The 128,085-nt window shown below is 42.7% G+C and overlaps 4 protein-coding genes and 2 long non-coding RNA genes across 13 annotated transcripts; 3 read left to right on the forward strand and 3 right to left on the reverse strand.

The window, feature by feature from the left end:
• Positions 1–7,440: 7,440 nt before the first annotated feature.
• LOC309533323 lies at positions 7,441–25,068 on the reverse strand. The gene is made up of 2 exons (XR_014220116.1): positions 24,661–25,068; positions 7,441–8,365 (listed from the first exon to the last, which is right to left on the reverse strand). It is a non-coding gene; the product is annotated as an uncharacterized lncRNA (long non-coding RNA).
• LOC309533412 lies at positions 19,300–20,516 on the reverse strand. Its single transcript, XR_014220226.1, has 2 exons — positions 20,435–20,516; positions 19,300–20,290 (listed from the first exon to the last, which is right to left on the reverse strand). It is a non-coding gene; the product is annotated as an uncharacterized lncRNA (long non-coding RNA).
• Positions 25,069–25,310: 242 nt separating the features above from the next.
• On the forward strand, positions 25,311–32,251 carry PFN2 (profilin 2). The gene is made up of 3 exons (XM_082224693.1): positions 25,311–25,642; positions 28,564–28,756; positions 30,217–32,251. The coding sequence occupies exons 1-3, from the start codon at positions 25,511–25,513 to the stop codon at positions 30,312–30,314; spliced, it is 423 nt and encodes a 140-aa protein (XP_082080819.1). The 5' UTR covers positions 25,311–25,510; the 3' UTR covers positions 30,315–32,251.
• Positions 32,252–40,183: 7,932 nt separating this feature from the next.
• On the reverse strand, positions 40,184–89,167 carry RNF13 (ring finger protein 13). Of its 4 annotated transcripts, none has more exons than XM_082224526.1 (10): positions 89,010–89,167; positions 76,826–76,952; positions 73,679–73,759; positions 67,690–67,815; positions 59,634–59,721; positions 57,620–57,707; positions 57,269–57,374; positions 52,735–52,828; positions 43,104–43,184; positions 40,184–41,659 (listed from the first exon to the last, which is right to left on the reverse strand). In XM_082224526.1, exons 2-10 carry the CDS (start codon positions 76,937–76,939, stop codon positions 41,289–41,291), a joined length of 1,149 nt encoding a protein of 382 aa, XP_082080652.1. In that variant the 5' UTR covers positions 76,940–76,952; positions 89,010–89,167; the 3' UTR covers positions 40,184–41,288. The 4 variants fall into 4 exon arrangements, with proteins under 4 accessions (XP_082080652.1, XP_082080653.1, XP_082080654.1 ...); XM_082224527.1 differs by lacking the exon at positions 89,010–89,167 and adding an exon at positions 88,153–88,362; XM_082224528.1 differs by lacking the exon at positions 89,010–89,167 and adding an exon at positions 87,516–87,649.
• ANKUB1 (ankyrin repeat and ubiquitin domain containing 1) lies at positions 88,721–114,288 on the forward strand. 5 transcript variants are annotated; one of them, XM_082224304.1, is made up of 7 exons: positions 88,721–88,839; positions 95,288–95,466; positions 97,990–98,133; positions 100,456–100,672; positions 106,320–106,473; positions 107,677–108,606; positions 113,503–114,288. In XM_082224304.1, exons 2-7 carry the CDS (start codon positions 95,377–95,379, stop codon positions 113,600–113,602), a joined length of 1,635 nt encoding a protein of 544 aa, XP_082080430.1. In that variant the 5' UTR covers positions 88,721–88,839; positions 95,288–95,376; the 3' UTR covers positions 113,603–114,288. The 5 variants fall into 5 exon arrangements, with proteins under 5 accessions (XP_082080430.1, XP_082080429.1, XP_082080428.1 ...); XM_082224303.1 differs by lacking the exon at positions 88,721–88,839 and adding an exon at positions 89,344–89,667; XM_082224302.1 differs by lacking the exon at positions 88,721–88,839 and having other exon boundaries at positions 94,875–95,466.
• Positions 114,289–115,909: 1,621 nt separating this feature from the next.
• Positions 115,910–124,707, forward strand: COMMD2 (COMM domain containing 2). Its single transcript, XM_082225179.1, has 5 exons — positions 115,910–116,062; positions 118,812–118,889; positions 120,252–120,334; positions 121,671–121,844; positions 124,177–124,707. The coding sequence occupies exons 1-5, from the start codon at positions 115,996–115,998 to the stop codon at positions 124,372–124,374; spliced, it is 600 nt and encodes a 199-aa protein (XP_082081305.1). The 5' UTR covers positions 115,910–115,995; the 3' UTR covers positions 124,375–124,707.
• The last annotated feature ends 3,378 nt before the right edge of the window (positions 124,708–128,085 follow it).

Consider the following 128,085-nt stretch of genomic DNA (forward strand, 5'->3'; position numbering starts at 1 on the left):
AGTGATTTCTGTTATCTCCTTAAACAACCTTTGCCCCAAAAAATTGTACATATTTACACTCCCACCACATGTGAACATAATTCCCTGTTTCCTGGCATCCCCTCTAACATAACACCAAATATTCCTTGTTTATTTGATTTAACCTAACTGGTGTTAAATACCATCTCCAAGCTAATTTATAACAATTTTCTTTTAATTCTTATACTTCTTATTACATACTCCAGGATGTGATTAAATGATTTGATATTATATGATAACATCATCAGAGAACTTGGTTGGTGGTAACCAGATACCAAAATTTGTAAGTGTTTTTAAGTGAGGCAATAGCCCACAATGACGTTTGCAACATGCAAGCTTGCTAGCAGTGCTACATTTTCTATGAGAAGGAAGAAAAAGGGAAAAGCAAATTCTCAACTGTAGTACATGGAGAAAGATGACCTGCAATGAAGGAAACCTAGGAGAAATAGAAGTGCCCGGTTAATTGGGTTTTATTTGCTGTTTGTGACCTGGTTGCTAAGCTTTCTTTTGGACCAGTTTTGATGGTTGTAGAGTAAGCCTGTAGATCAGGGCCTCTTGACTACACAGTTAATCTTCCCTCAATTCAACATGCCCAAGCAAATGGTTAAAAACAACAACCCAGAAAAGAAGAAATACATCTCCCTCCTGGCACTTCAGACTTTTATTAGAACCAATTTAAAATGAATAAAGACACTCCAAAATCCTTAACACCCCTGGTATCTGCTGGACTGATGATTCAGCCTTTTAGTCTGGCTAAGTGGTGTGTGTGTGTGCACGCATATAAGCTAAGAAAGAAAGAAAGACTGCGTTGCCAACCACTGCCCTATGATTTACAAATAAAAGATGATCCCATGACTGGCAGTATTTCCCTCAGTGCAGGACTGCCACTTTTTCTCAGTAAAGAGCAGCATGATGTGCTAAGACTGGGAAGTCACAAGGGAGTACCGTAAAATCTGAAGGGGCCGTAACACATGAGACCCACAGGAAAAGAAAAACTTGGCAAAGAGTAATGACTCATGAGGCAGACTGACTGATGTAATGAATACCATTCGTAAAAATAAGTAGGTAAAATAATTGCCACTTTTTAGGGGTTTTTTGGCTGGGCCCTTACGAGCTGCACAGTAGCCAGAAATTCAACAGGTAAAACAGTACCGCTCATTGCATCTCAGTGCAAGGAAGACTGTACTTGTTGAACACAGGGCCATTATAAGAAGCTTTGAATAACTCTCTGTCCTTGTAAATCAGAGGGGCAAGGCTGCAAAAACACCACACATTAAAAGCAACCTCTCCATAACCCAAGAATCCTGTTTGTAGTTCTGATGAGGGAAAACTACAATCCCCACAGGTTCCTTGCAGGCAATTTTGAATATGCTTTGGATACTTAGTGTGTACACAGCCCAAGGCAGAATATTTAATTTGTATTGGTAAACCTTCTCCCTTTATTCTTTGTACAGTTTCTGCTGGCTCCATGACGGATCTTTTCTTCCCACTGAATGTTCTATGCAAAGGCTCTTGTAAAGTTTGCTCTAAAATGGACTCCGTTCAAAACCCTTTTGTACTTTGGTAAAAGAGCAAGTTATGGAGAGTAGATCTTGGCTGCTTTGCTTAATAGGTAGAAGTTTCTCTTCACCCAGAGAACACTCAATTAAATAACTCTAGGCTGCTTGTTATTTAAAGTGGATCGCTGCTTTCAAAGAGAAGTTGTTTCTATTTGAGGGGAACGTTTTCCTTTCAGGACCTTTTCTTCTCCTTCTTTTAGGCTCTGTTTGAACTCTGCTTACGTCGTTTCTCTGGCAAACCTCACGCCAGGATTGATTCTTCTCCCCACTCCAGTGTAAATGCAAAGGGAAACCCAGTGAAGTTAATTGAGCTAAACCGGTCTAAACCTGGAGAAAGACAAATTACTGAGAGCTTTACTTGAGCAAGGAACAACCCTTCACTGTTGCTTCTCGAAATTGTGACACGTAAATTATAGACTACGGTTTTACAGGAGAAAACAGGATTTGAGGGCTGGTAGAGTCTATTTCTGGCCCTAGAAGAGGGTGTGTTCTCTAGGCAAAGCAAGGAGTTCCAGTTCTGAGAGGTCAGCTCTTCATTTCCAGAGTCCAGCCTCAAGATTTGTAGTCTTGTCTGTGCATTGGGGCAGGGATAGAACTGCACCTGTTGGCCAGCCCCTAACTTCTTCTTCTTCTTCTTCTTATTATTATTATTATTATTATTATTATTATTATTATTATTATTCTGCCCTCGGGCAGAAGATATAGTCGCACCAACAGGGTAAAGAACAGCTTCTATCCATGGGCTGTTAGGCTGCTGAATGAAAAGATAACAACAGGGCAACTGACTTTCGGGTTTGGTGGGTGTGCGTCAGGAAACGAGGGGAATTAAGACTATATGGGATCGGCAGAAATGACTGGCAGAATCTGAGACCAGGGGAAAGAGACGGCGGAAGAAGATTGGAAGAAATTTAAGAACTATCTTAAGAAACATTGTAAAATTAATGAGTGTTAAAATGATGTGGCTTTAGAAAGTAAGTGGATTACAGCTGTAAAGATTAAGTTAAAAGAAAAGAAAGGTTAACAATTAGATAAAATTAAGGGTGAGGATTTGCTGAACTAAATATTTGAAATTGGAATGCAGAAAGGGGAGGTATGAGGAGGTCGGTGAAGTAAGTTTTAAGAAAATAAGGATTTGAAATTATACTTGTTTTTTCTTGTTTGTGTTTGTTTGTATTGTTGTGTTTGATTATATAATTTGTGAAACTTTAATAAATATCTTTTTTTAAAAAAAGGAAACGAGGGGAATTAAGACTAAGAGAGCTGAGTGGGAGGTGCTCGTGTTTTCTCACTTATACAAGTTGTACAAGTGACAATAAAGTCTTTCAATTATGCACCCAACCTCTGACATCCGGGGTTATCCAATGACGCTCAATGGAAAGCGGTTAAGAACAGAGAGAAGGTATGGTGAGACAACGTGGTGCAGTGGTTAGAGTGCTGGACTAGGACCTGGGAGACCAGGGTTCAAAGCCCCACTGAGTCACGGATATCACCAGATGACCTTGGGCTAGTCACTCACTCTCAGCCTAACCTATCTCACAGGGCTGTTGTGAGGATAAAACGGGGAGGAGAAGAGCTATGTATGCCACTTTGAGCTCCTTGGAGGAAAGGTGGAATATTATAAAGGCAGTTAAGATAAATAAACAAATGGAAGTCATTCATCACACAGCACATAGTTCAGTATGGAATTGACCCAAGATACGTTCACCAGCTAAGGTGACTTTGAAACAGGACTGGACAAATTCGCAGAGGATAAAGCTATCAATGGCTATCAGTCATGATGGGTATCTACTATGTTTACCAGAAGCAGAGTACCAGTTGCTGGGAAAGAACAGCAGGAGAGGGCAATTGTCCTCATGCCTAAATATGAATGGTCTTCCCATATGCATCTGGCTGGCCGATGTGCAATGTGGGATGCTGGAGTAGATAGGCCTTCAGCCTAATCCAGTAGGACTCTCCCTCAGGAAGTTGAGTCAGATCAGAGGGTCCGTTCACTCACAAGCGGCACCTCAAGCCAATGGAGAAGCTTTGAAGCCCTGTTCTGACTGCGCCATACCCCATATGGAAATGTAGGTTGAGCCCAGGAGATGGAGCTGCTTTTGTACTAGAATGGCAATAGAATCAGAAACCAATTAACTTCTGAAAAGAGAAGTGCCCGTTCTAGCCTGGTCTGGAATATCTTATATCATGGGTAGGCAAACTAAAGCCCGGGGGCCGAATCCAGCCCAATTGCCTTCTAAATCCAGCCCGTGGATGGTCCAGGAATCAGTGTGTTTTTACATGAGTAGAATGTGTCCTTTTATTTAAAACGCATCTCTGGGTTATTTGTGGGGCATAGGAATTCGTTCATTTATTATTTTATTTTTCAAAATATAATCCGGCCCCCCACAAGGTCTGAGGGACAGTGGACCAGCCCCCTGCTGAAAATGTTTGCTGACCCCTGTCTTGTATCAACATGCGGTCCCAAATGTGTGCATCGCTGGTGGGCGCATTGTTTAATCTGGTGAAAGAATCCCTTTTTCTCTCTTATCCCACTTCCAACCCTCTGAAACAGGCAACGCTTCTGTGTCCTAAGGCTCCTCCCTAGAGACAGGAAGGAACTTACCAGAAGAGGTCAGGGAGGCGGTCCTTTTTGTGCAACACAAAACTGCTTGGGTTGCTAGCTCCTGGAGAACAGAGCTGTTTGACAGTGGAATTTGCTGCCAAGGAGTGTGGTGGAGTCTCCTTTTTTGGAGGTCTTTAAGCAGAGGCTTGACAACCATATGTCAGGAGTGCTCTGATGGTGTTTCCTGCTTGGCAGGGGGTTGGACTCGATGGCCCTTGTGGTCTCTTCCAACTCTATGATTCTATGAATGTGTCTTTCCTTTCAGAATACAAGTAATAATTATTGAATTTTTTTTAAGGAAGAAAAAAGCTGTTTGAATAATATGCTGGCACAATGTAACTAGTGCTAGAAGTTGCAAAATTTGAAAAAGTTTCTTGTATTAAATTCTTTCTTGGAGAGCAAGGCCTCAATGAAGCTGAATATTGGAAGATTCTGGATGGTTAGAAGAAAGTATTTTCTTTTGGGAATTATAGAGACAGAACTACCTAAATTGTATAGAAATTTATTTATGTATGTTACTACAGCAGCAAGAATACAGCTTGCCCCAAAGTGTAAAGATGCAGAAGTCCCAGCAAAGGAAGAATGAAAATGAAGACTTATGGAATATGGAGAAATGGTGAAACTCACCGGAAGAATAAGAAATCAAGATAACAAACTTTTTATAAAAGAAGGGGAAATGGTTTATTGAATATTTACAGATAAATTGCAAACAGATAAAAACATTGGCAGCATTATTGTAATAACCTGCAGTTTCATAATGTAGGTAATTAAATGAGCAAAAGAGATATTAAAAAATAAATTTAAGGAACCGCAGAAAGAGAGGGAATGGAGTCAAACTTTGAAATGTTAAATTGATTGTAAAACTAATGAAATGTAAGTGGTCCATGTTCCACAAGCATATAGTAAGGTTGGTAGTAAAAAAGCTTTGTAAATAAGCATTTTGGTTTCCCTGCGAATGTCCCGGCATCCAGCTGGCCACTTTTGAGTATAGGATGCTGAACTACATGGGTCAACTGGCCTGACCCTGCAGGCTTCTCTTACAAGGGCCAGCCAAACGCCTGTGGGATTTCCCCCTGCTCCTCAGGCAATATATTGTGGGAATGGGTGAGCCAGCAAGCAAATCCAGTTTGACCTTAAGTTTTGTTTTCGCTTGCTGGCCCTATCAAAATACCTACCATTTATCTGGGGCAAAGTTCTTTGAACAAGAGCAATGTTGTCATCTCAGATGGGACAGAGTCAATCTGACGCAGCTGGTTTTTTCCCAGTCGACAATGGGTTAACTAACATACCACTGAAAAACCAGAAGAATGGCAAAGGGGCCAAAAATTCTAGTTAAAACTGGCCTAACATCATTCGACTATCCCTGAATACAGGTATCTGTCAGGACAGTTATGGTTTGGTAAGCCGATAAGTAGGGATGGGTGTATTAGTGTACAGATTGTTCCTTCTGTTTTTTATATTCAGGGTGTGAGTGCTATTGTTTTCTTAGCCAGAGCGCTGCCACCCACACAGGCGAGGTATTTTTGCCAGGCTTGGCAGAACCTGAAGATTTGCAGGAATACCAAAAGTATTTTCGGGGGAATACACCTAAGGGCGGACCCCCCCCCCCCCAACAAAAAAGCTCAGAGAGGAATGAAAGTGTGCAGTGGCTACAGAATGTTGACTGCCTGGAAGAAAGTATAAGAACTGGGTGATGGCGGCGGCGGAATGTAGAATGGATAGAATCCTGAAAAGAAGCCCTCTGCACTGCAACATTTTGTTGTAGTTCATTTGTATCCAAAGTCCATGAAGCTGACAACCCTGACATTAATTTTCTTCCCCATGTAATGGCTGGGAAAACAGCCCCATTTCATGCCTGCAACCCATGACCCAACTATAACCCCCTTTTAATCCAGGAAGAGACTTGGCTGCGCCCTTGCCAATTCTCATGTTTCCTCAAATGTACACCACAGGGTTTTCTCAAGCACCCTCAGCTTATGTGGACTTCCCCTCATTGGCCAGCAGCTGAATGATGACATCATCTGCCAATCACGTCTACCTTGATTAAAGAAGCATAAAATAGAGCATTACGCCTGTGTGATTTATCACTCATGCTTCGGCCAGGGGCTACCAACTGCTGAGCTGAGTCTTTTGTTACGTTAGGTTGCCCAATTCACAGGTTGCTGGTCTAGATGGGAATTTGGCCTTCTTATGCTCTTTTGCTATTCTTATTTTTGCTTCTCTTACATATACGTCTGGTTTAAAAAACCCAAGCAAACCACCAGTGTACATTGGTACCTCAGTTTAAGAACAGCTTAGTTTATGAACAACTTGGATTAAGAATGCTGCAAACCCAAAAGTAGGTGTTTTGGTTTGTGAACTTTGCTTTGGAATAAGAACATGTTTCGCTTCCTGTTGAGTGTGTTCCATTTGTAAATTGTGTCCCTCGCTGCTATGGGAAAGCACGCCTTGGTTTAAGAACGCTTTGGTTTGAGAACGGACTTCCGGAACGGATTAAGTTTGTAAACCAAGGTACCACTGTAATATTGCTCAGTACAGATATCATGACCTTTTCACCTTCTGCCTCACCCTTAGCTGTTAGTAAGAGCTTAACTGGGAGGAAAACCGAAAGCTGACACATAAAAAGGGGTTTCCACAAAAATTGGAGAACTAAGCTTTTAGTTATAAGCTTCTTTATTTAGACGTCTGCTGTTGCTATTGCTACTTCTACCTTGAGTGCTTATCTGGTGTGTCTTCTGTCCCATTTCAGTTCTATCCCTCCTTGCCCTGGGAAAAAAATATTGGTGCATTTGACATACACACGATTCTTCCACGTCTAGGAACAGTGGGCTCAGTTGCTAAACATTTTACCCCTTGCAATAGATACTGATAGTGTTGCCAAGAAGAAGAAAAACAACAGCAACAACCTAGTGTGGCCTATTCCCCCACTTTCCCTTTTAAATAGAGGTTTGCCCTGCAGGAAAAATCCGCCCAGGAAGCTTTTCAGTGGCACTGAGGTAAACGTTTATTGCTTGCTAATTACTGCAGATCAAACTGCTCTTAAAGGGATAGTTACAGTGGCCAGTTTGAAAGCTGACAAGGGCTAAATGCTGAATGTGCACAACTGCAGCCAGGGATGCTCTGATAATTGAGATGCGCTGCACTTGGTGGGAGAGGGGAGAACGCTTGAGACTAGATAATGAGGCAACTAAGTTCCCAGGGCATGAAATATATAGGCTTAGCCTATCCTAAAACCAATTAGTAAATAAATGCAATGAGACATATTCACCATTCTTCTTTAATGTTGTCAGAATGAGGAATTAAAGAGGCAAAACTATGGCCAGAAAAAGAAACAATATGAAGCTTCAGTCCATAGCTGAGTTAGTATCTATTTTCTAAGCACATTATCTTGGAAAAGGTGCTTCTAAACCCATGTTTGCCCAGAGATTGAAACTCTGAGGGTGGGCAGCTGCAGGACAGAATCAGCAAACCCCTCCTGTGACTGCCATTTCTCCCATGCTAATGTCCACCCCCCAGTCATTTCCCCTGTCAGATTGGCTAACTTGAGAATTTTTGAGCCTGGCAGTGGCAAGGAAACATAAAGTCAGTGCAAAATGAGGGTGAGGTTTGGTGGCATTTGCAGGTGAGGATCTGCAGATAGAGGAAGAATTAGGCATTATCTTCCTCCTGTTTATTTTGTCCTGCACCTCACTTCACATTAGTCTTAGGAATGAAACACCAGATTCCCCTCGTCACATCTAGTTCCACATCAAATATTATGCTTTCTGTTGTTTATGAATCTTGATGAACCAGCACACATGCATAAGGTATAGCGTAAGCAACCTACTACACTCATGAAACAGTGTGCCAGTGGTGTCATAGGCAGATGCCTTGATTCAAATCACAGGAGTCCTACTTTTAGTTCTCCTCCCACTTAACAATTTTTGGTCATTCTACAAGGAAAACATAAATGGAAATATTTTATTGTATGAAAGCAGGTGAGATCAAGCTAGCACTGAACTGAACTAGATTAAAAACTGGTTTAGAACAAGGAGCCATCTTACAACACAATTCCAGAAACAGAGAGAAAGAATCAGCAGCACACACTGCAACAGATTTCCAAGGAACACGGAGATCACTCATTGCATTGCCAAGTCCTTCTTGAAATTTTTAGGATTTTGTTATGTTCTCCGAGAAAGGAGAAAATCTAAAAAGAAGAAACAAAAGAGGAGCAAAGTGAGCCAATTGTTTCATTTAGCAGAACATATTTAACATTTTCAACAAGTTTGTCACAACACAGTGTTTGGCAGAGGACATTTTTGCTGTAAACAACCAAGCGACACATCCGGCTTCACCTGGTTAATAACCTACTTAATAAGCTTCTGTAAGATGAAAAATGGTCTTTCCTTACATTGTATCTTACATACCAAAATCTTGAACCTCCTCACAGATTCTGCAGATTAAAATCAACAACCTAACAGCTGCACTCTATAGCCACTTCCCTAGGAGTAAGTCCAATTCAATTCAGTGGAACTTACTCCTCAGCAGACATATATGGGGGTACATTGCAAAAAGGCAGAAAAGGTGTATATCTTAAAATAGCAACTGCACACCTAAATAAGGTCACCAAAGGTTCAGGCAGAAAGGAATATAAACATAACCTGCAATTATAGTTTACCAGAGATAATCTATAGCAGGGATGTCCAGCTGGTCGACCACGATCGACAGGTTGATCTCCGGGTGATAGTGGTAGATTGTGGTCAATCGCAGGATCACTTTCTTCCATGGGGGAAAAAGGGCATCTGGCCCCGCCCCTCTCTCTTCCCTTAATTTGCGCACGACCGCAAAAATGGAAGATGGCGTTATCGCTGCCGAGTTTTCTACTCAGTAAGCGATTTATGTTGCCCCCCCTAAGAAACGGCTTGCCCCCCTAAAAAAAAAAAGCTCAACAAGTTTGGGTAGATGGGTAGGTTTTTTTTATCTGTGAGTAGATCATAGTCTCTTGGGAGTTGGATGTCCCCGATCTAAAGTACAGATTATGGTAATAGTCACAAATATATGCTAATGATGTCAACAAATGAATTTGTACGATTAGTACCGGAAGTTGAACAAAATGCAGTCCCAATGTATTACATCATTCCACCAAGAGGAAGGTCTAATTACCTGTTTCTAACATACATCTTAATGATGAGCATCCTTTATATGAAACACCTAATTTGTAAAGGGAGATCTCTTTACAGCAAGGGATACTGAATGATTTTCACATGCGGTTCCCATTTAAACAGTTGCTTTAACTTCATGTCGCAATGTGGCATGAAAAGGACTATGGAACGCCTTATCATCAAACAAGGCAAGAAGAATGAACCACAGAATTATTCTATGGATTGCGCTGGATGGATTTATTGAATTGTCAATGTGAGATAACGTCTGATATTAATTGCAGGAGAGATATTTGGACGCTTTAAAGATGTGGAATGAATATCAAATGAAATGCCCCTTTACTTCCTTGCTCCTATGCATGCCCATAACACACAAAGCAGAGCTGTCCCATCGCTTTGTGTGCAGAGGGTTCCCAACATTAGAAGTATCCACATCTCACCATGAAGAAGGGCAGGGAGGGGAAGATACAAGGGCCACTTCAGATGCGGAAAGTGAATTGCAGGGGGCAAGTGCTCTTCCTTCCCCTCCCACCAAGTCCCTGAATATCCAAAGCTGGGTTTCCCTAAATATACTGCATGTGCATAGAGCAAATGATATGTGACTCCACTACAAAATTGTCTTCTTCTTTGGCGATCACTCGTAGCTGAGTAAGATTGTCTTCCATAAACACAGTTTTAACAATGAGTCTGTAAGTGACTGTGGAGGCCAATTCTGGATCCACACGTCCTTCCACAGTGGAGTTGAACACGGTATGGATTTGTCAAGCATGCCTTCCTCTTAGCACATTTCTCCCTTGCGTTCTGAGTTCGAGTGTCTTCAAAGTCCATGACACCTTTGGTAAAGGCTGTTCTCCAACTGGAGCCAGTGTTTCCCAGTTGTCGGTGTTTATACTACATTTTTTTAGATTTGCCTTGACAGTCTTTAAACCTCTTTTGTTGACCACCAGCATTACGCTTTCCATTTTTAAGTTCGGAACAGAGTAGTTGCTTTGGAAGACAGTCATTGGGCATCCACACAACATGACCAGTCCAACAAAGTTGATGTTGAAGAATCATTGCTTCAACACTGGTGATCTTTGCTTCATCCAGTATACTTATATTAGTTCGCCTGTCTTCCCAAGTGATGTGTAAGATTTTTTGGAAACACCGCTGATGGAAACTTTCGAGAAGTTGGCATGTTTCACAAGCATACAGTAAGGCTGGTAGTACAATAGCTTCGTAAACAAGCATTTTGGTTTCCCTGAGAATGTCCCAGTCCTCAAACACTACTGTCATATGAAAAGTACACTTCAGAGAGGGATTAGAGAATGACAAAGTAGCTTGTAATCCCTGATTTGCTCATGAAAACCTTACCAAAACAGGACCAGCTGCTCACCTTCCTAGAATCTCTGTCTTCACAGAAGATGGCTACTCGCATTGTAAGAAGTAGTGCCAAGAATGAATACCTTTTGCACACCCACAAAATGTGATTCTCTTGAATTTTTTTTTAAGTGCATATAGGGACATAGGAAGCAGCTGTACTATACCAAGTCAGACCTCTCTTCCTTCCACCTCTGGGTTGTCAACCCTAACTGGTACCCACCATCCAGAGTTTGGGATAAGAATCTTCCCTAGCCTTGCCTAGAGAGCCCAAGGACTGATCACAGTACAGTATCTTTTGCATGCAAAAGCATGATTTCTAATACTGAACCACATCCCCTTTCCCCTAGTGATTAATTTTTTTAAAAAATTAAATTTATACCCCACCTATCTTCTAAAGGGCTCAAGGAGATGTATAAGCTTCTTTCACCATTTTATCCTCATAACAACCCTGATCAGGCTAAGTGACTGGCCCACGGTGGGCTTCATGACTGAGCAGAATTTGAACCCTGGTCGCTATACCAAGTAGCAATACACACTCTCAAGAGTCAGAACCATCCTTGCAGAAGGACCATTGCTGACATTTCTGCAAATGAAGCCTAGATTTTTCAAGATACAGGAAGGTGGATCATTAAGAAGAGAGATGGAATTTCCAGGTGAACTGGTTATGGCAGAATAGCTTAGCTGAGGAGGAGGAAAGTTGTTTATTTTATTTTTTTCATTATCTGTGTGGTATATGTGGTAAGACTGTTTTGCCAGTGGCAGAGTACAGTGGTACCTTGGTTTAAGAACAGCTTAGTTTATGAATAACTTGGATTAAGAATGCTGCAAACCCGGAAGTAGGTGTTCTGGTTTGTGAACTTTGCCTTGGAAGCAGAACATGTTCCGCTTCCTGTTGAGTGTATTCCATTTGTCCCCCGCTACTATGGGAAAGCATGCCTTGGTTTAAGAACACTTTGGTTTAAGAATAGACTTCCAGAATGGATTAAGTTCGCAAACCAAGGTACCACTGTATTCCCCAAACCACTTTCATTTAGCTCTTACTTAACCTCAATGCTGATAACTTGTTCCAGAATAATAATTATTATTATTTAAAGGGAATTTGAGAATGCAGGTTTGTTGAGAATGGATCCAGCCAAAACATTAGTCGGTAGAGCGTGAGACTCTCCTTGAGCTCCTTGAAGATGGGATACAAATGCAATAATACATACATACCTACATCCCAGGTAAGCATGCAAGGGGCTGCAACTGTACCTAGGAATATTCCTCATTGAGTTTAGAAAGATTCCTCTCCCCCCAGCCCAAGTAAACATGTACAGGACCAGCCTTAATATCAGCTTGGGGAGGAAAATTTGCACAAGAGGACCTTGAGCACTCAACAAATTGCTGGCTCAGGCACTCACTTTGGAGAAGATTGTGTGGGTGCAACATGTGCTCCTTATTATTAAGCTTCATTTTATTCTGGGCACTGGAGAATATACCTTGTGGTTTTCTCCCAAGTACAGTCCTTTTCTTGCAGGCTAGCTTTTAATCAAATGGGAAAGCAGCAAGAAGGAAACAGGGCATCAGCAGCAGGCTAAGCTTTCAATACTTCAGCAATTTGAACCATGCCTACAGCTGGGCTAGCTTTTGTCGCTTGAAATTATATGCAACAATATACCTCTGCTCACTTTACTAGCACTTTCCATCCCTTCTGCATAAGAGGGGGACAGTGATTGAGCAGCACTCAGCACCCGAGCAGCCATAAAAATGTATTGTTATTGTTGTTCTTTATGCTGAACGCGTGTTGGGAATGTTGACTGACTGATTAGAGATGAATTGCTGGTGAGGCTGAGCAGAACTGCATTAGCCATGGGAGATAAGCATAATGATCTGCAGAGCTGCCTCAGACCTTTAACTCTGAACTGCAAGCAGAAATTCCGATTGGAATTTGACATTATCTTTGTTCAATAAAGCTTAATTACATATCCAAGAACGCACTCACAGAGCCTTCCATTCACCGGAGGTATACAGAAAATGCCACTCGTGAGCATGGAGGGCTGAGGGAGAAAAAACCCAGCTAGGTGCCATGATGAACCAGGCAAGTGTATCACCTGAAGTGAAGTGAATTTCACACCTATGCTGCTTGTTGGCAAAACCCTCCCAAATGCTTAAACAGAAGCAAGATGTGTGTGCCATTTGTCCTTGGTTTGAAAGCTCAGGCAAATGCAATGCATTTTATACAACTCTGGGCTGGTTAACACTAGGACCTTCCTGTTAAGGAAATATTTTGGTGCCACTTCATAAATAACCTCCCTCCCTTCCTCTGCATCAGGGATGAGGAAACTGGTGATCTCCAGAAGTTGCGCTTCAAACTCCCATCGCGCCTGACCTTGGGCTATGCTGGCTGGAGCAGATAGGAGGCCAACACCACCTCGAGGGCCAAAGGTTCTTCCTCCCTGTTCTACATGGTTCCCCATCTACTGAAACTTGGTATACTTTAATCAAGATTATATCTTCTACTGGGACGCGGGTGGCGCTGTGAGTTAAACCACAGAGCCTAGGGCTTGCCGATCAGGTCCGTGGTTCGAATCCCCGCAAAAGGGTGAGCTCCCGTTGTTCGGTCCCTGCTCCTGCCAACCTAGCAGTTCGAAAGCACCTCAAAGTGCAAGTAGATAAATAGGTACCGCTCTGGCGGGAAGGTAAACGCCATTTCCGTGTGCTGCTCTGGTTCGCCGGAAGCGGCTTAGTCATGCTGGCCACATGACCCGGAAGCTGTACGCCAGCTCCCTCGGCCAATAAAGCGAGATGAGCACTGCAACCCCAGAGTGGGCCACGACTGGACCTAACGGTCAGGGGTCCCTTTACCTTTACCTTATATCTTCTACTAAGGAGATAAGAGCAGCCATATGGGAAGACATCTTTTTTTAAAAAAAAATCATTGCTCTAGAATTTTGGAGGCTCCTTAAAGGAACCCAGAGCAGGCATCTTTAAGACAAGAGACTGGAATATAGGAAGCTGTCTTGCACCAAGCTACATTATTGCTCCATCAAGTTCAGTACCACCTCCATTGATCTGGAGAGGCTTTCTAGGTTTCCAAACAGGGGTCTTTTCCAGCCTAACCTGGAGTTGCAAACTGACTTTTTGTATGCAAATTGATAATTTTCTCATGCTACCCACTTCCTGGGTACTCCATATGTGAGAGGCACTGCTGCTGGGATAGATGGCCAGCCTCTTCACTCTCTAGAATGGGTCCTACACTTTATCGTTACACAATAACCCTGTGAGGTAGGTCAGGTAGAGAGATCGTGACTGGCACAAGATCACCAGCGTGCCTTATGGTGAGTAAAGATTAGGATCCATGTCTGCCCATGCAACCTCACACCAGCCCTCAAGGGAATGGCTCTCTTTGCCCTCTTGCACGGGATTATTATTTGCGGATTTGAACCTGAGACATCCCTACCATCAAAATCAAGAATCATATCTTGGGGCCAACATGCTTCTCTTGTTCTCTGGTTCAGGGAAGTTTTTAATGTGTGACATTTTAATGTATTCTTAATCTTGGTTGGAAGCCACCCAGAGTGGCTGGGGAAACCCAGCCAGATGGGCAAGGCACAAATAATAAATTATTATTATTGTTCTTGTTGTTATTATTATTATTACTATTTCCAGTTTTGTTGATGGGCTCCTAAAAATAATGAAAATTGAAAATGATAAATGTGAAAGCGATTTTATAACTTTTTTTTTTTACTTTCAGGCCTACTGCCTATATGTTTCTCTGTGAGATCTCAAAACCTGTTTTAAGAAAGAAAGAAAAAAAGAAACCCTAAGAATGTTGCTTTCTAGCAAGAGCCGACAGGCCATGAGTCTAGGCTAAGGCAGGAGAGTAGAGACATATGACTTGTCACTGTTAACAGTGTGTTCTGAATTATCATGATTCCTACAAAAAATATTGCTCAGCGACATGGTTCAAAGAAAGAGATTTCCTCTAGCGATGGCATTGTTCAACAATGTATTGCGAAATGAATGTTGACAGAGCCTCTGCTTTATTTTCAATACTTCTGCCGTTCTGTTGACATCAGCAAGGTTTCTGGGAGAGAAACCGACAACAGAATTTGACCCTAACAAAACAACTCCACTTGGAAAGCACACAATCCTGCTCCGATGCCTCCCATTTAAAATAACAACGTATCAAATATCTGAATGGATAAATTTGTGCGCCAGTTTCTCCTCTTTTCCAGCAGAAGGTATTTAGTGCCACCACCAGCTACAACCTATTTCCCTAATTAAAATGGGTGTTTTAGTTAGCGCCTATGAAGCGCTCTGCGGTGTGTGCATCCTGCCAAATGACGGTTCATATATTAGCTAATGTACTTTGCTCAACGGCAATCATAGTAATAAGGTTCTGAATTCTTATTACCTCCATATGTACTTACTATGGACAATTGCTCATACCAAAAGGTGAGCTGCGTCTTACTCATCGACATCACAAGTTAGAAGACCTGCAATGTTATCACTTCAGAATGCAGGGTGGGGAACATAACACAGTGTGTGATTTAAGTGCTTTTTGTAAGCCAGAGTAATGTTAGCCTTAACTTTCCCTTCAGTGGGAATTAAAGAATAGTGTTTTATGTAGACCTTTTAATAAGCAAGATGCTTTGGCCTGTATCGCATTTTCAAAACCTTACAATTTCGTCGAGAGACTGCAAATGGATGCTCTACACTACCCCCAGTAGAAGGTGGATGGATGGGTGGGTCTCAATTAAGGGAATCCTTTCTTGTTAGATGATGCATACAGGGAACAAGGGTCTATTTGCATCTATGAAATGCCTGAATATGCATTCTCAGAAGGGCAAGAGAGCAAAAAGTACACTTTCAGCATAGGTACCCACCAGCCACCATCAAACTCTTAAAGAGAAATGAGTCCTTTTGGTTTAATTTGCCTGTATTAGTGTGCTTGTTTGTTACAGACTTTTGCTTGAACTCCAATACAGTGGTACCTCAGGTTAAGTACTCCGGAGGTCCGTTCTTAACCTGAAACTGTTCTTAACCTGAGGTGCCACTTTAGCTAATGGGGCCTCCCGCAGCTGCCGCACCGCCAGAGCGCATGTAACCTGAAGCGTATGTAACCTGAGGTACCACTGTATATCTAGATGGAATTTGGTACACAAGATCAGGGCGCAATTCTGTTTTCCATGTCTGAACATCAACCCAAATCCCATCCATGTCTGATTTAAAGAGGAAGGCAACAGGGGCACAATAATTATATTGTAATGATATACCAGAATGAAGAATAGCATGCACATTCAGGACCCAATTCTATGCTTCAAGTTTGAACTCTACTTTGATGCCTTCACATACTTTTAAGGGAGTCAGGAAAGCTTTGACACACATACTGGCCAGATTTAAATGTAACAAAACAAACCATTCGCCATTATGAGAATGAGCAGCCTCGAGTTCATACATTCTTTCCTCTCCTTCTCCTGTGCATGTAAGAATAAGTCTAGAAGCTGGTTTGTGGCAAACCATCACTTCTTGTTCAAACCAAAGGAGAAACCACGGTTTGCCACAAAGCCAGGAATGGGAACTTCTAACCTATTCTGTTCACGAGCAGGAAAAGTGGAGGAAAAGGTGCATGAGATCAAGGCTACTCATGCTCATAAAATAAACTATGGTTTGCCATTACATTTATAGCCGCTATAAATTTAAAAAAGATTAAAAACACGTTGGGTGATATCCAACTAAATCATGCACAGAGGAGACCTATTCCAACTATGACTAACTCTTGATATCACTCACTCTAATGTGATATCTGAAGCAAAGCTTCTTAAACATTCCAATTTAATATTTTTGTATCAGGTTTGGTGGAAGTCAGATGATATCTTCCCCCAGGTTTTGCTTCCAGTCCTAGCGTAATAACCCTTAATTATGAAATTAGATGTGAGGAGACATCCTGAAGAGCATTAAAATACCGTCACTCTTAATTCTTACATGGGATTACAACCACAACAAAGAAAAATCTTCACAAGTTAAGCATAAACAACTACAGTCACTTGAATCTGTTTCAACCACCGTATTTCTAAAAACCACTTGTGGTAAAGAATAGATAGGAAACAGGAAACACAATGTGGTTTAGAAAGAAGTATTTAAAAGCATCACCACAACTCACACAGGAAATAATGAGGAAAAAATTGAAAGTATGTTGGCTTAAAGGCAGGGGTGGGAAACCTCAAGACCACGGGCCAAATCAGCTCTTCCAAATGTATTCTGGCTCCTTGGAAATTTAACTATCCCCATTAATTTGGTATCACCATGCCATCAGTCAGTTTCTAACCTATCTCCATGGGCCATGTTCCTCAAGGGTGGGGTTTCAAAGTGATCTAGGAGGCTTGACTCAAGGGGGAGAGTTATAGTGGTAAAAAGCAGGGAGTCAAACTATTTTTAAAACTTGATTCAATTCTGGCTCAGGTTCATCAGCATTTCTAAACTCTGTGATTCGTCCTGTGCAGTTGTTTGGCACAGTTCTCTCTCTCTCACACACACACACAAAATATAATTGCAGTGTGACTCTTATAACACGAATACAGGGATATTTAATGCAGGAAAATGGTTGCTTTCTTCCCTAAACACATGCATCCATACCAGAACTTTATGAAGTTCACTCTCCAAACACACTTTTTACATTGACTTTATTTTTAGCTTACTTCGGGCATCTTTTATCTGTTGGCTTCTGTAATGCTATTATAGATCTTTCCAATAGCCACGCTGTATAGTTCCATTCATGCTACCTACTCTCAGAAACATACAGAAGAGCAATTAAAACTGGTGTGTGTGTGGGGGGGGGGAGCTTTAGCTACCACAACTGGAAACAAGACAGAAGCTTTAAAAACTATACATTGTTGGGCACATAACACTGTTATGTGAGGGCTTACGGGATTGGAATGCTTACACAGAAAAAGGGAACCACTTCTCTGAATTCTTTCTCACGATCCTGTATTCACCTCACAGAACTACAATTCCCAGCACCCTTAATGAACTACAGCTCCCAGGGTTCTTTTTTAGAGAAGGGGCATGTTTTAAATGTATAGTGTGGCTCTCCCCCTCCTGGCCTCTTTCCCTATTATTAGTCAAAAGAAATAAATATGGTGTGTACACAGCCTTACTCTTTGCCCTCATACACCAGGTCAAAGCATATGCAAGATACAGGAGAACTATAATCCCCAAACTCTTATTTTTGCTCCACGTCCTCCAGTTTGGCCTGCCTGCCTAACATTAGAGAAGAGAAAGGCCCTATTCACCCCCTCAAAAGGATCCTTCGGACTATTGATGAAGCACTTATTTTGAACTGGTTACTTGGTTTTATTCTGGGGGGGGGGGGGGGCTCGGCTCCAAGCTCAGGTTCAAAGCAACTCAACGAGTTCCACGCCAGCTAAATGAAAAGGAGCAGGGTGGGAAGAGACAAGCATCTGAACTGCTGTGTTTGAGTTGACCTCCACAGTTGGCAGAATGACTACAGAGAAAGAGAACCAAGTGTTGCCAGGAGACCCCTGAAACTTCAAGGTTGGCCCTGCTGCTGGAACAAATTCCACTCGGCACCACTATTTTTTTAGCCAGTGGTCAATTCACATTCTTTAGTTCCAGGGCCTGTAGAGGCACATCCCACTTACCAGGGCTGGCCCAAGACATTTTGGTACCTGAGGCAAACCACAAAATGGCACCCTTCCCCCGCCAGGGAAAAAGGGGTGAATGAAGATCTACAATGGGTTATCAATTCCTTGGCGGCCAGATCTGCTACACCTGTGGATCTTGCTGCTGGAGGCAAGGAGCTCGCCTTGCCTCAGGCGGGGGAGCAGACCTGCCATTCATACTGCTGACCCCCACTGGGGAGGCATGGGGTCTTTTGGATATGATCTGGCAGAGACTTGTAAGGGTTACGAATGTTGCATTGAAAGAAGGGAATCAGAAGTGCAGGTTGCTTCTGTTTCTAGAAGCTCCACAACTGGGAAATGTGTGAACTGGCTTTAAGCCTCAAGGGCATTTTGAAACAAAGCTCTCCAGAGAGAAAACTGCTGCTGGAAATAAACAAGCACAGGACAGGCTCCTGTTCTTGGCTATCCAGAGCAAAGGAATAGAAGCTTCTTTTTTTGATCATTACTTTGTGTGTCTTTGGGTGGGACAGAGCGTGCATTTAAGGAAGCACTGAGATGTATAAGTCATCATTCTTGCATGTGAATCCATGTGTGCAAAGAAAAAAAACATGAAACCGTCGAAACTGAGCACAGATTTGCATGGTTGTTATTTTCTGTTAGCCTTGCTGGGCAATTTAAAATTGGCAACAATGTTTCCTAATCTAAAATAGTTTCCCTAACCCTGGCTTAAAGGCACCATATCATTAAATCAAAAGCAGTAACCAAAACAACTCTAAAGAGTGTGGAATTTCCTGCATTCCTTTGTGTTAAGAGTCTCTGTATCAGTTGATGGAATCTATGGTTCTCTTTCAAACGAAATACTTTTTAAAGAAAAAAGAAAGATCAGTTTGAAAAACCCACACAGTGCCCTTCCAGAGTTAGAACACATGTGTAAAATTCAAGTTTGCAGAAATGTATCTTGCTCCGATTCAAGTTTGCTTTTGAGCATCAATGACATTTTGAACATAGCTCATTGCACTGAACACAGAGTTTTGGCACCATCACAAAAACTACTTTGGGGGAAGTGCTCCTTTATCCTTTTCTCTCTCACTGTAGGCAAACACTTCTGTGCATTCTCTTCAAGGCCTGGCTTTCATTCTCCCTGAATTAGGTTACTTGAACAGCACATTTGCAAAAGCATGCTTTTATTTAAAGGCATTGTGGAAAGTTTTTTTTTTTACAAAGACTTTAATACATGGTCAGGAATTAAAACACCACAATTCCAAGTTGTTGTTTTTAAATGTACCCTAAATTACAACACAGCTACTATAAATGTATCTTTGGCACGGCCGTGATTTAAAATTATGTTAATCTACTCTTGAAACGTGTTTCCAAAAGTACCGCTCAAATAACTGTGTCAACATTAGAAAGAAATGCTGAGGCACTGGCACCGATCCTGACTCTTCCCCTACTCCTTCCATTTTTCTGCAGGATAGGCACACATCACATTTTTAATGAATAATGCTTTACTTGGTTTTGCTGTGTGTGTGTGACTGTCTTCACTCTAACCCGTTCCATTTTAGGTGACTCCTTGTTCAGGATTATAAATATCCTCATGGACTCCACAGGTCTGTGCATGAAATTCTGGGTCTCCCTCGGTTCTGCTTGTAGGTGGGATAGGATCTCTTGTCAATTCTGCTGCAGGGAACAGCACTGTGGCTGCAGCTCCTGCCTCTGTCTGTCACCCTCTATCAGGGTGGATGGGGCGAGGCAGACAGATACATTACTGTCATGCCAGCTACACTTCAGGAGACAAGAGGATGAGTGAGACCCTTTCCAGCTGGCCTGTTCTGACCATTTGTTCCTAGCTTTGAGGGTTTTTTTTGTCCTGATGAAAAAGGCAAGATATAAATGACTATCATTCGATCCAGTTGATTATGGATATGGGACCCAGAGCCCACAGGGCTCAACAGAGACTGCTTTATCCCAAGTCAGATAGTAGTCCACCTAGATCAGGCTTCCTCAACCTCAGCCCTCCAGATGCTTTTGGCCTACAACTCCCATGATCCCTAGCTAGCAGGACCAGTGGTCAGGGACGATGGGAATTATACTCTCAAAACATCTGGAGGGCCGAGGTTGAGGAAGCCTGACCTAGATCAGCCACTCTCCAGAGGTTCATACATATTTCCCGGCCCAATCAAGAGACACTAGGGACCAGAAGCCTTCTCCCCCCCCCCCATCTTCTCTCTCCCCCCCTCCCAGCACTGTGAGCGCCTGTGCAAAAAGAGGTGATGCAAGGAATGGGAGGCCCACACACCTCTCCCACGGCAAAATCTGGAGCCCTGCAGGTCACACATCCTCTGGAACATGAGTGATTTGCATGGCACATGGCAGGATGAGGGTGTATAAAGGGCTCAAGGATTTCCCATAATGCTCCTTTGCGCTGCTTGTGTGCATGCCCTGATGAGCTTTTGGGACTCATTTGGGGGTAACGCAAAGGTGTGTTTGACTTTGGTACTAGTAGCAGTCTGCCTTCACCCGCTCCATCCTCTGCATTTCCCTCTGTTTGAATGTGAGAGAGCTACTGAATGGCCACATCAACTTGTTCGGCAGTGAGGGCAAAAACAAAAGGGTTGTGAATGCCCAAGTGTTTGTGTTGGATTATAGGCATCTAAGTTTAATGAAGGGGTAGGAAACCCTGGGCCCAGAAGGACATTCCTACCCCACCCCACCCCATGCCTACTTGCCCCACACCTGACTTATGGGCAGGTAAAAACAGGGCTCCAAATAAGGAGTTGGGAGCTCAGTCAGCTCCTAATTGCTCCTTTGCAAGTGGGGCTCACTGGCAGCCCTGATCAGCTGACTGGCGGTGACAGCGAGCCCCAATCTGATCAACTGCACCGGGCATGCCTTCAAAGGGGCTTGCATGGATTTAAGTCATGGCTGCAAACAGGCATTCTTCCTTTGCCAGCAGCCTGGCAGTCTATGGAGGGAAAATGTCTACTTGCAGGTATGACTTGAATGCAAGCCACACTTGCAGACTGACTTCCAAAGGGCTTGCTGTGAGAGTACTGATCGGCAAAGGAACCACACTGGTGTGTCTGAGAGAAAACGACATAGGTGGCTTAAGCATCCCTTCCTGTTTTGCTGCAGGATTGTAGAGCTTAGACATTTTTTAAACAGGGCAGGAAGATGTTTCTTTGGTAGGGATAATTTCTAGGTCTAGTGAAAGCAGCAAGTGAAGCATCATCTATGTAAATGGTTCTCTTCATGTGCCATGAACCTTTGTTGGAGCTGTGCATTAATCCATAAACTAGCAATACGAGATATCAGTTATCAATTGGTTAAATCTCAGTTGGGACATATTTATCCTTGGTTGCCATAGGTCAGGGGCAGTTTGAGGCTGCCCTTTATTGTTATCATCTGGGCACATCTGTGTACATGCACCATGCTGCAAACAGTAGATCTGAAGCGGGGCAAGTTGCTCAGTTTTAATGTGATCTACTAAACACTTATAATGGGACGCGGGTGGCGCTGTGGTCTAAACCACAGAGCCTAGGGCTTGTCGATCAGAAGGTCGGCGGTTCGAAGCCCTGTGACGGTGTAAACTCCCATTGCTCGGTCCCTGCTCCTGCCAACCTAGCAGTTCGAAAGCACGCCAAAAAGTGCAAGTAGATAAATAGGTACCACTCCAGCGGGAAGGTAGATGGCGTTTCCGTGCGCTCCTCTGGTTCGCCAGAAACGGATTAGTCATGCTGGCCACATGACCTGGAAGCTGTACGCTGGCTCCCTTGGCCAATAAAGCGAGATGAGCGCCGCAACCCCAGAGTTGTCCGCAACTGGACCTAACAGTCAGGGGTCCCTTTACCTTTACTAAACACTTATATGGATGGGCACAGGGTAGCCTGATGGCCATTTTCGGATGCAGCATGTTCTCGGGGTTGCTGTCTCTTTTGCATTTTCTCTCACTTTCTTGCCTATTGGTTTGGAAGGCAAGGACTTTTTTAAAAAAACAAATAACAAAACTCAGCTTTAAAATTCTGCTGTTATGATGAGAAATTACACAGAACACACCGAAGACGCTCATTTACAAGCAGGTGGCTTACTACATGTAAATCCACTAATTGCACAATACTTGAAACAGATTTGTGAGATGCTGAGGAGGCAGTTTAAGACATTTTGATGCTTCAAGCAAAACAACCAAGTGAGAGGCCTCACATGGAGGCAAAAATAAATGAATGAATGAAAGGATACCCTTTCATGGGTGCTGCCTGGGGTGTATCACCTCACATTGCCTAATAGTAAGATCAATCTAGAGATAGTACATAACTTTTAAAAATGAAGCAACAATATTCCAGGTTAGCTGGAAAACACACCCAATAATGTTAACCTCATTTCCAGGAATGTGTGTGTGTATGGGGGCTGGCTGCAGTTACTCAGCGATGAATGAAATATCTCTGCACATATTCAAAGGGTGCCTCACCTTATTATTCACATATTCAAGGGCATGTGAACTGCCACTGAATAGAACTCATTTCTGCACAGAGATGTGTATGATTGCACTGAAAAACCAGGTTGGTTTCTGCTGTCACTTCAACACTGCGATGCGAAAAGATTTAACAAGGAAGGTTCTCCCTTCTTGGCAATTCTCAAAGAGAATTGTGGAGGTTTGGGGACCAGTAACCAACACGTTAAATGGAACATCTGCATGTCACAATGCTGGTTTAAATAGTATATGGATTCCACAACACACATCATTTTGATAAAGAGCTGAGGCTTGAAAGAACTCCTGTTAATTCCAATGGGCCTGACTGCCAAACAAGTACCACAGCATTAAAAGAGCAATCCAATTACAGTGGTACCTCAGGTTACAAACACTTCAGGTTACGCATTTTTGGGTTGCGCACCGTGCTGAACCTGGAAGTTCTGGAACGGGTTACTTCCGGGTTTCGGTGCTCACGCATGCGTAGAAGCGTTAAATTGCGCTTTGCGCATGCATAGAAGCGTCGAATTGCAACCCACGCATGCGCAGATGTGGCGCTGCGGGTTGCAAACGTGCCTCCTGCACAGATCACGTTTGCAACCCGAGGTTCCACTGTAGTCTACAAAGCAACCTGCTAAAGTTTCATTGAGGGCTATGGTCTTCTCTGGGGATAACTGAGAGTAGTCACTTGTGGGACTGCTCTGAAGAAAAATCGAGCCCAAGTGCAACAAAAAGTGACACACCCACACCCACGTTTTTCAGTGAGGAAGCAGGAAAAGAAAGTCATAATTTACTCTCAGGGAATTCAATGGATGCTCCTTTTCAAATGCAGGCACATAACAAAAACTGCATAAATTTAAGTCTTACAAACATCCAGAATTCTGGGCTGGTTCTTATACAGACCGAAAAGTTTAACCTGCAGCAGAAGTGATAAAATTACATGTGCCAAGCCTCTGCTCATCTCCCATCTAAGAGGTGCTGAAGGGAAGTAAGCAAACACTCAAAACTTATTAAGCCTGCAACCTTTTCTCTTTTATTACAGTATGGTCAGATAACCATCTGGTGATCCCAGCCAAGAATATGACAGAGGCTCCAATTTACAAACTACTTACTCTTGCAGCCATCTCCTTGAAATCTCTCAGAGATGAATCTAGATTCAGTGCCCAAGGCGGCAAACCCTAGATGCTCTTGCTTGGAAGGAATTCTTTTTATTGAAATTAACTGAACTGAGTAGACATGTTTGGGATTTGCAGTGAAGAGCCGGGATCCTGACCTGAATCTCAACTCTTCACTAAAACCAGTTAAAGCTAGGGCATCAGCCTGCAGGGCAACTAAGTTAGCAAACGGTGTGTGTGTGGAGGATTCTTGTTCCACACATAAGCGTGTAGCAAGGCCAGGAAGAAACATCTTATTTCTGCACGACTCTAAGCAGCACGATCCTTAGCAGGATATCTGGGAGTAATATATCTGGGAGTAAGCCCCATTAACTCCACAAAACCTACTTCCCAGAAGACCGTGGTCAGGACTGCACTGTGTCACTAAACTTGAAAGAACTCCCAAGAAAACACGTGCAGCATCTCAGCCTGGGTACCAGTCGCATGTGAACCACCAGAAATAACGATTCACACGTCTTGCCCCCTTCCCGCACCTCTCCTCTACCCCAACACCTACATTGCAGGCGGAAAAGCCAACAGGTGAAGCTTCACTCGCCTCCGCCGCTGCATCGCCATGCAGGCAACAGCTGCAAAGCGTTGACTTTTGACTTGCCCCATATTTTTAAAGAAAGAAAAAACGAAGCTTCAGCAGAGCGCAAAACTAGGGGGGGGGGCGCCTAGCATTTCGCACCTCTCTTCCCCTCCCTCCTGCCCACCCCCCCGCGGGCCCCCGCACATACCCTTGCTCTGCAGCTGCCACGACGCCTCGCCCCGCCTGAGCCCACCAGAGCAGCCACGGCGAAGAAGAAGAAGGCGCCAGCTGGTGTCCAGCAGCCCCCGCGAAGGAGAACAGCAGCAGCAGCAGCAGCAGCAGCAGAGCGGCCCCCTCCTCCCCCTCGTGCTTGGGCCTCAGCACGCGGCAGCGCAGCGTATCCCTCCGCCGGGAGGACCCACAATACCAATAGGCGGCGGCGGCAGCGGAGGGATCCTGCCGCGAAGAGAAGCGTCCGCGGCATTGAGCGAGCGGTGGAGGAGGCGGCAGCGGCCACCCGCACTCTTTGGCTTGCCCTTCCCCCTCCTCCTCCTCCCTCTCGACGCCTCCACACGCGCCGTTCGTCGCTGCGGGTCGGTTGGGCGCTGCCCAGTGGCCGCCTCCTTCCTCTTCCTCACCTCCCTGTGGGGGAAGCTGCCCTCAAATAATAATAATAATAACGATAATAATAATAAAGGGAGAAAAGCGGGCGGGCGGCCATCGCGGCAGTGGTTGCCGCCGCAAGCGCCTCAGGTGGACCCACCCCCTCGGTCCCCTCCCCCGCCTGCCTTCTCCTCAACCGCCGCCGCCGCCTTCCCGTCCGTCAGAGAGTCTCGTCCGCTGCGGGGCTGCTCTCCCTCTCTGCCTTTTCTCTCTCTCTCTCTCTCTCTCTCTCCCTCCGTGCGTCTCTTTCCCCCGCTTCCTCTCGTCCTCGCCTTTCCCTCCCGCCCGCCTGCCTCGAGTCCCGGCTTCCTCTCTCTCTTCCCCCCTCCCTTTCCTTTCCTTTCCTTCTTCCCTCCTTCCCCGCCAACCCCCCATCCGCCAGGCGCGAGCCGAAGATGGCAGGCTGGCAGAGCTACGTGGATAACCTGATGTGCGATGGCTGCTGCCAGGAGGCCGCCATTGTCGGCTACTGTGACGCCAAGTACGTCTGGGCAGCGACGGCCGGGGGCATCTTTCAGAGCATTACGGTAAGGGCGGCCGGGGGTAGGTAGGTAGGTAGGGGGGGGGGTCCCGGTCACGGAGAGAAGCGGGGGGTGGGGAAGAGAGAAAGAGGGATGGATGGAAGGCAAACCCATGATTTGTAACCCCCCTTTTAAAAACACCAAACCCGGGCGGGCATATTTCGGCCCTTGGAGGAGAAGGGATGGCGGGCGGGCGGGGGGTGTCGGCTAGGCTTGGGCTTTGGGGGAGGAGGCGGATGAGCCCCACGGAGTTGCACCTAATCCCACGAGGGGCGGATTGCAAAGTGCAGCCTTTTTCCTTTTTTTCCATGCATAGCGCGCGCGCGCAGGCGAGGGAAGAAAAAGGAGCGCCGCGTGCGGCGGAGGCGACTCTCCTTTTCTCTCCCACAACTAGGGAGTGGGGAAAGGGGGCTTTCTGTGTTTCCTGCATCTCTCCCTCTTCTTCCTCTGCCACCCAGCTAAAAATACCGTAATTATTATTTATCTCTTGCCCCCCCCACCTTGGACCAGTGGTGGTGGGTGGTGGAGGCGAGAAATCTGGGGGCGGGGAGCGCCCTCGTGCAAAAAGCTTTCTGCCCTTTTGCTAGCTTGCATTATGTGTGTGCGCGCGCGTCCCCTTCCCAGTCTTGGGCCACGGCCGTAGCGCCCCCACCCCCCCAAAAAAAAGAAACCCAGAGGGGTGCGAGAAAAGGGAATAGCAGGAGAGGCCCAGCTGGGTGAAGGTGTAAATGGCAGCGAGTTTCCCTCCTTGCGGTGTCTCCTCTCCTTCCCGCCCACCCGCAGCTTACGATGGCCGTAAAAGCGCCTTTAATGGGAAGAAAGCAGCAGCCCGCGCCAGTTAGGCCCCGGGCATTGCTGCGCCTTTCCCCCTCGGATCCGAGGCTCCTCTCCGCAAGTAGTGATTTGAGGCAGTGGGAGAAAAGGGCCCTTTATCTGGTGGCTGGGCGGGCGAGGGAGGAGGGGGCAGGCTGGCGTTTTGAGATCCCCTGCTGCTGGGCTACCTCGCAGCTCGCCCTCCCTAGCCTCCAAGGCATGCGGGGCCAGGTTGGGACGGGAATAGCCTCGGGCTTCTCGGGGGACCATTTTGTATGCCAGGCTGCGGGGCTCCTTAATTGCCACGGCAATTGGGCTGGAGCAATAGCCGGCAATACGGCGGCGGGAGGAGGAGGAGGAGGAGGGAAAAGGCCGGGCGCGGGGAAGGGAGGCGATGATTCTTGGAGAGGCTTTGCGTAGGATTCCCTCGTCTCTGGTCCGCACTGCTGGGGAGAGACTTGCGAATCCAGCGTAGGAGGCTTTTGTGAATCCATTCCTCGCCACTGGTTCCATGTTTTTTCACCTCCAAGATGGCGCACTGCCGCTGATTTTATTTTAACCCCTCCTTTTCTCTTCTCTCCCGAGATATTAATCACCCCGTTTCTGCACTGCAGTCTTTCTATTTTTCCCTTCTCTCATCTTGCCATAAAGTTTTCTGATCATTCGAGATAAGAGTTTATAAAAAGAAAGGGGAAAAATTTCCGTGAGAAGGTTGTGTGCTTGCCTGCTTAACTCACCGATATGGTATCTGCAGGCTGAGAGTGTTGAAATATATATTGAAATTATATAGATTCTGTTGGCGCTTCCCCCTTTATTTACCCGTGCATTAGGTGTGCAATGTGATCTTGCATTACAACAGGGGTGGTGGCTGGCTGGCTTTATCCCCTTCCACTCCAAAATGCCATTTTGGCTGGCTGCCTGTCTATGCAGGCAAATGTCATGAAAAGCGAGCTCCCTTATTCTAAACAGCACTCCTCGCCCCTCTTGTCAGTGCCCCTTATTGGGAATAATACTGAGGGCTCTGTCAGCAGTATTAAAGCATGGCTTAGCCTTGTCCTGTCTGTAGGAGGCATAGGAATGGGTTAAAAGAAGTGGTGCCCTTGGTAGCTGCTGAGCCAGTCTCTTTGCTGCTAAGATGTTTATGGGTAGAATCTTGGCTTATGCTTTGGGAATGGCTGGGGCCTGCTATGACTCTGCAGTTCTACTGGAACAAGATGCCTATTCCATCATACAGTGCCGCGGGAGCATGTTTTCTTGCTTGGGCTGCCTTTTTCCATTTTGTTATATGAATATACACACCTTGCACTATTCCTGAGAATAGTAGCCACCATGCTCTTGTTACTATGTTACGCATTTTTTGGTATTTATATTGCAAATTGCTCCGCGATCGTCGGATGAAGGGTGGCATAAAAATTTAAATTTAAAAATTAATTAATTTTCCCCCTGCTTGTCTAACATTGAGCCACCATACCCAGTTTTTGAGGGTTCTGCAAAGCATGTGCATTTTCCACCTGAATGGCCTTATTAGCATTGGAGAAGCTGTAATGTAAACTTTGTAATCTGTGTGGGAAAGAACAGAAATGCACAGTGTTAGAAACAATAACCTTGAGAACACTGTAGTTTAAAAAATATGGTTTAATAGCATTCCTGAAACTTATTGATGGCCATGTAGCTATAAGTAATGGAGGTTATTCTGCATTTTGTGCCTATGTTGCATGTAGAACATAGACCCTTTGTGCTTCTGCCATAGTGCTTTAGTTATTTGGCACATTGCAGGGAGTGGTCCTGTAGACAGCATGAAGCTCTAATATAACTTTTTTTTTATCTTCTCTCCCATAGATGTATATGTACAATCTAAAATCAGGGTCTCATCATTAATTGCATACTTAATGAAAAACATATTTGAAGACTCCGTGGGTATCATCCTACTTTGTAGCACTCAGAACTACTTCATTAACTTCATACAGTGTTAGACTCTAGAAGCTACAGTTGTTTCTGCTAGAGTTATGTTCTCTTTTTGCTATTACATTAGTACATTCAGTGTGTACATTGACTCTTCAGAATCCAGGTATGAGAGCTTGCTCTAAAACTCTATGGACTTCTCTTTTTGACAGCCTGTAGAAATAGATATGATTGTAGGAAAAGACCGCGAGGGCTTCTTCACCAATGGTCTAACTCTGGGTGCAAAGAAGTGCTCTGTGATCAGAGATAGCCTCTATGTGGATGGTGACTGTACAATGGACATCAGGACAAAGAGCCAAGGTGGCGAGCCAACATATAATGTTGCTGTAGGCAGAGCTGGTCGAGGTAAGCTTGGAACTTTCACTAGTGATCTGGTGTTTTGTTTTCTACTGCTTAAAAAACATGTAGGCTTTAAATTATCTCAATTGATCTGTCCAACAAGATCTGGATTAGGTGACTGGCTGTCAAAATAGCTTTGTGGAGAATAAGACCATATTCTTAAGACTAGGCACCCAGGATGTTAATGTTTTGGCATTTGAAATTAATTGCTTCAGGTAGAATAAAAATGCAAGTTCAGGTTTCTAATTTTGGAGGTTATTTACTGTACAGCAAAAGTAAATGACAAAGAGCACATGTACCTGGTTGCTTAGCTAAGTAGTTCATAGATGATTTATGCATATATCAGTTTATAAATATGGAATATCTGTTGCTTTATATTCCCAAGGCATCCTCAATACTTCAGGATGCCAGTCCATGCAGACTTCTCATATAAACCTTCAACTAAATAAGAAATGCATGTTGGATGGTGTTCCAAAAGGAACTTCTAACAACCTGATCCTATACAACAGGTGTGGGGAACTTGTGGCCTTCCAGCTGGTTTTGGACTCCCAGCTCCCATCCATCTTTGTCAGCATGGCCAGTAGTCAGAGATGAAGGGTGTTGTAGTTGGCAACAGCTGAGTGCCACAGGTTTCCCACAAATGCTGCATACTAGTCTATTAAAAACCCAGTGCTTAGGATTGTACTTTTTAATTTGGTATATGGTACTGATCATCATTCAGCTTGTTCAACTTCCTGTGCTCTAAAACTGCAGTCCTGTACCTATTTAAGTAGGAGTGAGACCCATTAAATTCTGTAGAGTTTACTTCTGTGTTGACATCTATAGAATTGTACTGTTCGATTTCTTTTTTTAAAATTTACGTAAAATGTTGGCCTATTGGACTAATTACAAGTTACTTTGAGGCAAACCAACTAGTATAGAAGTAGAAGCATCAAAAGTGAGAGGACAGTGAGAATGTAAGATTGTTTTGCGCGCAGACCTATAACACATTTTAGTGACACCTACTGGCATATAACAGTACACGCATTGCTAAAGGTCTTCAGGACTCTGCTGTTTTGGCATAAACACAATTGGATTCTTTTTGTACTGTGAAGAACTTTTGACTTATGAACTACTAGAGCAAGTGAATATGATACAGTAGGTTCATTCCAGTTATTCCAATTCATATTACCCCACATCTGCTTTATTTACCTTGCAAGAAAATGTAGCCAAAGCTTTCTGACCTCACAGTATACCCCATGTGTCTCATTTAAAAAGCTTGGTCATACTAAATTAACATCTGTGTCTGCTGAACATTCTTTTCAATTAAACAAGGTAAATGTTCAAAACAATATAGTAATGCTGTGCAGGTAACTATTCTGATATGCCAATATTTGAATATGCTTATTGTACTGCTTTATTAAAACTTGGAATATTTCCTTGTCTAACACACTCCTTTGTAAAACTTCTTTTCTTTTCTCTTTCAGTCTTGGTCTTTGTAATGGGCAAAGAAGGGGTCCATGGAGGCGGATTGAATAAGAAGGCATACTCAATGGCAAAATACTTGAGAGACTCTGGGTTCTAGTTGCTAGGCAGACTGTTAAGTATTAGGGGAAATTGCTATTAAACTTTCCTGGCCTCAAGCTACATTGTGGAAACTTTATTAGCAATGCAGGGTGATGGGGTATGAACCTGTGTCTCCTTTGTATCCCTCTATTGGTGGGGAAAGGTGTTATTCTTTCTTTAATTCTGTTCATCCTTGTTTCCTTGTGTACTCCAGCATTGGTTATGGCCATGGGAAAGGGAAGGTGTCCATGGAGGGACACTCAACAAGAAAGCTTATGAACTGGCTTTATACCTGAGGAGGCCTGGCATCTAAGCAGCCTCTCCCCATCCACATAGCAACTGTTTTCACCACCACCTCTTGTGTTAAAAGTACTACCAGCCTATAGATGGCGGTTTTATTTACACATTTCCCTATTGTCATGGCTCCAGTTACCCTTTTCGTTTGTCTGTTAATCACTGTTGTACCCATGTTCTGTATCTGGCACCATCTATTGCAACACAAAAGATGATATGCATGATACGTTGAAGCCTTGGGAGGGAATCATGCCAAGTCCAGGCGTTACTTGTCTTAGCAATTAGTGCGACATTGAGAACTAAACCAATTTAAATTAAACTCAATAAGGTGCCGATTGTACAATCCAGATTGATCAATGCCTCCTCAGCACTTTGAGCGTTTACACAGCTCATTAGTCTTCCTTTTGTAGAGCATGGTTGGGAGGGAAAAAGTGCATGCATATCTCTACTTTCCTCCCCCTTGTCCTTACCTTTAATCCACTCTTCTTTTTTGTTTGTTTGCTTCCATCTCTATCTATCTATATATATACATTTTTAAATACAGTGCCTGGTTTGTTTAACCAATTTGCTGCTTGAAAGCTGTCACAAGTGTTGCTTTAGTTTTGTTGTTGCTCTTCTGTGTAGACTTGCAAAACTCTTCATGGTGTCTGAAGCGCATCCTGCTTTTAAAAGGGTAACTGCAAAACTATGGAAAGGTGCCGATGCTCTTCTCCCCTCCCCTTCACCACCATCCCCATCTTGAATGAATCCCCAGGGACATTCCATCACCGCAATAGCTCAGGCACGTAATTTTGTTTTTGTTTTTGCCAGCTCCTGTTCTGTAGTTGAAATGTAAAAAGGCTGCCATCATGGACTTTAGATATCCCAGTGTAACCATCTGGAGTGTGTCCGGTTTCATTTTTTCATAGGACCAATTTGATTTGCAGCTTGGGTTTTTATATGAAACTGCATTGTCATTGTCAACAAACTACCACCTCCAGCTATACACCTATAGTCTAGTCTGAGATCAGTCTGTCAGATCATCAACTGAGAAATAAGATTTGCTGCTCTGATATCAGTGTATGTTTTGAAGGTTGGTAGTTGTAAGATAAAACGGTCCAAACGGATACCATTTCAAATCTAATCTTCATTTGGCCTGTTATGCCCTTGCTGCAGAAATTGTGGAGTGAACTGCCTTGTGCACTAGTCATCCGAAACATGTGTAACCAAATTGTCAGTTTGAGCACAGTACTAACTTGTATGTCCATTTAAAAGAGAACTGCAGAACTCTGTATACAAAAGAGAAAATGGAAGATGGTCTTGGTTGGAATAACTGAGTTGGCTGTCTTGTGATGAATTTTTAATGTATTCTGTGCCATACTAATGTTTTAAAAAAATGAACTGTTGCTATTGTGAGATGGATTTTAACTGACAAGAAAGATGTCTTCTGAATGGCACTACTTTAGGGACACTAGTATTTGCTTCTATTGTTCGGGCCTTTGTGGATAATGTACAGACTTAAAACAAATTCTTGTTGCTGATTTGTCCATTTATTTCCCTGCACTTTGTTACATCTGGGATACAGTCTAACTCATCTGATTTAATATGCATTTCAAAAAATGCCATAACTATTAAACACCTTGTTTACAGACAGATGAAATAAATTTATTCCAACCAAATAAAGTATGAGTTAGTGTGTTATGTGGTTCTGATCTGCCCCTTATGAAGGCCTGTCATATTGCAGTGCCCTTGTGGCGACCTGACTGTTAAGGGTGGGTTTAATGTTGTATTACATTTACCTGGGTCATGTCTTTTGTTAATAAAGTGCAGCCCATTCATTGTAATGGAGTCACTCTGGTGTAAAATTTGAGTATAGTTCTTTATGGACCTGAACTTATAAAGATTACCTCTTGAACTATAAAACTAGCTTTTAGTAATAAAATGAGACGTTCCTATACCAGTTAATATGCATTTGTGGGAGTGGGGCACCCTGAGGCAACACTCTGGTACTATACAAAAACTTCTCTTAAACAAGGTTCTTTTTAGAGACTGAGTATAGCCTAGGATGGTGTTGCTCTGCTGAATTCTGCTTCTGTTACAAATGAGAGAACTATGGTCTTGCACCCCTCAAGCTATTCCTTCTTCAAGGATGTACCATTTTTAAAAAGTAAAATTATGTAGATTTTCCTCTTTCTCTTATTTCTTCCCCCAAATTGCTGTAAGGCTGCTATAGATATCTTTCCACTGCAGCAAGCACTTATTTAGCCTGTGTGTCTCTTCAGTCTAAGTGATTATTATATCTGCATGTGGAGATCCTTTTCCCTTGTAGCCAGCAGCTCTTAGTTTGGAAGGGAGAATTAAGAGTTGCACATGGAATCACCATATTGCAGTCCTATAGGGATGTGGCACTTAGAGATTGTGAATAATGTTTCTTTCCAGAGCAGAAGAGTATCTGAAGGTAACATACCATAGGCAAGAGCTAAATTATCACTTGTAGTGTGTTACAACTTTTCTCTACCCCCACCTTCCTACATAATTTTCTCCATGGTGATTTGTCAGCTTGGACTGAACATATGCATACTGTCTAAGACTGCCATTACCTATCCTGATCATAGCCTTGTGTGGCATGGAAAATCTGGAACCACTTCACAATGCATGTTACAGCTGGGTTAGGGAAAATGCCACAGCTTAAATATTCTTGAAATGGGCTTAGGAATCAGCTACGTGATGTGTTTGATTTTCCTTTTTAAAAGTCTGCCGCCCTATTAAGAACCGTAATTGACAGTTGTGCAAAATTTGCATATAAAAATAGTTCTGAAGTGGAAAGCATACTTTGTGTTTAGATATACACATGTGCTGTGGTAAGCATTATCATGAAAGTGGTATTGCTTCCTGAGGGGGAAAAGGGGGATTTCTCAATATCAGGGAACCGTTTTAGTTAATTACTCTTAATTAAATATTGCAGTCCTAGTTTAAAAACTTAGCTAAAGCTTTGTTTTTAGAAAGTTCCTGGTGGCATATATGAACTGTTTCATCACAAATGCTGTTTTTATGAGAAGTAAGTTGAAATACGAGTGGTGAGAGGTGGGTCAGCATGGGGGACAGCTATAATACTCTTTCCCCCCCCTTTCCTCTCAAGGATATGAATGAGCCCTTGCAATCCTTGTTTGAAGAGTGCCTGTCTTTTCAAGAAATGAGTCTGATTTTGTCTAACTGATCAAAATGAGTTGATTCTTTTAAGCTGGGTGAAAGGTTGGTCTGGTGAAGAATAGAAGTTTTATAGACACTTTTGTTCTTTTAACTTCACAATCTTTATTCTGTTAATAGCATTCCCTTTATTGGTATTTTTAATATTATTCACTCTTTCTTCATAAATAGAAATAGATAATGACTTCAGTAGGTCTCAGATGTTTTCTTTTGTGCAGATGCTTCTCAAGCTCTTCTGTGAGGTATATATGAACGAGGTAGTAGAGGCTCCAGCACTTCTGGAAGAAAGTAATTTATAGTCATACCTCGGAAGGCGAACGGAATCCGTTCCAGAAGTCCATTCAACTTCCAAGATGTTCGGAAAGTAAGGTGCGGCTTCTGATTGATTACAGGAAGCTCCTACAGCCAATTGGAATCCGCATCAGATGTTCGGGTTCCAAAGAATGTTCGCAAACCAGAATACTCCCGGGTTTCTGGCATTTGGGATCCAACGTACAACTGTACAAATATCTTTAGCTAGTCTTCTCTCTCCCCCAATCTTTTTTTGCTTTTACAAGCTTCTCTTGGATATAGGGACTGCAAAATGTTCATCGGGGCTGGTGCAAGGCACGGCACTGCCTGAAGTGGGTGCCCCTTCCCCATCTGATTTGATGCTACTACCATGGCAGCAGCGCTGGTGCTCCCTCACTCTCTTAAAAGAAAGTGAGGTGACCCGAGAGAGTGCTTGTGCTGCTGCTTTGCCATAGCATCTAGAAAAACTTTTTTTTTAAAAGTAAAGTAACCAAAGTAAAAAAGTAAAGGGACCCCTGACAGTTAAGTCCAGTTTCGAACAGCTCGGGGGTTCCGGTGCTCATCTCGCTTTTCAGGCTGAGGGAGCCGGCGTTTTTCCACAGACAGTTTTTCTGGGTCATGTGGCCAGCAAGACTAAGCCGCTTCTGGCGCAACAGAACTCCAAAACCAGAGCAGCGCACAGAAACGCTGTTTACCTTCCCGCCGGAGCAGTTACCTATTTTATCTACTTGCACTTTTTGAAATGCTTTTGAACTGCTAGATTGGCAGGGGCTGGGACTGAGCAACAGGAGCTCACCCCGTCACAGGGATTCGAACCTTTGGGGGGGGGGAGCTGACCAGGGATTTGGCAGGTGGGTGGGCTGCAGAGGTAGTGGGTGGCAGGCCTGGGTAGAAAGGCAAGCAGGGTAGCTGAGCACTGCTTCCTGGCCCCTGCCACCTAAGACAGTTTCTCATTTCACCCCATGAAAAGACTAGCCCTATTGCCCAGTGATCCTTGGGTCTTAACAAGAAGTTGTACATTGGAATTCTAATAGTTCATTTGATTCTGTTATTGCGTATTGGTCAGCTATTGTGTTGACTGATTTGGAAAGATATAACTGGATGGTGCATCTATCAGTGGGTTCAGGTTAATCTTGGATATTTCCGCATGCTTGAACGTTCCTCTCCCTCCACACCCCCTTTACAAAATGTGGGCTAAATTGTGAACATTCGTCATTCTTCCACCAGTCTGTTACTTCTACAGAATACATGCAAAAATGTCTGGCTCAGATCCTCGCATTAAGGCGCCCTAATACACCCTGATACAAAAAGTCCTGAATGGTTCTGGCTAGTGTTCCTAGGCTGCTGCAATATTGTAATATGCAACATTTTTGCCTTCCCTGTGGAACAGGTTATAGAATAGAAAGCTGTATCCAAACTGGTTGAACTTGCTGTTGTATAGTATCAGGGATATTTTCTGTTCTCAATGAACTGCCGTTTTCTTAAACTTGTTTGACTATACTAAAGAAAATAAAATGGGATAGCTAATCAATAGCAAGGGGAAGGGCAGCAGCTCAGTGGTGGAACACCAGTGTTGTATGCAGAAGACCCCAGTTTCAATCCTTGGTATCTCCAAATAAGGCTAGGAAAGACTTCTTTCTGGAATCTTGCAGAGCTGTTCCTGGTCATCATATAGTCAGGGCTGAAGTAGATGGGCCAATGGTCTAACTCTTCTATATTACTAGGATGGCCACTGGGTACAAATAGTGCTAAATGAAGAAATCATGCTGGTTTTGGAAGGAGTTCAGTGAGTCTGTTTGAAAGGATCCATCCGGTTGCCTTCCTCCAAAATAATTCCAGTGGGGGAGACCTTTATATAGAACTGATGGTCAGCTGTCTCCATTTACCCTTTTCTCTGATGAAACAAATATGGAGGGAGGGGAGCCATTTGTGCACAATAATGCCTGGAGTGGAAGGGCTTGTGTGTGCATTTTAGCTAATGCATCTAATGACAGGGAGCCCACCATGCTGGCATATGACAGGTGTGACCTGACTGGCAGTCTGAGTGATGAATGTTGAGAAGGGCAGTTGAAGTAGCTTCTGTGTGGTTGGTTTCTACATGAGTAAAATGTGTGGGATAGGGCAGACAGGATTGTAGCAAAGCAGCAGCTTGGTAGTGAGAGAGCCTTGGAAATGACTGCAGAAGTCAAATCTGCATAGCACAAGGTTTTGAAGTGCCAGCTGTAGCACGTTTCATCATTCCTGTGTCAGCAATAGATTTACCACTTTTCTGATCAATTTTCCATAAGTTGAAGTGCTTGAAATGGCTCTTTAAAAAACCCCTTAAGGGTCAGGACAGAAACCAAAAATATTACTGCATTGCCATTGTGAAGAAGTCTGTAAGGGCAGTGAACAAGGGACTCTGTTCATGCATCTGAGAGAGTGAGTGTAATCTTAGATCCATTTACCTAGAAGTAAGCTCCATTGAACTAGATACAGTGGTACCTCGGGTTACAGACGCTTCAGGTTACAGACTCCACTAACCCAGAAATAGTACCTCGGGTTAAGAACTTTGCTTCAGGATGAGAACAGAAATCGTGCAGTGGCAGCAGGAGGCCCCATTAGCTAAAGTGGTGCTTCAGGTTAAGAACTGTTTCAGGTTAAGAACAGACCTCTGGAACGAATTAAGTTCTTAACCCGAGGTACCACTGTAGTTGCTTCTGAGTAGTAAGATTTTTTAACGTGAGTGTAACGGGCCATGTGCATGTTTGTTGTGGGGGAAATGTTAAAAAGGCTGAAAGTGGAAAATAGAAGGATGTACTGAGAAGCTATGGGGCAGGGGACCTGCTCTACAACATTTTTAGTAGCTTTCCATATGTACATTTAGTATAAAAACTTGCTTTTGCAGCCACTCTACTACTCTTTGTTGCAGATCTCTCAAGAGTTAAAACCACCATAACCCTAGGCATTCTTAAACTTAAGTAGTTTTTGCAGTTCTGATCTTACATTGTTTTCCTGGTTTTCTCTAGATCTTCAGTACCTGACTTTAGTCTGTATTAGTCATCGCTCTATACAGCACCACCTCCTGAAATCTTGCTCTCCTATAGCTAAAGCCTTGGTGCTGTTCTGTCATGTTCAGTATGCACCCTTTAAGTGTGTGAATATCTACCATATTTTCTCCTGCACTTTTTGTGGTTTCTCATAGCTCATCCTCTTTGACTGCATAGAGATCCTCTCAAAGAGTCATAAAGCTAAAACTCCTTCCCTGCCCCTCCATCAAACCCTATTACAGTCCACCAACTATGTTGTACTAGCTGGTGTGTTCTGTTGAATATTCTACACATTCCCTTGGGGCAGTGGCTGCTGTCAAATCATTGGTGTATTATCTTCATTTAATGTAACTGAAAAACAGCTTCTGATGGGTGTATTCAAAGTATGCACCTTCACTGATAAAGTAGAGCAACATTCTCTCTAGTGTGTACACTTTAGTTTGATGCTTTGACTTCTGCTTATGACTGGGTTGTGTACTGATGGATTTTGATAAAAACTTCCATATCTCTACAGAGGGTACTTGCTGGGTAAAGAGTGGTTTTCAGCTCATAGTTAAGCTGTCCTGAGCAGCAGTTAGCAAACTTTTTCAGCAGGGGGCCGGTCCAGTGTCCCTCAGACCTTTTGGGGGGCCAGACTATATTTTGGGGGGGCGGGGGGAAATGAACGAATTCCTATGCCTCACAAATAACCCAGAGATGCATTTTAAATAAAAGGACACATTCTACTCATGTAAAAACATTTTGATTCCTGGACCGTCCGGGGGCCGGATTTAGAAGGCAATTGAGCCAAATCGGGTCCCCGGGCCTTAGTTTGCCTACCCATGGTCATGAGGAAGGAACCTGATTGATGGTTATTCAGCTCCTCAAGCACTTCTGTTCCTGTCCTTATAAAAGAGTCCTATGTTATGGTTTGCAGTTTCCAGTTAGGCTGATAAGGGGGTGCAGACATGTACAAGTTGGTAAAAGACTGCAAAAGCCATTTCCCGAAATTGTCATCTAGCATACATCATCTATCTCATGAACCATGGCACCTACAGCTATGAATTTTGTCAAAGCTTTTGATGTCTCTTTAACAGCCAACATAATGAAATGATGTAAATATTAGCTGGAACATGTGTAACAGATAACAAACATTCCAAAATAAACTTTGGATCATCAGAGTTCCAGGAGCATCTCTGCTGTGAGATGGTGTTGAATCACATGTAGCTAGCTGTCTGCTACTTTCATGTGCCTATTTACCAGTAATAGCCAAAATGCATTGAACACCATAAGGAATTAAGCCACCCACACCTCTGTGAGTCTGCCCTCCTATGAGATAGTATTGAACCTCACCTGTGCCATTTGCCAAAATATGTTTTTTAAAAAATGAATTGGGGATATGCTCCCCCCACTGTTGCAAGTTTTTGCCACTCCAAATGATTCACCCAAGGTCCAGGAAAGCACCCCCTGCAAGACATTTGACCCAATGCAATGGTTGATGCAACCAGCACATGATGAACTATTGAATCCCCCCCCCCGTCTAAATGAAGGTGTTATCAGTAATGACTTTACTATAGAAACTGTTAGAACCACTGGGCCAGGGAGGGTTATTATTGGTTAACTTTACATCCCACCCTGCCTCCCAGAGGAGCCCAGGGCGACAAAAACACGAGTGATAAAAGTAAGATATTTAAAAACATTTAAAGAGTTTATATGCAGTGAAAGATGCAGTGCAGAGCTACTGGTGCCCTCCAGCTGTTTTGGACTACCCCTTCCATAATCCCTCACCATTGGCCATGCTGGCTGGAGCCGATAGGCATTATAGTCCAAAAATCTGGGAGGCATGTCAAGATGGGCTGCCATAAGCTTTCATGGTGAAGAAGCAGGCTCTATTTTATGAATGTTAAGTCTTTGAAATGCCACAAGACTTTTGAAATTAAATCTATATTATTACTGCCCATTAGGTTTAATAAGGATACTGTGCACTGAAAGCTTTAGGACTTTATAGTGATATGTATTTTGTAAGCAGGTTGAGTATGTATGCATGTGTGGCGGGGGAGAGAAGAGTCCTTCATCTAACGATTGTTGACTCATTTGTGTGTCGTTTTCGTCCCCCCCACCCCCACCATCTTAATTTTCCTCCAGTCACATTGAGTGACCTTTCCTCAGCTACCACAGTAACTTGCAGAAATGATTTCTCAACAGCTGTGAGAAGACTACTGACAGCGTTTGCATTTCTTTTAAGTTGACAGAGGCTTCCCTAAGACAGGATATTTGAATATGATGAGGGCATTGATGCACTCAGGCTAAAGAGAGACTTATATTTATGTGTTGTTTTTAAAAAAACTGCACAATGCCTAACACAGAAACTGCAACGTCTGATTTAGAATTGAGCATATTATAAGTGACAAACATATACTGTTCATTTTCTTGGTTCTATATTGGTCATTGGACATGAAAAGCAAAATATGCTTTTCAATAGGACTCTTGATTTCAAAAGGCTTGCACAAGTAATTCTTGACGTGTTGTGCCCTAAAATCTATTTGCTGCAATGTGAGTGAATACTTATGCATTCAACAGTTGAACTAGGTTAAATCTTCAGCAGGTAATATGGTTGATGCCCACAAGCATTTCCCAAAAGTTTACTTTATTATATTGGCTCACAGCTCCCACTGACAGCAGCCTCTGCACCATTTCTTGCTTGAAAATAACACAGAACAGCCATGTGACACTCACTATAAATGGGGTGGAGACTCCAAATGTTGCTGAACTACTGCTCCATCACCCCTGAGCCCTGCCCATGATGGGAGTCGTAGTCCAGCAGCACCTGGATGGCCACAGTTTCTCCATTACTGTTGTAACTACTCAGAGATGGCAAAGTGATAATGGCAAAGTGTCTGTTCATGGAATGCTGCTACCTGAATGCCACATAGTGGCAGAGAGGGGTTTTCTTACTGCATGAACACAGTTTCTCACGCCTCCCCCACCCCCCTTTTGCATATCCTCGGGGAAGATTGCTTTTGTGGTTCTGTGTTCACAGCATTCCACTACATTTTGGTTCAACTGTAGTTTTTAAACACTCAGTTATGTAGTTCTTTCACATACAGTATTAAAGTGGAAAACATGTTTTATTAACATCCTTTCAAACTTTCCTATACAAGGCCATATAAAAAAAAAATCTCTGCAGTTTAATTATACAGAAGTGTGGCTACTTTCTACATAGTTACAATTGTATACAATTTATCTTTTTCCATGATATACTGTAAGTAGAATTCTGTTAGATATTTATAAGCACTCATTTTTCAAATCCAATACTTAATTTTTCTATGTGCATAGTTGTAGCAGACTAATGGATCTTCAAATGCTCTGTATAGAGGTATATATCCTTTGAGAATCAATAGCGCGCACACAAAATTCCATATTTCTGTATGTGGTGTGGCCTGATGGTGTCTTTCTGCATTGGTCCCCACCCCTGTCTTAAGAATAAACTGAGTTGCTTTTAGCGAAGTGTGCCAGATGAATACATTTTTATCCTGATTATTTTCCTCAGGAGATGTTTAAGCCTAAGTGATGCTGAAACTTCTTTCACTACTTCCAGCAGTTCTTGCAAGCACAATAGGATAATGGGAAGGGCAGGCAAATTGCTTTTCTATGGAGATCAAAGCCCATCTCCCTCATCTGTTGGAGAAGCTCTTGATAAATGAATACTAAAACAAGCCTACCTTGTTCTTTCACTGAGTACTAGCTGTTCTAGGAAAAGCCCTCACAGACACATACCCATATACTTTTTTTGGTTGGATTTGCAGGGTAGAACGTACCATACATGTAATAAATAACGTTGTCAATATAACCTCTGCTTACCAACACACTGTAAGCAAGAAAAAATATTTACTGTCCTGGCTAAACTCCATTTTAACAAGGTGCTGAAATAACATCTCTTTCTGTGTGCATTGTCGTCTCTAGTGATGGGTGTGCCCCATGTTACTCATTACCATTGTGACGTCCAGTTAAAACGCTTGTCTTCAAAAGACAAATGGGAACAAAACAACAACAACAAAGAAACCTGTAATGAGATTAAACTATATAGAACACTATATGAGCAGCTGCTTCTACTGAAGCAACAGCAGGGTCACAATGTGCTTCCCTATGTATGTGTACATAAAAGTAGAGCTCTCTGGACAGAGGAGTTCAGTTAACACCATTTGTTCTGAAGTTCAAACGGTATTTGCCATTCTGTAATCCTGTTCATCATTGGGCTGTAGCTGGACTACTATACTCTCTTCAGTCATTCCATTCTCTGCATCGCTACTGTCGATATCTTCATTGTCGTCGTCATCTTCATCCTCATAGTCTGAAGACTCGGTCATGTTCGGGTGAGAATAAGACTCTGACAGCGCCCCAAAGGACTGAGTGCTGACGGAAGCAAGCGGCCTAAGCAAAGGAGTGTTCTCGGAGACTTCATTTTCTTCCTGGCTGTCCGTTTCAGAGTCTGAATCTCCCTGGGAAGGGACCACTTTCTGTTTACAGACTGGGCATGTTTTCTTGGTTTTAGTCAACCAGGGATCCACACACTTGCAGTGGTATGCTGTTGGGGGGGAAAGAGAGAATCACTTAACTTTATCAGTAGTTTTAGAAAGAGGGTGGTTTATATTTAATGATAAAACATACACAGCACTGCCCCCAAACCCCTACCTGTTCTATAGCAGGTAGCTTAGTGGGGTCCACTTTCCTCCCCCAAAAATCAACCATGTGCTGCTTAGGTGTTATCCTCAATGGAGGAACAACAATAAAACATTTGCCAAGCTTCAATTAATTTTAAAAATAAGGGGCTAAAGCTCAATATTAGGACATTTACAAGAAGATGATCTTGGGTTCAAGTTTTGGGAATATCTCATTTAGGAAATTCTGGAGAGCTGCTGCCAGTCAGTGTGGATAATACTGAACTCGATGGACCAAAGGTCTGACTTGGTATAAGCTCCTTGTACCAAATCAAATAATTGGTCCATTTAGCTCAGCATTGCTGCTACTTTTAGAAGCCCTCTGGAAATCCCAGATTGTTCCTGTGCAGAATTCTAGGTGGCACTGGGTATCAGGAAAATACTTTTGTCGGACTGCTTAAAAGCACAAAGTGCTGTATAAAAGTGAAAGGGGCCCCGTCTGCAGCTCTCAATCTAATCAAATGCACGTACTGCCCTCATTTAGATGTATACTTCAGCCTATTACTGGGAAAAGTTATTCTGGATTAAGGCAGACATTACACTGTCAGTCTCTCAGATAGCAGAATTAATCAGGGAGGGAGCAAATTATGCAAACACCACTTTCTAGCTGCAATCAAGGCATTGATGTGTGTAACACTTCCTAACTTTTAGCTGACCTACATGTTCAAATAAGTAAGAGTGCATAGATTTCCTCAGATTAGCATTTCTAAATGCAAGTAGGAAATGGCATATTTGAATGTGGCTCCATTCCCATATTAAAAAGAAACATCACTAGACAGGACTTCTCTCTGGCTATTGCTGTTGGCCATTGTTGTGTGCACTCCTTGAATTTGCTACATGACTTTCCTGGCATGCCAGTTTTTTCATAGGAAAGGGTTTTCGACATGGGAGAGCAGTCAAACAGAGCATATGCATGATCTGGCATATGCATTTGGCAGTGGTGCAGACTCCAGGGGAGGGGAACCACCTGCTTCTTTGGATAGTGTTGACTGCCATTAGCACTGGGCTGCCTGGAAAAGTTGCCATTCCATCTGTGCTTTTGCAGCAGTCTGCTGAACAAATACAATTTTATTTGTCCGTTATAGTACTTTAAACTATTCTCCTGCTTAACTCCACATACTAAACAACCTGTTGAGTAGATGAAAGTAGGAAGGGATGGTTTTTTCCAGTTTTATTATTTTCAGAAGTCCCAACAATACCCTTGTATTTCACTGTGCATCTTGGACAACTAAAAGGATTTGTTAACAACAACACAGGTTTTGATTTCTTATTCGTTGCATTTTTACATCAAGCCCAAATGAAGTTACTTGCCATGAGAACAAGGAAGGATTCTGAGCTTGTCTCCATCCTCATATTCATCCAGGCAAATGGCACAAACATCATATTCATCTCCTGCAGCAGAAAAAAAAATGGAATAAAAGTTGCATTACAAAAGTGGAAACTCAAGTATAAGATAGAAAACTGGCTCTACGGGGAATTTCTCCTCAATCCTGCAAGGCTGTTTTAGAATGCAGGACAATTAATTTGATGAAATGTTGTCTCTTTTGTTTTTATTCTATTACTGTGTCTCATCTCTTTCTTCATGTTAAGCTATTAATGCTATTTTCTCACATTCTTACAGGGTCACTTTCCATAACATTTTAAAATACTGCTAAATGCAGGCTTCTCTCATAGAGTAATACTGAGAATGCTAAACCTTTGTATTGTCCTTGGAACCTCCAGAGAGTGCTGAGATCCCTGTATGAAATGCTGGAGCCACGGCCAGTCAGTATAATAATAAAGCAATGTTTCGAGTGGGTTTAAGGTAGCTTCCAGTGCTGCTACCCCAATTATGGTAAGGTGTAAGAAAAATGGGTGACGATGGGCCCAAAACGCAGTAGAGAATAGTCATAAAGAGAGCCCTGTATTGAGATCTAATAACACCAGGCTGCAAGGAAACTAGAGCTCTTGTTTCATTAGACGATGTTTCTGAGCTGCCTACAATACCAAAATTATTTCTGATCTTTTCTCAGAAAGAGCAATGTGTATCATTTCTAGTCCTGGAGAGATAATTGTAGAGAGGTTAAGCAATCTAAGACATCTTAATATTTTTACAACAGAATAGTAATTTGTTAATTGTTGGAGTCATGATTCCTAAAATTATTAATAAATAATAACATGACTCTGTGTGTGTGAGAGAGTAATATATACATAAATATAAAAACCAACAATATGATGAAAATACACAATTTGAAAGGGAAGATACCTATGGTGAATTTATGTTTGCTTAGATATTAATTTATCAGGTTAGATGATTACCCTTTGAAGTTTACTAATTGTTAATGTGAATAGTTCTGATTCTTTTAACATAATAAGACCAGGAAGTATGCATCCTTGTACCCCAAGCCAGCATGTTACAAACATCCAAGCTCAGACACACGTACACAATTCCTCTATATACAATAGTTCTCCTTTCCCTATTTATTTCAACGGATGGGCACCTGACAAATACATGGTATTTTGCAACGTTTTGTGTAACACGGGATGGAAAAGCCAAACCGCCTTCCAGGAACTTGTCTGGCAATCGTAAAAGAGTTGCAACTGTATGGTGTGCCGGCATGTACTGCTTCAAAAAAGAGAGCACTGGTTAGATGCAGAATTGTAGAGTTGGGAGGGACCATGAGGGTCATCTAGTACAACCGCCTGCAATGCAAGACTCTTTTGCCCAACATGGGGCTTGAACCCACAACCCTGAGATTAAGAGTCTCAAGTTCCACCAACTAAGCTATCTGAGCAACACAGGCAGGGGCAGCAGCCCCTAGTAAACCTTATATTGCTAAATGCCTGTACAGTTGAAGTGTTTTAAGATACTAACAATGGAAGCCATGAAAATAAAATTACTAAGACTTGAACCATATGAGGAGTTATACAGTATTGTGAAGTCAGGCAGATGGGCCAGTAATGGACAGTAACAGGATAAAGGACAATCTCATTTGAAAGAATAACACAATTTCTAAATGACAGAATTGTACTTATATTACTTTAGTTTATAATAACACAAACTGTACACAAATCACTGTTTTCCTCTTTGTCAGCATCCTTAATATGACTTCCATGATAAACTATGGTCCACATTTCTTATGGTTTAACTATACCAGTTAAACCAGTTATATGAACATATGGAATTCTTCCCAATCTTGCCACATAAGGTTTACTTAGCATTGAATTTTCAGCCTACCGTAGACACCTTCAAACACTACCTTCTCCCAAAATTAGTTGTAAGTCTCAAAACCATGACCCCCTATTGAATCCAACAGACATGATCAGTGTGTTTCTTCTTTTACTTGTACAGACGGAGCCTTCTGTTAAAAAGGTGGGCTTGCGATGGAGACACCTGGTGCAGAACTCAGCAGACAGGCTGCTCACTGGGACAAAATTGCCTGAGCATTTAACACCAATCCTGGCCCGAATGCACTGCCTACCAATTGGTTTCTAGGCCAAAGTCAAAGTACTGGCTTTGGCTTATAAAACCTTCTGCAGCTCAGGAGCCTAACACTTCAGGGACTGCCTCTCAACACATGAACCAACCCAGAACCTGCATTCTTTACCTGAGACCCTTCTGAAAGTGCTCACTCCAAGCGAGGCACAGAGGATATCAACACAAAAATGGGTGTCTCAGCTTACTGAATGCTCTCCCCATGAAGGCCCACCTGGTACCATCACTATGTGTTTTTAGGTGCCAGGCAAAACATTCTTATTATCCCAGGCCTCTGTATCTTAATTTTTCTATATTACTTGTGTATTTTAAGTTGTTTTATCCTTGTTTTTAGTGTTCATTTTTTGCAAGTCTCTGAGTTTCAAAAAAAGCAACTAACAACAGCAACGGCAGTCTCTACAAAGACTCCACAAGCTCTGTCTCGATAGGGAAAGCTGGCTTCATCAGAAAATGCCTGACCAAGTCTTCAGGCTCTACATCCTAGATGCTAAGAAATGCATCACATATAATAAAAGAAAGGTCTGATTCTCTTCCCTTACTACTGTGGGACAGGTGTAAGGCCATTCCTGCACAATACCCCTCATGCCAAATGCAAGCTACCAAGAACAGCCAAGACCTGTTGGCTCAGAATTAAAGCAAAAATCCAGCAAAGGAATAGCTGGATCCCTCTCCCTTTCTAAAAAGTTTGACTAATTAGCCTCATCTGAATGCAAGGAATCACACAATGCTTTTTCGGCAAGCAGAGTAAGCTGCAGTTGAAAGAAAACCCAGGAATGCCTAATACCAAGATTACAATCCTCTGGAGCTGCTGCTTTACTTCCCATCCAAATAAGTACCAGGAAAGCCCTGAAAGGTTAATCCTTTAGCATCAACAGGGCTGAAGCTGTTGTTATTGGTGCTAATGGATTTTGCATTACTGTCCTGGGAAATCTTATCTAGCAACAATCAAGCCATTTTTATTCCTCTCTTGCCAAATCTGACAAAGAGCCAATATGGGGCTAGAGTTGGCCATCACACAAGTTTCCCTCTGTAGGCAACACCAGGGATAACTCAGGCTTGCTCTGTCTAGACGCCAGCATACTCAGAGCTACCACATTGTTTAAAGGAGCTTTGAAGAATAATTAAGACTGAAATGTGCCCTATTCCCCACCTCCCCCAACAGGCTTAGAGCTTTTTTCCTTAGGTCTTCCTACGGGAAGTTGACACAGTTTTATATGCAACTTAGCAAATGGCATTAACAACCAGTGAAATATTAGCTTCTATCTTGATGCTTTTGAACTAAAGCAGTGTGAGCGGGGAGGAGGTCACACTAAAGATGGCTGTTTTCCAAAATAACTTTAAGAAACCTTGCACACACTGAAAAGTGGCAAGAAATATGTCTGCCTGTACATACTAAAAACATTGTGTTCCTTAACAACATGGGGGGGGCAGGGGTATGGTTCACTCATGCGCAAGCAAATATGCAAGGAGAAGCAAGGAGGGAGGGCACTGCCAAGTCTTAATAGTTTTGAGGGCAAAGGTCTATAGCAGGAAGCCTCCTCCACCCCTGGAGACTCTGCCTGCCATTTAGAAGCCAACTCAATCCACGTTCTATTTTTTGTTGCCCTTTTCTTCACATTTTCCAGCTCTTCAATATCCTTTTTGAGGTACACGACCAGAATGCTATCCAGTATTGCAGCTCAACCACAGATTTGAGTAACAGAATTATGCTACTGGAAGTTCTATTCTCAATCTCTTTCCTAATGATGCCTCACAGGGAATTTTCTTTTTCACAGCTGTTGCACATTAGTTGCAGCGAGCAATCTACTACAATTCCAAAGTCTCATTCCTGCTCAGTCATGGTCAATTCAGGCCCCATTAGCATTTCCTTGAAGTTACGATTTTTTGCCCCAATGTACATCACTTAACCATTGCTTTTTCTGAATTGCATTTGTGATTTTAATGCCCATTTCAGCCAATTTGGAGAGATCCTTTTGGAGTTCCTTGCAATATCCCCCCCCCCCTTTATCACCTTTAACAATATGGTGTCATCAGCAAGCTTGGCCGCCTTACAGATCACTTCTAACTCCAGACTATTTATGAACAAGTTAAAAAGCAGAGGTTCCCAAACTGATTTTTGGAAGAACCCACATCTTACATCCCTCTGTTGTAAGAACTGTCCATTCCTGCTCTCTGCTTCTTGCTCTTCAAGCAGTTACTGATCCATAACTGCTAAGCTCACTTAGGAATCTTTGTTAAGAGACTGTATAGAAAGCATATTGAGAGTCTTAAGTATACATGCTGTACGTGTGCTTATTGACATTCTCAAATTACTCTTAAGAGGCTGGTTAGATGGGTCTTATTCTTGCAGAAGCCATGCTGGAATTGTCCAGTGTATTAATTTAGTAGATGTTTGGTCCCTGTGTTCTAGATGATGAATTTTATGAAAAAATAAGTGCATTTATTCTGCACCTCTAACCTGGCAGATTAGGGAAATATAAAGTATGCAACCATTATTTGAGAAGTAATGGCCACCATGTGATTGTAATAGTATGCACTGGTTATAGGAGATGGGGAATTAACGCCAGCAAGTGGGATGAATGCTGAATCTGAGCTGAAACTTTTAACATCTGATTTCACAGAACTTTGCTCACAAGCACATTACATTAGAAAGACAAGACTACAAGTTATCAAAATATGACTTCCGTATATATACGTGCTTTGATTTGTAAAACAAATTAATGAATGTGACAGTCTACTAAGACCCATACCAAATCGTGCCATTTGAGAACTGCTGGTCTAAGTGGAGATCTACTCTATTTTTCACACACTCTCTCTACTCATTTTACCCTCATTAAGTTAACATTTCAGATTGAAAAAGATATTTGTGGTTTCTCTGGCTTTTACCATGATGGAAAAGATGGAATCTTAATTCATCTTTAAGATTCAGATGCTCTTCCAAACCTGTGAAAGACTGAATGAATTGAGTTAGCTGTGATTCTGCCTATCATGGAAGACCAGAATGAAGAGCTCTATGCTACTGTCTCCATCAATAATAGATTCAATACAGCACCCACTCAGTTGATTCCACAAAGGCCCCTTGATCAAATATTTATCACTTTTCCAGCGGTTTGTACAGTTAAACAATAATTTGGCAGTAGGTTTGAGTATAAATGGACTGCACCTTAAATGTCACACATTGGAGAGCTCCAGTGTAATTAATTAGCATTAGCAGTTAGTAATAGCCTTTACAATAAAAAAAATGTAGACTTCAGGAAAGCAACAGAATAATCCAAAAGCTTTCCTTGGAGTTGCAGAAGATTTCTGGGTTGTCGTCTTGCCTCCAAAGAACACAAAATATCAGTGTTGTAAAGCCTAGTCTATTTGCTGTTTTAAATCAATTGGCATTGGAATTTAATTTTTTTTATAGTAATTTGGAATGTGCTTTCCATTAGAAGAGTGCAAATATTCAAATAAAGTGGAAACAAATAAAAATAGTATGTGCCTGAGGACTTTCAGCTGGCACCCATCTCAGAAGCCTGTGGCTGTGTTCATGGGGACAGCTAATACAGCAGCTTATATGTGCCTGAAATTAGTACATAAAACAAGAACTGCCTGGAATCTAGCCATTAACTTGTGGCAGACCTGTCATCATGAAAGGAGCACTACTCTTGTCAATGGTTAGACAGGGAAGAGAGTTGTGCCCTCCAAATACCCTCGCAGCAGCTCTGGCTGTTCAGGGCCAAACGAGATGTGACATTGAGAAGTGTGTCATTGGATCTCCTGCAATTATTATTATTTTTAAGTTTAAAGGTCACCTGATCAGGACTGCAGCACCAGGAGGGGTATGTAACACATTATTCTATGCCACTTTTCTGATTAAAATCACAACACTCCAAAGCTACTATTTGCCATGTAGGGCAAAACATGCAAGTATTTACAGCGCTAGTAAGTCAGCATTTGCCCTGTAGAGAGAAAAATACCATAAGGGCACCTGTGTGGCAAGTAGCTTTGTGGGACTATTTTCATCAGAGGAGAGGGAGAAATATTCCCCGCCCCAAAGGCTGAGCATTTGCAGTGTGCCCCTCCATTAAGCCCGATGGATATTATTCTTCAGAAGTGCTTAGGAGAATGTCTTTCTTCCACGATAAGCAGTGTTATTCCACTGATATTTCAAGTGTTCATATGTGTGCCTCCAGCAATATAAGTACCAGACAGATTTTTTAACTTGAAGAGCCTTACACCTTGTCTTCCTTCCCCCATTGCTTTCCTCCTCAGTCAGTTCTTAGGAAAAGGGTTGACTTCCTATTCTAAGCACCCAGCAACAGCTTTAAAGATTTAACAGACTTGCCTGGCTGTCAAAATCAGCACTTACTCTAGAACTCAATTCTATATATAGACCCGTTCTACAGTTATATGTGCAAACTCGTGATAGCAGTTTGAGGTTTTTTCTACAATCAAGTGACATATAAATTTTGTGAAATAAATAATAAATTAAAAAATAAATATACGGTACACTTCTCAGAAAGAGGACTCTTTCATCTCCATGCCTCCCAAATTTTGGAAAAGGTATGTTCTCGTGACACTTCTATACCACTTCACATTTTGAGGTACCTCCACATGGCAGGAAACACATGCAAGTTGACTCTAGTTGTCAGATCTCTGCTAATGGAGGTCAATTGAAAACTGGCAATACCTTAGAGCAAAGGTTTGATCAGAGCAGTCTCCAGGTTTGAGGGGACCCTCAGCATGGGTGCCCCTATGTCAATGTGGCCTCCTAAACATCAGTGGGTGACCCTGCTTCTATTCATTTCCACCATGACATAGTGGCAGATGGGAAGGCATATAAATGAGAGGACAATGACTGCACTCCTCTAAAGAGCATAAGGCAAGCTGCCATTATCATCACCCACAATGCCCTGCAGTGAAATAGCATTATGGTGGGCAACTTTGAGCAATTGCAGTGGGGGCTGACTGGAAAACAAGGCCTGGGTCAGCAGACGTCAGCCTCAGCAATGGTCCAAACATGCCACCTGCTGACATCAGCCTTGGGTATGATATTGTGGCCTATTAGATCTCTTCCACTTTTATGAAACAAAGCAAAAAGCAACATGCTTACTAAACACATACATGGATACCCTAATTCTACCACACCCCTCCCGTGCTCCATAAGCAAGGCATACTGGCAAACCCAGTAAAATAACATGCAATTCAACAAGAAGAAAATAATACTCCTTGCATATTTGTCCTCTTTAATTCATCTCCATCAGAAATCCTTATCAGGAAAAGAAATTAACACTCCTTTCTATTAAATTTTAAGCCCGAGAAACAAAAATATTCAGCAAATATCAGCCTCATTAATTTTTTTATGAGAAACTAACTTTGTATATGACACTGTGCACTCTTTTCAGCTGAACATCTGCTTTGCAATGTCCTCAATAATGGAAGACGGCAATCAAGGGCGAACAGCCAATAGGGTGCAGCTCTGCCCCGAAAACCAAGCCCATGTGTAAGCCTCATATATTCATGTTGCCAATGACAATGTTGTAGTTATCTTAATGTCACTGAAAATCTCCCCCTCAGTTGTTTGCATGCTACAGGTTAAGGATGAAAGTCCAATGAATTAGGCAAAACATGTAGAGCAAAAACATTGGCAAAAAGATACATACTCTTCCTCCCCAAGAACTGAAGGGCTTCATATTGGTTCAATGAATGTCGGAGTTGGGGAAAGGGTTGCAGATTGTGCCTGACTAATACAGTCATCACAGTTGTAATGGAAAGGAGAGACTGAAGGGAAACATGAGCCAATTCAAGCATAAGCCTTCAGTTCTTGACTTAATAACTGATTTGTAAAACACATACAACAGTGCGTATACAATGATTAAACATATTTCCTTTTTTCAAAAGCAAAAAACCAAGACTCCCGTGTCCTCATGTGTCCAAACTATTAGGCTACATTAGCAGTCAGGTCATACTGCAACTGGCTCACACACAAATAACTGCTTATGCAAGCTACTCATGCAAACAATGCTCTGTGGGAGTCATGGCCGTGCTGTTGTAAGTCACAGACTCACGGAAGAGGAATCGTAATCACACAAAAGTTTCCTTTTTTAATACCACACTGCTCATGTCTTACTCGGCTACAAGTAATCACCAAAGAAGCTCATGTGAATAGGCTACTTGCACAAGTTTTAATTTTAATTTTTTAATTAGTTTTAAAATACACAACACTGATCTGCAACCAACGAACTTGCCCAACCCACATAAACCAGTTGCTAGTATTAAGGTGATAATTATGTTATTCTTTCCTTTCCCCTCCCAACAGTAATGCAACATAATGTGTAAGTACAATCCAGGAGACTTCAGAGGTGATTCAATCTGTCTAGACAGATGATCAGGAGCACAATTAGTATACAGAATCCGGAAGATCATATTTGTAAAGATGCAGCTGGCAGAATGTTTTTCAACCCTGTGCCATTGCATTTCCACCATATGGCATAAAACCTTTTGTCCCCCGACCCAGTTCCTTATTTCTACTATGGCTATATGCTAGACACCATTGCCACCACTTACAAAAACCTTAGTAAGTCCTTCATTCTAATGTCCTCATTTAGCGCTGTGGTCTAAACCACCAAGCCTCTTAGGCTTGCCAACTAGGTGGTTTGAATCCACGCAACGGGGTAAGCTCCCATTGCTCTGTCCCAGCTCCTGCCGTGCAAGTAGATAAATAGGTACTGCTGTGGTGGGAAGGTGAACAGTGTTTCTGTGCGCTTTGGCACTCGTCATAGTCCTCTGTGCGCCAGCAGCAGTTTAGTCATGCTGGCCACATGACCCAGAAAGCTGTCGATGGACAAACGCCAGCTCCCTTATCCTGAAGCAAGATGAGCGCCACAACCCACAGTTGCCTTTGACTGGACTTAACTGTCCAGGAGTCCTTTACCTTTTACCTTTACCAATATGGATAACGAGGATAGTTGCACTGTAATGTCTATTGGTTCATGTAGTAATTTAGCATTTCAGCATGCATTGTCCTCACAAACTGTATCATGCACAATTTTTTTTAAAGTACCTTTATAGCCTGCTTTTTTCCACTGTGGAACTTGGTTATGAGTAGTTAATGAAAAGATTTAGCCAACTCCAGCAATATATGACCTGGTTCAGCAGTAATGACCTATAATGCCAGTTCAACTACACAGAGATCTTTTCCAGTCCTGAGTGCCTTAACCAGAGAAGCTGGGGACAGAACACAATGTCTTTGTAATATTAATCATGTGATGCCATTCAATCTACTCAGGTTTGAAAACTCAATGTACAGTTCTTCATTGCAATCCTATACCGTTCTGCTCAGAAGCAAGCCCTACTGAATTCAATGGGACTTACTCCATGGTAAATATGCATAAAATTGCAGCCTTGGCAAAATTAGCCTGTGTCATCTGTAGCTCTAAAATGGCATAGATTATTCAATCAATTCTAAAAAGCCACACTTACCTTTCTTGAACTTATGTACCGGAAGCTTCTTAAGCTGATCTTTTTGAAGCCGATTCCTTCTTGCTCTGTGTCTGTCCTGGACAAATTTTGTGATCTTGAAAGAGACAGAAATAGAAGACGGAAACTTTTAAGAGTAATACACCACACAACTCAAGTCTCCTTTCATTCTGAGAACAGTTGTTCAAAAGAAGAAAGACAAAATCAGCCACACAGAAAACATGACACAATAGTGGGAATGAAAAACCTATGTACATATCCTTATCCTGCACACCAACACCTCCACAAGGTTATATTGCTTCATCTCTGAAGTCATCATAGTCGCCACTACTCAAGGCTACTATAAGACCAAAGCAGCTCTAGTATAGCTATTGGACAAGTGACAAGCTCTAAAGAAGTCTACCTAGTGCATTTAGAAGAACCAACAGGGTCATGCTCCCCAGTCTCCCTCCTACCATCAGGCGACCAAAGCAATCTCTGGACCAAACCCAGGCTTGAAACCTGATTGACACAGATCTACACAATCACTATAATTTGAGAGTTCTGGGGTTGTACAGCAACCATCTGCTCAAGCACCTTGCCTAGTGAATGGTTCCTACCCACTAGCCAAGCTGTTACAATCTTTTATGCCCAGGGATGACTTTTTCCAGGAGTGTTTGCACTCCTACCTCCTTTAATGCAGATGGGACTGACCCGCCTCCCTCAAAACAAAGCATTTATTTCTTGAACCAAGCTGGTCAGCTCTTACCTACACAATGTCATGTAGGAAAGATCTAACTTTGCCCATATCCTCAGGCCTCAACAAAATAATCCATCAGAACCAGATGCTCTGTGGATAAATCACAGACTGAACTGCCTCAATAGTGGCTTCCAGGCTGCAGCTGATGTGAGCAATTCCACCCTCAAAGTGCATATCCTATGAGGAGTCTTTCACTTCTTCTGCTGGGTCAAAATGCTGGTGTTGTGTAGTGGTTACAATGTCAAACTAAGACCTGAGAAAGCAAGGTTCACATCTCCACTAGGCTATCTGGGTGACGTTCGGCAACTCACTCTCAGCCTAACTTACATCACAGGGTTGTTGTGGGGATTAAAAGGGGTGGGGGGAGAAACCATGTACAACACCTTGAGCTCCCTAGAAAAAATGGTGGGATAGAAATGCAATTTAAAAAAAAAGAGAGAGGAAGGACCTAAAGCCACTAAGAAAAGCTCAGCTGGACAGAACTATGAAGATGAAATGGGAATAGAAAAATAATGACCCTTCACCCTCATCACTGCCGCAGAGCAGGTTCAATAAACAGCTCTCACCTGTGTTCCATCAGATTCATTGCAAGTTTGTATTCAAGCCATCTCCCCATCTGCTTTATAGCCTTTAGCTATGGTTGCAGGAAAATAGAGCCACTGTGCTGTGGCCAGATGCGACAAATGACTCTGTTGCTCCCATGTGCTTAGAGTTGCTATGCGCTGAGTTTTTAAGTGGCTACTTATACTGAAAATGAGAATGTGCACCCATCCTTTGTGGAAAGATGCCAAAGAGGAGGCTGGGAAACTGCCCTTCTCTGCTACATCTCATGCTCTGGGCTCAGCTGTGGCCGTGGAAAAAAGTTGAGAGATGGAGCCTGCATATTCTTTACTGAAAGTTCAACCCTGGGTTTATCATCTTTGGGTATCACCTCCTCTTGCTTTGCCTCTTTTCTATGATTCAGACTGATACGTACATTAGAGAAACTAGACATAGTACATAGCTGTGTATTCCACAGAAAAATTCTCCAGAGGTTTGCAATTCAGTGTCTTCCTTTAATTGCACATACAGTAAGCTTATCAAAGGCAGCGTCCCCAGGGATACAATTGTTTTTAAATAACATGTGGTACTTCTTCCCTAGGGAGTTTGAATTCCATTGTATTTGACCAGTTGTCTCCTAGCAGCTCTATTCTATGTTCTATGGTGTTACCCTTTGAGGTCAGCATTGTTTCTGGTTGTTGTTCTTTAATGTATGATAGAAGAACTGAAAGTGTAATTTCTAAGGTAAAAACATCTTTGTCCATTGAACTTCAGATGGCCAGCTCTGCTTCAAGAAATCCCCAGAAAGCTGAGGATTGTGTTTAACGCTTACATCCAGTACACTCCCACCACTGGTTTGGGAAGTGGTGTACACATGACGTTAGCCACAATCCAAATCTATCCTGCTGTTTCTTATTAAATACTGCATTTTGATGTGTGTTTTTCCCAAACCAGCTTTGATCTGAATTGGAAAAAAAGAATGACCTAGCTGCATTTTAAGTGAGTAAATGAGTACACAGCCTACTTTTTTCCTTCTATAAATTTGAAAAAAAAAGTAACTATGACATTGTCAATGCAAAAAAAGAAGATCTAAAGGGTGTTTGTTCCTTTGTACAAGCAGATGTTTCCCCCAATGAAATGAACAAGAACCCATGCATGGGCTACATATATGTGTGAGCATCTGCACTCACATAATTCTCTTAACTGGGGATATGTTGTTTAGGCTTTTTAAAAACCAATTTGTTTCTAGCATTTCGCTGGCATTCTGGCATTAATTTCTAAGCAACCTCAGCAAGTCTAAAAAGGTAAGGATTTTTTACATTATTTTTAAAATAAAGGCATAACATGAGCATCTAACAAGAGCTGCAAGCACTTTAGGGACCACATGCAGCTTCTTTGGAAATTCTCTTTTCATGAAGGACAATTAGGAGAGTTGTAAAGGTTCCTTCTTTTTTCAAAATTATATACAAGGAAGACACTGAACCTGCAAGAAATCAATCTAATTAAAGCTGCTGTGTCTTCAACATAACAGCAGAAAAAATCACTGGGTATAGCCTAAAACATGGTATCTTCAAAGAATTTTATTAAAAAAAAAGTTAGGTCTAAAACGAGTAAAAGAGTTTTGTCTCTGGAGCATCTGCTGTCATCTCATCCATGAAACTTGAAAATCAAGCATGGCATCAAAGTAACATGCTTGTGTCAACTGTGATGCAGAAAACTATCAATTTCACCTGTAGCATAAAATATACAACTCCAACTGCCTTATGGAGGGATTGCCTCAGTAGTCAGATCTGCTTTGTCTCTTTTCTGTCCTCCCTCAGCAGCGATGTCAATGGATGGGTAGGTAGGTATAGTTTTGGGGGAAATTGCTCGCGGGCCAAAGTGCACCCACTGATTGGTCATGACAGGCCCATGTACTGGAGGTTCTCCAATTCTAACAATCCCTAAGTTCTAGAAGCTCACATATCCTTGTTGTTCTGGGTTTGTAATTCTTTAAAATTTTAATTTACCAATGTATGAACTTCCTCCAACCTACAGAGTCCCCCAAGAAAATCATTACTTTATTCTGGAGCAGCACTGTTTCACTTCCAAACTGATAAGCACTGAGTGGTGGGAGTGACAGCTTTGAATTTTGAGAAAGGCACCATTTACACTTTCAGTAAGAAGGAAAGAAGGGCATGCACTTTTGATCTCTTGTGGGCACCGAAGTAGATGCATTCAAAGAACCTCCAGACCCACACCAGCTTCCCTTTTCATATCAAGAGATGCAGAACTTCATGTCCGCAGCTCGTTGCATACATATGAATACCCATTCCCACAGAATCTCTCACTGAACTGGTGTATACATGTCGGGGATCTCAATTGGCGGACAGCTTCAAAGCCATTTTTACGGTATTTTTTGCACCATAGGACGCACCGGACAATAGGACACACTTTGTTTTAGAGGGGGGAGAATAAGAAAAAAAAAATTCTCCCCCTCTCTGCCCAGCGCCCCTTCAGTGAAGTGGCAGGAGACGCTGCACAGAGAGGGGGAGAACTTTCCCCCTCTTGTTTTCCCGCTCTAAAACAAGGTGCCGTTTAAGGTGCGTTCAGGCGGCTACCTTGGAAGCCTGGAGAGCGAGAGGGGTCGGTGTGCACTGACCCCTCTCGCTCTCCAGGCTTCAGGTTCCTTTCGACCTGCTCTTTGGGGCGGGGGAAGCCCACCACCAGCCCCAAAGAGCAGGTGAGGGAGCAGCGGAGAAGCTCCTGCCATGGCCGCGCGTCACCTCTCCAGCCGGGAGAGGGTCGCGGGGTGCTTCTTTAGCCCCGCGCGCACTCTCCCGGCTGGAGAGGTGATGCGGGGCTGTAGAGGCTCCTGCCATAGCTGCGCGTCACCTCTCCAGCCAGGAGAGTGCGCGCGGGGCTAAAGCAGCCCCCTGCGACCCTCTCCCGGCTGGGGAGGTGACGCGCGGGGAGAGCGCGCGGGAGAGCCGGGAGAGCGCGCGGGGCTATGGCGTCTTCGCTCCATAGGACGCACACACATTTCCCCTTCATTTTTGAAGGGGAAAAAGTGCGTCCTATAGAGCGAAAAATACGGTAGATATTTCTTAGGTATGTCTTAAGAGCTTTAGTGTGCACAACACCATAAAGTCTGATTTCATTTTAAAAAAGAAGAAGCACCCTATCAAGTAAGTCGTAGGCTAAACGGATTCCAGCAATACAACAGCAGTATGTTTATATCACTTGTGGAAGGGGAGCAGGAGAGAAAGTAATACTTACCATAAAAATAACAATAAGGATGAGACAGATTCCCACAATAATTAGAAATGGTATTAGGTAGTACTCCAAAGGCAGGCTGAACTCTGGGATTAACAAAATATGGCCTCTGTTAAAGGGGAAAAATTAAGAGGATTGATTATGAAATTCATGTTAAGGTAGCTGAATATAAATCACTCTTGCATATGTCCTATATCCACATTCTTCCCCCAACAAAACAGGTTGTATCACATTTTATTGAAGTATTTAAATATGAATCACACTTTACTGATTTAAAAATCCATATAAAGTTTGAAAAATCACTAGATAATAACAGTTCACAAACAACTAAAATAAAAGTAAATCTTTGCATACCCTTTCTCATAGGTGAATTCTTTAAGAGATTTAGCTGATGTTTCACCAATAAAGACAGATGGAATGTCAATCTTCTTTAAAACTTCAACTGTTCAAAGAGAGAGAACAGAAACTGAGAAAAGATGAGCAACAATATACAGTTTATGAGTGCTGTATGCTACTATATATGGGTATAATACTAGTGACAATTGGTGAATATAAGGAAATCACTGTGCAAAGGCACTTTTAATAAAATAATTGTTCAGGTACTTTTTGCATGGGTGTGCTGTGAAAAATCCATTTCCTTCAATAGTATTTCACATGGACACAGTAACATGTAAATGCTCCTTACCCTTCATGACCACATAATAAGAATGCATGTCCCCTCTGTTGTCTGCAATATCCTAGCAATAGCCTGCATACAACTGTGCCTTGCAGTGGGTAATGAACACCCCGGTGCAATTGCTTCTGCGTGAACAGCCACAATAGGAAAGAACTTTCTGGTGGTGTGCAAGTAGGTACAGTAATTTCTGACCTCGATCAAAAGTGACTCCAAGTGTGATGGGAGATGCAGCAGGGAGGGGCTGCACAACAAACATGTCTCTCATGTTTCCTACTCCTCACCACCTCTGTTACATGTGAAATAGTGTGCTTTCATAACTTGCAAAAAGCTCTAATGTCATGTGAAAATGCAAGTCTGCTACTCACAACTGCTTTTCTTGTTCCTATGCAGCCATTTTCCAACCACTTACAAAACCACATTTTAGGAATGCAAGATCTGATGACGTGATACACCAAAAGCAGAGTTACAATCTAAGATGGAGTATCTTGTTCGTCCCTTGCTTCAATACTTCCAAATACGAACACAGTTGAGAGTGGTCATAAGAAATTTTGGAGCAAGGTGTCCAGTGATACTCAACTCTTAATTCTCTGTAACATCCGAACTGGAAATGGCTGCCCAATACTGGACTGGTGTCTGGATGTAGTGGTAGGCTGAATGAGTCTGAATCCTGGCAAGACGGAGGTTCTGTGGGCAAGTGGTTCCCAGGTTTCTAAGATTTGCTCATTTTATTATGTCCGTTACAGGCTATGCTAGTATGCCCTCTAGTGGTATTGCTAGTTGACTTACACCCAGCTGTATGTACCTGCTCTGCAAGCTCATGGGCTTATAAGAGCAAAAGTATTGATCACTGCATAATGAAAGAGCATTAAATCTCCATTTATAGCAGTGTGTCAGGGTGTGAGAGGTTCTAGTATTTGACAGAACCCCAGTTACAAGGATTATCGTTGGAAATGTGGGTGTCCTTCATGACCTTCACTAAAGCAAAACAGAACTGACATTCCAGGCCTAAAAGTTTTAGCAGCATTTTTTTTATGCATCTGCTGGAGCACTTTGGCTATGTAAAATGTTTGGTATTTGGCTTTGACAAGTTACTGTCTCTGAACTGGCCTTCCTACGGTAGAAGCTGGATTCCACATTTTACACATTTTTACTCTACAACCACCAGTACTTTCAAGAAATTCATGTCAATTAGTTCCCTTCACCCCCTATTGAATTTTATTGAGATTTTAAAAAACCACTCTGAGAACAAAACAAAAAAAGCTTTAAAAACATGAAAGGAGGAAAATAAGTTATGGAAAATGGCCCTCAGGAGAACACAGCACTATAAAGCGTATTGCAACAAAAATAGTATGTATTTTAGATACATATCTATCTAATCTATCTATCTATCTATCTATCTATCTATCTATCTATCTATCTTTGGCATTTATATACCACCCAGTCTATTATGCCCTCTTGTCACACTATTATATCTTGATCGCCTTTACTGATTTCAGTCCTTTTTAAGGAGGAGGGCTAAACGTCTGACAGGCTTACAATCTTCAAAACATTAGCAGGACCGAAAATGTTACTTCCAACTGGCTGAGTTGGAAGTAAATGAATATTAATTTGAATTGTACACATTCTGAAGCTTCTGTTTTTGATTGTTGCAAAGAGTGGGAGAATGTCATCAAGCAAGATACCTGTACTTACTGTCTTGAGATCCCATGCTAATGAGGTCATCGGAATCAACATTGTGAACTATGGCTGCCTTATAGCCAGCTCTTTGTGCGTTCAGAACCTGTGAGCCAAACAAAATGCCTGTCAACAAAAAAAAACTGCACAGAACTGAGAAATTAACTCAGAACATTTTGTTCATAAGAACATTAGCAAATATTAAAGATATTAGCAAGTCCCCTTTCATCCATGCAGCATTCAAACTGCTACACAAAATATATCCATATATACACCTTCCCTTCTCCCATTTTATCATCACTACAAGCTTGTGAAATAGGTAAGTTGGGCTGAAAGATAGCAACAGGCTCAAGATCACCCAGTGAGTTTCATGAGTAAGTAGGGAATTTGAACTCTGGTCTCAGTCCAGCATTCTAATCACACCACCACACTGGAAGTATACTGTCCCTTGTGCACTAGTTGGTCTCTAAGGTGCTACTGGAAGGAATTTTTTTATTTTGTTCCAACTATAGCAGACCAACACGGCTACCTACCTGTAACTAGAACCGTTAATAATGTACACTATTCAGTCATACTGAATAGTGCATTTCCAACTGAAGTTGACTAAGTATATAGTTTATATATCAATTTGTTAACTCTGTAGAATACTTCCAGGAACTTTGTGAGGTTATGTTACACTGTCAACTGAATTTGGTGTCCTACTTTTATACTACTGCACTAAAAATAGCTAACAGTGATCCTAGTAACAGTCTGCTTCTGCATAATCATGCAAAAACGTTAGGCTTGATCACATTCTTCTGTTAAGAGCTTTCCACTGGTGGAGGAAGGGAGGGGGAACTCCCTAATTTAATCACAGGCATAACCAAATAAAATAAGCTGGTTAAAACATAAGCGTAACCAAACTATGGCTTAGCAAAATTGTGTCAGGGTTCCTGGAGTCACCAATGAGTTCTTCCCACAGTTCACCTGCTGCTCCAAGCTAAGCTACAGTTTAATTTAGCGTGTCATCCATACCCAGGCTCATGGTTTGTCTCCTTCAGACAAGCCACGAGCCCTGGCTCGGACAACATACTAAATCAAAGCATGGCTTAGCCTACAGCAGTGTAGCAGGTCCAGGGGAAGTGCAAAACAGCTGTAATTTCTTCCTTGGAAGCTTGCACCTTCATGTCAAACCTCACACTCTCAAACTGTAGGTTATTTCCTCCTCTTTCATGTGCACAGTGATAAATGCCTCCTCAAAATCTAGTCCTAAATTTTCATCACATGTGGTGATCTGAATTGGAACTATAAGGATTCAATGTAGCAGCATAGTAAAATTTTAAAAAATAATTGCAGTGTGTAATGCTCACTGTGCTAGAACAGAGCTCCTGGAAGGCAATGATGCTTTTAAATAATTTCTGTTTTCCTTTCAGGGTTTTACATTGCTCTCACAGCTCCAATGCATTATACTGCAAGTGCCAACTGATACCAAAGCTGACCCCAAATTCCATATCAAAACATGGCAGGCAATGCTGGTATGTTCAGTGAGGCTTGTGCCTCTAAGAGAGCAGAGGAATCTCTCTACACATGAAACCATCTCTCATTCTGAGCCACGGCCACATAATGTGTCTCCATCACATCCTGCAAAACAGGGGGAAATGTGTTGTGGATAAACCATCCGCTCTTACTCAGCAGTTATAGCGACGTCTCTCACAAGGACAACACAGGTTAAATATATGCTGTACAGAGCTGTGGCTTCTCTTGCACCCACCCCCCCAAAAAACCACAACCTAACTGGTCTAGGCTTATAGGCCAGCTAAGTCATGGGATGCTGAAGGTGCCCATTAAACACCAGTGCAAGGGGGGGGAGAGAATGGCCCTGTTTCCACCCCCAACAGTATATTCTTATGGTAAGCATTATATCCAGAGAGGAAAGATGCATCATGAGGTTAGCACACTAACTTAATTTATACAGTAGTGGAAAACCTTTTCCAGTCACAGAACCACGTTGACTTGTGGGCAGCCTTCTGGAGGGTATCACTTATCAGTAGTGGACAAGACCGGAGGCAAAAGTGGGCAATTTGTATCCCGCAATGCAAAAAGGCGGAGGTTTCAACACTCCAGCTCTACCACATTCACCATCACCTCTCTCCATCCAGGCAAACAAGATATCTTTTCACAGTTGAAGACCAATTCAAGGCAGCCAAGGAGCAGAACATGTGAGGGGTGTGGTATGGGGAGTACAACTTGGGGAGACTCTATAGGCCCCCAACCTTGGGGTTCTGCACCTCTGCTATACCACAAATAAAGTATTAAGGTTCAGGGCTGGCAGCCTGCCCAAACCATGAAGCCTTTAGCATCATAAAGCACAGCGAAGGAAGCTTTCAGCAGTTTTCTGTGAACCCTAAACAGCACTCCAAGGCTCCTGCTTCAATCTAGCTAGAGCAGAAACAGAAGCACTCTTGGTAGGGGCTGGGGATAAGATTGGAACACTTTGTTTCAAGTCCTCACAATACATAAACACAAAACTGAACAGCTTAGATTTTGATGTCTAAACAACCATTTGATCTACCAGGCAGACATTCATGGATATTCATAACCTGCTGATCTACAAAAGAGGAAACACACACAAAAGGAGCCAGCAAAATATGCCGAAAACTCACAAGTTCACTTATTGTTTATTCAACTTAATTCCCAGATTTGTTTTCTGAATATTTCCTCTCAATAGATTGAAAGAGCTCTAAAAACAAAACTTGGTGGAAATGTGCCGCCTTTTAAAAAAACAAATCATGCAGGTTTTCCATTCAGGAATCAGAATTGATTGCAGTTGTTTTTAGTCTATTGTTTCAGTTATTAGACACACAACTTCAGGAGACTTTGTCCATGCCCAGGTTCTGTGTCATCCCCAATTGCCTGCTACTTATTCTATTAGTGGATAATTTACAACCTGCCTGGGGCTCAGTAGGCATTTCTCAAGCACAAATAACCCAACTCTCCTGTGCTCTGCAAAGTCAATAGCATTTCTTTAGGCGTGGGCTGTCTAACTGGATCCATCAGTAGAATCTGCCCTACACTGGCGCCTCGTCTGTTGCAGTAGGTTAACCATACTGCACTTTTTACCACCAGGTCACAGCAATTATCTCCCCTAAAGGAAACTGGCATTTACATTCCTGCGGCTCTTGTTGCTACAGGCATCCAAATCCTTTGGGAGATGCATAGGTTACACTTCTGGATGCTGCACAGAGAAAACTGTCATCTGTTCCCACGGCTTGCTTTTCCACTGCAGCAAGAGATCAAATGAATGAGCTACAGGCAGTTCTCATTACTGCATTCAGCTGTGAAGTTTTGAGGTGAGATCTGTTCTATGCTGATGTCACAGGATCAGAAAACACACAAGATATGCTTTATACTTTTTCTGATTTGCGGACCACAGAAGATTTGAAGTTGAGCTAATTGTAGGATAAACTATTACGGGAATATAATATATTATTCATTTTGTACAACACAGAATATTTTAACACAGCTATACAGAACACACAGGGTTAGATCAATCCTCCATGCAAGACGGGCTCCTTTCCGCTGGATAATGGGAACCGTTGGATGCAACTCACTGGCCCCATTTGGGCAAGCAATCATACCTCAGCATAGTAAAGCTGAGATATTGGCAGAACTGGCACTTTTACAGGTGCCACATAATACCTGCACTGCATCTATAAAAACTCAATCATTTAGTGGCAGCACTGACACTTTGGAACTCCCGGCCTATTGACCTTCACTGTATTATTTTCGGTGCCTGCTAAAGTCTATTCTATTGTAGTTTTAACTTTCTGTATGCTTTAAATTATGGTTGTAAATTCTGTAGTGGTCATTTTATTGTTGTAAACCACTCTGATGCTTTTTCTACAATCAAGTGGTATATAAATTTAGTGAAATAAATATGAACATGCCTCACATAGCTTGGTGAGAAAGAGCTGGCACATTGGGACATCTCCATTAACTACAGCTTCCCATTAAGTCTGAACTAGGCATCAATGGGGAATGGTTTCCAAAAAAGCTAGAAAATGAAGCCAACTTTAAAGCTTGGCTTTATATTCTGGATAGTTTAGAAGCCATTAACCATCAATAACCAGTTTTGGTGCAGCAGGAAACTATTCTTAACTAACACTTCCTGGCTCATGAGAATGGAAGAACAAATCAACTGTGTGAGTGTGCAAGGCTTGTTCAAATGTAGCTGCTATTTAGTAAGTACTTTCAAAATCAATTAACAAGGTTTTTTTTGCCCAAGTAACTAGAACAGTACAGACAATGATAATAGAAGAGAAAAAATGTGCAGTGAGTCTATATGGGTTTTTTGCAACTAAGTTTATTTATACACATTGATTCTGTTTTAGGGAGATGTGCATGCACACCTTGGAAGACCACAGAAGGTTTTGGGTACTACGGTGTATGTAGTAGTACTATAATCCCAGAACACCTAGGTAATTTACCCAGGATTTTAAGCACTGAAAATTAAAAGGCAGTGGTGGGCCACAAGTTAGCCACTCCTGCTCAAACCCAACATTTCAGGCTTTGATTTGACAATGCTGCTTTGCTTTCCTGCTCTCACTTCCAGAGGTGACATTAGCAATGCAGCATTATAGTATTCCGTCCCATCTAACAAAAGCAACCCTAAGGCCGTCAAAGCTCCTGCTGTAAAAATGCATGCCATTCCTTCATCTACTTGTGAAAATTTATTCCAAGATTGTTCCAGCTTCAAAGTGGCTTGCTCTTATAACAAAAATAAAAGAGTATGGGAATCAGAAACCTATTGAATAATGAATAGCATGCCATAGTGTTAATGGTATTCAGCCCCAGAAGGGAAAGGATAATACTACACAAAACTAAAAGAAAGGGGGAAAGTTACTTTCCTGCGCGGCATTTCTCTGCTGTCATTAAAGTAAGTTTTTGTAAATTAGGATCAGCCTTCTCCTAATACATTTCATCTGTTGGAATTATAGGCACCAGTGTAGTACCTAATACAAAGTGTTTATTTCAGTTTAGATTATTTATAGAATACCGAGATGCTTTGGTTTTCCATTTTGCAACTGCAAGGATGGGCAGATGATAAAAAGGCAAAGTCTAAGAACATGAGAAGAGAAGAAGATCCACCCACTCTCAGCATCCGGTTCTCACCGTGGCCAACCAGATGCCTATGGGAAGCACACAAGCAGGACCAGAGTGCAAGAGCACTCTAAGCATGAGTGCTCCCCCGCAACTGGTATTCAGAGGCAAAGTGCCTTAAACTGTATTCAATGTGAACTAAGCAACAAAGTTTAATTCCATATACTGTATCTTAAAGTGGAATCTTAAAAAAAGAAAAGTTGTGTTGAAATATCGTTTGCAATACACTAGCATAGCTCACTGACAGATAATGTTACATTTTATCTTTTATCCTAAACAGTGTTGTATACTGCCACACAATGGGATGCCCTTCAAGTGTTTCTGAATTTTAATCCCCATCATCCCTTACCATTAGCCATGCTGGCTGCAGCTGAGGGGAGTTGGGAAACCAGTATATGGAGGGTGCCTCGTTGGCTACAATAACATCCCTACAATGGCAGCATAACATCAGGTGACTTGGTTTTTAATCAGTGTATGCCAACAGTAAGTCGTTTAACTGGACTGCTAGGGGCACTCCACCCAAATATGGTACAGTGGTACATCGGGTTACATATGCTTCAGGTTACAGACTCCGCTAACCCAGAAATATTACCTCGGGTTAAGAGCTTTGCTTCAGGATGAGAACAGAAATCGTGCAGTGGCAGCAGGAGGCCCTAATAGCTAAAGTGGTGCTTCAGGTTAAGAACAGTTTCAGGTTAAGAACGGACCTCCGGAATGAATTAAGTACCGTATTTTTCGCTCCATAGGGCGCACCTGACCAAAGGGCGCACCTAGTTTTTAGAGGAGGAAAATACGGAAAAAAATATTCTGAATCAAATGTTGCACTAAACTATTTAAAGGAGCAAAGCGGGCGGCTCCTGTCCGCTTTGCTGCTTTAAACTGAGCCTCAGAGGAGGGTAGGAAGGGAAACCATGGCTTATCTAAGTCCAGTTAATAATGCTGAGCCTGACTTATGGCCATCGAGATTAGCCTGGCCGTCTCAGTGGAAATCTGGGGAGGCTGGGGTGGACTTTCAGTGGTCAAAGTGTGGTTGTGTCTTCCTGCCCGGCATCTATTTCCTGCCCTCTTTCCCTCCTGCACCCCCGCACCCTGCTTCAAGGGAAGGAAGCGGAGCATGGATCCTCTGCTCGCAACTGCAGTGGATTCCCTCCACTTTGAAGCAGGAAAGTGGGAGAGGAGCTGCTTACATGAGTGTAAGCTGCTCCCCTCCCACATTGCCGCTTCAAAGGGAGCCCAGGAGGAGGGAATCTGCTGCAGCCGCAAGCAGTGGAGGATCCATGGTCCCTTTCCTTCCCTCCTCCATGATTGCTTTGAAGCAGGAAAGTAGGAGAGGAGCTGCTTACACAAGTGTAAGCTGCTCCCCTCCCACTTTCTTGCTTCAAAGGGAGCCCAGGAGGAGGGAATCTGCTGCATTTGCCAGCAGAGGATCCATGGTCCCCTTCCTTCCCTCCTCCGTAGTTGCTTTGAAGCAGGAAAGTGGGAGAGGAGCTGCTTACACGAGTGTAAGCTGCTCCCCTCCCACTTTCCTGCTTCAAAGGGAGCCCAGGAGGAGGAATCCGCTGCAGCCTCTAGCAGCGGAGGATCCATGGTCCCCTTCCTTCCCTCCTCCGTAGTTGCTTTGAAGGAGGAAAGTGGAAGAGGAGCTGCTTACACGGGTGTAAGCTGCTCCCCTTCCACATTGCCGCTTCAAAGGGAGCCCGGGAGGAGGGAATCCGCTGCAGCTTCCCCCACCTCCCGCAGAAGCCGCGCAGCTCCTTTAAAGAGTGCGCGGCTTCTCCTGGCTTTTCTGGGAAGTGGGGGGATTCCCCCACCTCATAGAATAGCCTGCAGGAGCCGCACAGCCTTTAAAGAGGAGGGAGAAGGGACTGATGCGGCCAGTCAGTCCCTTCTCCCTCCTGGAGAAAAGCCCGCAAGAGCGCACGAAGCTTGTGTGCGGCTCTTGAGGGCTTTTCCCGCCTGCCTCCCCCCCTACATTCGCTCCATAGGACGCACACACATTTTCCCTTGCTTTTTAGGAGGGGAAAAGTGCGTCCTATGGTGCGAAAAATACGGTACTTAACCTGAGGTACCACTGTACTCTCGTTTTATTTTTTCCATTTGGGCATGCACAATTTTTCATTAGGTTCATTTTGTCAGCTTTGTCCACAAAAAATAATAATGTAGCATTCCCACCCACCCTCAGATGAGGTGAAAAGCTATACAGCATTCAACAAAAACATTTTATATATTATATAAGAACCTATCCGGATCAGACAGGCATAAGAGGAAACCATTGTTTCCTGCTGCATCAGGGCTGGAGGATCTCTTTCAGTCCAAGGGCCACACTGCCTCTTGAACAACTTCAAGGGGTCACATGCCAGTGGTGGGTGGAACCTGAACAACCAGATATAACTCTTTCCTACGTACAGTAGGCTACACTCCATGAAGTATGCCCTCATAAATGTGCTTCCAGGGAAATCATATGATCCTACCCTCTAATACAAGTCAACCTCCCCCAAACCCCTCCAGCACTGTCTTTACAGAACAAAAATGTGGAGTCCACAACAGCAACACTGATAACACTGATTTTGCTGAGGGTAAGTATCTGCATGCAATCTTTTTTATGACACAAACCACTTTTGAGGTTTTCTTACAATCAAGTGGTATATAAATCTTGTGAAATTAAGAAAAATAGAGCCGATCAAAGTAAAGCACAAAATGTTACACTTTAAATGACATTCAGAACATTAATCAATGATGCAGAAAATGACTAAAAGAATATTTGTGTAGAACCCAAGCAACTACCACAAGTGGTGAAAATTGGTAACACATTCCTAAAGAAATGTGTATGTATTCACCAGATCTACACGATTCTTTTTAAAAGAACAAACTTAAAAGATTATTCTGAATCCTCAGAAACCCTATTCAGAATCCTTACATATGAGAAATTACCTACCTTTATATCAAAGTTGCAATCAAGTCTTCTAATTAATACAATGAATTCATGAGATGTGTTGTCCTTCAGAGGTGGAGGAGTTATGGGCTCACATGCATTCTCGGGTTTTGAATTTATTAGAAAACCCTGAAAGACATTTTCAAAAGCAAATCAATCAGTTCTCAGTCACAAAATGGCTGTATAAGTAGAAGCTACTTGCCTCATATCATTGAACTACAATGCAAGTTGTGAAAATTCTTAACACTGCAGCTAGTGAAAATAATTTTGACCAGATTGATACATGCAGCAGTGGTAGAGCAGACTATACTATTTTAAGATGCTGGTGACAGCATCACATTTTCTAAATGCCCCTGTATTTAATTTAAAGACAATTCCTTTAACTAGAAAACTAGTATGGAGGGAACAACCTATTATATGTTGGTTTTGTATCCACAAGTAGTTGGTTTTTCTCAGGTGAGCATTAATAAACTATATTAGGGTGTGTTTAAGAACCTTTGTATGCTGTTCTCCATATCCTTTGATTAGAAGACAGGATCAGCACCCACGTCTATAAATTTGGTTTCAAATTTAAAGTAGGAAGTGAGCTGGGGAAGAAGTTAACAGCCAGCACTAGTTCTGTTTAGCTGATTGCAGCCTTTGGGAGCTCACAGCCAGGACTTGTAAACAGGAATGCTGTCTCACAGTGTATGTATGACCAAGATACACTGGTGGTGAGGGAGCTGCTGCAATGACCTGCAACACCTGTGCCAGAGAAAGTGCAAAACTATACCTGCAGCAAGTGCAAGATGGTTGCCTTGCTGGAAGGTACAGCAACTTAAGGCCCACCTCTCCACACTTGGAGCTATCGGACAAGATGAGGAATTTCTCGCTAGAGCAGAGTGGACTGTCCTGGAACAGTGATGTGGGGCGAGGATGCCCCTAGAGAGGGAGAAGATCGCCCAGCGTTGGAGACAAACTCCTGGAGGAACGTGACACATAGAAGCAGGACTGTCAGGGGCCATGCTGTGTCATTGGAGCTGCAAAATTGATTCCATGCCCTCACCTCGGATACCAATTCTGGGCCAGAGGAACAAGGACAGCAGTTGCAGACCTCAGAACACACCAAGGTATACAACTTTTTAATAATAAATAATAATGTAGAAATTGAGAGATATAAACTATTCAAAAGGAACTGACCAAACAGGAAGGGAGGAAGAGGAGATTGGCAACTGGCTGGTAGTTACTTAGATTTTCCGAGTTCAGGGTGGTGCAAATTGTTGTTGTCTCTCCATTTTATCCTCCTAAGAATGTTGTGAGGTAGGGAAAGGCTGAGGGACAGTGGCTGGCACAAGCTCACCCAGGGAGCTTCATGGCAAAGTGGATATTTGAACCCTGGTCTCCCAGGTCATAGGCCAATCCTCTAACCCTTACACGACATTGGCCCTCTTACATATGCCTATTTTTAGAAAGTTCTCGTCACAATGATTAGAAACATGGTAGATCATTCTATGACACCAGGAAACGAAGAGTTTATAATTTAAATAAAGCAGTAAAGGGGGCTTAAGTTCAGCAAAACCTAAAAATCATCAAAAGTCAAAGTATGGTATAACTTGTAATGACAACTTGTCAAGTATGAAAGAGATATGTTTCCAGTACCACTTCACCTGGGCATTAATCCAACAAAACACTTAAGTGTTTACTTCGTTTTAAACATGCACACTGTCTCATGAAAGCTAAAGTTTAAAGTTAAGCATATGCTGAAGTGCTCTACTAGAGTGAAGCCTGCCAATTTCAGTGTTTTAAAAGCAGAACTCCACTAATGAAGCTTTCAGGTACTTTCATGGGCAGCATGATGGTAGGATTTTTATTGCAATCTGCATTTAAAACATGGCAGGTACTGGGTAGCATTCATTTCTATAACCTTGTTCAAGCAAGCCTTTCAAATCTGGAATAATTGCTGGATTTTTAAAGGAATCACTTTCAAGTGATTCCCCGCCCGCCCACCCCAATGAAGGAAAGCCAGGAAATTAAATATTCAGAACACCCAAGGTCACTTAACAAGGATGAGCTATTTCGCCAAATAAATGTAACCAGTCTTCTGTATACACAGATCAAAGCAGCTGGAATTAAAAAAGAGCATGTCACAACTTGCTCTCTCTCCTCAACACAGGTTTAGGAATCTTCTCTTATTAACTATTTGGTGACAATTGCTATTGTGAATCAATATATTAGGAACAGCATTATGGTTTTAGGAATAAAAATCAAGCAGTGCATTTAGCCTTGTTTGAACATTGTCTTCACCCAAGTTTCAATGTTCAGCAGTTCTGAAATAGTGTGACCAGAAAACTTTATGCTGTTAGCTAGAGATCCCAAAACAGCTGGAGGGCAGAGTTTGGGGATGTCTGACCTTTAGCAAAGCAGATGGAGCCATCTCCTCTACCAATATGAATGCCAATAGTGAGGAAGTTCCAAGTGCGCATCAGAGCACCCACCTCCACGTGTCACTACTTCAGCAAGCAACTGTTTCCGAGGATATCCTAAAATCCCCATTTTATTTATCTACTGTGCTTTGTATCAAGTTTCGTATTCACTATAGGCTAACATACAATGGATACCTACAACCATACTTCAAAAAAGGAGGAACATGTCTTCCAGGTGTATGACTATTTCATTATAGGGCAAGGAATTCCTATAAATTTGAATACTTCTGTCCAGTCTGTTGTACATTCGGAAGTTCAGCTGCTCTCAATGAATTTAATATCAATATACATCTTACCATTCTCCACTGCTTCCCAGTTTCCCACATTAATAGCAGAATTTTCTGTGTTACTTTCCTGAACTGCAAATCTGAATAAAGACTGGCACTAAAGCAAATGCTCTACTGATATATGAAAAAAAAAAAAATGAATAGCATTTGGCTGTTGCGTGGTATGTTTTGAAATTAATATAAATAGAATCTTCTCATAATAGCAAAATGGCAATTATCCCAATACCTCTATTTTTTTCTTGCAATTCTTATTTCTTGCCTCAAAAATAAAATGAAAACAAAATAAAATTACTGCAACTGTATTTCTACCACCTTCCTGACTATTAGGGCACATGATAAAAGCTTCTTTCAGATATGTCTGGATTTTAGATTTCTTCAGCAAAACCCCTATATTTTGTAAAGTTACTTTTAAAAAATCACTATTAGAAAATATATGTACAAGACTCTCAGTAGCCCTGGTTTGAAAAACACTGCTAGCATTTAGCATTCATACTACGGCATTAATAGTGACACAATCTGGTGTTTGCAATGATCATGTACTGATTTTAACCTTGAGACACTGAATGCTGCGGCTTGCTGCAATTACATTAGCAGGCAGAGGAGGCAGACCTCAGTCAATATCCAGAGAAACCAAAATGCTCTTGGAATATGTTGCACTACAAACAGCAGTACAACATACTGCTGCTTCCTAGTTCCCATAATAATAATAATAATAATAATAATAATAATAATAAATTTTATTTATATCCCGCCCTCCCCAACCGAAGCCGGGCTTAGGGCGGCTAACAACAATCAAATAATCCAACATTCTAAAAACATTTCATTATAAAAATTAATTAAAATCAAATTGATGGCAACCGTTAAGCAAAATTCTGTGTAGATTGCCAGAGGAGGGAGTCAGGCTGCGCCCTGACCAAAGGCCTGGTGGAACAGCTCTGTCTTGCAGGCCCTGCGGAAAGATGTCAGGTCCCGCAGGGCCCTAGTCTCTTGAAGTCTCTTGAAGTCCCTTACATACTGTTACACATCAGAAACTGTGAAGGGCTAGATGGTATCATATATACGGTGGTATCAAGATAAAGATCCTCATCCAATCCTGAAAGTCTTTGCATTAACAGTAAATCAGCTCTAGGTGTTGCAGAGACATCTGAGGAGGATCAAAGTTGTGGGTTGTGTTCTCACAATCCCCAAACCACTTAATTCTCAGAACAAACAATACTGTCTTTGAGGAGATCTACAAGTGAGTTCAATACTGCAACCGACTGCCTGCTATTCTCTGCCCTAAGTCAAGAGTACCACAAATTCTGGAGAAGACAACATCAGAAGAGGAGGCCCTATGGCCCTCAGATGCTGCTGGACTACAGGCTCCCCTTTCCAGGTACATATGGTTGTGCTCATGTCTATCAAGAACAACCTGCTTCACAAGGATCTATGGCCAGAACATGTGTCACCACAATTCTAACAGCTGAAATAAACTAAAGTATGATTTTCCTTGGTTCTTTCATAATTCGAATTGCCAGGGTTTGGGTGGGAGGCTACTACAGCTCTTAAACCAAATTGTTCTAAGAACATTGTTTGTCAGCATTGTTTTAAAAAAACTTTTTGCTAAGTTTTTGTATTTTGTAGAGGTCCTTGAGCATACACATTCATTAAGGCTGTAAATGTTTAGAATCAACTGAAAGAAACACAAAAGATGACTCACGGCCATTGTTGGACAAGGACATATTGTCCAAGAATGTCTAACTAAAGAAAGTGTTCAAAATGTTCAAAATGCAGAAGTCACTTATATTTGACTAAGAGTCACTGGCTAAAGCAGAAACCCTGAATCAAACTGCAATATTGGGGTATTGCAACAAGTGTACAATTGTTATGGGACAATCAAATAAGATAAGAACTGCAAGCATGCATTAAAATATAGTGTGGGAGCCAGTGTGGTGTAGTGGTTAAGAGTGGTAGACTCGTAATCTGGTGAACTGGGTTTGATTCCCCGCTCCTCCACATGCAGCTGCTGGGTGACCTTGGGCTAGTCACACTTCTCTGAAGTCTCTCAGCCCCACTCACCTCACAGAGTGTTTGTTGTGGGGGAGGAAGGGAAAGGAGAATGTTAGCCGCTTTGAGACTCCTTAGGGTAGTGATAAAGCGGGATATCAAATCCAAACTCCTCCTCCTCCTTATGCTAAGGTTTGTTTTAGACAGGATCAAACTTGGCTGTTACGTTTTATCAGTTTTAAAGCTAACTAACTGATAGCTTAGACCAACTTCATTTGAGGGATAGTTGCACATCAGAAGTATTATAAGCAAAATCAGGAGCAATAAAAACATTTCCTAACAGGTCAATCTTGTGCAGATTTCCTCAGGATTCAATCCCACTGAGTTACTGTCAAGCAACTAAGCACAGGACGATCGCAGGACAAGAAATAAAGCCTGTGAAGTTAATAGGAGGACACTTATTTCAGGTAGGTTTAGGGTTGGGTCCTTGATGAAAGGAAGACCTACTGTTTGCCACAGAAGGGGGGAAAGGTGATTGCTCCAGAGGGAAGATCTAGAATCACTGGGTGAAAACTGCAGAGAAGCAGATTTTGATTAAACATTAGTAGAAGCTTCCTAACTGTAGGAGATGTTTAGCAATGTAAGAAACTGCCTTGAATCGCCTTCATTTTAGGTCAGAGATGTTGCAGTTGTATCCTGCACTGCAGATCCAACATTGAGCAAGGGCTGACCTCCCACACTCCTTCCAACTCTAATTTTAGAGAGCCAGATACTAGATTAGTATCATTCTAAAGCCAAGCCTTAGTTTAAATGTTCTGGGCTCAGTCTTTTACTTGACTGCTTTCTAATAACATCTTCACATGGAAGTCCAGTGGTTGTCATAAACACTTTTCTGCAGGTTTATCTAAGGGTTTATATCTCAAAGCTTTATTTCTCAACACCCTGTCCCTTAATTAATCACCAAGGATTATAAAAGTATTATTGAAATCCTCCACACTAGAAAGAAAAGTATTTGCATTGTCTTCCGTTGCTCTAGGCAACACTATTGGCAGAAAGTTATTTCTTTTCTTTTCTTTTCTTACTATAGGGACACAGTCGTGCCTACCACCTTTTCCAGCTGATTTTGGATTAAGTCTGTTGCGCAGTTGTAAAATCCATAGAGCCAATTGAGACTAAGCTACATATTAAGAACTCACAAAGCACCATGTTAAATTTTCTTTATTTGCTCCTATTTTGTTACTTGCTCTTGCTTCTTACCTTCAAGCCTTCCGTCGGGAGTCTGTAGCCAAACCTTGCTGGCAGGTCATCAAATGTTTGTGTTACATTTTCAAAATTAAACTAAAAGCAAAAGGAAAGTGAAGGATTATATTATGTACTAAACTGGAAAGGGGACCATATAAAACCATTGTCATACTACTAAGAAATAAGATACCAATAGCACAAATGATTCATTTCTCAAAGTACAGTTCAACTGTCTCAACAAAATCTTGTCATATGCCCCACATCGTGCCCAGGACCAGCCCCTGAAGTTCCTTTCTTCACCTATTGACCTGCTTCAGTTTCAGTTTATAACATAGCTCAGCAACATTTTAATTCCCAAGGTTCTTCCACCTTCAAACATTTTTGTAATGAGTTAAATGCTGAACAACTCTTTGGAAGTGTTCCAGTTCCTTAAATTTCACTGTAAAGTCTGCTTTTACTGTACAAAGAATGCGCAGTAAACAGCAAAAAGTGGTTTGCAAAATGTTTTAGCATTAAAGTTTTTAATCCTAAACAGTCTTTGCTAATTTTTCTACAACAGACTAACACGACAAGCCCCTGGAAATAGTTACAAAGCAAAATCAAGACTATGTCTTTAAAATGGACAAAACAGGCAGTGTGTGTTTTGAACTTAGACATTGTAAAATGCTTTCTTTATGGAAGTTCAGAATCTACAACCGTCAGATTGCAGAAACCCACTAAAATTATGTAATCTGCATTCTTTTGCCTGAGCTCTTTTTATGCTTCTGACCAGAGTAAAAAAAAGGGGGGCATTTTAAATCGAATTAAGTAAAATAAAAGTTATGTTTTTAACATACTGCAAGGAAGAAAATGTACCATTTGTGAAAACTGAACTAGAGCCAAGTGTGTTTGTAATAGTGAATCCTTGTCATAAGCGAAGGACTTTCTGGTCAAAAGAAATAAGGGACTCTTTTATTAAATACAGATTCCTGGGTTGACCACAGGCTTAATGCAGATGGGGGAAGAGCGATGAATGGAGAATTTGCTAGGAGAGAACAGCTATCACAGAAAAAAACACTGTTTAAAGAAGCTACTAAAAGGGGGGTAGTGGAAAAACAGAGGGGAAGGAGTAAATTCTGCAATCACACATTATTGCTGGCAAAGAAGATTTCTTTTCTTTATAAATGAAGAGAGGCACTACAGCTCAAGCTTGCATGACAGTAATACTATATCCAATCCTGTAAGCCTGGATGACCTAGGAGGAGAGAAAGCTTTATTGGAGTGTATATGTTAGGGAGAAAGCAATGAGAGATTCCCCCGGCCCTCTTTCTCAGTACAGGAACTAAGGGCGTTCCAATGAAGCTGATTGGCAGGAGTTTCAAGACTGACAAAAGAACGGACGTTTCACATTCATTAATATCTTGCCACAAGTGAATGGAGTGTAATGGTCATACAAAGGGAAGTGCGGGAGACTGTAGATTAGAGAACACTTAGAAATGGCCAAAAGCAGGGACCGCCATCATGTTAAACCCTAGTTTGTTTTAAACTATGCTTTAATGTGAACAAGCAACATATTGTTTATATTTAAAACTTATATCCTTCCCTCATCACAAGACCCCAGTGTGAATCGCAAACACATAGAACAAGGTAATAAAACCAATAGTAGCAACAGTTCTTACTACACAAGACAATCTTGCAGCTTTAAAAGGCCTGTTCAAAAACGCACGGGCTCAGGAGGTGCCTGAAGATATAGAATGTTGGTGCCAAAGTAACGTCCAGAGGAAGTATGTTCCAAAACCATGGTGTTACTGCTGAGAAGGCTCTCCAATAGGTCAGTGACCCCCAGATTCTACTTAAGCCTGGAACTACCAGCAGTGCTTCCACAGGAGTTCTCGTGCCCCAGGCTGGATGGTATAGGAGAGGCATTCTGCCGGTAACCAGGTACTAACCATTTAGGGCTTTATATATCAGAACCTTGAATTCACATTAAACCATTGTTTAACATAAACTATGGTTGAATTGAGATACAAACTGGGCCCCTGACTAGAACTGATCAGCCCCAACAGACTAGGTCACTATACACAGTAACTTTATCAAATGGAAACAGCAGATCAAAAGCAATATATCACCCCATGCAGGCATTCCTACGGCAATTCCTCTTTGCATTGGAGACATTTTACTACCTTCTATGCTAAATAATGCATGTTTACAAGTTCTAAGTGGAGACTATTGCAAGTAGATGAACTAATGTAGTGAAGTCCCTTGATTAGAGTTTTACTATCTTAAAATAAGCGTAAACTGCCTAACCCCATATTCATAAGCAAGCATGTGAAAGAAAACAGGAAATGCATACAAATTTGCATTTTTTGCACCCACTGCTTGTAACCTATTACTGCTTGTAACCTATTACCTCCCAAATCAGTTTCCACCCATTTAAAAAAAAGGAAAAGGGACCCCTGACAATTAAGTCCAGTCGCAAACAACTCTGGGGTTGCGGGACTCATCTTGCTTTACAGGCCAAGGGAGCCGACGTTTGTCCGCAGACAGTTTTTCCAGGTCACGTGGCCAGCATGACTAAGCCGCTTCTGGTGAAACCAGAGCAGCGCACGGAAATGCCATTTACCTTCCCGCCGGAGTGGTACCTATTTATCTACTTGCACTTTGACATGCTTTCGAACTGCTAGGTTGGCAGGAGCTGGGACCAAACAATGGGAGCTCACCCCATCGCGGGGATTCGAACTGCCAACCTTCTGATCGGCAATCCCTAGGCTCAGTGGTTTAGACCACAGCGCGACTCGTGTCCCTATTACCTAAAAGCTAGCTCAGATTTTTCAAAGATATTCCTATGTCAGTTTAAGGGTTGAGAGCCCCTTGGATCCTTTGACAACCTCACTGTCTCTTTAGGAATGCTTTACACACACGGTGTAATTTAATGCTGCACTATGATGAACACTCCATCTGCAAAAGTATTTCGGCTTGCCAGATGGAAGAAGCCCCCCTTTCGCCTCCCCATGCATTGCTGTGATGCTTATCCAGCCCCTCTCTCAGCCAATTTTGGGGTGCTTTGGGGGGGGGGAGGGACAGCCCTGCTGTACAAGCAGAAGTCCTTGTTCCGTGCTTCCACTGATGGGGGCCCTTTGGGTGAATCCCAACCACAGGGGAAAATAAATAAATAATACTTACGGCTAAAATATCTGCTTCCACAGGCAATAGGTTTAAGAAAGCAAACAGCTGAACTGTGAGAATGGTGTAGATTTGAGTGGCAGACAACATTAACATTCCTATTGACAGCAGCATTTTAATTAAATTCCTGCAAGACAAAAACAAAGAAAGTCAAGACTGGCAGGAGGCATTAACACTCTGATCCAATAAATACACATAGCTGCTACTGCACATAAAGTTACTTAAGCAAGTGCAGCTCAATCAAGGATTTGGCAGCTCTTCTGCCAGATTCTACCTCACCCAACCCCAAAAGATTGTTCTGTTCATCAGGCACACAGGTTTGTTCTGATGAAATGCTCAGATAGAAAGCATGTTATACTTTATCCTACCCCATTCTGCATTTTCCTCATCTTCAATACATACACTTTCTGCTCTGTGGCTTCATATCACATAGTTATATCATACTTGGGGATGGGTGCAGTGACAGGCAGCAAGAGGAGTGCCATTCTGTCCTCTGAGTTAATGCAAAGTGCTAATCCCAAGCCAAAGGACACGACAAGTGCAAAGATGAATGATGTGGTGAGTTGCTAGCACAGCAGACACTAAGCTGCACCCCAAACATTGTTCTACCAGTCCAATGGCTTGTAGAAACAAGATCATAAACAGAGTCAGTCACCCAAGGACTATGCTAAAATATTTTGCTTTATTAACATGCAAGAATAACTTACTTTGAATTTCAACTCCTTTATTATTTACTTAGAATTGATAAAAGTTGCTAATGAGTTGTACCAGACTTTGGCAGGTAGGTGAGATAATTGTTCTCTGCACACGAAGCATAATGGCTTCTAAAACAAATCTACTAAGTCATTTACAAGTTCTATCAATCAAGTGACACACACTCCTCCAGCCTTCTGCTTTCATTTACATTAATGGTTTCAGTCTTCCAAACACTGATTTATTAATTGAAATCTACTTGTACTAATAGAATCAGAAGGCACTACTAAACCATACTGAAATTGAAATGCTCACTTACAATCTGCTTCACACCTGAAAACCTGCCTACTGTACTTGATTACCACAAGTCATTGCAAAATTGAAGTAAAGTTGGTTAACCTGCTGCAATCTGAGAGCCAATATAAATGCCCCTACATGTATGATTTGAACCTATCAAATTGTGGAACACAAAATGTATTGAAGAAGAAAAGTGTGATCCTCCTAACTAGCCACATTGTGGCAACTAGAGCTTGTGCTAACTTCCAGGCGCTAGCCTAGTACACAGAAGCAGTCACATGCAGGCCAACAGAGCACACAAAAGTCTTGAATTTTAGCACATCCTTCAGGGACTACAGGCTCTTGCTTAATTGGATTGTGCCTCACACAAGTGAAAAATTCCAAAAACAAATGATGGATACAAAGATAAACTTTGCTGGGCTTTATTATGGTCTCACTCTTGATTCACATTAGAGAAACTGAATGCACACAAATTCCAACATTTCTGAGTGGATACATAGGTGCTTTTGAGTTTTAAATGTTTTTATTATTTAAAATATTTCTAAACCGCCCTTTATCCAAATGGAATTTACACAACTTAGGTCCAGGATACCTCAGGGACCACCTAATCTCTTATATACCTGTTTGATCACCATCTTTCCTGAGAGAATCACTGCTAGTGATACACCATGGCTCAGATGTACAGCCTGTATCCACAAGGGGCCACGTGTTCAGTATTCTGTGGAATTTCCTTCCAGTTGAGGTCAAAAAGATTGCCTCCCAGTTGAACTTCCGGTGCCTACTGAATACTTTTTAATTCCAGCAGGCTTTTAAACTGAGAAATTTTATAATTTTTACTCATTTCAGTCTTAATGTTTTGTAGTTCCTATATGCCACTTAAAAGACAACTATGATTAAGTGATATAAAATCACTCAAATAAATAAGATTAAAACAATTAAAAACATCAATAAATTAAAGCTTGGAGGCAGCAATAAACAACTGTTAAATGAATAAAAGAAAACTCTAAAATGCCTGGGTAAACAGAAATTTTTAATTTGTGACTGCAAGGACTAATATTAGCACTAGCTGTACTTCTTGGGGAGGGCATTCCAATTTGGGACACTACCATTAACTTCATAGATGTCATTTGCCTCTGGTGTTCTGTTCTGCCTTAATTCTCCCACAAAATAAACTGGTCATTGGTTGAGTAGGTTCTTTGATTCCTTGGAAGATGATGAGGCAATCTTCATCAGTGAGAAGAACAGCAATGGCTATCAAATTTTCAATTGCAGGAAACTGCGGAAATTTGGTCAGGTCCCACTTTCAGGCTTCCCACAGACATCTGGATGGCCATGATGAGAACAAGGTGCTGGACTAGATGGGACACTAGCTTAATCTTGCAGGTACTTTTTATGTTAAGCTTCCCCGAAGAGTACTTTGCCCACCACTACTGATCTTCCCCTATAATGCAAAGTCACAGAGGTACACTGGACATTTTTTTGGTGGGGGGGGCTGTTAAAACACACCTCTGTATGAATTGTGGAAATATTAGCAGAGCCCCACCATCCCTGATTTTCAAGAGGTGTCTGGAATCATCAACACTGCTTAACTATCCACGTGGCAAGAGATGGCAGCGGAGGGTTTCAGTAGTACAGTACTATGCTGGGTTGGAATGCATAGTTAATAGCATTAATTTCTTATCATTTCTTATTAATGTTCAAAGGCAAAGTCTGACTTTCAGAAAGGCGTTACACTCTGAGCAGTTGAATCATTCACACAATACATACTCACTTTTTTGGCTCTTGTTTAACTATTTTCCAAAAACTAATTTCAGGCTAGAATCTACTGCTCAACAATGCAAAGATCCTTTAGATGCGTTAACCACCTCAAATACTACAGTGTCCATTATCCTTACACTTCACCAAGTCTAGAGAGCCCTGGCTTTTGAAAGCCGAAAATCTGCATTTCCCATTTGTCAAGGCTTCATGCACTTGTCTCACAGATGTTCCAACTATCCTGCCTGTAGAAAAATCTCTCTTTGGAAATGGGACAGAGTCATCACATACATGAAGTATTGCACCAGAAATAGGTAAGGTAAAAAGGTAAAGGACCCCTGGACGGTTAAGTCCAGTCAAAGGTGACTTTGGGGTGCGACATTCATCTCTGCTTGCAGGCCAAGGAAGCCAGCGTTTGTCTGCAGACAGCTTTCCATGGTCATGTGGCCTGCATGACTAAACCGCTTCTGGCGCAACGGGACACCGTGACAGAAGCCAGAGCACACGGAAACACTGTTTAACTTCCCGCCGCAGCAGTACCTATTTGCTCCACAACACACCTGTTAGCACCCATGGCTGTTGAAGTCCTAACCTCAGCTGCCATCATTAGCATCACAGCAGACCTGGAATGGACAGTTTGAGAATTAAGTCTGATTGGCCCATCTAAACCTCACTTCCTTTCCATCATCTTCCCTTAAGCTTACTATCCAGCAGTAGCTTAACAGATCTCCTAGCCCTGAGACAACTGAACAAATTGCCACGTCACTGATCTTGCCACCTTATTTCTTCCTAGAGTGTTGCAATTCATCTTTTAAAGTAAGGCAAGCTTCTTCACTTTTGACAGCTATCAACTATCAGATGCAACCTATTTTCAAATCCCAGTTGCCTCTGAAACAAAAATCAAGCCTAATTAATATTCTGAAAGAGCCCCAAAGCATTCCCCTTCTCCAATACTCCTTTTCACATACTTCTGTAAGTTGCTTTTCTGAACCTAGTCCAGTTACAGAATATAATTGAGGCTGTAGCCAGATGTGTTTCCTCATGAAACGTTGAACACAAGCAAAGTCAATAGTTTAATGACTCCACTTTACATGAAGTCCCATTTTTAAAAACCACTTACATTGTTTATAAATGCTTTTAAATACATAAAACTGACAGATCTCTGAAGGTTCTGAACTAACTTGTAGAGCATGAAAGAAAAAGGGTAAACTGAAATCACAAGAACTTTGATTGCAGAACAACTGTTTTCTTTTATTATTATTATTAAAGATTTTCTTGTTTTACAGAAGTGTAATGTCTCTCGTATTTTTTCCATGGAACATATTTACAAATCCGTTTCATTTGTTGAGACATTAGGGGAGGGGGGGAGGGGGGAAGATGGGTGGGGGTAGCGTCGGGAGCGATGTTCCTATTATGCTTAATGTATGTAGGGTTTGGTGTCAGCGTTGCTTGTGCTGTTCACTTGTGTTCCTTTGGTGGTAAGAGAGGTTGGGTTTGGCCTAGGGTGTGGTTGTTTGTTTGTGATTGGCTGTGATGATCTTTGTTTTTGTGTGTGAGTGGGGTGTGTGAATATATGCTATTGCAAGTGTCTGGGCAATCTGATGATGTGTTCCTATTCCGGTAAAAGAAAGAAATAGATACAAGGAACAAGAAAATAAAAGACTATAAGGACTTCATGAACGTGACAGCTCCAACTTCCCATTTTACAAACGCTACCACTCACTTTGAAAACAAAGGTAGCTTTTAATGTTTATTAGTTTATTAGTTTTTTTGCATGGCGTGCTCTGGTCCATGGGGTCACGAAGAGTCAGACATGACTAAACGACTAAACAACAACAAGTTTTGGAAATCAAAGTATAGAATATTCTCCAACACAAATCTTGCAGCATAAATGAGGAACTTCAGGACTGGGGACCTTCTATTTCTCCACAGCCCACAGGACTCACTGGCCCTTTGCTGCTCCCTCCTCCAGTTTTTTGGCCTGGCTGGAATGTGACCTTCAACTGCTTGTCTGGATGGACAGATACATACATACAAAACTCTGACTTGTGTGACTGGACTACAAAGATAAGACTCATATTCAGTGTACCACCACCACTGGCATGTGGCCCCCAAAATGTTGCCTACTGGGGAAAGTGGCCCTCAAGTTGATAAACAATTCTGAACCCATCTTTCAATAACACAGCAGCATAGAAGAGTTCCTATCCTGTTGGAAATATGAAAGATAGATTAAAGATATACAGATAAAAGAAGTACTGACACGATTTCAATGGGACACTATTAGTTGGCTTTCTTGCTAAATAAATGAGAGAGAAAAAGCCACAGCAGTTTCACCTGTGAAAGATAACTGCTATCTTCGGTCTCAAACTAAAGGAGAAGCAGCCCACATTTTACTTTAAAAAAATCAAAATCAAATTTGGGACAGAAAAGAAGTAGTTGGCATATCTGTTAGCTTTGGGTAAAAAAACAAAAACATCACTGGTGGTAGGGAAGAATGGGCTGTGCATGCTAATTTTAATTTGTGATTAGTATTTTAATAAACCAACCTACAAATATACTGATTAAAACTGGAGAGGCCCAGTAGGAATAGCTCTACAAACTCATTTTAGATCTTTTTTCATATTTATTAAAAATGCATGCATGCCTTTTTAAAACCTCAAAGGTGGCTAATAACCAAAAGCAAGAACATTAGAATAAATAAGAACATCTCAGCAATTTAAAATAAGCTATATCTATAATCCATAAAGCCACCAACCCTGTCAGACGAGGTCAGTCCTCAATAATTCAATGGTATACCTTTTACTATATTTAGTAGGAAAGCAAGCATCTTTATGATATGTGGGAGAGTAGTGCTATCCTTGAGTATGAATAGCACTTTACAAAGCATAAAAGTCAAATTCCTGCCCAAAGGAGTTACAATCTAAAATACAACACAAAGGAGTCAGAGTATGATGGAGGCAGTGTAAACAGCGGGAGAGTATGTATTATTTGAGTTATATATACTTCAGGTTAGTTACAGTGGGATATGTAGACTACAGGGTATGTCAAACGTTCGTGGAAAAGTGAGTTTTTGAGAAAAGATTAGAGAGTTAGCAAGTGGCATCACAATCAGGAAGGCCAGATGAAGACTGAAAAATATTCTCTCCCCCACAACCACACCACCTTCTTCCAATTAGGTCCCCTCCTCATCCAGCTCTATATTGGCTTGATCTCGCTACCCTTACTGGGCACTTTTTTGTTGGGCCAGGGGAAGTTTAGAAACTTGACACTCCACTTTACACCCAGATAGAACAGCCAATACCTAATTTTTGAGAGAAGGGCTTTATTTTCCTCCATAGGAATAACTCACTTCTTATATGGGAGAAAATAAAAGGCACATACTCAGGAACACTTAACCTACCCCCTAACCCAATGCCTAGACCAGTGTTTCCCAACCGGTGTTCTGCGGCACACTAGTGTGCCATGGGAGGGAGGCGGGCGAGTTGGGCGGCGAGAGGCGGGGCGGCGGCGGCGAGGAGCATAGGCGCCGACTCCATGGGGCCTGAGGGGGCCCGAGCCCCCTCAAAAATTCGTTTGGGGGGCTCTGCCCCCCAATAATCTTGGGCGCCCCTCCAGCAGAGCGCTGCCGCCGGTGGCAGCGGCAAAGGCCACCGCCTCCCCGAGACGCACCATCCCCGCCCGCGTCTGCTCTTGCTCTAACCGCCGCCGCCGCCTCAGAGTCCCCGCCGCTGTCTCGGGCGGAGTGGGGTGGGGGAGGCGCGTGTGGGCGGAGAGAGGGAAAGAGAGAGGAGCGACCTGCCCGGCTCTCCCTCTCTCGCACACCCGCCGCCCGACTGCGCAACCCGAAGAGAGGCGCAAATCCCGAGGCAGCCAACCAAGCTCTCGCCCAGCCCGCAGATCCCACCCCTCTCCCGATGACGGACGCGCCCAGCCACCATTAGGAGAGGGGAGCATTCCGCAGAGTTGGTCGCCGAAAGCGCGCTCTGGGAAAGAGGAGATAAGCCCAAGGGCATGGGTGAGGGGAGAGCCGAGGAGGGCACGCAAGTTTCGCACGGGCCGATAGAAATTGTGTGAACGAAGGGGAACCGAGCGAGGCTGGACGTGACGAGAAAGAAGCACGCCTGGTGTTTGGAAGAGGGATGCTAGCCTAACCATTACCTTCTATGCTGTTACTTTTTTTAAAAAAAAACATAAGTAAAAAGTGACCTTTCCCCATCTGGCATGGTGGTGTGCCTCGAGATTTTTTTCATGAAACAAGTGTGCCTTTGCCCAAAAAAGGTTGGGAAACACTGGCCTAGACCAACAGCAGGCTCTCCTTCCTCTTGATTGTAACCCAGATGGAAGCCTGCTTACCCTGCCCTACAGAACTAAAAACAGACCCATCCCTTGTCTACAGAGTCTCATTCTGACTGCATAGACATTTCCTGACTCAAGCTTCAATATGACTCAATGTGACTTTGTGAGAACCTACCAGGGATATTTGAATCCAGGTATTGGAGCATGTTTCGGTTCACTGGGCCAAGCACCTTCCACCTGAAAGGAAAGGTGGGCCAAGTATTTTGGTCCTGTCTTTTCCACCCCAAGATTTAAGTGCACCAATGGAAGGGACATTGTGCAATATTTGTGAAGCTACAGGAACTGCATCTACAAGCCACCTAAATACAGGGGTGCTGTATTTTGCTTCTCAGTACACCTTTCCCTAAGGCAAAGAAATAGAAATAGATACTGTGCCTACACCCCATTTAGAAGGCCAGGTAGCTTCACGATACCCACTCAGAAGCCAAGTCACTGGCTCCTGAAATTAGAGCAACCCAAGAAGACTGCAAATTAGGTTAGGGCATGATGAAAGCAACTGGAAGATCAGGCTGCTCAATACCATAACTAGGGAAACAGCTTACCGTAATCATTTTGCTCTCAGAATTTTCCTGAGCACCTGTGAAAACACAGGAAGCTGCCTTATACAAAGCCAGATCATTGGTCCATCAATTCAGTATTCTCTACAGCAACTGAGAATCAGATGTCAAGGGTTTCAGACAGTGGTCATTCCCAACCCTATCAAAAGCTCAGAGTTCCAAGAATCGTTCTTACCAAGGAACAATTATGTGTGACACAGGTCTTCAGACTGTTGGGGACTCAGAAATGGAGGGTCATATTTGAGGCTAAGAACTGCCCACGCCTCTAGTGCAATTTACATATACCTTTAAGGGATTGATGTTTACTGACCTCTTCAAATGATTTTTATATATAAGATAAATGCCCTGGCCTTATTCCATACTCTCCTGGTTCATGTTAGGTTGCTTCAGGGTTGCCTACTGAACAGGCAACAAAGCAATAGGGTGGACTGTTGGGGAGATGGAAGTGTTATGGACCTTGAATCCTTGCTTCAGGCAATATATACACCCAAACTGGTCCAATGCAGCTTCGAGCTCTAGCTAGAAAACTTGTAGCTTCAGTCTGCCAAGTCAGAAGATCAGTTGACTCACAAGCTCCAGTATAGAGACATTTCTCATTTTAGAAGTTATGTAGTTGAATAAAAGATCCAATCTTAATTCTCCAAGTGCCTGACAGCTGTCCCAGAAACCTTCTCTCTTCCTGTGCATCTGATGGGTGAGCTTTAATCTGTTTCTCAGATTTTGTCTCTTTATCCTTCACAGTCGCCCACAGGGTGCTTTTCCAGATTGAAATTCCCCTGCAAGTGATAATCCTCTCAAGCTGTTGACCAACTCCCTGAGACCCAAGTGCCTACAACAAATTAGATCATAGCTGGGCAGGGATCCTCCTTGGTTTGGTCAATGTTCCATTAACACATGAGGAGGAGCTAGTCACCCAACACACATTTAACAGTAGAAATAACACTTAAGCTTATGTTTTGAGAAACATATCAGCTATACTACTTATCTAATAGAGGAAGTTTAATCTGGAAAGTATGAAAAGAGCATGTCCAGAACTTCTTTATTTTTGCTCTGACAGATTTTGTTGAAAACAAAGTGATACTGAACAGCTGACCTACTGTGTGAGAGACCTGTGGCTTCTTCACCATTTACACAGACATAATCCATATGCAAATATACTAACTGCTTTATCAGACAATACAAGTTGATCAGCAGTGTGTTAAACTAACAGCAGTCTACCAAGCAGTCCCTGGCAATCTGTAAGAACTAAGAGCTCAGTGCTCTCTGAATTCTAAAGTGCATTAAATGCAAATAAAAATCAAAGTATCTTCTCAGTATGACATTTCCATCTAAGTAACAGCAATGCCAGGTGATTGGGAAGGACTATATAATTCATTCTCTAGAAAAGAAAGGATGCAGTAAGACTAATATGAGCCCATTTCGTTAGAAACAGATGTAGTCTACTGTTGTTTATTATAACAGTTAACATCCTGCCTTTCTGAAAATGAAATGAGATGAAATGAAAAGAACAGATAACACCAAAGAGACCAATACATAACATCTCAGATGTTAGAAACTCAGATATATAATCTAATCACCAAATTGCCCCTTAAACCTGGGTTCCGGTAGACACAATGGAATGTTTAGGTACCAGAGGTTTCCCCCAATGGGATTTATCATCATCATTCTTCATGTCGTTTCTATACTGCTTTATATTTTAAAGAACAAATCTCAAAGCAGTTTACAACACATTAAAACAACAAATAAAATAATCCAGAATAAAACAATTTCAAGCTTTAAGGGAACTATTTCAGATCCTTCTCTACGTGACATTATGCTTTTCCCAGTCACCAACCTGGCATCCAGAGATCTCCACATGGTCACAATTTGACCCATGCCAAGAGCAAAACACACCTGGCTAATTTCTAGCACTGCATAGAATCTGAATTGTAGAGTTGGAAGGGACCACAAGGGTGATATAGTCCAACTATCCTATGTCTACTATACCTAGCATAATTCTAATTTTTTTTTAAAAAAAAAGAATTCAAACAGGTTTTGAATCCTATTCTATTGCTTACAAATTCTGTAATTTATTTTCTAAACTAAGAAGAGAATTCAAAATTATTCTGATTATATTCTTACCATGGTGATTTCTTAATTATCTTGAACAAGTCCCTTCTACTGGGGGACAGCTTAAGTCTGATATTCAGCAGATGATTTCTTCAAGGCTTTGAGTTCTTATCATGGCAATTACCATTTGGGAATTAGAAAAACAGAACAGCAGGGCCCACTCAATGGCTCAGGCTGCCTTTTGACTCTTCCAAGAGATAGCGCCAGTGTTTCCTTGCTTTCATCTTCCCTCACCATATCTTTACCACATGTGTTATCTTTGATACTGCAGGCCTGTGTGCAGCATTTAAGTAAACTTTAGGCACTTTATCAATGAATGTTTTTTAAAGCCTATTCTCAAGCTGCACAATCAAATAATGTTTTTAGGATATGCCATCACAATGACTGTTTCAGCTATATCAGTGCCACCAACAAATTTCAAATTGAACAGAAAAATATGCTGTGCCAGCAGCTATCTGCTACAGCACAGAAACAAAAGCAGCTATAGATATAGCCTTCAGTGGCCACATAGTGGGATCCCTGTGTTTAAGATAATCATAACATCACAATTAACATCACAAATAAGGCTCTTAAATTTATCCAATGACCTGGGAAAGGGAGAGGTTGGTGCAATCACTACCAGTATAAGCAGCCAATATATTATTGGTTGTAACATCTCACAGCTACTATCTGCTACTACCATAATAGTACAGGTAGGTGCAGGAAGCACCCAAACAATAAGTATATTAAATAGAGGTTTTTAGTAGCAAAATTACAATGCAATGCTGAGTAGAATGGGAACTGCTTCCAGGGTGCAGTCTTAGCTGCTAAACAGCAAAAACCCAGGACAAGTGACAAAATTAGATGTCAACTTGTCCCAGTACAGCCAGCACATTAATAAATGGTAAAGCCCAATGTCTTAGTGCAATTGTAAAACTACCTACCCAAGTAAGCCTACAACACACTTGTAAAGGCATGCTCAGCTTTTACCAGATTTCCAGGAAACTTGATAGTTGCAGAGCAGTCACTTTAAAACGCTTCCCCGCATAGCCTTGCTGTCCAAATAGGGCATTCTTGGCTACATAGAGGAAGGAAAAGCCCTCACAAATTGGTCCCAAGCCATTTATGACTTATCTCTAGCAGATAACAGGATGTGAAGGTAAACACTGCAGTATCATCCCATCATCTAAATAAAAAAATTTCTTCCTGTAGCACCTTAAAGACCAACTAAGATACCGTGTATCTGAAGAAGTGTGCATGCACACGAAAGCTTATACCAAGAACTAACTTAGTTGGTCTTTAAGGTGCTACAGGAAGAAATTTTTTTATTTTGACTATGGCAGACCAACACGGCTACCCATCTGTAACTGATCCCATCATCTATTAGGCTGCACATCAATTTGGATGCACTCAATGCTACCTAATGTTCCTTGAAATCATCAAGGGAAGCCCCACAAAGTATTACACAATTGTGGAACACACCCCAGCCTTGAGCACGGACACTCATATATATACAATGCCGGCTTAGGCCACTAGCACCAGAATCAGGCCATGTGGGTTAGATTTGGGGGGTACACCTACCCAGCATGCTGGAAACAAATGACATTTACAGGAGGAGGAGGAAGAGACCCATACTGAATTTCTAACCCACTTCATGATTCAGTACGACCAAAGCACAGAACCCGGCAGCAAACGAGACTCGCACAGCTGAGGGCCGCGCAAGCAGCGGCTACCCCATGTCTGCTCCCCCATTTAGCAACGACTAAGAGGAGAGCGTGCAGGAGATATACATCCCTGCGCCTCCAGCTCAACCCCAACAGAGGCTCTGAAAAACCTAAGTCGTGTCATCACAAGCACCGGCTACATCACAAAACCCAGCTGACAAAACCACAAGCAATCACCGCGAGCCCAGTTCCACCCCAGGTTAAGAACCAAGGCAAATGCAGCACACCTTTACATAAATGGCACGGGGCCGCGTTAAACAAGGGGAGCGATTTTAAGGCCGGCGCATCAGACGCTCTTTTGCGCAGACGAGCGTCTCGAAACCCGACGCTGCGTTGCGCGAGTTTCGACCCAAAGCGCAAAAAAAAGAGAGGAGAGAAACGAGAAGTTGAAACTAAGGCCTTAAAAAGTGAAGTGCAACTTGCCAACTTGGCTCCTCCCGATTCCTGGGTTGTCAACACGCGCCCGCCCTTCGCCCCATTCAGACGTGCGCGTATGACGCGTTTCTTTTTCCCCCCTCGCGAAAGCGGGCTCTCGGTGGATCAGGTAGGTGAGGGGGGGGGAAGGCGGCAAAGTCCCGCGAAGGGCGAGAGGGTCCGTTGGGCTCTCCGAACGACCCCGCGCAGCAGACGCCGGAGCCGGCAGAGCCCCGAGCCTCCGGCGCCCGCTTCCTCTCAGCCCGGCAGTGGCGGCGGCGACGCCCGCCTCTCGCTTACCCGGAATCCGGAGGCAGAAGCCGGCGAGGGGCGAGCGGGGTTTGCCCAGCGAGGGAAGAGTTTCAGGCGGAATCCATAGTCTAAAGACCCCTCTCTCTCGACCCCTCAGACGAAGCAGCGGCGGAAATCCCGCCCCGGGCGGAGAACGCGCCCACGCATAGGCGGAGAGGGAGAAGCGGGCGGCGGGGATTGGCCGCTCCCGGATGCCCGTCGCAGGGGGGCGGACGGTGTTTTGCGCACGGATGCTCGCACGTGACGGCCGCCGGAGGGGGCGGGGCCCACAGGGAGGAGGGAGGAGGAGGAGGGAGGATGCGGTGGCTGGTCCTTGCAGAAGGCGAAGTGGGGGTGAGGGCGGGTGGCCTAAGGAGCGTAGCTGTCAACTTTTCCCTTTTCTTGCGAGGAAGCCTATTCGGAATAAGGGAATTTCCCTTAAAAAAAATTGACAGCTATTCTCAGGAGCCTGTATTAAAGCAAAATGATGGCATAAATTTACTGAGGTCATTTGTTCTATATACGATATTATGTGCTGGAATGAACCAGTTGCAAGCGACAGCAGAGCCTTTGAGCATGTGCAGAGTGGTTTTGCCCTCATGAAGACAACCATCAGGAAGCCACGCTGGTCCCTCGACAATGCATGGGATGGAAGCCCTTCTTGCAGGTGGGAAAAGGTGGCTTAAGATGCAAAGAAAGAAAGAAAGAAAGAAAGACACACCTTTCGTGACAAAGCAAATAAGTGAGAGGCAATTGTTGAAGATGCTTGAAGTGCCGAATAAGGGATGGGAGTACTGGTAGAGTTTTGTGCCGGGGGAAAAAGCTGAGCGCTAATAATATAAAGGAAAACAAGCCATAAGAGGAAACAGATCTCTGCAAGATGGAAGATACACATATTGTGCAAGGTGGGAAGCAAAAGGAAAGAAGCTCCGTGTGGTTTGGGAGTAGGAAAGAGAGAAAAGATGCTGCAAAATTAAGACTTCTATTATACATCTACATCCACCCCAGTTGGATGTAGATTTGACTGAATAACATTTGATGTCTACTCTGAAGTTACGCAAGAATAGTCTGTGATTCTCATGCTAGCACTTTTCCATATGAAGCCCTTAGAAATGATGTACGAAATGTAGCAGGAGGGGATAAATGACTTTTTCTTCTTTTCTTTCCATGCCTACCAGTCATACAAGAGGCTATTAGGCAAGCTGTTACTAAACTTCCTTAGGTTCTCTCTCACCCTTAGACAGGAGTGATTTCTGGGGATCCAAGGTACAGTACATACTTTGGAGACCAGAGAGCATATAGCTTACCTTAGCTTTCCCCCATCCCAAAATGGCTCCCAAATAGTCTAGGCAAACAAAAGTTTAAAATAACCCTTTGAGGCTGATACAAATGCACCCAAGACCAATTTAATGAAGCTTATTAATAATAAAAGACAGTAAGAAGACAAATGGAAGTGACAAAATGTTGCACCAGGAAAATAATAATATTTTTTTTTAATTCTATTTTGCCTGTAGTAGCTACTTGCAAACCAACCTGGTCTCCTCACATGTAACATAGCAATGTAGATGCTCAAGTTGAAGCGCAAGGGGTTGCTCAGCATTTCACTTGCAGAAAAATACCTCTGGATACAAGCCACTATATCTGCATAATGTGAGGCCCTTTTCAACGCAGCTGTTCCTAATGAAATCAGTTCACACCACGGGAAGGGGAAGACCGGCTTTGCCCCATCTATTGCTTGAATCAAGGAAGGGAGCTTCCTTCCTCTTTCACTGCCAGATATAACTCTGCTCCAGTTACCAGTTGCCGTGTGACTGCAGAACAGTTGAAGTACATTCTGAGTAAAAGATCACATGCCATTGTTATTACCATATCACTCCTTAGTCCTCTGACTTTCCCGTGGTGTGAACTGATTTCATAGAAAAGCAACAGCTCAGTTGAAAAGGGCTTTACATTATGCAGATAGGGTGGCTTGTATCCAGAGGTATTCTTCGGCAAGCAAAGCGTGTTTCTGTCTCCAAAAGTTGAAGCCTCAAAATTTACACTAAGCCCCTTGAGCTACAGCACTCACTAAAAAGTTGATGTTGCGGGAGGGGGAGATCTTCTGGTACATTATGCAAAGTGGTGCGGAGGCAGCAGTAGACAGGTGGATTGGTGAAAATAGGGAAGCCAGCCTTGTGTGAGCAGATGTGTTTTCTGTTTTTGCCAAAGCATTTTCCCCATTCAAGACATTGAGCTTGGTATGACAGCAATTTATAATTCTGTTGGATATATTGGTGCTGCCCATCGACATCTTTAAGTGATTGTTCAGTTTTGGTAAAGAAAGTAGTAGTATGCATAGAAGTTCTCACTTGGTGTTACAGTCGTCAGATGATAAAGCAAACCTGTGCAAACCAGCCTGATGACATTTTAAATGCCATTGGTGATTCAGGGTGTGACTGTGTGGTTAGGGCCCGATTCTTGCACCACCAGGAAACGCAGAAAGAGACTAACAGGTGACAGATGTAGGCTGTTATTGATCCTGACAGTGATAACAAAGTTGTGTGATGGTTATCTGACTACTCCTTGATTGTTACATAGGTTTTCGGCATAGAGGTGTGTCAGTACAACATTTACATTTTCTGATTCGGTTCTTGGAGGCAAAACCTACATTGGGCAGAACTTTAATAGCGAAAGAGTACTATGCTTGAATGTAGAAGATCTGAATTCAGTCCTAGAAAAGGAGAAACGCCGTGGCATATAGTGTGTGTGTGTGTGTGTGTATGGAAAGGCAATATTCTCAGTGGCCCATCTGTTAAAAAAACATAAAAACAAACAAATAGGGCCTCGTAACAAAATGTGTCGTATCTGTGGTGTGTGTGTGTCTGTGTTCAGATGGCATTTTATTCCACCTTCACAATGTTTCCTTACCTGTTCATATTCACATTTCACATGATTTTTCAGACAAATAAAAGCCGCCTCTGGGAATCTACTGGCATCTAGTGAATGTGCATTGCTCATTTCTGTGCTAACTGTTACTAGACAAAAATCCAATGGCAACCCCATTGGCTCAGAAAAATGCTGGAATGTTGCATTGATTAAATTTGGGTCAGAATATCGGCATACAGTTTTTCCTGCCATTTAAAATTTAGCAGAACATGGAGTGATCAAAAAGCCAAATTCCATAACACAACAACTTACTGCAATACAAAAGGAACATTAGACAGCAGGTGGAGGAAGGCTGCTCTCGAAGTTATCAGCTAGCTTACTATTGCAGGAATTGTTAGCCACAAAAATATTTTCAGTTTAAGATACAAAACAGAGGATTTGCTCTGTTGCCTGTTGCAGCAAAACCAACTAAGAGTCCTGGTATACAGACAAGTTGTCAAGCATTTCAATTGGCTCTGATTATATTTTATACATTTAAAATTTAAACATATGCATGCCTCTTGAATTCCATTGTCATTTGGCCATATGACGATGACACTGATTTATTACAGTTACCAGTCACTTTGTACCAAAAAAAGTCTCAAAGTGACTTGACAGGATAACATGCAACAAATAAAAGCAATTTAAAACCAGAAAGAAATTAAAGTAATGAACAATACAAAATACAGTGGTACCTCGGGTTACCGTACATACGCTTCAGGTTACATACGCTTCAGGTTACAGACTCCGCTAACCCAGAAATATTGCTTCAGGTTAAGAACTTTGCTTCAGGATGAGAACAGAAATTGTGCTCTGGTGGCAGCGGGAGGCCCCATTAGCTAAAGTGGTGCTTCAGGTTAAGAACAGTTTCAGGTTAAGTACGGACCTCCGGAATGAATTAAGTACTTAACCCGAGGTACCACTGTACATAAAATGCTGATCTAGAAGGACACTGACAAACTGGAACGTGTCCAGAGGAGGGCAACCAAAATGGTCAAAGGCCTGGAAACGATGCCTTATGAGGAACGGCTAAGGGAGCTGGGCATGTTTAGCCTGGAGAAGAGGAGGTTAAGGGGTGATATGATAGCCATGTTCAAATATATAAAAGGATGTCACATAGAGGAGGGAGAAAGGTTGTTTTCTGCTGCTCCAGAGAAGTGGACACGGAGCAATGGATCCAAACTACAAGAAAGAAGATTCCACCTAAACATTAGGAAGAACTTCCTGACAGTAAGAGCTGTTCGACAGTGGAATTTGCTGCCAAGGAGTGTGGTGGAGTCTCCTCCTTTGGAGGTCTTTAAGCAGAGGCTTGACAACCATATGTCAGGAGTGCTCTAATGGTGTTTCCTGCTTGGCAGGGGGTTGGACTCGATGGCCCTTGTGGTCTATTCCAACTCTATGATTCTATGATTCTATGACATTAATAAGAACATGTCCTTCCTACCCCACAAAAAGACGGGTGCCACCATCGGAGTTAGCCTAATGACCGGAAGCCTGAGTAAGCAAAAAGGTCTTAGAATGGCACCAGGTGCTTCTCCCTGGAGAGAGCATGCCACAGACAGGGTGAAGGGCTCCACTAAAGAAAGCCCATTCTCATGCAGATACCTCTGCGTCTCCTTTGAGTGGCCTTCTGAGGGCACACGGAGAAGAAAACATTTCCCACCTCTATTCTCATAAGTGCATCTGCAAGCATCCAACTAGGGATAACATGTCACACACCAAATGGTGGGCTCTGGTCCATGAAAGCTTCTGCCACAAAAGATTTGTAAGTCTTTATGGTGCCATAAGTGATGTATGGAAGTGAGAGCTGGACCATAAAGAAGGCTGATCGCCGAAGAATTGATGCTTTTGAATTCTGGTGCTGGAGGAGACTCTTGAGAGTCCCATGGACTGCAAGAAGATCAAACCTATCCAGTCTGAAGGAAATCAGCCCTGAGTGTCCACTGGAAGGACAGATTCTGAAGCTAAGGCTCCAATACTTTGGCCACCTCATGAGAAGAGAAGACTCCCTGGAAAAGACCCTGATGTTGGGAAAGATGGAGGGCACAAGGAGAAGGGGACGACAGAGGACAAGTTGGTTGGACAGTGTTCTCGAAGCTACAAACATGAGTCTGACCAAACTGCAAGAAGCAGTGGAAGACAGGAGTGTCTGGCGTCCTCTGGTCCATGGGATCACAAAGAGTCGGAGATGACTAAACAAACAAACATGCATGCCTTTCCCAAGCTTGAAAGCATATGAAATAACACAGGGATATTAAATGGTTCTTTACCCAGTTCTCATGCACTTGCTTTTCAGATACTGTATTTTTCGTTCTATAGGACACACCGGACCATAGGAGGGGGAGAACAGGGAAAAAAACCTCTCCCCCTCTCTGCCCAGCGCCCCTTCAGCGAAGCAGCAGGAGAAACTGAGCCCCTTCCATTTCTCCTCCCGCTTCGCTGAAGGGGCCCTGCACGGAGAGGGAAGACTGTGCAGTGCCTCTCCAGCGAAGCGAAGTCTGGAGAGCAAGAGGGACCGGTGTGCACCGACCCCCTCTCGCTCTCCAGGCTTCAGGCGGCTATCCGCAAGCCTTCGGAGCGCAGCGGGAACTCCTGCTGTGCTCCGAAGGCTTGCGGATAGCCGCCTGAAGCCCCTGGAGCGCAGCGGGAGTTCCCGCTGCACTCCGGGGGCTTCAGGCGGCTTCAGTGAAAGCAACGCAAAGCCTCCGGAGTGCGAGGGGAGCTTTCCCTCTGCGCTTCGGAGGCTTCACGTTGCTATCGCTGAAGCCAAGGAGCCTGCATAGGCTCAATAGGACGCACACACATTTCCCCTTAATTTTTGGAGGGAAACAAGTGTGTCCTATAGAGCGAAAAATACGGTAACTATAGTTTCAAGCTATTAAGCTGTCTGATCCTTGTTGGGGGGGGGGGAGAGTACAGTTGGCTTCTGATCCAAACTGGTGGAGCTTGCTTATAAAGTTGTTATGGTAACATGAGTGCTGAGATTAGATTTATTTACAGAAAGTGCAAAGCTTACCATAAGCAATAAAATAAACACCAGACTCACTTATGTTCTGGCGCTCTGTGGTTTGAGAAGTGCTTGTTAAGTAAATACGACGGGTGTGATTAGCTTGGAACATGCATGCACATGCCTTGATCAATACGTGGTTTGCTGGTTTAATTAAGTTTACGGGTTGGAAAAGGGAACTTTTTTTTTTTGCTGTTCAGTGCAGCCTGGGAAACAAATTCCGCTCATTGTTTCCTGCAGGGTCTACACTGCCTGCTTGAGCCTGGGTTTTCCAGGCTGCCTTTTAGCTTTTGGGAGGCGGGGGCAGGGTGGGATGTGCACATTTTGCTTGGATGTTTACAGCCTGCTTTAAATAGTTTTTTTCTTTTGCCTCCAGTGCGGAGATAAGATTTGCATCTGACATGGAATTTGATGGAGTAGAAAGACGTTGGAGGCGTTTCTAAAAAGCTTCCCCCCCCCCCAAAAATGAGGATTTTCATCGCTTTTGAAGGACTTTGGGAATCCTTCGACATTTCATCAGAGAACACAGTGAAAGATCTAAAACTGATGATAAAGGTAAGGGCTTGGCCAAGTTGCTTCGTTCTCTATTAATTCGATTTTAAGTGCTTGTGAGAATCTGAATCAGATAATATTCATTGCCAAAGTGAAACTTCTAAGGAACGTCTTCCTACGCGCTGGGTTCTTTTAAAAAAAAAGAGAGTTCAAATTTAATGGAATTGTCTTCGTTGTATTTCATTTCAAGAGTCTGGTTTAAATTTATATTATCCGTTTTTATATTAGAGTATAATATTTTACATTTTAATCCATCTGATTAGGGCTGCATATACACCATACATTTAAAGCACATGACTTTAAAATATTGGGAACTGTAGTTTTTAAGGGTGCTGGGAATTTGTTCCTGAGGGGTTAACTACAGTTCCCATAATTCTTTTTGGAAGAAGTTATGTGCTCTAGATGTGCATTAAATATATGGTGTGAATGTGACCTCAGCTTCACTAGGTAGTTTTGAATCTGCATATATTTTCACGAGAGATGGTTAGTATAGTCTCTTTGAGTGATGAAAGCTGAGTAGACAAACTTAAATAACTAAGTGCTTTGCTGTCTTGTAAGGTTCAGCTAAACCCTTCCAGTTGCAGTATGCAAAAGAGAAAGTTTAAATTTGTGTACAAGGATTTATGTATTTTGGCACAACCACCAAACACATTTGAGGGGGGCTTCAGATTCACTCCAGTGCACTGTAAGTCGATATGAAACAACACAAAATAAAAATACAGTTCAATATGAATTATTGAGGCACTTATCCTCAAGCAAGTGTGCATAGGATTGCAACCCAAACACGTTTACGGTCCAATAGTATGAATGTTTACTAGCAAGTATATCCCAGTGAATTCAAAAGGACTCTTGTTCTCCATCAGGGAAATAAAACTGAGATAGAGAGATATATTTTAAAGCCTATTATAACCTCAAGCCACGAAGAACAGCATGAGAGAACCTGGTCGTGGTAAACAGAGCACAGGATCTGGCACTGAGTTGGGATAAGTAGCTTGTGGCCTCCCAGATGTTATCGGGCTACAACTACCATCTCCACTGACTGTTGACCATGCTAGCTGGGGCTGATGGGAGTTGGAGTCCACTGGGGTCGGGAAGGTTGCCGGCTGTCCACCCCACACTAAGTGTCCCCCTACTGCAATGGGACCCCTTACACCAGTGTTTCTCAAACTTGGATCTCCTGCTGGTTTTGGACTACAACTCCCATCATCCCTAGCCAGCAGGACCAGTGGTCAGGGATGATGGGAATTGTAGTTCAATAAAGAGCTGGGGACCCAAGTTTGGAAAACACTGCCTTACAATCTCTAATACTGGACTCAGGCCCTGCCTCCTGTACTGAAGCAACAAGTCATCACCAAATGCTATGTGGGTTAGTCCACATAGCTGCGAATGAGGCAAGGATGGTGAGGGGGTGGGATCCACATAAACAATGAATTCCCATTATAATAGGAACCTGGCATTATACTGAACCACACCAGTGGTCCATTTAGCTCAGCATCATCTACACCAAGGTGGAGAACCTCGGGTCTGGCAACCAACTGTGTTCCTCCAGACCTTTCTGTCTGGCCCTCAGGGCTGTGGCAACCCTTTGTTTGCCTGGATGGAGGATATGCATGTGGATGAATGCATAGAGACTTTTGCAGGGTTGGGATGCAAGTCTGCTGTACAAAGGTCCAAGGCACACCCATGGCTCCACCCAATTCTGCCTCTCGCCCTGCCCACTGCTGCAGTGCGGCCCCCGGAAAGTTGCCTGCCAGGGAAGGTGGCCCTCAGGCTGAAAAAGTTCCCCAGCCCTTTGTCTACACTGACTGTCAGTGAGCCTCTGATTTTTTTAGACAGATGCCAGGAACTGAGCCTGGGAAAGGTACCGTATTTTTCGCTCTATAGGATGCACTTTCCCCCCTCCAAAAATTAAGGGGAAATGTGTGTGCATCCTATGGCGCGAATGCAGGCTCCTTGGCTTCAGCGATAGCAACACGAAGCCTCCGAAGTGCAGAGGGAGCGCTCTGTCCACACTCCGGAGGCTTTGCGTTGCTTTCGCTGAAGCCTGGAGAGCATGAGGGGTCGGTGCGCACCGACCCCTCTCGCTCTCCAGGCTTCAGGGATAGCCACCTGAAGCCTTCGAAGCACAGCGCGAGTTCCTGCTGCGCTCCGGAGGCTTCAGGTTCCTTTCGCTGAAGCCAGGAGAGTCTTGACTCAAGACTCTCCCGGCTTCAGCAGAGAGGGAGAGCTGGGCAGCGCCCCTTCAGCCAAGCGGGAAGAGAAATGGAAGGGGCTCTGTTTCTCCTGCCACTTCGCTGAAGGGGCGCTGAGCAGAGAGGGGGAGAATTTTTTTTTCTTGTTCTTCCCCTCTAAAACAAGGTGCGTCCTATGGTCAGGTGCAAAAAAATACGGTACTTTGCACTTAGCAATAGGCCTTCCCTGTAGCTCCTTCAGTGGTGGGTATTGACTTGAATGCTAACAGGTTATTTGCCCTGGATGTAAGTGTTTACGACTTGCTCTAAAATAATTATTCCCCCCCCCTTTAAGGATTATTTTCACGTTCCTCTCTCAGAAGATAAGCAAGGCAGGCGGTATTTGGAGCTAATTTATGCAGGAGCAGTGTTAAAGGACAGCTGGATACTTGCTGATGTGGGCATATCAGTTTCTTCGACCATCAAATGTGTTGTTAAGGTATAGTACGGTTTTAAAACAAACGAACCTAGGCTGCCTAATTAGCACAGAAAGTCTCCATGCATGCCGATTTCCTCGCTAAATTATAGATCTTGGGCTAGGATCACACAGCAGGAATCAAAAAGCACCTGATCTTCCAATGAGATGCAGTCACCTTCAGAAAATGGCAGGAAAGCGCTAATGCAAGGAGAGTTAAACCTTAGGCTGAGTACACAACAAGGTGTTTGTAGCACAAAAATATGCCTTTTCTATCTGGAATTGTACATGCTTATCCTCAGCGTTTTGCTTTCAATCTGGATTGTGCCATCCACAAGCATGGGTGTGGTTTCTTGATATTCCTTTGAAAATCCTCTCTTTGATTGGGTTATTATCCACACCTAGTCCTCCCTACACATGTCCTAGGTGAAAGGGGAAGGAGGTGGCGATTGTGACCTAGTTAGATGCCCACCGACTATGTCATTGGGCAGCTATGTATACACACCCTGTTGCCAGGGCTGTCGACACTTGTTTTCAAAAGAACACTGTGTGGGCTAATCTATGGTGACCTTTTGGAATGAAACCAGTTTCTCAATGCATGCTTTCCGGGGGCAGGAAAATACGCAACAGATCTTGATTGTGTGGGGTGAGGGGAATACTCAGTCTCCACTGATTCTAGAATAAAATGCCACATGTACACAGACTTTAGCCTCACACTGATTTTTAAGGAACTTTGACTGCACAACACACACACCATACACTTCAGTTCCTGCAAAGAATCATGGTGACTGTAGTTTACTTTTCGCAGAGCTATCATTCCCAGCACTACAGTTCCCAGGATTCTTTGGGGGGGGGAGTCCTGTGATTTGGATGTATGGTATGAGCACAGCCTTTGAAAGATTTCAAGGCTCTCTTTTAGAATGCAAAACCTTGAATATTCCGTATTCCTTAGTATCCCGTATCTTATCACATTCTGTAGTTCTTCAGAAAAATGGAAACTGGGAAAAGAGAGATCTGTACATAATTGATAGAAAGCACAGCTCCTTGCCTGGCTGTCAATGCCTGTGAGATGTGAAAGGATGCTCTGCCTCACACACAGTTCCTCTTTGCCCCTACCTGCTGCATCCAGCAGGATGCTAGTTTTGCCCTAAGGGAGGCAGAGGAGCAGGGTGTTGTTGCTATTATTGCTATTGTTACCTGTCACCCACCCTTCACCAGCAGGTCCCAGAGCTACTTAGAACAATGTAAAAATTGAGAATTAAAAAGCAGTTGAAACATCTTACAGTCACAAGAGTAGGGTAAGTCCCAGAAACACAAATCTCAGGTGCTAATGGGCTGGCTGGCTGCAGTACTAGCTCTGGGCTTGAGGACAGCCAGCTTCTTGGCAAAGTTGGAAGGGGCCCTTAGTGACAGCAGGTGGACTTACCTGGTGGTGGTGGTGGCGGCAGCAGCAGTGCCCTGAATCAGTACCAGGTGACTTGAAATCCGCCATTTAGATTTCCCCCAATGCCCAGAGCTATTCCGCCCGCCCGCCCCCCCCCCCTTTGAAGCTGATATGCAAACAGAGAGAATTTCTGAATTCAGCTTGGCTGTGGTTTGAGAATCCTGAAACAATTTATCCCAGGTCACTTTGTGTTCTCAGTTCGAGAGTTAGTTTGCCAGAATTTTTATTGTTCCTGGCACAGCATTACTAATATCACTGAAGATGAGAACAAAGCATAGAACAATGAGAGCCGCAATTCTCTGCCCAGCTACCTAGGAATGCAATCCTCTGATCTCAGTTGGAGTAAACAGAATTGAACTGAAAAAAGGACTGTGCTCATATTGGGGCATCTACAGAGATGGAGAAACATAGCCAGACATTGTTCTCTTGGCCTGGAAATCCTATATTGGAAACCATTATTTCCATTCAACAGGACCTTTAATTGTGACAAGTGTTCTCCAAGTCCTGTTTTGTTTTCTCTCTGAACACCTCTACTTTGTGAGATAGGGCAGTGGTTATTCCTATTTCACAGATGGGAATGAAGGTTGCAAAAGAAGGACTTGCGCTAAGTTGTAACTAGGCTGATCTGGAATTCAGATCCAGCTCTTTGTATATAGGACAGTGCTAGGTCTTCATATCTTCCTGTATCTCCCCACTGTAGAGATAGTAAATTAAATTGAATTTTAAAACAAAACTGATTGTTGCTATTGTGGGCTATAGCATCATCCACAAGACCACATTCTATGCATTGGGAATGGATGCCTGCATGTCTTATAGTCAGAATTCTACATGGGCTATAAACACAATTTTACAAAGGATATTACCATTGGAATATTGATCTCATTGTTGGGTTTCCTTTCCAGGAAGAAGATAAGCCAGTTTTCTATGTTTACAATGCTGTCACTCGTGAAAAAGTGCCCATCATGGGGAAGATTTATCTCCTGGGGTTAAAGGTTTCCCAGCTCAAAAGCCTGGTAACCCTGAAGTGCGGCTTTCCAAACAGCATTTATTGTCTCAGGACGCCAGAGGGCAGAGAGATGTACGACTGCAATACCTTGAGTGATTATCAGTTAGATATAGGTATTAAGACTGTTTGTGGCTTTTTATCTACTCCCATGTTGATAACATAGCTCTCCAGACTTTTCTAGAAATATCTGAACTTAAGAAATAGGTATCATTTTGGACTGTTTCCTAGAATAAAAATATTTTTTTGTGTATGTTGGACAACACCATATTTTGCAATATTATTGGGCCTTCCCACGAGTGCCTTCTTAACATCTGCAAGTGATATAGAGTATTTGGAAATGTTAAAACGAAGAAAGCTGATAAAAAGCTAGTTAAGTTTAACTTTTTAGAACCATGCAGTCAGATAATTCAGCCTTTGTTCAGAGATATTGCTGCTGCAATTTGCACATTAAAAAACAACAACACTTTGTAGTAAGCAATCTATATCTAAGTAGCCTATGAAACGACCAAGACCTCCCCACTCCAAAAAAAGACTTAAAAGGAAGCATTGTTGATACACTGGTTTGCCTCATAGAAAAGCAAAATAAGTACAGTCATAGAGTAAGGCTGCAAGCCTATGCTTACTTACCAGGCTGTGAAGCCCACTGAACTCGAGGTGTAATTCTGAGCAAAGATATATGTATAGAATTAATAAATAGTAATAATAATAATAATAATAATAATAATAATAATAATAATAATAATAATTTTTATTTATACCCCGCCCTTCCCGGTTCAAAAAACCAGGCTCAGGGCAGCTAACAACAAATTTAAAACACTTACCGTATTTTTTGCTCTATAAGATGCACCAGACCACAAGACGCACCTAGTTTTTGGAGGAGGAAAACAAGAAAAATATATTCTGAATCTCAGAAGCCAGAACAGCAAGAGGGATCGCTGCGCAGTGAAAGCAGCAATCCCTCTTGCTGTTCTGGCTTCTGTGATAGCTGTGCAGCCTGCATTCGCTCCATAAGACGCACACACATTTCCCCTTACTTTTTAGGAGGGACAAAGTGAGTCTTATAGCAAAAAATACAGCAATTAATGCAACAAAAAAAGCATAAAATACAGTATAAAACGTGAATAACAATAAATTCAGAATTCAAAAATCTATTTAGGGGGGAAATCCATCCCATAAACGTTAGCTGGGGGGAAATCCATCCCATAAACGCTAGCTGGCTAAATTAGTCCTATTTGGGCCAGCAAGGAGACATGTGGAGAATTAGCTGTGGGATCCCAGAGTGGGTAATCTTCATAAAAAGGGGAGGGGGAGGGAAGGAAGGGGAATAAAAGATCAGGCTAAGTTCAAATTGAAATCCAGATGGAATAGCTCTGTCTTACAGGCCCTGCGGAAGGAAGTTAAATCCTGCAGGGCCCTGGTCTCCTGGGACAGAGCATTAAACCAGGTCGGAGCCATCACTGAGAAGGCCCTGGCCCTGGTGGAGGATAATCTGACTTCCTTAGGGCCTGGGACCTCTAAACTATGATTATTCATGGACCTTAAGGTCCTCTGCGGGGCATACCAATAGAGGCGTTCCCGTAAAAACGAGGGTGTAAGGCTACAGTCCAGTGCATACCACTCAACTATCCCATTTTAAGCAGTGCATTCCAGATTGATAGAAGCCTTCCTGGCTTCTGATCCCAATCCTGGATGTCCCAGTCCCATGCTCTGGCCGTGCCAGAGTGCAGGACCAAAACATTGGTGTATTTTTTGCTTCCATGCTGTGATGCGAGTCACCAGAGCACGGGGCCAAAAAAACAACAACCCAGAAGCAAAGCCCACCTTTTCCCCTGCACGTCTCTGCTCTTCTCACTTCTTCTGACCTGACACTTCTGGAAGCCAGTTTCCGGAAGTACATCTGCAGTGCTGGCAAAGGAGGAAAAGGTGGCAGGCCAAGGGAGGAGGGCAGGGAGTAGGAGCAGCGTGAGCAAAGGAGAGCAGAGATGGCTTGGGCAGGTAGCGGCAAGATTGGGTTGGTGAGCGAGCGAAGGAGTACAAAGGTGGGACAGGTGGGATGGTGGGGGCAGGGGTGTCCTGCTTTGCCCTCCAATAATTTTGGAATGTATGCCATTGTAAGCTCAGCAGAGAAGCCATTAAACATACAGTGGTACCTCGGGTTAAGTACTTAATTCGTTCCGGAGGTCGTTCTTTTTTTTTTTTTAATTTTTATTGGGTTTTCACATTTTATATAAACAAAGACAAACACAAAAACAAACACAAAAAACAACAAACATGTATAATTTCAGAAAATCTTATTTTCTGACCCTAGTCCCTGACTTCCCCCCACCTCCTCCCTTGCATCCCTAGTCCCAAATTTATGTCAGCAAATTGGCATTTCTTATCCATCTTAATATTAGTCCTTTTATCAAAAAATAAACAAAAATAAATTTTTTCTAAGTTGGACCCCAGTTCCCTTCCATCGATTTCCCATTTTGTCTTGAATAATAATCTTTTTAACTAAACCCCATGGTCTTGAGTGTTGTTAAAATTAGATCCTTCCCTCCCTCCCATCCCCGATTTGCGTCCCTTCCCGAAACATGTCCAAAATAACAGTTCTTAGCCTGGGTTCCTCACGTCCGAGGCTCTCAAATCTCTTTCAGTCCCTCTCCGCCGGTCTTGTTGGTAATCCTTTATGTCAGTCATCGAATCTCGAAAGAGTTCTATCACAATCAATCCATAGTTTCTTCCCATATTTGAAAACAGCTGCTGAAGAATTTCCGCAAGGCATGAATCCAGAAAATAGTCAAAGTCAGAGTCTGTGTGGAGGCCCCAATTATATTTCTTTATTTTAAGTTTCTGGATTTCATAAACTCCCAGGGCCTCCACTTTCTTCTTCTGCTTCTTTCGTAGATTTGTAGTAGATTTAATCCAATAGTCTCCTTGTTTATATTCTGCAGGTGTCAGCTTCTGGTTAGTGATTTCCAGCTTCACTTTTTCTCTTTCTTGTTTTGTCTCTTCCTCTTCTTTAATTATCATTTCAGGTTCAGCTGTGGATTCTTTCTCATTCAGGTCCTCATTACATTCAGCAGAACTGCTTGTTTCAGAAGTCAAGGTCATCAATTGTTTGCTCATAGCTGAGGTCTGCTCCTGTAAGATTCCCACCAAATAAAACATCCTTTCGATTTCCCCCAGTATCTTTCCATCCACAGCCATTGTAATTCCACAGAATTCCCCCTAGAGGGAATCTGGTTACTTAGTGTTCTTTTCTCCAACAATCCTCTGTCTTATTATTGTTTCTTTGTTTCCAACAATTTTAGTTCAATTGTAACTCCTTTTAATCCAAAGGGATCTTAAGTAGCAATTTTTCACTATAAACTGTCTGTTTGACAGCTTTGACAGCTGTCAAACTCTGCTCCTCTTACACAGGCTCCAAAACAGGACGCTCCCGGGCCCGGGAGGGGGGTTGTTTACAGCAAAAGAAGAAACTTCCAACACTCCACTCTCCTGCTCAAAATTAGTTATCCGAATCTTGGAAGTTACTGTCTTTTTAAACTCACCCTTTACAGGGTAGGCTCTCCAGCTTAGTTCTTATATCGTTGCTCTAGATCGTCTGCAAGGGGGGGGTGCGGACTTCCTTTTAGCACACCCCCCGATCGTCTCAAATTCAAAAGGGAAAATTCTTAAAATCCAATTCCAATTTACTCACGGGTTCTTCTTTTCAGTCCAAATTTCAAGGAAGGAAGTCAGCGCTCTCCAATCATGGCTCGCGGCTTCACTCAGCAGAGGTAGCGATCGACTCTCAGCGCCACGCCACCCCCTGTATCCCCTCCGTAGCCTTTAAAAAGGCTCTTCGTGAATCAGGGGGGGCGCTTTAGGCGCCCACCGAGTCTTCAGTCCGCAGGCTTCCGCGCCTGCGGTTTTTAAGGGTCCCCGTGTCGCCAGCACGGCAAAGACCCATCCTCCACTGAGCCGATTCCCTCCAGAGCTCGGAGGGAATCCGCCATTTTCGGATCGCGCCAACCCCGGAAGTCCCCGGAGGTCGTTCTTAACCTGAAACTGTTCTTAACCTGAAGCACCACTTTAGCTAATGGGGCCTCCTGCTGCCACCGTGCCGCCGGAGCACGATTTCTGTTCTCATCCTGAAGCAAAGTTCTTAACCTGAAGCACTATTTCTGGGTTAGCAGAGTCTGTAACCTGAAGCGTATGTAACCCGAGGTACCACTGTATTTACTTCCACAGAAACCTGCACATGAACAGGCCGCAAGATGTACAAGTGTCATGGAATTCAACTCAGTATTGATCCAGAGCACAGCTGTCAACTTTTCCCTTTTCTTGCGAGGAATCCTATTCGGAATAAGGGGATTTCCCTTTAAAAAAGGGAAAAATTGACAGCTATGATCCAGAGTAGATTCCATTGTATAGTTAGTAGAGTAACAACTTGCAGGATTCCCAAAAATAGACCAGAGGCAATTAATATTTCATCCAGCAGAGCTTTACTGCTACTGAAGGCAAATGAGCATAATCATCACAAATCCAATACATTCAGGATTGGCGCTGTTCATAAGAAATCCAGTTGCAGCAGACTTAACTTAAATTTACAAGAACTTATAATAAGTCTAAACCTTCACACTAAGCATACTATATACATAACACTACACTAGACAGAAGAGAGCTAGAAAGAGAAAGTGAAGCCCAGGCTTCTTCTTGCCCTACTTTTACAGTGGTGCCCCGCAAGACGAATGCCTCGCAAGACGGAAAACTCGCTAGACGAAAGAGTTTTCCGTTTTGGAGGTGCTTCGCAAAACAAATTTCCTATGGGCTTGCTTCGCAATGTCTTGCGAGTTCCTGCTGGTTTTTTTTCCTCCCCCCCTTTTTCTAAGCCGCTAAGCCACTTATCAGCTGATCCGATCAGCAGATAAGCCGCTAAAAGCCGCTAATAGCGCTAATCCGCTAATCCGTCAATGGGCTTGCTTCGCAAGACGAAAAAAACCGCTAGATGAAGAGAATCACAGAACGGATTCTTTTTGTCTTGCGAGGCACCACTGTATAGTCAGCATGACCATGACAGAAAGAGATAAGAGAGCCAGTTTAAGCCAGCTGTGCTCAACTTCTCTGAAGGAATAACCTAAACAAGAAACTTCTGCTTGTTTCTTTGACACAGAAAGAAACCTTCCAGAACCCTCATGAACTAAGCAGACTACAGGAAAGATCTCTATACATCAGATCAATACTTTCTGTACTAAGAAATCCAAACTAAAACAAAGAATATACCATACTGACCCGAATATAAGCCTCACTTTTTTTCCAAATTCCGACTCTGAAAAGTTAAAGTGCGGCTTAAGTTCACAATCTTACAAAAATTGGCTTTTACGATATTGCTGCTGAAACAGACATACGGTAAAACGGAATGGGTGTGAGTGCATGCGGGATTTTAAGGGAGTGGCTTATATTTGGGTATTGTCTCTCCCCCCCCCCTTGAATTTTAAAGGTGCGGCTTATATTTGGATACAGCTTATATTCAGGCCAATACGGTATTAGCGTTTCCCAACCTGTTGCTCTCTCAATGTTTGGACTAAAGCTCCCATTGGCTATGCTGGCTGGGGCTGATGGGAGTTGTAGTTCAAAGCATCTGGAGGACTTGCAGGTTGGGGAAAGCAGAACTGTATAGAATTCAGATAGGACACTTCGGTTGTGATGGCATCTAACAACAGTTCCCACCAACAAATGACCTTGTGAAAAGTCTGTTATAATATGTGAGATTTTAAAATTTTCATGAAAAAGCTAAAAGCAGAGCAGAGAACTGGAACTTTCTGTTGGCAGGCACAACACTTCACCTGGATGTTTGGGATGGGTGGAAAGAATTCCTGACTGGATGTCTCTTAGGAAACAAGCCCAAGGTCCAGCGCTATCTTTCAAAGGAAGAACCAGTGCTCAGGTACAATCAATTTAAAATAATAGTTAACTTTATAAATAGATTTTCCATTTGAGACCGAGATGGTCAGTTTCAAAATGCCCCTCCCGTTAAAGAAAAAAAAAAACTTTATTATTTGGCCTAGGTTCTAATCTTGCTTTGACACCTTTATGAAAGGTGCTTTTCAGGCAAATTAGGTGCCTCCCTTCATGGATTGCAAATGGAGGGAGAGAAACAAAAACAAAATGCAAACCCCAAAGTACCGTATTTTTCGCTCTATAAGACGCACCAGACCACAAGATGCACCTAAGTTTTTGGAGGAGGAAAACAAGAAAAAAAATTCTGAATCTCAGAAGCCAGAACAGCAAGAGGGATCGCTGCAGTGAAAGTAGCAATCCCTCTTGCTGTTCTGGCTTCTGTGATAGCTGCGCAGCCTGCATTTGCTCCGTAAGACGCACACACATTTCCCCTTACTTTTTAGGAGGGGAAAAGTGAGTCTTACAGAGCAAAAAATACGGTACTTAGTACTGAGTACTAGTACTCAGCTAGACTGGTAAAGAAAAAATGTTTTATATGCATTGTATATGCGATATAACATTGTGCCACCAGATGGAGAGGTAGAGTCCCATTTTTCTCTGCCCGTTTTCCCTGTTTAAAATCACAATGCTTTAAAGTGAAACACTTCTTTGGTGTGTCTAGATCCAGCCTTAGATGGAGCTTGATCTGCACAGCCCTAGTGAGTAGTTCCTTTTGCAGTCAGAAGCAATCTGCCCGGACGCTGAGGTCCAGCCCTGAGGGCCTTCTGGCAGTTCCCTCACTGCGAGAAGTAAAGCTACAGGAAACCAGGCAGAGGGCCTTCTCTGTAGTGGCACCCGCCCTGTGGAATGCCCTTCGATCAGATGTCAAAGAGATAGACAACTACCTGACATTTAGAAGACATCTGAAGGCTGAAGGTTCAGGGAAGTTTTTAATGTGTGACATTTTAATGTATTTTTAATCTTTGTTGGAAGCCGCCCAGAGTGGCTGGGAAAACCCAGCGAGATGGGTGGGGTACAAATAATAAGTTAATATTATTATTATTTACTTTTATTCAGGGATTTTCAGACTCATGACTTAAAAAAAACTTGTTGCATTATCCTCTCGCTACTGCGTGCCTAACTATGATTTTTGCAAAGGACTTGTTTTACTTTTCACTATTCATTCATGTTCTCTCTCTCTCTCTCTCAGATATCAAAAGAGGGTAGCTCTTTATATGGCAGCCTTTTTGGGGCACCTTCAGCTTTTGGCGTGGCTCCTGAAACAGGGTGTGAAACCCACTGAACCAGTTGGCATACATCCCTATCGAGAATGGTGTCACGAAAACAGCCAGCCAGATGTCACCAGTTGTCCAGTTCATGCAGCTGCTGAAGCAGGCCAGCTCATGGTTCTGAAAGCCTTTGTCAATTACAGTGTCTTATGCCTGGAATGCCAGAACTCTGCACGACAAACTCCCTTGCAGCTATGTATCCAACACCGACACAAGAACTGTGTGCTGTATTTAGTCACCAAGATGTGGTCCGTGGTTTCTTACCCTAATTCCTCCCTTCCCATGAAAATCTACATCAAGTTAAAACTGTGGCTGCTTAAGGCTCAAAATAACATCTGTACGAAGAAGCGGCGCAAGCAGACATCAGTCTTCAGGACTAGGGTTGGGGATATTGTCCTTGTGGATGGTTTCACAGAGCCCAAAATGACTTCCAAAAGTTTTTATTCGGCCACAGTCAAGGGCACAGACCGCAGACGCTATGAACTACCAAACACAAACTCTCAGTTCCAGCACGGGCAGGGTGACTGGTGCTTGACGATTTCAAAGGGGTACCTAGGGACAAATGTCAAATTGCCCCTGGTAGCAAATGCATACAACAGTGCTAATGCGGGCAGACTGACACAGAAAAATAACGCCAGGAGGAAGATTCTGCACATTAGCAGTGAAGAAAATATGGACCAAAATATGTGTTTAGCAAGAGTTCCTCTACCCGCTGTCTCTGTTGTCAAGCCTGTTTCTCGTTACTCCATCTCCAATGCAAAAATTCTGCTCAATTCTTCTGTCAAGTCTTTTTCAGAACACAGTGGAAGATCACCGAGGGAGAATGCAATCTACTGCTTAGCCATAGCCAGGTATGTTTATCTTTGTTCTTACCAAGGGTGGGCAGTGCACCCAGAAACACCCCAGTCTGAAAGACAGCAGCTAATCACACTATTGGTGTTGTATCCTTTTTAATTCTGCCCCCACCCCGCCGTCAAGACTGAATAAAATATAAATAAATAAAAAGTGACATTTTAAAGTACATGGCTTCCCCCCAAAGAATCCTGAGAACTGTACTTTACCCGTTGCAGGGCTATAATTCTCAGCACCTTTAATAAAATGCAATCCCCTTGGGTTCTTTGGGTGAAACATCTTCTTTAAACGTGTGTTAGGTGTGCTTTTGAGGATGTGGGTGGCACTGTGGTCTAAACTACTGAGCCTTGGGCTTGCCGATCAAAAGGTTGGCGGTTCAAATCCCCGCGACGGGGTGAGCTCCCGTTGCTCAATCGCAGTTCAAAAGCATGTCAAAGTGCAAGTAGATAAATAGGTACTGCTCCAGCGGGAAGGTAAACAGCATTTCCATGTGCTGCTCTCGTGTCGGTGTTCCGTTTTGCCAGAAGCGGCTTAGTCATGCTGGCCACATGACCCAGAAAAACTGCAAAGTGGACAAACGCCGGCTCCCTCAGCCTGTAAAGCGAGATGAGCGCCGCAACCCCAGAGGCATTTGCAACTGGACTTAACTGCCAGGGGTCCCTTTACCTTTACCTTTTAGGTGTGCTTTAAAGGCATATGTTTTATGCATTTTCCTGATCTGCCACAAGCTATTTTATCCCATCGATTCACCCAATTCTATGTATCTTTCCAGTAACAAACTGCACTGATCTTCTTTACAGTTTTATTTAACATTTACCTGTATTTCTATGGTGAGCACAGCAGTCGAGGCAACTTAAGAAAATAAAAATTTTCCTGGAAAGAAGTTCCATCTTGCCATTAGTCATAGTAGGATATCGCCCATTGGAAACAATGGGACATACTTCTCGATAGATAATTGTAAGATTGGGGCCTAAATCATAAAACAAAAGCACTAGAAAAAGTGAGATACTATCAACCATAAAGTAGTGAAGTATAAAAACAGCACAGCATCCAGCAGAGAAAACATGCCAGCCTGGACAGTGAATTAAAAACACCTGTCAACATAAAATGTGCTTGATATTAAGAATCGTCTTAAAAGCGGGAAAACAGGGGGCCAGATACAACTGATTTGGCAGGGTGTTCTACAACTAAGGCACCACAACTGAAAAGGCTGGGCTGTCAGGATCTCGTCCAACTCAGATCCTGGGGAAAGCTGTTCAGAGAAAAGAGGCTTGAGGTCTCACAGAGAACCCTGTTCGTCTGAACACCTGGAGGGACCTGCAGTAGGTTAAAAGTAGCCTGAGCAGCCCCATCTCAGGTATGCCTCACTTCTATACCCCTGGCCTTATTTTTTGGAGTATGTACCCTGCACTGAAATCAGTTGATATAATGCAGGACTGAAGTTTTTTTTTAAAAAAACAACAACAACACAATAATTAAATACAGTGGTACCTTGATTCTCAAACGTAATCCGTTCCGGAAGTCCGTTCCAAATCCGAAGTGTTCCAAAACCAAGGCACGCTTTCCCATAGAAAGCAATGCAAAATGGATTAATCAATTCCAGACTTTTAAAAACAACCCCTAAAACAGCAATTTAACATGAATTTTACTCTCTAATGAGACCACTGATCCATAAAGTAAAAGCAATAATCAATGTACTGTACTATAAAATAAATAAGACAGTATTGTAGATGATAAAAATTAAAATTATTTTTTTCCTTACCTGCACTGATGATAGTCATTGTTTGGGTGGGGGGCTTTTATCCATTTCCACAGTCACACAATCAGTCAATCAATCAATCAGTAGCTGAACTGGGTTCCACACAGTCACAGAAACAAATTAATTGAAAAAACCTCAAAAACAAAAGCGCAAAATAAATAGCAAAAGCAAAAGTGCCAAACTTAATCTGTCTCGGAAGTCCGTTTGACTTCCAAAATGGTCAAAAACCAAGGCGCAGCTTCTGATTTGTGCAGGCGCCCCAGAAACAATAGCTGACAACTGCAGTGGATGTTCAGCTTCTGAAAAAGTTTGAAAACCAGAACACTTCCAGGTTTTCGGCGTTTGGGAATCAAGGCGTTTGAGTACCAAGGTACCACTGTAAATGAAGTCTGCAGCTTATTTAACAAATGCCTGACAGCTGGATCTGACAGGGTCTGGGTAGGCTACTTTATTCTGAGAAAAAACATAGAATACATAATCTCCCTCTCTTATATATATATATTTTTAATTGTATATGCAAGAGAGAAGTGCAGATGCAGTAACTGAATCTTCTTTATTAGCTGTAATATTTATTTGAGGGAGACTCCTACAAAAGGGTGTCTTGGATAGACTTGAGAGTGAGACTCTCGCTGATGAATGCATAGTGCCACCATGTGGTGGTAATGATTTAAGCAATAGTAACCCTGGTGTTTCCATCTGAAGAAAAATACCTTTATGCAGCTACAAGCTAAAGGACGGCAGGAAATAACAGGAAACTGCTGAGTAAGCTGACAGTTGCTAAACCCTGCAGGGAGATAAAACAATCAAAGAACTAGGTAATAAGCGTAGACAACATATAAAATGGAAGAGACTGATCTGCATCAAATGATGACCCAAACCATGGTTTTGGGTTAGGCTGATTGGGAACCAACTATCATGTGCTTTGGCTTCTGCATAACATCTGAAGTCTGGGAACGGTGGCTTGTACTAACCAAAGGGAGTTAAAACCAAGCAAGAATCATACTGTGATTTCAGTTCCTGGATTGTTTACTTACTGAGGACATATCTACCTACATTTCCATGATGGACCTTTTAAGAGCCATACCGTTCACCAGTGGATTTTCCAGACCAACCCAAGGATCTTTATTAGCAAGGGGAAGGAGGGCCAGAAGCAGATGATTTGTGACGTTCCTAGGCAGCCAATGGTTAAGAGCAATAGCAGAGCCCTGATGGATCAGACCAAAGGCCCATCTAGTCCAGCATACAACCATATACCTATGAGAAGTCTACAAGCATGACATGAGTGTAATTGCCCTCTTCTGGCTATGGTCACCAATAATTGTTATGCAGAGGTATATTGCTTCTGATACTGGAGGCAATATAGCTATTATGACTAGTAGTCATTTAATGTCCTCCATGAATACCTGGCTTGAGAGCAGTACATGTGAAAAGGATCTAGGAGCCTTGGTTGACCACAAACTTGACATGAGCCAACAGTGTGACGCGGCAGCTAAAAAAGCAATGCAATTCTGGGCTGCATCAATAGGAGTATAGCATCTAGATCAAGGGAAGTAATAGTGCCACTGTATTCTGCTCTGGTCAGACCTCACCTGGAGTACTGTGTCCAGTTCTGGGCACCACAGTTCAAGAAGGACACTGACAAACTGGAACGTGTCCAGAGGAGGGCAACCAAAATGGTCAAAGGCCTGGAAACGATGCCTTATGAGGAACGGCTAAGGGAGCTGGGCATGTTTAGCCTGGAGAAGAGGAGGTTAAGGGGTGATATAATAGCCATGTTCAAATATATAAAAGGATGTCACATAGAGGAGGGAGAAAGGTTGTTTTCTGCTGCTCCAGAGAAGCGGACACGGAGCAATGGATCCAAACTACAAGAAAGAAGATTCCACCTAAACATTAGGAAGAACTTCCTGACAGTAAGAGCTGTTCGTCAGTGGAATTTGCTGCCAAGGAGTGGTGGAGTCTCCTACTTTGGAGGTCTTTAAGCAGAGGCTTGACAACCATATGTCAGGAGTGCTCTGATGGTGTTTCCTGCTTGGCAGGGGGTTGGACTCAATGGCCCTTGTGGTCTCTTCCAACTCTATGATTCTATGATTCTATATGTTTTGCCCTAGTTTATGTGACTGGAGATTTCTGCAGCATAACCTGTGCCCATCTTAGGCGAAAGGTAAAAACTATGATCACTGCTATGGTCTCTCTTTGATGATGCATGAAGCTGAAACAGGCTAATGTTTGCCATGGAAGTTTCCTGAGTCTTCACGTGATAATCAGTCCCTATCTGACCACCGTATTTAGAGTTGTATAGAGTGGGGATCCTGTGGCCCTCCAGATGTTGTTTGCCTGCAGCTTCCACATGCCTGGTCATTGGTCATGCTGGCTGGGGCTGATGGGAGTTGGGAGTTGAGCATCTCATAACACATCATGTAGGAAAACTGTTCCTGAACTGCGCCACCTCAAGCTGCAAGTGGGGAATTAATATGTCTGAATGTTTTCCCTGTTGGAAATGGGGTGGAATCCTGCACACAGGAAACCAACAGCATGGAGGTTGCTCCTAGACACATTCTGTGTTCGGTAAGTTTTGTGGCAATGTAGGCTCCAGTTCCCATCAGCCCTAAGCAGTACAGTCTACAATCAGGGATGATGGGAGCTGTAGTCCAACAACACCAGGAGGGCTGCAGACTAGCCACCTCAGCATTAAGCCTTTGGTTTAATCACTCTGTGTTTGTCTCTTGCAGAAACAAACCCTAAATACATCTGAATGTAAATATTCACATTTATCCCTTTATCACCTTGCCTCTTTTTTCCGCTTTTCCCCTTGGTATCTCTCCCTCTGGATAAATTCCAATTGCATTCCCTTTGGGGCAAGGAATTCTAATTTTGCTTATGTTAATCTGCAAAGCTCTACGTACACCTACAGTACTACATAAATAAAAATAGTACGAGATGGAAATGCATCAACCAACTATAGCATTACTACATATTTATGTTTCCTTGATTTAAAACAGGGTGTTTGGGTTTGTCTGTTTGCTTTTATATATATTTAAAACTAGGTGTGATATGTACTTATTCTCTGCTTTTTCTTTGACAAAGCTTTTTCTTTGAAAAGTAACAGACATCATATCTAAATCTTCTATTGCAGTGCATTTAAAGAGAAACCTTGGCTCGAACAACTTGGCATTGCAAGAACCCTGGCTAAAAAAAGCATATACAAACCTGTGTGCTTACCAACCTCCATTTGAAATGAGCATTTGCTGGAGATGATCCATCTTGAAAAGTTGTGTTCGGAGATCCTGACACATTTGCTGAAAATTTTAAGCTAGATTTCCCACCCCACCAACTACATACAAAGAGGATTACATCATGGAATATTCATAAGACAGATATATTCAAAATGTAATATATAATTTGTGACTGTATATTTTTGGCTCTTAGTGTCAGGCACTGTAAATTGACAGGCCTTGTAAGCAGTCAGCATGCTACTTTACATAAATTTCATCTGAGGGGAGTAGATTGAGAGGGAATCATTTTTGAAGGCTAGTAAGTTGGAACTGACAGATGGACTCCCCCCCCCCCCCCGAGGACTGAAGTCTGTTTTTTAAAAAATAACGAATTGCAGGTTTTTTTTAATGCAGCAAATAAACCTATACAAAGTTGACGAAGACTTGCTTATATAAAAACAAAATTAGTTAAAAACTGAAGTGAAGCCTCAAGAGAGATGGAGCCTTTCGGTAATGAGGACTGTTTTCAGACTATCCAGTACTCAACGTGTACAATAGGTGCTGTCTTTGGAGAATTGGATTGAGGGTTAAATTTGTAGATTAAAATTGAAACCTTCTGTCTCGTGTGGGACAAATACAAAAAGTAAACGGGCTGTGAAACCTTTCTAGCAGAGTAAAAGCACTTGCACATTTTGCAGCTTACTGAATCTTAGAAATTAAGCAGTTATGCCTTTTTATCTCCTTTTTTGTTGTCTCTGACCTTCCCCTCTTAACCACTGTTGTAGAGAATGAACCACACATGTATAGTAAGATAAACAAAAAAAGATCACATTTGGCTACAGAAGGAGCCCAAGCTTGGTGGAAGAATTCTGGTCTCACATGCAAGAGTCCTAGGTTTGAATCCAGGGTACAACCCTAAAGAGAATATTTCTTGGGGGTTGGGCATGTCTCCACACTTAGCCACAGCTGAACCATGAGCAGAAATATGGTTCCTGCATGGAGCTCACCTGGAGGCAGCTGTGGACAGGATTCTTACACTGCAGGGGGTTGAATTAGATGATCCTAGGGGTCCCAACTCTACAATTCTGATTCCATGGGCCAAGCTGCCATTTTGGCCTACTTGTTCCCTTGGCAACCCATGCAACCAAAAGCCCTCCCAATCAGGGAACTTATGATCCCACTTTCAATATCATTTGTACCTGCAAATGTTTCAGGGCTGGCACGTGCCGCTTCATTTTCCAACTGGTGCATATACCACAACTTTCAACAAAATAGCTGCAACTTTCTGTGCCACAAATGTCTGGGGCGGGGTGTCTGCCCCACGTTCGTTGCTCTTCAGAAGGCAGCAGTGCAGCAACACTGCAGATAAATCACAGAACAACTTATAAAGGGGAATGATGTGTGGTCCACTATAAATCCACCACTTAATGCACTATTCCCACATCAACTGCATGTTGCAAAATGCACCTGCGAAAAACCACCACCACGGCCATTCTAGAGCAGGGTTTCCCAAACTTGTAGTCCAAAAACAGCTGGAGACCCAAGTTTGGGAAACCCTGTTCTAGAGGGGGGCCCCAAATCCTCTTCAGATGCATAGGCATAGCCAAGGGAGTACAGGGGGGCTCCTCTGAAATATACTCAGGAGTCGAGAGTGGATTTCATGCTCTTTATTCAGCTCATATCGGTGAGGAGGAATGGAAGTTCCCTCAGAATGTCTTCTTTATATACATTATTTACACAATGGGCCCTGCGTGATTGGCTAGTTCCGGGATTCTCCTGTAGGACAATCAAGTTCCACCTGGAGCTGGATTGGATGGCTCCTGTGGACCAATCAGACTGCTGCATTCTGGATCCTATTGTTCTAGGACCAATCAGACCGCTGCCTTCTGGATCCTATTGTTCTAGGACCAATCAGACTGCTGCATTTTGGATCCTATTCAACTCAGTACATAACAGCACCCAAAATCAAGTTAATAAAAAAATATGCATACCTAACTGAGTTTCCTCAGCCCCCCCCCCCGCGCGCAACATAAATCCTGGCTACGCCCATATTCACATGTGTTATTCACAGCAGGCATCTCTATACTGCTTCATGCGTCTGGTGAAGCGACCTCCACGAAAGCTTATGCCTTAATGAATGCAGTTAAGGCAGCTGTCAGCCGCAGGAGGCCGCTTGACAACCGCCTAGCGATTCCCAAACGCCCCGCGAGGGGATGGATTGAAGTACCATACTGCGTGGGGACAGAATCAGGAAGCGGAACGCTTCGGCGCGGGAGTTGATTCCCGGCCGGGCAGCTTTGGCTGAGGCGCCTCAGTGGCTGCGGGAAAAGCTTCCGCCTGACGCGCAGCAGCAGCGGCGCCGGGGTTACGGTCGGCGTCGGTTTCGGTCGGCGGGGGGCGCCAAGCTGCGGAAGATGTTGCTGGTCCTGTCGGAGGAGCATAAGGAGCACCTGGGCTTCCTTCTCCAGGTGGAGAGCTCAGGTACGAGCTAAAAGACATTAGGACTGCAGCCCAAACCTACCCCCTTTTTTGGGATGTGCACATTTACCTGGTGAGACATCCCACCGAGGTCAACGGGGCTTGCTTCTGACGTGAGTTAGACACGGGTCAGGATTGCCCTGTCGGTGTTAAGCCCCGTTTCTTTCAACGGGATTTGCTCCCAGGCAAGCGTTTAGGGGATCGAACCCTAAAAAGTCAAAAAACCCAACTCTTCGAGATTAGGGGATAAAAGCTGTAGTGCTTTTCTTTCTTTCTTTTTAGGGGTGGTGGTGGCAAATATCCCCTATTAGTTTTCCAAATTTTTAACAAACCAACGCCAAGTTACATCGAATTTGATACAATGGATAAAACGCTGCAGCCCTAACCCCATTTATTTATATGTCAATATTTGTGTAGGTCAGCTGCATGCATACACAAACACGCACACTGTAAAAACCACTTAAAGAAATTAAAGCAGGTAGCCCGCCATGACTGAAAAGGCTTTTCTTGAATGGTCGGCATAGGAAAAGTTTTCAGCAAATGCTGCAAACATTTGGGCTGAGTTAAGGCCATTGAATTCAGTGGGATTTGCTGTCTTAGAAGACATGGTTGGGATTGCAGCATTATCCTCAGGGGTGGACTATGGTCTTTCAAATTTCAGTGTCCTGGGTGATGCCAAAATTCAACATCTCCCCCCCCCCCCGCTCCATCTCTCGCCCTCTGTGGCATCATTGTGGCAAAGGTAACCGCCAACCTTCTGATCGGCAAGCCCAAGAAGCTCAGTGGTTTAGACCACAGCGCCACCCATGTCCCATTATATCATTGTGGTACCCCTTGTGGTGCCTTCTTGGTTCGTCGCCCAGTGTGGGCAAACTGGTTGTGCTCCCCTAAATCCACCTCTGTTATCCTAGCACTTAAGGGTAGTTATACCAAACTGATACAGTTTGCACAATAATTCTAGCTTCATTTCCCCTACAGTACCGCAGTTGTATGTAATAGAAATCAGCACTGATTTGTGAATAAATTTGTTCACTTTTCAAGATGTTTCAGGTTTGGGCCTGTGTGGAGCTGAGACTCGCTTCCTCCCCACCTCTATATGTTTGCTTTATGCATTTTATGTGTGAGCTTATGATTAGCTACAGCTTTTAATAGTAAATATTAAAGTAGGACTTTTGAGCTTTCTAAGTGTTTCACATACTTTATCTTAGTAGTATTTAAAGTAGCCCTATAACATAAAAAGGTAAAGGGACCCCTGACCATGAGGTCCAGTCATGACCAACTCTGGGGTTGCGGCCCTCATCTCACTTTATTGGCCGAGGATGCTGGCGTACAGCTTCCGGGTCATGTGGCCAGCATGGCTAAGCCGCTTCTGGCGAACCAGAGCAGCGCACGGAAACGCCGTTTACCTTCCCGCCCTATAAAGGTAAAGGTACCCCTGCCCGTACGGGCCAGTCGTGTCCGACTCTAGGGTTGTGTGCCCATCTCACTTAAGAGGCCGGGGGCCAGCGCTGCCCGGAGACAATTCCGGGTCACGTAGCCAGGTTGATGAAGCTGCTCTGGCAAGCCAGCACCAGCGCAGCACACAGAAAAGCTGTTTACCTTCCCGCTATAAAGCGGTACCTATTTATCTACTTGCACTTACGGGTGCTTTCGAACTGCTAGGTGGGCAGGAGCTGGGACCGAAAGACAGGAGCTCACCCTGCCGCGGGGATTCGAACCGCTGACCATGCGATCGGGAAGTCCTAGGCACTGAGGTTTTACCCACAGCGCCACCCGCGTCCCGCCCCGCCCTATAACATAGGTCTTTATTATACCGCTCCAAGGCAGTCCAAGGCAGCAAACACGCAGCTGGGCTGTGACCCCAAATTCATAGAGCAGAGGTAACTTTTCAGTTAATAACTTCCCAGTTCACATTCTCAGATTCTTAACTAGACGTTATTGGGCAGGCAGGTGTGGCCGTCACTGGCATGTATCTCCCTGTTAAAACATGCTGAGACATCATCTCACTTGGTATTTCCCTGCCACAATCCACTAGCTCCTCCTGCCTGGTAGTGGGGAGATGTCGAACGTGGTGACATCATATGTTCTCAGGCAAATATTTAGAGATGGGGGTCTTCAGCCCCATGTCCCCTGTAACAGCGACTAGGTATTTATATATTTTTAGTAAGCAAAACCTATGTGCCAATCAATAAATAAGTGGTTTACGTAAAATATTATAAAATACTAATTTTTAAAATAGAGATTTAAACACATAATAAAATTATCCAAATATAGGTAAAGCCATCAATCCTTAGCTGCTACACAATGGAAAGCTCACAACTGTAATAACAAAAAATGCATTTCTTTACATTCACAAGGACCAGAAATTTAGGATGCACGCTTTAGTACTCTGTCCATTCCTGCTGACTTTTACTACCGTAAAAATTGCCCTGTGTTTACACATATGTACATGCTAGTAACACAAAGCATTTCTTTCTTTCTGTTATTTTGTAGAGATAAAAACTTCAATAAAAATTAATAATAATAAAAATAATAATAAAATGCTTATGCAAAAAAAAAAAGCCCTGTGGAAATTAAAAAATGTATTCACAATTTACCGTAGGCTGAGATAAGCCGTATTAAGTTGAGCTACTCCTAATGAAGTCTGGTTTTCTACAACCAAGCCATCATCTAGTTTCCTGGTTCTGCAAACAAATCTTTTTTTCTTTTCAGTTATCAATGAATTCTGCAAACAAATCTTCTTTCTTTTCAGTTGTCAATGAATTTGGCCGTATTGCGCTGGAGTTCCTAAGAAAAGGCACAAACCCAAAAATCTACGAAGGAGCAGCAAGTAAGAATTTGAGAAGTGTGGTTGAAGGGCAGTATTTTCCAAGGGCCTTGAATCAATACACTGCTAGACATCAGTCCAATTCAGAGATAACAATGTTGGTCCAGCAAAAATTGGACCAAGAATAGCTGTGTTTTCACACAAAGGTAAACTAAGGTACTTGACTCAGTTAACCAAATTGTGTGCGTTGCTCCTAATGACACTTGTTTCGCTCCTCCCATGGTAAGAGCATGTATATAAACCAGGAGGGGAATAGCTTACTGCTTTAGCCATGCCTGACATTGTGGTTTGTTTAAAGCAGGGATGGGAATTTTTTTTGGCTCCATGGGCCAGATCCTTATCAGCATCAGCCTCAGTGACCAAATTTGAAAGGTGAGCAGGGCCACCCACCTGTCAATTACACTGTGTCATTATGATGTCTCATGGTTGACAGATGGGCAGTCAAAATCCCTTGCTGGAGTGATGTTAAAATGAGGCAGGTGAGAAGCACTTCAGAAAGCAATTTGCCTTGTTGAGGGCTTACTGATTAAGCATTTTTTGGTGTCAAATAAATCACCATCTTTGATTTGAATGGAACATGATGACACCTGTAGCTTCCTCCAGCTATTACAAAGCAGCAACAAAACTGAAATAATTCCCTGCAGATTTGTCAGGCTGTAGTACCTGTGTAAGCTCAACTGAAATGAACTGAGCTTTCATTGGTGAAGATGCAACACTTTGCGGGTTGCTGATGTACAAGTTGATCTGTGCCTTTAGAAAAGAAATGGTACTGTCTTAGCACTGTTTGCCATGAGAATGTAGAGGGGGAATAGTGGCATGTTTGAATGCTTCTATGTGAATTTTTTTTCTTTTAGACTCCTTCTCCCAGACACAAGTTTCCACAGGTGTGGAATTTTGACAGAGGGAAACATGGAATTATGCTGTCTCCAAGTGGCATTCTTAAGTGGCATAGTCCTTGGAGCACTGTGTCACTTACTTTTCTGAGCATATAGGTTGGTCCTGGGTCTATATTGTTTTTCTCAAATGTTTGTTAAGATGATGCTTGTTTACATTCGTCCCCCCCTAATAGATTCTGAAGAGACAGCAGCTGTAGTACAAAATGCATCAAAGATTAGTTAAGTCTAGAATACAAGCACTATTTACTAAGGCCTCTGATCTCCCATAATCGTCATGTACACAAGTGGAATATTCTAAGCTAGAGGCCTCTTTTTGCCTCTACTTTCCATTATTATATACCATATATAGTACAAGGATATGCAGACTAAGTGTGCTTCGATTTGCAACCTATTTTTATTTGAGATTTATTTGCTTGTATATTGTATTGGATCAGATCTCTGTTTGATGTTTTCTCATTCTGTTTTTCAGGAAAACTTAATGTTAGTAGTGAAACAATTCAGCATGGTGTAGAAGGATTAACATACCTTCTCACTGAGAGCTCAAAACTTATGGTAAGTGTAACTCACTGTGATCTTAGTGAGCTAGGCAGATGCTTTGAACTTCTTACTTTCTTGGATATGTGGGTTGGGGGCAGCGGTGTGTGCGTGTAAATAAAGGTCACAGTTGAAAGCTCAGGAAAATTAGTGCAAACTCATATTTTGCTGCATCCTCCATATAGTGTTGCCAACTTCTTTTATATCAGCCCCTTCTGCTGCTTATCAGCAGGCGTTAATGCTTATCTCCACCTTGTGAAAACTTCACCTGCTGATTTCTACTGATGTGGGGTGGAGGCAGTAAGAGAAAGAAACACTGACAGGACCAAGACTTAGTGCTACTTTGGATATCAGCTTTCAAAAAGATAAAAGCCATTTTATAAAATCTTACATATATTAAGAGGATTAAATCTGAAAAATTCAGTCGGTTTCTTCTGTATGATTAGGTTTAGTTTCTATTCTAGTTTCTGCCCAGTGTATCAAAATGATCATCTGACCATGGATGTCATAAATAAGATGCACCATATACACATTTGGAATAGGACGGCATGTACACATGGTAAACTATGGGTAATATCCAGTGTTAGATATAGAATAGAGCCGTTCAAACAGGGTGGATTTGATTTAAATCAAATCGATTTAAATCATGATTTAAATCACTAGTCAGTAAGACTTGATTTAAAACATTTTTTTACAGAAAGACTCATTCTTGCTGGTATAAACTTAATATTTACAACCAGATGAAGGTTTCATTTTTGGAATGATAAATTTTCAGAGTAGTTTTTACAGTTATTTCAAAAATTACTGATTTGGTTATACTATTAGAAATACATTTAAAAAAAAAACTCCTTGATTTTTATCCACCCTGCATTCAAATCAGTGGACATAAATAACCTTAGAGTATGCTTTAATTGGATACCGCCCAATATTTCTGTAAATGGTGTTGCATTATGAATGTTGTGAATTACTTTCTATGTTGGCCTCTGCTTCCTTTTTCTATTTGGTATTAATAGACTGCAGTCAATCAATTCTTACTAAATGATTTCCTTTCACACATATTTCACAGTTGGAAATGCAATCCTTACACAAATTTACAAAGTGTGAGCAGAGGAAGGGCCATTGCTCAGTGGCAGAGCATCTGTTTTGCATGCAGGCTTAATCCCAGGCATTTCCAAGCAGGGCTGTGAAAAGGCTACTACTGCCTGAATCCTGGTGAGCTGCTGCCAGACAGTGTAGGCAATCTGGAGGCAGATGGACCAATGCTGCAACTCAGTATATGGGAGTTTCCTATGTTTGTAAGTAAAACAGTAATAGAAGCAATCAGAAACTCAAAGATTCTATTTTTAATTTTTAGATATCGGAGATAGATTTCCAAGACTCTATACTTGTACTAGGATTCTCTGAAGAATTGAATGCTGTATTGCTTCAGCTGTATCTTGACAATAGGAAGGAGATCAGAAGTATTCTTACTGAACTAGCACCGAAGCTGCCTAGTTATCACAGTCTTGAATGGAGACTAGATGTGCAGGTAAGGGTGAAAATCTTTATAGTGCTGTTTACATTTGGCATGACACAAACTGCTAAAGGCAATGGTTTCAAAATTACAGCAGTAGCAGTAGTATTATTCATACACATTTTTGCATATGGTTATTCATGACAGAACAGTAGAACGCGACCTGCACAGTTAGTTGCCCAGTGATTTACCAGCATAACGCAGCCTACTTAGGCTTCCATGTACTTTGAAGCTGTACTTTAATATTAAGACAGAATTTCCCATCTCTGTATCAGAACTAGCTCAGACAGTACGCCAGTGTTCTGTCTGGTTACAGACAATTGTATTGACGTTTTATGGAACTGGAACATTGATTTTGAAAGCAGCAGCTTATTGCTAAAATTTGCCATTAAAAAAAATGAAAAATTAAATCAGAGGACATTTAACAAGCTATTGAAAATGTAGCTTAACAAAAAAAATTAAAACAGAATTAAGAAACTGGGGAAAATGTCGACTTTAACAGAGCCAGTAAGAGGTCAAGTATGCAAACTAGTCTGTATAATAAAAATCAGCAAACAAATTGTGTGGAAAGTTATTTGTGAGCTGAGTGCAAGGGTGACTCGCATACATGTACAAGCACATAGGTGTACACACACACACCCTTAAATGTTCACTATCACCTTAAGCATTTTACCCTGCTCTTTAGCTGAAAAGCTTCCAGAATATGTTACATAAGGTCAGTAAAAGCAAGAAGGCTCCCACCTGCATATGTAGGTACTCTCAAACAAGTCCCCCCACCCTATGAAAGGACTTGTGATCTTCCTCAGATCTTCTCATCTTCCATATCCTCCTTCCCACCTCCTTTATGTTACTGACTCCATGCTAGTATGCAGCCTATTATGAACCTGTGGCAACTGTAGCTGGCCAGGCAGGTGAGGGGAGTGATCCGTGTTCCAACCTTCCCTGGGCTGAGTTTAGTCTTAAGCCAGAAATTGCCAACCAAAGGCACTGATCTGTTTTTGAAATGTTTATCCATTTCATCTTGTTCCTCCCACACCAGAAGAGGCCTAATAGGGAGCATTTCATGTGGTTAGTCAAGCTCAAAAAATAACACTAGTTCCTGGAATTCCCCCCCCCCCCAGCTTAGTTTATTTGGTCTACAGACCATAAACTTCAGATACAGCATAGGGTTATCAAGACAGCTGCAGTGGGGTGGGAGACTATTTGCATGTACACCAGTTGTGCCTTTTAAAATAAGAGTATTACAAAATCCATGAACAATCAAAAAGTAATATTTTAAAAATGCAGGCAATTTGACTCAAAATTCATCCTCCCTTTGTGGCCTAGTTTTTATGGCTACAGCAAGGAACTTGGCTATATTTTCAGTAATCATGGGGTTGGAGTCAGCCATGAAAATTGAAACATAAAATTAATCTGAATTCCCCAAGTATAAGGAAAGTACTGGGGAAGTAAATCAGAATCCTATATTTCTAGAAACATTACAATATAGAACGAAGTCTTCAATGTAGGCAAAGCTTATTTATCTTCAGCAATTTCTGCTGCCCCTGGCTTTGCTTGATAAATATGCTGCTTTGGGCTAAAATTTGTTTATAAAAAATTTAACACCTTTGGCTATTTACTACCCCATCTTCTGCCACTGGGATTAGAAAATGCATGCAACTAGTAGCATTAAACAGAGATCTCTAGACCTTAGTTTATAAATTTCATTAGCTTGGGCAAAAGGGATTTCTTCACCACTGTACCTTGGGTCTACAACCTAGCACTGATTTTCTTCTAGACACAGAAGTGTATTTTCAGCAGTTAGGTTCAGTGCTTTGCCACCAGCTGTTATGGAAGTTCTATTTACCTGGCTGCCTTGGCACTTAAGAATTTGACTTTGCAAAAGTGGCTCAGTTGAAACATTATCCCATGTAATGTTTATAGGAATATAGGACCCTGATTTATTTCTCCAGTATTTCCCTTACACTTGGGGAACTCCAAAACTAGGCCACAACTGTTAAAGTAAAGGTGAGTTAGGAATCAAAATTGTTGGTATTTTAAATTTATTTTTATGATACATTTGATTGTTCATGGGTTTTGTTTTACTTTAAAAGGCCAAAATTATAACAATGAAGATAATAGTGTTTGGTTCTTATTTTAGTTCTTAACCCAGTATATCCAATTGTCCTTCTGAATCAAGGGGTGGATATCATAATGTAGTAGGTACACACTGTAAAATATATATATATTTCCCTGTTGAATTATGAATGCTGAGAATTAGAATGCTTTTGTTAATTGCTATTCTTAGCATATCTCTTCATTTTAAATCTTACTGAGTTTTCTTTTCCTCACCTCACTATTTACATAGCTTGCTAGCAGAAGTCTGAGACAGCAAATTAAGCCTGTTGTGACTCTGAAGCTCCACCTTACTCAGAATGGAAACCAAACTACTCAAATATTACAGACCGACCCTGCGACGTTGCTTCACCTGATTCAGCAACTGGAACAAGCTTTGGGAGAAATGAAAACAAATCATTGTAGACGAATAGTGCGTAACATCAAGTAGTATTTGCCATCTCAGTAAACTTATGGAAACCAGTGTCGCCAAACAACAGTGCAACTGGACCTGTCAAAAACTTTTCCTCGGCCAAGTTCTTGAGATTACATTTAAGGGCTGAATTTGCTTGGGTGCTAATCTAGTAATAATGTCAGATGCAAATTAGAATAATCATCATAATCTAACCAGACATCAATATTAGTTGAACATGTGAGCTTTTCTAATTTTATGTACAGCTGCCTTTTGCATAATGTGCTGTATAGCTTATTGGTATAATGACCAAACATTTTTCCTTCTTATCTTTTCTGATCTGAATAAAGAAACATATACAGTAATATTTTATATGTATTTGTATTCAGGCTAATTTCTTGTAATTACTTTTTGAATTTTTGGGCCAGTCGCTATTCATACAAAGGAGAAATTCTTCATCCCCTAAGTGCTGGCTGATGTTACTACGCAAAAGGAAATAGCGCCAACGTATGGTCAAAATTGTTGTTGTGCTTGAAATAAGCAACCATGTTTGGTTCATACAGGATGTCCCCTCCTGTGCGTGAGCTGACTTGAGAAGGATGCCCTTGGATAACATAACATTGCAACAGGAAACCTGAAAAAATATCACTATACCGAAAAATATTGCGGTGTGGGATTTGCTAGCTTTATCTATGGTACGAACACCACGTTATTCATGGAAGCGCATGGGCAAGGCAACTGGGACTGCTCACATGTACAGGGAAATGCATTGTTACGAATCAAAGCACTTAACAAAAAAAGTGCCACCAACTTGCACAGATTGTTCAGGAGGATACTATGGTCACAGGGCTGGATTAACCATTAAGCAAAATAAGCATGTGCTTACGGCATCTAGGGAAGGTACAGAAGTTTTCCATTGCCGGATTTACCATGGACCATACGGCGCAGCTAAACCAGGTTCCACAAATAAAGGCTCCCAATATTAAATGGAAAAATTGCATACATAAATATGTAATAATAATAATACTACAATAGTAATACTAAAAATAGTAATAATAGAGATTAATGATATACCGTAATCTTGGGAACACAACAAAATGTAGAAATTTGCTTTCATTTTTTAAAAAACATTAATGATCACAAATTGCTCAGCAGAGCATTCATTTTCTCAGTTGAGGTATATTGAAAACCCCAACAGAACAACTATGCAACAAGGCAGGCTGGATGCCTTAACTCTATTAAGTATAGAGGCAGATGTGTTACATAAGATTTGTTTTGAGGATCTGATCAAAGACTATGCATTTAGACAAATTAGGAGAATTCCCCCCCCCAAAAAAATTAAATAAAGTGGAGGTATACACAAAATAAAGATCATTTCCCATCTTACTATAGGTTTTGTTTAATTTCTAAAAACAAAAGTTAATTTTACGGTTTATTATTGTTTATATTTTTAATTAGATATATATATGGGGGCACCAGTATCTTTTAGATGCTTACGGCCTCTAAAGGTCTTAATCTGGCCCCGCATGGTCAGTGGTATTAAACATTCCCGAGAGATCAAGTAAGAGCTACAAGGTCATACACACCCCACTCCTGAAGGCCTTCTATCAGGTTGGCTAAGGCTGGTTCTATTCCAAAACAGTGCCTGAACCCAGAAGGACAAAAACCAGAAGGGTTGACAAAGTTCTCTGGAAATGGGTAGTAATAGCAATCCTTTTCTTGGGGAGCAAACTTAGTTCTACAGTCATACCTCGGGTTGAATATGCTTCATGTTGAGCGCGTTAGAGTTGTGCTCCAAGGCAACCCGGAAGTAACGGAGTGCATTACTTCTGGGTTTCGCCGCATGCGCAGATGCTCAAAATGACGTCATGCGCAGAACCAGCGAAAAGCGATGCGTGCGTGTGCAGACGTGCCGTCGCTAGTTATGTTTGCTTCTGGATGCGAACGGGGCTCCAGAATGGATCTCATTCGCATCCCCAGGTACCACTGTACTCTTGATTGGCTGAAGGTAGGCCACAAGGTTTTTCTATCCAACGTTGCTTGGGACAGAAAGCAAAGAAGCAGTGCAGTTTCTATTTGTTAGCTATGGATACCCTCAACTACAATGGTACCTTGGGTTAAGTACTTAATTCATTCCGCAGGTCCGTTCTTAACCTGAAACTGTTCTTAACCTGAAGCACCACTTTAGCTAATGGGGCCTCCCGCTGCTGCCGTGCCGCCGGAGCACGATTTCTGTTCTCATCCTGAAGCAAAATTCTTAACCCGAGGTACTATTTCTGGGTTAGCGGAGTCTGTAACCTGAAGCATCTGTAACCTGAAGTGTATGTAACCCGAGGTACCACTGTACCTAAAAAAGCAGAAGGCAGCTAGCAACCCTCAGCCCCACACTGAAGATTCGAGAGATCATTGGAAGTTGTGCAAGTACAGTGGTACCTTGGGTTAAGAACTTAAATCGTTCCGGAGGTCCATTCTTAACCTGAAATGGTTCTTAACCTGAGGCACGCTTTTGCTAATGGGGCCTCCTGCTGCTGCTGCGCCGCTGGCGGGTGATTTGTGTTCTTATCCTGGGGCAAAGTTCTTAACCTGGAGCAATCACTTCCTAGTTAGTGGAGTTTGTAACTCAAAGTGTCTGTAACCCAAGGTACCACTGTAGTACCCAATCCGTCTGCTTCAAAAGAGAAAGAAAATATCTAGGTATGTACAAGCAGGGGTGGGGAATGAGAACATCCCAGTTGTGAATAATGAAGCAGCTACCAGTTACTGCACAACCTGAACAAAACGAAAACTGGATATAGGGAACGACATACCAAAAGCAAATTCTCTATAGAGGTGTCAAAATCTGAGCTGCTTACACAATGCTTGATCCCTGCAGAAAGCTATCTTTGGCAGGTCTTTTTTGCCACGCATGGCTTTCTCATAATTCTCCTTGGTTAGCATACTTCGCTGTTTTGAAAAGGCCTGTATGCCATTGTTGCATTTTATTTCCCAAGCCAGGTCCCATTCGTTACCAAAGTGGATGACAGGTTTCACTTCTGACTTCCTTTCTGTCATGAACAGGAAAGAGGTGTCAATTGAACATCAACTTAATAAGTACAGTGGTACCTCGGGTTACGTACTTGATTCGTTCCGGAGGTCCGTTCTTAACCTGAAACTGTTCTTAACCTGAAGCACCACTTTAGCTAATGGGGCCTCCTGTTGCTGCTGCGCCGCCGGAGCACGATTTCTGTTCTCATCCTAAAGCAAAGTTCTTAACCCGAGGTACTATTTCTGGGTTAGCGGAGTCTGTAACCTGAAGCGTCTGTAACCTGAAGCGTCTGTAACCCGAGGTACCACTGTAATATGCAAGAGCTCTAGAGGAAAATAAGCAGAAGCTGTACTGCATTATATTGTGTATTGTGGGTTGTATGACTTTGTTCTTTGTGTTAAGACCAGCACCACAGGTAACATGATAGACTTGAGTCAAATAAATAAAAGAATATGTTTCATGGGCCAACACAGCTATTTTGGACTTGAGAGAGTGCTTACCATTGCAGTTTTTAAAAGGCACAATCTTAACCATTCAATGCCCTATTTAATTCAATGGCGTTTACTCCCAGGTAAATGGGGTTTGGATTACAGTTTTAGTAGATGAAATCCAATGGACTGATTAAGCACGGCAGTATCTTTGCAATGGGCAGGGGAAAGAAGAGGAGAGGCTCCCAATCGAAGCATCAGCACTGACGAGCTATAGAAACCCTTCACATATCTTTT

The sequence above is a fragment of the Podarcis vaucheri genome (genome assembly GCF_965113315.1).
Source record: "Podarcis vaucheri genome assembly, chromosome: 5".
In the NCBI taxonomy this organism is placed as follows: domain Eukaryota; kingdom Metazoa; phylum Chordata; class Lepidosauria; order Squamata; family Lacertidae; genus Podarcis; species Podarcis vaucheri.

Excerpts from the sequence above, each read along its gene's own strand:
- COMMD2 (XM_082225179.1), top strand. The coding sequence starts at position 115,996 with ATGTTGCTGGTCCTGTCGGAGGAGCATAAGGAGCACCTGGGCTTCCTT. Across the intron at positions 118,890-120,251 it reads AATCTACGAAGGAGCAGCAA|GAAAACTTAATGTTAGTAGT; the intron begins GTAAGAATTTGA and ends TCTGTTTTTCAG. Across the intron at positions 121,845-124,176 it reads AATGGAGACTAGATGTGCAG|CTTGCTAGCAGAAGTCTGAG; the intron begins GTAAGGGTGAAA and ends CTATTTACATAG.
- RNF13 (XM_082224526.1), bottom strand. The coding sequence starts at position 76,939 with ATGCTGCTGTCAATAGGAATGTTAATGTTGTCTGCCACTCAAATCTAC. Across the intron at positions 57,708-59,633 it reads TAGCATGGGATCTCAAGACA|TTGAAGTTTTAAAGAAGATT; the intron begins GTAAGTACAGGT and ends CTCTTTGAACAG. Across the intron at positions 52,829-57,268 it reads TCCTTATTGTTATTTTTATG|ATCACAAAATTTGTCCAGGA; the intron begins GTAAGTATTACT and ends GTCTCTTTCAAG.
- ANKUB1 (XM_082224304.1), top strand. The coding sequence starts at position 95,377 with ATGAGGATTTTCATCGCTTTTGAAGGACTTTGGGAATCCTTCGACATT. Across the intron at positions 98,134-100,455 it reads CCATCAAATGTGTTGTTAAG|GAAGAAGATAAGCCAGTTTT; the intron begins GTATAGTACGGT and ends TTTCCTTTCCAG. Across the intron at positions 106,474-107,676 it reads AAGGAAGAACCAGTGCTCAG|ATATCAAAAGAGGGTAGCTC; the intron begins GTACAATCAATT and ends TCTCTCTCTCAG.
- PFN2 (XM_082224693.1), top strand. The coding sequence starts at position 25,511 with ATGGCAGGCTGGCAGAGCTACGTGGATAACCTGATGTGCGATGGCTGC. Across the intron at positions 25,643-28,563 it reads GCATCTTTCAGAGCATTACG|CCTGTAGAAATAGATATGAT; the intron begins GTAAGGGCGGCC and ends TCTTTTTGACAG. Across the intron at positions 28,757-30,216 it reads TGTAGGCAGAGCTGGTCGAG|TCTTGGTCTTTGTAATGGGC; the intron begins GTAAGCTTGGAA and ends TTTCTCTTTCAG.